Genomic DNA, 142430 nt, shown 5'->3' with positions numbered 1-142430 from the left:
ACCACTCTTATTAGTGCTTAGAGGATTCAACTCAGGAACTTATAAAATTCTTTTTTTTTTTTTTTTTATCATCGGTCATCTAGTAGTGGTTAACTATACTTGTTAAAAAAGATGTATATTTCGTTCATAGTGTGATAAATTAGAAGTATGGATGATTGATCGATGTAATGGAGAGCCCATTGCTTCTTTGAATGCAGCGTGCATGCACATACGCGGACACACTGAACTGTTACATTTTTTGCATGCACACCTACAACTTGTATCATGTGCTTGCATTCAAGTGATTTAAACTATAGCATCACCTAATAACAACAGAACCGATATTAATCAATGAATGATGTTGATGGAGTAGTAGTGGATAATCAGCTTCATCGATCTCTATCTTCATTATCTGTCTTGTGGTCATCCACTAGAGTAAATTAGAACAGTGCAAAATCACTTTCGCCTCTTGCGCGCAGAGATAAACTAAAAACGTATTGGTTTTGAGGGTTTTTATTGGCTGCAAGTTGTCATAATTCATAACCATAACCAAGTTAAAAGAGACTATTTATTTTGATATTGTTTAACTGATATCTCAGCAGCTTTTTCTAGAACTCATATTCACTCTCTGCAGGCCTTACGCAGAGAAAGAGAGAGTTGTGTTTGTTTGTTTAGTGATAGTGTTGATGGTGGTGGTGGCTGCAGATTAAAAATGGAATGATGGTCCCAGTGAGAGCTGGTGCTACTGCTGCTGTGCATGCATGCATGCGCCAATTAACTCCACCCCCACTATAGCGGAAAGTGACCACACACTTTTGCGGGTAAATGGCTCCCCGCCCCTGCCTGCATCATCTTATGTTCCATAAACGTCTTCTTTATTTAACATAATACCAAATCCTCATTTAATAATCATTTCAATTATATATCATGGTGCTAGAAATCTAGATATTATAGAACTACCACATCACTCATACCCTAAAATAATCTTATAACAATATTAATGCATAAATTCATTCATACAAAATAGCGTGACAACCTTATATATAATATTATATTTTAGAAGACTTTTATGAACTTACCAAAGGAAGCGGTTGGTCCAGTGGTGGGTGAAGAAGATTCCTCAAATATGGTTGGCAAATTGACTTCATCTTCAAACACTTGTTTATATAAAATTGTCACCTGTGAGCTTTTCGTCACTTATATGCCTGATTATTCACCTTTTTAAAGATTGTACGTGTGGTGATTTTATATGAATTATAATATTATACAATAAATATTAGTTTACAATTCAATTTTACAGATTTTCTTTTACAATTTCAAGTATGTGACAGCTTAATTAGTTAGACATGACTCATTACGAACTCCACGTTATAGTTGTAAACAAAAATTTATAAGATTGATTATAAGATAATATTGCCTTATTCAATAATAAAGTGATCAAAAAATCTATATTATATGCATGTTTTGACATTAGTATCGAAGTTCTAACATATTTCCATATGCGTAAGGTAATTCAATAACACTGTCAACATCATGAACGCAATAGAATAAGTGTAGGGTTTATTTGAAATGTAAATATATTTGTATAAAAACTTGCACTAAAAGATAAGTACTATTATCGCGGTTTCATTGCAATATAATTAAACCAATCATTACTCCTTAATTCAATCAAATGCCATTTACCCATCCGACAAATATTAGTTCGTGGTATTATATAATTTCCTCTTTATTTAAAATTGTTGGTACAGAATTTTGCATAAACCACAGATCTATCGACATTATCGGATCGAACTGATGTTGCATGATTAGTAATAATCAGCGATGAATATGAATAAAATAAACATAAAACAAGAGATTTTTAAATGTTTCGCCCAGGTTAACAATCTATGTCCTTGTGTTTTTGTATTTGCTGTGAGAGCTTACATGCAATTCTATCTAAAATTCGTCCCCCCCTCCCATTGTCTGATGGGGTTTATATACAAGATTTGTACAAAGGAGCAACAAAATCAGGGGATAGAACTGATTTGAATCATAATTCCAATATCCCTCATTGAGCGCTGTGATTACGCAGTGATCATCGTTGATTTAGTCATTCCCGTAATATCTGAGATCTGAAGTAATCCGGGGATTAATTGAATGATTCCTTGAATTGTTCGCAACTAGCTTATGTTGGGTTAGCTATAGCTCGACAAGCTTATGTTGGGTCGATCAATCGTAGTTGTCGAGTCATTCTAGATAGAGCTATATCCTCGAATTGGTCCGAGCTTGGCGGAAAAACCACACACACCATCTGCCCCTTAGTGTTCGATACTCGTTTTCGAGCTTCAAACTATTGCTCGATTTGATGCCAGCTCGACTTCAACTGTGAGTCTCCAGTGCGTGTTCAACTGGTCCCCATGATCGACCTTGTGCTTGGCCGACGTATCTCACACTTGAATCTTTATTCTTCATGGTACCTGTCAAAACTCAGAATAGAATAGTCAGGCATACAGGTAATTTCCGTGTGGTCGTGCCACATTAAATGTGGCAGCTTTTGTCAGTTACATTTTGTCAGTGTGGGCGACGATAGCTGTTCATGTGTGAAGTCGAGACGACGTGCGACGACGGTTATCATTATAGCAATCTAATGGTTCATCGCTCCTTGCGATGGTCGACACATGGCCCTGTCTACGGCTGAGATTGCTCGATGAATGAAGGGCCAGATCGCACGTAAGTCGCACGACCATGATAAATCCTCTCTTCGTCTCCCATGCAAACCACTATAAAAGGTGCGAAAAACCTTAGAATAGTCACTCCGAAAGCCATTCTGACTCTTGGTTCTCCTTTGTCGTTGTTCTAATGTCGTCGCAGTGGTATTCCTTACGATTTCCCAGCACTTTCCTTATTCGGTAAGCTCTTTCCCTATTTTCTCTATTTTTTTGATTTTTGCGTCAAAGGGTGGCTACTGTAGTGGCCACATTAGATGTTTTAGGTTTTAGTAAGGTTTTTTTGCATTTCCGATGGTCTCAGGTTTAGAGAGGTTAATGCAGTGGCCTTTGGTATCTCAGGTAGTCGCGTACCTTCATTGTATGTGCGAGCTATCTCGTGTGCCCGAATAAGAAGCGAGTGTGGTGAATGGCCACCGTTTATTCAGCTCTGACACATGTTGCTTCTTTTTTTAGGTACCCAAGAGCGAGCACAACCATGTCTTCCTCCAGTAGTCGTACCATAGACCGAATGTTCATTCTCGATAGGCTCAGCAGCCCTGGATGTGTCTCTCGAGGTCTCTGAAGAATTTTCGCTCGAAGCTCAGACCCCGACGCTGCGGGCGTGTCTGATCATGCTTCGATTCGCTGGCTCCTCCCTGTTTTCTCCAGCCTATAGCACAAGAGACCACAATCCTTGATCCCCTCGTGATCTTGAACGCATAAGAGTTGTCTACACGCAGCAACTTAACTTGATGGTTCTGGGGGGATATTCTTGGAAGAACCCCCCACGTGGATGGGTAGCAACCTCTGAGACTCTCCCTAGGTGCGGGTATCCATTCCCCCATACTACTCATCGATAACTTGTTGAGCCAATTCGACATTGTTCCTTTTCAACTGATGGCCAATTGTTACCTTCATATCACGATGTACATCGCGTACATGATCGCTACTGGGGAAGCCGTCGTCGAAGAGCTCGTTCGCTTGTCAGGCTCAAAAAGGAGCAAGACCATGTACTACATTTCCAAAGCAAGGAGAGTACGTTTCAACGAGGGGTTGACGTCCCGAGAAAGTTCCACACTGGGTTCACAGTTCTTTTTCTACGAAGCCCAGGAGACATGTCTTCGCTGCGGAAGCGAGTAAGGCTTGGGCTTCCCGTGTGCATGCGATTGTTCTCGAGCTACACGTTCTAATTGATTGTCCTGTTTTGTTTTTGCAGTTAACGTCAAGCAGAATTATCTTCCAACTGCGAACTTACAGAGGTGTAGCGTTTTGGCGCTTCCAGACATCAGCGCAATGTTAATGTCTTCTCACACTTCCTCACCTGAAAGCGTACAGATTTTGTCAAGAAGAGGCCATTTTTCTAGTACTTTTGGAGAATTTTAGTTGTTACTTGCTCACGTTTGCTTTCCGCACTATAAATTGCTAATTTGTTCGCCTTTTTCCTTGTAGAATGTGGGCCGAAAACCAAAAAAAGAAAATGCTGCCACGAAGGCTCCAGCTGCTTCGAGGATGACAGCCTGCGGACATCACTGGCTCGAAGGCACGTGCGTGGCGAGTTTGGGGGAACCCAAGCACAAAAGCCCGTGCCTGCCATTAAGGTAGTTGGCAGAAAAGTGTTACGGAGCCTCGAAATGGGCCAGCGAAGAAGACGTCTGCCAACTAGGCTCGGGAAAAATAAAGCACCCAGCGCCATGATGGCTCGAGCAAAAGGTTGCCACGCAAGCCGACGGCCTTAAAAAAGGTGCCAAAGCTTGGCCAAGAAGAAATCCGCTCCTACTGGCGAGGCAGGTTTGCCAGGGGAGCAAACCTGGCTCGTTCCAGTCAAAGAATAAGAAAATAGACAAACGCCAAGTTGCAATCGACATGGTTGATTACTACCCCCCCATATCGTTGTTGGGCTAAGGTGGCCAGGATTGCATCACCCCACAAACATTCATGTGTCAGGACTCGTCTCCCTCCACGATGTTGGCTTTAACTTGTAACTACGTGGTGAAAGTGCCAGTAGTTCGCGCCCCTTTTTCTTTTGCATGTATTCTTGCTTCTTGTTGACTCCTCCTTCTCTTTTCAGGTTGTCATGAAGCAAACTTCTATACGGATGCAACTACACTTTAAAGCAAACCATCGAAAATGGAAGGCTAGAGATGGGGAGGACACTCTGGCTAGGGCCAAGCTTGCAAAGAGGAGAGGAGAGAAGGCCAGGCTTGCTGAGTTTGACACTCAGGGGAAGTCATGACCTTTCAGGTCAAGGAAAGAGAATTCATTGACAAACTGAAAGAGAGCAGAGTGCTCGGGCTAAGGCGGAAGCTAAGTAGTAGAGGTCGCAGAGACTTCGGCACAGCACACAGGTGCCAACAACAAATTGAACTTTGAGTATCCTTAGCTCAGAAGGCTGCCACGACTGGGAGCCAAGTCCAAACAGTCTTCGCTCGACCTTGGTCGAAGTGCAGGTCACCAAGAGGCTGAAGTTAGGCTAGACAACTCAGACTCGACTTGATGATAAGCTGAAAAAGGCCATTACTACTCGACGAGTCCGAAGAAGAGGCAAAGACAGGGGAGGTCAAGGAGGCGAGAAGGAGGCCGAGCCCCAGCTCCGGTTGAGGATCCAACTCCTCTGATCATATTCCATCAACTGAGGTTCCCACCTTGGAGAGGAAGTCACCGTTCCTCCTGTTGATAAGCCATCTCTTCCTCTCAGCGATGACCTTCTTGCAGGTCATGATGAAGCTCCTACTCCCACCCACTTGAAGAGTCTTTTTCACTTTTTTTTTTTTTTTTTTTATTACCTCTGTAATTAAACTCAATCAGAAAAACTTTTATCGTTTCCATGTCAAGCATATTTATTATTCTTTACGGAGTCGATTTGTCGTCCAGTAAGACTTGTACCTAAAATTCGAATTTGCTTAAAGTTACACGTAGCTCGCTTTAATAAGCTTTTTCGGATTTGTACGAGGAAATCTTCATGCGCTATTCAACTTCGATTTCAGACTTTATTGCCCTTTCAAGTTTTTTGGGCTACGGCTTAAGGCGATTTCTTTCGATGTATTTTTCCTTGAAAAATTAATTTCAAGTTTAACTTTGTCGTTTGGGGATGTTTCACCCTCAAAGAGTTGGATTTTGGCGTGGCTTGTTCGGATAAGCTGCCTTTCTTGGACTCTTGACTCCGAGCTCTTTCCTCTTATTTTTAGAATATCATCGCTTAGGTCGTGATTTAGTAAAATGGTAACGATCTTAAGATGTTAACATGAATCATAAAAAATAATGAATAATCCTCGTTTATTGATCAAGATTTTTTGGCCGTGAATGGCCTTACAACAAATGTTAATGAAAACTAAGAACAAGTAAAACCCAGCTGCTTATTGGTATACCTTCGCAAGTGCTAGACATTCAAGCTCGCATTATCGCTTCGCCGTTGAGGCGTTCCAGTGAAGGATCCTAGTGCAAGCTTTTCAATATCCTAAAAGGACCTTCTCATTTGGGCCCAAGTGCCCCCATTCGGGTTTTGAGTACCTTGAGATCTTTCTGAGGACAGATCACCCACTTCAAAGTCTCTGTTTTGACCTTGGTATTGAAGTATCACTTGGCTTGCTATTCATACGAGTCGAGCCTTAGCTGAGATTTGGCCTGATGTTCTTCGATTAGGTCTAGCCTTAGGCGAAGAAGGTCTTCATTTGCTTCTTTGTTAAAGACTTCTCTTCAAACGAATTGATTCCTACTTCAACGCGACCATCGCCTCACATCCATAAGATAAAGAAAATGGGGTTTGCGCCGTCGAGTCCTGACGTCGTTCTATAGGATCATAAAACTTTTGGCAACTCGTCAGCCCACCTCCCTTTAAGTTGTCGAGCTTTCTGTTTATAGTGTGCTTGATTACTTTGTTCAAACTCTACTTGTCCATTGGCCTGAGGCTGGTAGACGGCAGCGAAACTCTTCTTGATGCGAGCCGCTCGTAGAAAGTCTTGAAATCTTTGCTTTTGAACTGCTTTCCCACTATCATTATTATTGTGTGGGAATCCCAAACCGACAAATTATTTTTTTTATAGAACAAATCCTTTAGTCTGCTCGATGTTATTGTTGCTAGTGGTTTCTACTTCTGCCCATTGTGAAATAACCCACGAACTATCGCGAATTTAATGCTTCTTTCCTTGAGGCAAGGAACCATAAGGTCGTGCCCCAGATCGCGAATGGCCATGGGCTTGTCAGAGTAGTCAATTCTTACGTGGAGCTGCGATATCTGTAAATCTCTGGCATCTGTCACATCTGCAGACATATGTCTATTCATCATCATAAACCGTTGGCCAGTAATATCCTTGGCGGAGTACCTTATAAGCTAGAGATTTGCCCCCTGCGTGGTTTCCGCAAATTCCCTCGGTATTCTCTCAAACATATTTGCATTCTATGGTCAATACATCGCAACAGCGGTACATTGAACCCACGCTTGTACAGTCTATCGTTGATGACGTGTACCGAGCTGCCTTTGTGCGAAGTATTCTAGCTTCAATTTTGTCCTCTGGCAGTGTGTTGTCCTTCAAGTAAGTGGTGATTGCATCCATCTAGTTGTAACTTTGACTTGCGGTTAACATTGGTTCTCGCAGAGTGAGATGCTTTGTTTCAGGAGGAATTTAACTGGGATCGAGTTGGCCTTCCATTGTTCATTATAGAGGCCAGGTGAGCCAATGCATTTGCCTGCGAGTTTTTCTCCCTTGAGATCTAGTGAATGGTAAATGATCTAAACTGTCCGAGCTTGGTTTCTACTTGTTGAGTAGGATGCCATCCTATCTCCTTTGCCAAGTATTCCCTGGTAATTTGATGAACCTGACCTGTGAGTCACTATAGATCTTGATGGACTCTGCCCCCCTTTCTCTGACGAGACCATACCTGCAAGCAATCCTTAATGCTTCGTTATTGGAGGCGTTGAACTCGAATTTTACTAGCTCTGATTGGTCTCCTTTGGACTTTCGAGCAAGAGGCCCGCTCCTGCTCCCTTTTCATTCGAGGAGTCATCTACATATAGAGCCCATACCATAGTCGCGACCCTTTGTTTCTGTTCTCAATCTCTCCCAAGGTACTTGCCTCTGGCGGCTTGATCGCGGCCTCTGTTATAGGAGAACTCAATTAATCCTGTCATGGCCTGGCCTTTGATTGATGTCCTCGGATATATTTAATTGTGCTGACTCATCTCTATTGTCCATTGATCAATCTACTCAATACCTCAGGCTTCTGCATTATCTTCTTCAAGGGGTCGTTCTTCACACATGGATAAGTTGGCTTGAAAATAGGGTCACAGCTTCTTGCGCGACATAGGGCGTAAGTGAGCTTTTCCATCTTTAGGTACCTCATCTCCGCTCGAGTATCTCTTGCTCACATAGTTCATGGCTATTGTATTCCCCCTCTTCGCGTACACACACTGCGCTGATAGCGACTTGATATCGACAAGTCTTGTAGTACGGCTCACCCTAGATAGGCTTTGACAGTAAAGAGGTTGTCCGAGGTGTTTCTTCAGCTCTTGAAGGCTCTTTCACACTCCTTGTCTATTTGAAACATTTTTCTTCCTTTAGGTCTCAAAGAATGGTAAACACCGTCTGTGGCTCAGAAACAAACTGCGAGCGTTGCCACATGTCTAGTCAGGCTCTGTATCATTTTATGCAAGTCGGGCTTTTCATGTCAAGTAGGGCTTGAATCTTCTCCATGGTTAGCTTTATAACCCCTTGGTTCATGAGGAAGCCTAGGAATTTTCTGAGCTTACCTCGAAAGCATTTCAGTAGATTGAGCTTCATTTGATACTTTTGAGGATGTCGAACATTTTCCCTGGTGCTCAATGTGACTTTTAGCAACCTTTGATTTAATGAGCATGTCTGTCAATGTATACTTCATGGATTTGCTGATTTGGTTGGCAACATTTTGTTCACCAAGCACTGGTAGTCGCCCAATGTTCTTGGGCTAAACGCATAACCCATAACAAATAATTCACGGTCATTAATAAGAAGTACGTTCTTCATCAGGCTAGTGCATCGGATCTGTTATATCCCAGTATGCATCCATAAACTTAATAGTGTGTTTCCCTCTGTCGTGTCTCTTTTTGTCGTCGTTCGTGTAGCGAAAACTATCTTTTGAACAGACTTTGTTCTAATCCATGAAGTTGATGCAAGTCCGCCACTTGCCATCCACTTCCTTACTAGGACTGGATTGGAGAGCCAGTCGGGGTACTTAACTTCCCTGATGAAGTTGATTTCCAAGAGTTTGTCGACTTCATCCTTGAGCGCTTGAGAGCACTCTACATCCATGACCTTCTTTTTTGCCTTATGACCGCCTGTTGGTCGAGGTTCAACCTGTGGCACATCACCTCGATGCTGATCCAATCATATCCGCGTGCACCCCCCGAATCCGTCAAGGTCCTCCAGAACCCACCAGATTATCAGCCATTCTCTGGTCAAGCTACTACTGATTTTCAGCATGCGAGTTGGATCTTCCTCGCTAACACTATTTTCTACCAGCTCTTGGTCGGTCCGCTACGGGCTTTTCTTTGTAGATGCTAGGATCTATAGTGTCCTCTAGCGGCCTAGGTTTGGCTTGGATTTTGCGATGATCATTTTCTTTGATGCAACCATTTTTGTGGCAGCGTTTATAGCCCGATTAGAGCATTCTCAAGATTAGTTGGTGTAACTCCTTAAGCCGGACTCCCCCAAAGTCGAAATCTCATCGCTTGGCAACGCACTGATGTGACCGCGCTTAAATCACCGGATTGGCCTTCTAAGGATGATGTTGTACATTGTTAGGCAGTCCACCCTAAGAATTCGGTCACACTGTTCTGACCTTTGGTTTTGCCTTCAAGTTTAGGAAGTTCGATAGTACCTTTGGGAACCGACTGTCCCCATGAACCCAGAGCACAAGGGGCATGCTCACATGTTCCTTTATGTGAATCCCATTGCTCGGAAGACTCCCAAGAATATGATGTTTTTCGCGCTCCCGTTGTCGACCATAACTTGTATTGCCGACTGGACCGATTACAATTGGGTCATGATTATGACATGGGGATGTTCACACTAGTCAACTTGAACCCCATTACCTCGCTTTCCTGTTTGGGTTACTTGGGTGACTCCTCTGTAGCGCATTATTCGGGGATTGAGTCCGTCCTCGCTTCCCGAGCATACTGCTCGCGATCCCGCTTGCGCTCCTCTATGTTCGGGCCCTTCGTAATCATATCATGAAGACTTCATTAGGATTTGGTTGAGCCTGTGAGCTAAACCTGAACCTATCCTAGGGCCTGATTACTTTGCTCGCTAGGGTTTTCGCGAGCTGGTTTTTCCTTAACAAATTCTTTCAGGTGGCCTCTTCTTATTAGGTCTTCGATGGCATCTTTCAAGGCTCGGTAATCATTCGTGTTGTACCCGACATCTCTATGGTATTGATAATATTTCTGCCGGTCTCTTCTACCTAGAGCCTCCCTTATCCTTTCTGAGTGAGCAGTTCTCTTCGCCTCTCGGACACTTCGTAGATGCGGGCGATGTCTTGAGTAAGGGAGTGTTTCTGCATACTACGGGAAAGGTTGTCTGTCATCAGTTATCTTCGTCTGTTTCTTCTGGGACCTGTTACATCCCTGTTGTTGGGACCTTGACCCCCACGCTTGTCTGAGGGGCGATTTGTCTCTATCCGGGACCCCCGTGTTGAGCTTCTAGCTAGCGCTGCCAGCGACTCTTTACTCGCTAGTATTTGCGGTCATCTGGTAGAATTTGGCTAGACTCACATGATCTTCACTCTAGAGCTATTTCCACAGCTCTGTGGTCTAAGCCTTACGATCAGCAAATTTGACGGCCATCTAGTAAATTTGGTCAGGCTCACATATTTCACTCTAGAGTTATTTCCACAGCTCTGTGTTAGGTCTAATCCCTGTGATCAGCAAAGTTTGAATGGATTCTTCGGGGCGTCAACGACTTTTGCTTGCTTGTTCTGGAACCTGTTAAATACAAGGTCAGTGATTCGTCTCGCTCTTGTTGAATGTTGTTCAAGTAGCCAAGCGCATCGCGAACTGCCTCCTCGCTTGAAATTGCTATAAGTACAGCGAGGAGAATTATTGCCAAGAGTTGATGGAATTCGCCTTGAGCCTTTTGTACGATCTTGTGGCATCTCCAACTAATGTGACTGCAAAACACCGCCATTTCGCTAAGTCACTGACCTGGTGTACTCCATCAGGTCATTGAAGTTGTCGAGGTGGTCTGTAGGTCCCTTCTCCTGTCGCACTTTCATGAATTAATTCAAATAGGAATTGCACGAGCTAAGCCGCTGCCGCCTTCACTTTCTCGATGAGGTCTGCTGCATCTTGAACTGTCGCAACGTTTTCAGCTCCACCTTCTCCAATTGACACCCCAAATTGTTCTTCCAAAGCCATCATTATCTCCACCTGATAATCATAGTTTAAACCTAAGGTTAAGCTCAATCAAGTACTTATGCATAATTGCATATGCAATTTTAACCTCAAGTAATATATACCGTGTCAAGGGAGTCAGCACCCAAATCAGCAAATTTGGTTTCAGGAGTGACTGTGCTCAAGTCGATTGACAATTGCTTAGCAATGGTGCTCTGGACTGTTTTCAGTGTCTCAGGTTGAGCCTGCAGGTCATTGGTTCATAAGCTTAACTAATAACTATACGAAAATAACAAAAAGTAAAAGACTATTATTTCAAAGATTGAAGAGTTATTAAATTCCTTACAGCAGAACATGAAATTGCAGTCTTGAAGCATCTGGACCTAGTAGAAAACCTGTCAACTGTCTTGGAAAATTGGATTTTCGGAATGTGCTTCAACCCACTAAACAAAGGACTTCCCTGCATTAAAATTTTGATTCATTTGTCCCATTAACACACACTAACACAAACACAACAAATACAAATACCGAGTTCATTAGTTATTAACAAGTGAGTTTACAGTTGTAGGGAAGGTCTTCTGCACAGAAACAGGAGCTCTGGCTCCAGAAATAGCCGAAATGGTGGCCAAGGAACATGCAGGAGTTGCAAGAAAGGCAGCCATGTGATGAGCTATAGCTAGTTTGATGACTCGACCAACAAAATGTAGTTGATCACGAGTGAGTCACTGGTAACTGGTAAGTATTAGCAAGTGATATATATAAAGGGAGTTTAAAACTTGGAAATAGGTGGAGGGGGTGATGATTCCAATGTGTAAATTTGTTTTTGGGCGGTGACTTCCATGTCCTCCGTCTGCTTATGCTTGTAATCTCCAAGCTGGCCTCAGTGCAGCCATTCTTGGCTTCCTCAGTCTTATTTGATTTTGTGTTACAATGTGTCCTGAAAACGTCATTTTAATAATCAAAGTTGTGATATAACTAGAAATCAAATTTGTAATTGATTATTTCATGGATAACACACCAAGATATTGTTTGTTTTAGTTGGAGTTGACTGTGTCAAACTCTAAACCTTTTTGTTTGGTGAAGCTACGGTGAAATAAGCTGAACTGAGTTGTTAGCTCAAGGCTCATTTATAGGCCCAATTCTTGTCTTGTTCATGAAGTTTCATAAGCCAGCCCAACCTGTCAAACAAATTTGTTCTTTTCTTGAGGAGAGAAATTGTGAAAATGGGACGGCGGAAAATGCCATATATATTTGTTGTGGGTTAGGATAGAGAGTCCCATTTTTTTTTTTTACACAATTTTTGAGCTGTTAGATTAAAGCATTGGAAGGGTTTAGATTGCTTCTTATTTATGGTATTTCCAAAGTGTATTAATTATGTAAGTTGTATTTGAACCTCAATCATTCAAAGTCTTTTGATCTAATGCCTCATAAATTGTCATATTTTGTGTCTCGTCTGCTTCAGTCCAAATGTTATTTTTACCATATAAGTTTGTAAATTGTACTATCCTGTGTTTTAAAATTTTGAAATATATAGCCAAATCTAGCAAAAATCCGAAGGGATTGTTCTGACAGTCAAAGAGGTTTGCTCCATTTTTTGAGTTTCTGGGTTTAAATCTTGGGGTCACTTACCATAATAAAATTATAACTTACTTAGTTTTTTGAGCTTGTAAGGTATTTAATGGACCTTGGGAATTAATTGAAGTACACTCAAGCTAGCTCGGACAATATAGTTACCAGAAAAAAAAAAAAAAAAAAAAAAAGTGGTGCTCTGAACCTTCTTCATTTGTTGTATATGAATTACAGTTTCGGCTAACGATGTGATTGCCAGTTATATGCCACAAGCTGTGAAGCTGGAATTTTACCCTTTGATACCAGTTAATGTCAATTGGTGGAGATTAAAGTGGGGAAATTTTTTGAAGAAAAAAATCAGAGGTATGCTAAAGTTTTTCATAAAGGGAAGTGGGGTGAGTGAGACATAATTACTTTAAAAGGGAATATAATTTGTAAGTAACATGTTTAATTGAAGAAAAAGGACAAAAAAAATAAAAATAAAAATAAAAATAAAAGAGGATAAGCACCAGTTCAAAAAGGTAAAAATAAAAGTTTACTTTAAGGATTCCATTATTCCAATATATAAATTTTACTTTTGAAATTGAAAGAAAGCAAGCAAGTACTACTCCACTTCAAAAAGGCTAAATATGAATCAGCCTTTTTAAGTATTTGAGCAGTATTCAAAAGTATACACTGCCCACTTACCATGCATGCATAAACCATTATATATATAGACCTCCATATTTTTCATTTGTTTTGCAAGATACAAATGCAAGATTGTGCAAGTTACCCCTAAGTCATCTACATTCTGACATGAACAACTGAGATATTTATATATATTTTGATTATCGGGGGTATTCAGGTCAGCTTGCGCATACCTCAACTAATCCCTTAAGACCTTAGAATTGTCGGTTAGATAAGAATCCAAGTGACCACTCTTATTAGTGCCTAGAGAGACTTGAACTCCGGAACTCATAGAGTTCTTTTTGCTTTTTTGCCATCATATCATGGTTAATTGAAAATTATATTACTTATTAAAAAAGATGGTATATTTCCGTGCGTGTGATAAATTAGAAGTGATGGATGATTGATCGATGTAATGGAGAGCCCATTGCTTCTTTGAATGCAAGCGTGCATGCACATACGCGTACACACTGAACTGTTACATTTTTTGCATGCATGACACGTACAACTTGTATCATGTGCTTGCATTCAAGTGAATTTAAACCATAGCATCACCTAATAACAACAGAACAGATATTAATCAATGAATGAATGTTGATGGAGTAGTAGTGGATAATCAGCTTCATCGATCTCTATCTTCATTATCTGTCTTGTGGTCATCCACTAGAGTAAATTAGAACAGTGCAAAATCACTTTCGCCTCTTGCGCGCAGAGATAAACATAAAATCGTATTGGTTTTGAGGGGTTTTTATTGGCTGCAAGTTGTCATAATTCATAACCATATAACCAGAAGTTACAAGAGACTAGTTATTTTGATATTGTTTTACTCATGTCTCAGCAGCTTTTTCTAGAACTCATTTTCACTCTCTGCAGGCCTTACGCAGAGAAAGAGAGAGTTGTGTTGTGTTGTTTAGTGATAGTGTTGATGGTGGTGGTGGCTGCAGATTAAAAATGGAATGATGGTCCCAGTGAGAGTTGGTGCTGGTGCTGCTGCTACTGCTGCTGTGCATGCATGCATGCGCCAATTAACTCCACCCCCACTAATAGCGGAAAGTGACCACACGCTTTTGCGGGTTAAATGGCTCCCCGCCCCTGCCTGCATCATCTTATGTTCCATAAACGTCTTCTTTATTTTACCATAAATACCAATACTCATTTAATAATCACTTCAATTATATATATCATGGTGAAAGAAAATCTAGAATATTATAGAACTACCACATCACTCATACCCTAAAATATATCTTCATAATAATATTATATGCATAAATTCATTCATACAAAATAGCGTGACAACCTTATATATATATATATATATTATAATTTTAGAAGACTTATTATGAGCTTACCAAAGGAAGCGGTTGGTCCAATAATGGTGGGTGAAGAAGAGTTCCTCAAATATGGTTGGCAAGATTGGCTTCATCTTCAAACACTTGTTTATATAAAATTGTCACCCGTGAGCTTTTCGTTACTTATATGCCTGATTATTCACCTTTTTAAAGATTCTACGTGTGGTGTATATTATATGAATTCATAATATTAGAATACAATAAAGATTGGTTCACAACTCAATTTTATAAATTTTCTTTTACAATTTCGATATGATAATTTATAATTTGATAGACATGATTCATTGCAAGCTGTCACGTTCGAGTTGTAAAAAAAAGTTTGTAAGATTGGATTGTATGTATGATATTGTTTTATTCAATAATAAAGTGATCAAAAAATCTGTATTATTATGCATGTTTTGACATTAGTATTGAAGTTCTAACATATTTCCATATGCGTAAGGTAGATTCAATAACACTATCAAGTCAAATCATGAACGCAATAGACTAAGTGTAGGGTATTATTTGAAATGTAAAATATTATTTGTATAAAAACTTGCACTAAAAGATAAGTACTATTATGGCGGTTTCATTGCTAATATAATTAAACCAATCATTACTCCTTTAAATTCAATCAAATGCCATTTACCCATCCGACAAATATTAGTTCGTGGTATTATATAATTTTCTCTTTATTTAAAATTGTTGGTACAGAATTTTATACCAACCAATGAGATCTGATCGACCTTATCAGGATCAAAACCGATGTGTGCATGATTAGTGATAATCAGCGATGAATATGAATGAAATGAACTAAAAACAAAGAGATTTTTAAAGTGGTTCGGCCAGGTTAACAACCTACGTCCATTGTGTTTTTGTATTTGTTGTGAGAGCTTACAATGCAATTCATATCTGAAATTCGTGACCCATTCCTCATTGTCTGAGGGGGGTTTATATAAAAGATTTGTACAAAGGAAGCAACAAAAATCAGGGGATTAGAACTGATTTGAATCATAATTCCAATATCCTCACAATTGGGCGCTGTGATTGTGCAGTGATCATCGTTGATTTAGTCATTCCCGTAATATCTAAGATCTGAAGTAATCTGGGGATTAATTGAATGATTCCTTGAATTGGTCGTGACTAGCTTATGCTGGGTTGAGCTATAGCTTGACGAGCTTATGTTGGGTCGATCAATCGTAGTTGTCAAGCTCATTCTAGATAGAGCTATATCCTCGAGTTGGCCCGAGCTTGGCGGAAAAACCACACACAACATCTGCCCCCTAGTGTTCGATGCTCGTTTTGGGCTTCAAAGACCATTGCTCGATTTGATGCCAAGCTCGGCTTCAACAGTGAGTCTCCGAGTACGTGTTCAACTGGGTCCCCATGATCGACCTTGTGCTTGGCTGATGTATCTCACACTTGAATCTTTATTCTTCATGGTACCTGTCAAAACTTAGAATATGAACAGTGAGGGCATATAGGTAATTTCTGCGTGGTCGTGCCACATTAAATGTGGTAGCCTTTGTCAGTTATGTTTCGTCGTGCATGGGCGACAATAGCTGTTCACGTGTGAAGTCGAGATGACGTGCGACGACGGTTATCATTATAGCAATTTGATGGTTCGTCGCTCCTTGCGAATGGTCGACACATGGCCATGTCTACGGGCTGAGATTGTTCGATGAATGAAGGGCCAGGATCGACTGTAAGTCGACAGCCACTATTAAACCCCACCTCTTCGTCTCCCACGCAAACCACTATAAAAGGTGGCAAAAAACCTCAGAATAGTCACTCCAAAAGCCATTCTGACTTTGGTTCTCCTTTGTCATTGTTCTTACGTCGTCGTAGTGGTATTTCTCATGAGTTTCCAATACTTTCCTTATTTTGGTAAGACTCTTTCCCCTATTTTCTTCTGTTTTTCTGATTTTTGCGTCAAAGGGTGGCTACTGTAGTGGCCACATTAGATGTTTTAAGGTTTTAGTAAGGTTTTTGGTTGCGTCTCCGACGGTCTCAGGCTTTAGAGAGGTTTAACGCAGTGGCCTTTGGTATCTCAGGTAGGTCGTGTACCTTCATTGTATTGTGCGAGCTATCTCGGTGCCTGAAATAGAAGCGAGTGTGGAATGGCCGCCGATTTATTCGAGCTTTGACACATGTTCGCTTCTTTTTTCAGGTACCTAGAAATGAGCTACAACCATGTCTTCCTCCAGTAGTCGTACCATAGACCGAATGTTCGATTCTCCGGTAGGCTCGGCAGCCATTCAGGATGTGTCTCCTGAGGTCTCTGAATAATTCGTCACTCGAAGCTCAGACCTCGACGCTGCGGGCTCGTCCGATCGTGCTATGATTCAACTGGCTCACTCCCTGCTGTCTCTAGCCCATAGGCTACGAAGAGAACCATAATCCTCGATCACCCTCGGGGATCTTGAACGCATAAGAGTTGTCTACACGCAGCAGCTTAAATTGATGGTTCTGGGGGATATTCTTGGAAAAACCCCCCACATGGATGGGTAGCAACCTCTGAGACTCTCCCTAGGTGCAGGGTATCCATTCCCTCGCACTACTTCATCGATAACGTGTTGAGGCGATTCGACATTGTTCCTTTTCAACTAATGGCCAATTGTTACGTGATCATTATCACGATGTACATTGCGTACATGATCGCTGACTTGGGTGAGCCGTCCGTCGAAGAGCACGTTCACTTGTACAGGCTCAAAAAGAGGCAAGACCAGACGTACTACCTTTCCAAAGCAAGGAGAGTACGTTTCAATGAGTTGGTCGACATCCCGAAGAAAGTTCCACATTGGGATTCAAAGTTCTTTTTCTACAAATCCCAGGAGACTGGTGTCTTTGCTACAGAAGCTAGTAAGGCTTGGGCTTCCCGTGTGCGTGCGAGGATTGTTCTCAAGCTGCACGTTCTAACTGATTGTCCTGTTTTGTTTTTACAGTTAATGTCAAGTAGAATTATTTTCCAGCTACGAGCTTACAAAAGCTATAGCGTTTTGGCGATCTTGCAAACAATCAACGCAATGTTAACAAATTTCTCACATTTCCTTACTTGAAAGCATATGGTTTTTGTCAAGACGAGGCCAGTTTTCTAGTACTTTTGGAAAAGGTTAAGTTGTTACTTGCTCACGTTTGCTTTCCTGCGCAAATAAATTGCTAATTCGTTTGCCTTTTTCCTTGCCTTTTTCCGGCTGCTTTGGGGATGAAGCAGCCCGTGGGCATCACTGGCTCGAAGCGCACCTGTGGTGAGCTTGGGGGAAGCCCAAGCACGAAGAAGCCCGTGACTGCCATTAAGGCAGTTGGCAGAAAAAGCGTTACGGAGCCTCGAAATGAGCCAACGAAGAAGACGTCTAAGCAACTAGAGGCTCGAGAAAAAATAAATCACCCATACGACATGATGGCTCGGGCAAAGAGGTTGCCACGCAAGTTGACGACCTTAAAAAAAAGTGGCCAAAAGCTTGGCAAAGAAGAAATCCGCTCCTACTGGCAAGGCAAGTGCTGCTAGGGGGAGTAAACCTGGCTCGTTCCAGTCAAAGAATAAGAAAATAGACAAAGTGGCCCAAGTTGTGATCGACGGGCTGATTGACTAACTCCCCAACCATATCGGTGTTGAGGCTGCGATGGCCAGGGATTGCGTCATCCCGCGAACATTCATGGCCATCAGGGACTCATCTCCCTCCTAAATGTTGGCTTTAACTTGCAGCTACGCGGTGAAGGTACCAGTAGTTCTCGCCCCTTTTTCTTTTGCATGCTATTCTTGCGTCTTGTTGACTCCTCATCTTCTCTTTTTAGGTTGTCATGATGAGCAGACTTCTGTATGAGGAATGCAACGACACTTTAAAGGCAAACTATCGAAAATGGAACGCTACGAAGATGGAGAAGGAGGACACTTTGGTTAGGGCCAAGCTTGCAAAGAAGGAGAAGGAGGCCAGGCGTGTTGAGCTCGAGCAGCTCAGGGGGGAAGTCGTGACCTTCTAGGTCAAGGAAAGAGAATTCATTGACAAGCTGAAAGAGTGCGAGGGTGCTCGGGCTAAGGTGGAAGCTAAGGTAGTAGAGGTCGCAGAGACTTTGGCACATCAACGAGGTGCCGACAACAAACTGAACTTTGAGATATCCTTGGCTCAGAAGGCTGCCGCGAGCTAGGAGGCTAAGTCCAAACAGTCTTCGCTCGACCTTGGTCAGGAGGTGGCAAGTCGCCAAGAGGCCAAAATTAAGGCTAGACAGCCCAGACTTTGGATTGATGAGCTGAAAAGGGTCATTACTGCTCGAACGAGAAGAAGGCTGAGCCCTAGCTCCGGGTTGAAGATCCAACTCCCTTGATCATAATTCCATCAACTGTGGTTCCCGACCTTGGAGAGGAAGTCACCGTTCCTCTCGTTGATGAGCCATCTCTTCCTCTCGGCGATGACCTTCCTGGACATGTCAATGATGAAGCTCCTGCTCCCCCACCGACCTGAAGAGTCATTTTCACTTTTTTTTTTTTTTTTTTTTTTTTTTGCCTCTGTAATTAAACTCAATCAATGAAAGAAACTTTTATCGTTTCCATGTCGAGTAATATTTATTATTTTTTACGGAGTCGATTTGTTGTCCTAGTAGGACTTGTAACACTAAAATCTGAATTTGCTTAAAGTTACGCATAGCTCGCTTTTTAATAAGCTTTTTCGGATTTGTACGAGAAAATCTTATGCGCTATTCAACTTCTTTATTGCACTTTTCAAGTTTTTTGGGCGCCGGCTTAAGGCTGATTTCTTTCGATGTGTTTTTTCCTTGAAAAGATTAATTTCAAGTTTAACTTCATCGATTTGGGGATGTTTCACCCTCAAAGAGTTGGATTTTGGCGTGGCTTGTTCGGGATAAGCTGTCTTTCTTGGACTCTTGACTCCGAGCTCTTTCTCTTTTTTCTAGAATATCATCGTTTAGATCGTGATTTAGTAAAATGGTAACGATCTTAAAATGTTAACAATGGATCTTAAAATGTTAACAATGAATCATAAAAAATAATGAATAATACCTCGTTTATTGATCAAGTATTTTGGCCGTGAATGGCCTTACAACGAATGTTAATGCAGAACATAAGAACAAGTAAAACTCGAGCTGCTTATTGGTAATACCTTCGCAAGTGCTAGACATTCCAAGCTCGTATTATTGCTTCGCCGTTGAGGCGTTCCAGGTGAAAGGATCCTAGTGCAAGCTTTTCAAATATCCTGAAAGGACCCTCTAATTTGGGCTCAAGTACCTCCAAGTTCGGGTTTTGAGTACCCTAGATGACCTTTCTGAGGACCAGATTGCCCACTTCAAAGTCTCTATTTTTGACCTTAGTATTGAAGTATCACTTGGCTTACTGTTGATACGAGGCGAGCCTTAGTTGAGATTTGGCCCGATGTTCTTCGATTAGGTCTAGCCTTAGGCGAAGAAAGTCTTCATTTGCTTCTTTGTTAAAGACTTCTCTTCAGAACAAATTGATTCCTACTTCAACCGAGACCATCGCCTGACATCCATAAGATAAAGAAAATGGGGTTTTGCCCGTCGAGCTCCTAACGTTCTATAGGATCATAAAACTTTTGGCAGCTCGTCAGCCCATCTCCCTTAAAGGTTGTCGAGCTTTCTGTTTATAGTGTGCTTGATTACTTTGTTCACAACCTCTACTTGTCCATTGGCCTGAGGCCGGTAGACGGCAGCGAAACTCTTTTTGATGCCGAGCTGCTCGCAGAAGGTCTTGAAAGCTTTACTGTTGAACTGCTTCCCACTGTCGGTTATTATTGTGTGGGGAATCCCAAACCGATAAATTATGTTCTTATAGACAAAATCCTTCAGCCTGCTCGATGTTATTGTTGCCAATGGGTTTGGCTTCTGCCCATTTGGTGAAATAATCTATGACAACTATTGCGAATTTAATGCCTCTTTTTCCTTGAGGCAAGGGACCAATAAGGTCGATGCCCCAGATCGCGAATGGCCATCGGCTTGTCAGAGTGATCAATTCTTGCAATAGAGCTCACGTAATATCTGAAAATCTCTGGCATTTGTCACATTTGCAGACATAGTCTGCTGCATCATCATAAACCGTTAACAAGTAATATCCCTGGCGGAGTACCTTATAAGCTAGAGATCTGCCCCCTGCGTGGTTTCCACAAATTCCCTCGTGTATTTCTCTCAAAACATAATTTGCATCCTCGTGGTCAATACATTGCAACAACTGTACATTGAACCCATGCTTATACAGTCTATCATTGATGAGCGTGTACCGAGCTGCCTTTGTGCGGAGTGTTCTAGCTTTAATTTTGTCCTCTGGCAGTGTGTTGTCCTTCAAGTAAGTGGTGATTGCATCCATCTAGCTGTAAATTTGACTTGTGGTTAACATTGGTTCTCGCAGAATAAAGATGCTTGCTTTCGGGAGGAATTTAACTGGGATCTAGTCGGCCTTCTCATTGTTCATTATAGAGGCCAGGTGAGCCAATGCATCTGCCTGCGAGTTTTTCTCCCTTGAGATCTAGTGAATGGTAAAGGATCTAAACTGTCTGAGCTCGGTCTCTACTTGTTGAAAGTAGAATGTCATCCTATCTTCCTTTGCCAAGTATTCCCTGGTAATTTGATGGACCACAACCTGTGAGTCACTATAGATCTTGATGGACTCTGCCCCCTTTCCCTAGTGAGACAAATACCTGTAAGCAATGCCTCATATTTAGTTTCATTATTGGAGGCGTTGAACTTGAATCTTACTATAGCTCTGATTAGTTCTCCTTTTGGACTTTCGAGCAAGAGGCCTGCTCTTGCTCCCTTTTCATTCGAGGGGTCATCTACATACAGAGCCCATAACCATAAGTCGTCACCCTTTGGTTTCTGTTGCTCAATCTCTCCCAAGGTACCTGCCTCTGGCAGGCTTGACTCGGCCTCTGGTTGATAAGAGAACTCAAATATAAAATCCGCCATGGCCTGGCCTTTGATCGATATCCTTGGGATATATTTAATGTCGTGCTGACTCATCTCTATTGTCCATTGGATCAATCTACCCGATACCTCAGGCTTCTGTATTATCTTCTTCAAGGGGTAGTTCGTTAGCACATGGATAGAGTGTGCTTTAAAATAGGGTCGCAGCTTCTTGGCGGCGACAACAAGGGTGTAGGCGAGCTTTTCCATCTTCAGGTACCTCATCTCCGCGTCGAGCAATCTGTTGCTCACATAGTACATTGGCTATTGTATTCCTCCCTCTTCGCGTACCAACACCGCGCTGATAGCAGACTTTAATACTGACAAGTGTAGTAACGGCTCACCCTGGATAGGCTTTGACAGTAGAGAAGGTTGTTCGAGGTTTTCTTCAGCTCTTGGAAGGCTCTTTCACACTCCTCTGTCTATTTGAAACATTTCTTCTCCTTCAAGGTCTCAAAGAATGGTAAACACATGTCTGTGGCTCAGGAAACAAACTTGTTGAGTGTTGCCACATGTCCAGTCAGGCTCTATATATGTTTTATGCCAGTCGGGCTTTTCATGTCAAGCAAGACCTGAATCTTCTCTGGGTTAGCTTTTATACCCCGTTGGTTCACGAGGAAGCCTAGGAATTTTCTTGAGCTCACCTCGAAAGCGTATTTCAACGGATTGAGCTTCATTTGATACTTTCTGAGGATGTCAAACATTTTCCCTAGGTGCTCAGTGTGACTTTCGGCAACCTTTGATTTATCGAGCATGTTGTCAATGTATGCTTCCATGGATCTGCTAATTTGGTTGGTGAACATTTTGTTCACCAAGCGCTGGTAGGTCGCTCCAATGTTCTTGAGGCCAAATGGCATAACCTTGCAACAATAAATTCCACAGTCAGTAATAAAAGAAGTATATTCTTAATCAAGCTGGTGCATCGGGATTTGGTTATATCCCGAGTATGCATCCATAAAGCTTAATAGTGCATTTCCCGTTGTCATGTCTACTAGTTGTTTGATCTGTGGTAGCAAAAAAACTATCTTTCGAACAGACTTTGTTCAGATCCGTGAAGTCCATGCAAGTTCGCCACTTGCCATCCGACTTCTTGACTAGGACTGGATTGGAGAGCCAGTCGAGATACTTAACTTCCCTGATGAAGTTGATTTCCAAGAGCTTGTCGATTTTATCCTTAAGCGCTTGAGAGCGCTCTGCATCCATGACCCTTCTTTTATGCCTTATGGGCCGGCATGTTGGTCGAGGTTCAACCTGTGGCACATCACCTCAGGGCTAGTCCCACTCATATCCGCGTGCACCTACCCGAATACGTCAAGGTTCCTCTTCAAGAACCCGACTAGATTATAGGCCATTTCTCTGGTTAAGCTTCTGCCGATTTTTAGCATGCGAGTTGCATCTTCCTCGCTAACACTTATTTCTAGCAGCTCTTTGGTCGGTCACGTTGCTGGCTCTTCTTTGTAGATGCGAGGATTTATAGTGTCCTCTAGTGGCTCAGGGTTTGGCTTGGATTCTGCGATGATCATTTCTTTGGATGCGACCATTTTTGTGCGGCGTTTATAACCAGAATATAGCATTCTCAAGATTCCTTGATGCAACTCCTGATTGTTACGACTCCTTCGGAAGTTAGAAATCTCATCGCTTGGCAGCGTATTGATATGACTACGCTTAAATCATCGAGGATTGGCCTTCCAAGGATGACGTTGTACGTTGTTAGGCAGGCCACCACTAAGAATTTGGCCATCATTGTTTTGACCTTTGGTTTTGCCCTCATAGTTATGGGAAGATTGATGGTACCTTTGAGAACCAGGCTATCCCCGGTGAACCCATAGAGCGACGAGGTGCATGCTCGCAGGTTCCTTTATGTGAATCCTATTCCTCGAAAGACTCCCAAGAATATGATGTTTATCGCGCTCCCGTTGTCAACCATAACCTGCATTACCGATCCTGGCCACGATTACAATCGCGTCATGATTATGACGTGGGGATGTTTCACACTCGTCAATTATGAACTCCATTACCTCGCTTTCCTGTTTGGGCTATTTGGTTGACTTCCTCTCCCAACTCATTATTCGGGGGACTGAGTCCATCCTGGCTTCTTAAGTATACTGCTCGCGATCCCACTTCGAGCTCCCTGCTATGTTGGGCCCTCTGTAGATCATATTCATGAAGACTTCATTGGGATTTGGTTGAGCCTATTGAGCTGGAACCTGAACCTATCCTGGGGCCTGATTACTTTGCTCGCTAGGGTTTTCGCGAGCTAGTTTTTCCTTAACAAATTCTTTGAGGTGGCCTCTTCTTATCAGGTCTTCGATGGCGTCTTTCAAGGCTCGGTAATCATTCGTGTTGTGCTCGACATCTCTATGGTATTGATAATATTTCTGCCGGTCTCTTCTACCTAGAGCATCCCTTATCCTTTCTGGAGCGAGCAGTCTCTTCGCCTCTCAGGACACTTTGTAGATGCGGGCAATGTCTTGAGTAAAGGGAGTGTATTCTGCATAATGCGGGAAAGGTTGTCTGTCGTCGTAGTTATCTATATCTGTTTCTTCTAAGACCTGTTGCGATCCCTGTCGTTGGGATCTTGACCCCCACGCTTATCTGAGGGGTGATCTTGTCTCTGTTCGGGACCTTCTGTGTTGAGCTTCTGGCTAGCGCTGCCAGCGACTTTCTACTCGCTAGTATTTGGCGCCCATCTGGTAGAATTTGGCCAGGCTCACATAATCTTCACTCTAGATCTATTTTCACAACTCCGTGTTAGGTCTAATCCCTGTGCTCAGCAAAGTTTGAATGGATTCTTCGGGGGCGTTAGCGACTTTTGCCTACTTGTTCTAGAACCTTGTTAAATACGAGGTCAGTGATTCGTCTCGCTCTTACTGACTGTTGCTTATATAGCCAAGCAGCATCACGAACTGCCTCCTCGCTTGAAATTGCTATAAGTACAGCGGGAGAATTATTGCCAAGAGTTGATGGAATTCGCCTTGAGCCTTTTGTACCATCTTATGGCATCTCTGACTAATGTGACTAGAAAGCACCGGCATTTCGCTAAGTCACTGATCTGGTGTAGCTCCATAAGGTCATTAAAGATGTCGAGGTGGTCTCTAGGGTCCCCTTTCCCGTCGAACTTGCTTTCTAGCACCCTGAACCTTTGTGGGAGCAAGTCCTGATGAACTTCCTCCGTAAAGAAGGAACTTATTACTTCCTCTGCCAGGTTGTTCTGGCAAGCTCTTAAATCATCAAGCATCTTCTGCATGCAATCTAAGTCTTCATTTTGGTTGCCCTAGCTAGCTCTGTTAAACCTTACCCCGAGCAAATGAGTCCGTAAGTCTATTTCTTGTGAAACTCCTCTGGCGTGTGCATTGATGCGTGAGGTCGAGTCATGATGGTTGGGTTGATATGTGTTATCATGCTCGTCAATGCGTTGCTCACGACATCGGTCATAACCGAAACGTCGATCATTTCTAGATTGATGCACATTCCTATAAAGATCAATCTTGCCTTGGGCGTGGGTTAAAACCAGCATGCTGACGTTGGGGATACTATCGAGCTTCTCAATGGTGTTCGTCGCCTTCGCTTTCCCTTAGCGACTGCTTCCATGGCCACCTCTTGGAGTTTGTTTGCCTGTGAGACTCACGCTCGTGAGTGGATTGCTACCTGTGAGGTTGGAGGTGTTGATCGCCCCTTGGCGGTGACGAAATAGACTGTCTACCTACAAAATTCATACCTATTAGGATTGCGTTGGCGAAACGTGGCTGGTCATGGTTCTAGGCAACTAATTGTTGGTTCCTCAGCTCAACCACGTTCTGTTGCACCGCCTGTGCAACCATTGTCTTGATCATCTCCATCAGGTGGTCGTTCTTGGGGGCTAAAGTCCTTGCCCCTTGGTTGTTCGCAGTGTGCTGAGTTGGCAGCATAGGCGGTCGACATCCAACGTTCTGCTGTTGCACCTCCTGGTGGGTGGTTTCCACGTTTCGTGATTTTCGGTGGTAGTTTTCGATCTAGTGTACACCATTTTGGCCCTGGAACAGGTAAATCGCGGTGAACATTTACTGGAATCTTTGAAATTTTGGCGGGGCCCTCCTTCTAGCGCCAAAATATTGGTACATAATTTTGCACCAACCAGCGAGATCCGATCGACATTGTCGGGATCGGAACTGATATGTGCGTGATTAGTGATAATCAACGATGAATATGAATGAAATGAACTAAAAACAAATAGATTTTTAAAGTGGTTCGGCCAGGTTAATAGCCTACGTTCACTATGTTTTTGTATTTGCTGTAAGAGCTTACAATGCAATTCTTATCTGAAATTCATAACCCCCTCCTCATTGTTTGAGAGGGGTTTATATACAAGATTTGTACAAAAGAAGCAACGAAATTCAGGGGATTAGAACTGATTTGAATCATAATTCCAATATCCTCGTGATTAGGCATTGTAATTGCGCAGTGATCACTATTGATCCAGTCATATCTTGGATTTGAAGTAATCTAGGGATTGATTGAATGATTCCTTGAATTGTTCGCGACTAGCTTATGCTGGGTCGATCAATCGTAGTTGTCGAGCTCATTCTGGATTGAGTTATATCCTTGAGTTGGCCCAAGCTTGATAGAAAAACCACACACAACAAAAATAAAAAAATTATTATACTTTTATAAATTTTTTGAGTAAATTACGAACAAATTTGTTTTACAATTGAGATATGGAAGTTACTATATAAACTGACTCATGGATCATGGGTAGTCCTTATATAGCTTTTTATAGGGCTTTGGTTTTTTTTTTTTTCTTTAGTAAATCTCATGTGTTTAGGCCATGGTTTTAAAACTCGGACCAGATCAACCGGTTTGATCGGAAACTAACCCCTTCTTCGGTTCGGGACATTCTAAACCAAGTTTCAGTCATCGTCCCAGATTGACCCGGGATTGAACCAATGGAACAATGTTGAACCTTTGAGTCACCAAACTGATGGCTAAACTGGGTTACTATAATCCGTAAAATTAAAATCTCCATTCCAATTATAATTCTTCAATCTTCATTCTTCACTCCTTGTGTCCTTTGATCAACTACTTAGGCTGCTTTGCTCCACAACTCCGTCGTTCCACCTGTCCGTTGTCGGCTGCACTTCACTCGCCTGTTCAACCTTCATCTCCTCTTCGCAACGACTCCCTTAGTTTTGGTGGGTTTTGTTGTGGTGGATGGTGGTGGTTTGTCCAGCGTTGGCCTGATCTGGGGTGGATTGCAGTTGTGACGACTAGGGTCTCCTAGCTAGATCGCGGGGGTGTGTTTGTTAGATTTCAAAACTATAGGGATTAATAGAATTTTTCAAGGGTATATCTGTTAAATTTCATACTAGGGTTTCATGCTAACATTGCTAGTCCGACCCGTTGTTCAGACCTCCCAACCTGAGGACCAGCCCTTTGACCTAGTCAAGGCTCGGTCCAAGTATAAAAACATTGGTTTAAGCTTTTTATAGTGAGTATTGGTTGGTTTTGGAAATGTGACTTTTGTCTCTTATGTGTTTTGCCTTCTTGTAGTGAGCATTGGTTGGTTTAAAAAATGCAGTCCTAATCTCCATGTGTTTGACCTTTTTTTGTAGTGAGTATTTGGAAATGTTATTAATTTAACCTTCAAATTTATTTAACTAACAATTTCATTAATTTAACCTTCAAAAATTATATTAACTTCTCAACATTATTGACCATTTTTTTTATTATATATTGATTGAACTTGGGTTACAATAAAAATATCATTTCCTTCAAACTTAAACAAAATAACCTTGTAGTTTGTAAAAAATGAGGGTTAACATTATATTTTTAAAATTAGTGGGTGCTTACTAAAAAAAAATGCCAAACAAACAAGATTAAAGTCACATTTTTAAAACAAACAGGTGCTCAATATAAAAAAAAAAAAAAATCAAATTCAAGATGGTTTACTATAAAAAAACCCCTTTTTATCTATAAATATTATTCCAGAGTTATCTTCCTAGGATAGCGTTGTTAATCTTAACATTAAAAAGTTATTATTTTTAAATTGAAAAACAAAAAGCCTACTTAAAAGTAAAGAAATTTAGAAGAAGATTAGAGAAAGGTTGTACTGAGGAGGAGATGAGCTGACAAGATGGGAATTGAAGAATGATGGTTGGTGAAATCGGGTTTGGGTGGCAGGGTAAGGGTAGGGCCGGGGCTGCCAAGAAATTGTCCCTCTCCGAGCATCCCACGTGGCAAAATGTTTTTGATTGGAGGCTTTAAGCTCAGCCCATGTGGCAACCTGTGCTCAGATCACCACCGAAATTAGCCCTGCGATTGTGACCCGTCACATCATTTCAGCAACGTAACCCCACACTGACACACCTACATCATATAGGACTTAACTTCAAATTGCCCCTAAAATTACCTAAAAACCCATTGCTTATCCTTTTGTAACATTTAACATGTTTGTCGTATTCTTATCTCAAATTATAATAAAAGATAATTATTAATAATTTTATCAATTTAATATTTAAAAAATATTATTCACAAATTTTAATAAAAAATTATTCTTTTTAAATTTAAACATAATGGTCTATACATTTGTAAAAACATTCAACGAATAAACAGTGAAGTAAATAGAAGGCCCCCACAAATACAATTACTCTACCCGTCTCATCAATGACTTAAAACCAACTCTTGTTCAAAGAAAAATCTAAAAAGATTAATCGGGATTTAATATTTAACAGCCCTTACTCATAAATAATCATAAGAGAGATATGGTGCATGGGTGTGAAACCCACAGCTCCCCAGTCTGCAACCTCATAGCTAGCTGAGCCACTCAGTAAAAAACCACTAAGAATAAATTTCTTCTAAATTTCGCGGGAGAGAGTTGAATGATCGGCGTAAAAAAGGATAAAAGGGTAAAGACATAAATAAATGGCAATTTCGGTAGTGGTGTGAATGGAATCCAAAGGAAAAAAACTGAAAGAGAGAGAAAATACAAAGAAAAGGGATGGAATTTGAAGTATTGGTGCATGAACTGCTTGGTTAAATGTGATTCGTGGAAGCTATCTTTGTTATCTGAAGCGTAAATGGATTGGTGGAATTGCTGGTTTTCTCATCAGAAACCCAAAGTCATATGCATCTTTATCTACAAGTAAGAAAAAAAAAACTGTTTCTTTTCTCTCTCTTTCATGCATTCTCTTACTGTTATTTTTATTTTATTTTATTTTATGCTGCTAGATGGAGTTGTATCTTATCTATTTCTCAGTGTGTTCAGATGTATGTAAGTCAAGCTTTTAGTTTTACACGTTGAGGTTGATTATCTTTTTTTTTTTTTTTATTTATTTTCTTTCTTTCTCTTGTGCCCACACAGTTGTTTCTGGTTGTAAGCGTTACCCTTTTTTTTGTTATTATATATTAATGTTTTGCACTGATATTGATGATTATTATTGTTGGCTCCTAATTTCATCGTATATTTGCCTTAGGAATTGGTTAACCATAACATAATGTTACTATTTATTTCCTTCTGCAGTAGAATAGTTGATGATTTAGCTAAAATTGTTCTTCATCTTGTGGGTCTGAGGATAGTATACAATGTGTCTGTGTTTTTCATGAAGATTAGGAATATGTGGAGTTAGTAATTTGCAAAAGACATTTCAGGTATTTTAGTGAACATGTTAGTGTATCAAAGAAAATTATTCATAACAGAGTAGTTATTATTGACCAAACAATAATCATCTTTGAAAATACTGATAAGAAAATCCTATAAAATAAAATATTAATTCTCTGTTCTGTTGGGTTAAATGCTGTCAAGACCTTCATTTAGCCTGCTTGACAAATAAGGGTAAGCTGCACATGAACAAAGCTTTAGGTCTGCATATTGAAAAATGCGTGTGACTAGACCTCGAATTCTGTGTTTTATTTTCTATATTTTTTGGAACCATTTATTGTGTTAAATTGTATCACGAAAGTTCTTCATCTGTATGCAGCCTATAAATTAGATTCTTCAACTTCTATAATAATAAATAAAGATAATTGATTACTCATATAGGCATATAATTCATAACTACATTTCAAAATTTAAGATAAGAACAGTCAATTCTTAGAGAGCTGTCAATATTCAAAGGGTACATATGGTCCCCTAGAAGACATTGATATAGTGATTACCTAAGAGTGAGGTAGAGAGAAAGAGCATGTGAATGAAGGGATAGAACCTTTGAAAATCCCTGCACCCTTGAATTTCCGTATTATTTACTCTTCTGATAACAATTATTGAACTAGATATTGTGTAGAATTTGACAGATGATGGAACAATCTCCTGATTAAATTTTTCATATTTGGAAGTTTTGGCTTGGTGCTAATTTGTAACGGCAAGAGGGTGATGTTCAATGAAATTGCAAGTTGTATATGTCGATTTAAAGGATAAAAAGCCAAGATGTAATGCAAGTGGTTGCTGTAGACCTGAATGCCAAGAGTGGTTTTGTTTGTCATTATTATTTGTAGCTGTTTAGTATGTCTTTTCACCATTGTTTAAGTCTTTCGTTTTTTATATGGCAATCTAGTGCATTTTACACTAGCATTCAACTTGCTGTTATGCTGAATTGCTTGAACTGCCTACTTTTTAAATCACAAAATCTCCACAATTATAAGACAGTGATAACAATGATGGCTGTATCTTGGTGGTTATAGATAATGTTTGTGGCAGAATTTCTGTCGAGAGGCTAATATTCAGAGGGAAAGTGGATATGTCTTGAAAGCTACATGCCTGAATAGTCATTTGACTTCAGAATGATTTCTTGAAATCTTGTTATTTTGATATTCAGCATTCTATAATTGTGGGGTAAAATAATGTCTTTAGTAACACTTCCTTTTCTTAATTATTATGATGGTTTAATGTATTTAGATTACCGGGCACTGACAGCATCGTGATCCTGTTCTGCCTTATAGCTCAACTGGGCATCTTTGTTTGAGGTAAAAAATTTTGTGGATATGTCTCAATCTATAATTTAGAAGGGTTTGTATCTTTGTGTGCGTTGTTTAATTATAATGTTTTTTTGGGATGAAATGCGACATTTTGCCCCCAATGTACATAACAATTTGATCTTGTGAACAAACAGTGTCAGTACCCAATTGAATAAAAAAATTGATGTTAGTTCTAAACATAAGATATTGTGATTTGTGAGATACAGAAGCTGTTTTGTTTATATTTACAGCAGTAATAGCTTGGTTTCTCTACGCTTTAGTTTCACTGTTGTTGCTGCCCGAAAACTCTGCTAAAAGACATAGAAGCCATGCCTCTGGCTCTGCCACCACCAATTAGAGTAAGACATTGAAGTAAAATTGTTTAGTGAAAAAAGGCAGAGAAAAAGGGAAACAATATTATAAGGGGAAAAAAAAAAGGAAGATGGGTATGGAGCATTTCTGTCTTTAACATACTGTGGAATGCCTTTACAAAAGGTCCAAGTTCTCTGTTTTTATGAACAGACTCAAATCATGTTGAACAATTTGTTTTAAACAGAATAATTGGAATTCTTCTCTTCTTTCCTAAAAAAAGGCAATACTAAAAGAGAAGGTTACAACAGTAATGGAGATTCTTCTGTCAGTCTCTCTATATAAGCTTTTGCTGACGTTTCTTAGAGCCTGGTCCCATCGTACTTGCAGACAAGATACCAGAATACCCATTATCTTCTATGCCTAATTTGTCCACTGGGTATGATTAAAACTTGTAAATCAAGAAATTGCAAATCCAAACACCCTCCCATTACCAAAAGAACCTTATTTCTCTATGGGACCAAAACTTTTCCTTATATATATTCTCCCTAGGAGTCACTGGACCTCACCTTCGTCTGATTCTGCACTCTCATGAATTGTTGAATTCTGATAGAATTTTCACCTAATAGATGCTCAAACTATTTAGTTAGAGTAATCTGTGGCATCAAGTGCAAACGGTGCACATTTCTTGCATTTAACAAGTGTTAGTAGTTTGATGTTTTTCTTGTTTCTCTTATTAATCCTTGTTGCTTTACTAACTAGATAACAGATGTTTCAGTGTTTCACAGTTGGATGGGAACACTTAGTTTTATTAAATAGGAACTAGTTTTAGAGTAACGCTACATATACAAACTATTCCCTACAAACTGATGTTGTAATCCTGCATGTTTGACATATCATCTATTCTAATTATTTAGCTTGGGAACTATTGACAAGATGATATATTAGAAAGATTAGGGCAGCTTCATGTAGAAGCATTCCAGCCAATAGACGAATAGGCCTCTAATAAATATAGCAGAAAGAAAAAGGTTACTTAGTAATGCAAAGAGCAAACCTCTAACTGCCTTTTTAAGGCGGTTAATAAAAACAATAATATATGTGGTTTGCCAAATGAGGGAAAAATCCAAAAGAATTTAAAAACCCTAGACTGTCCCTAAACTAGTATTTATAACACCCATGAGGACCTCAGGGGTATTCCGGATCAGCCTCTGCCTCTCTCTGCGTTGTGTACTTTGTCTCTCACAATATAGGAAAAAAAAAAAAAAACCATGATCTTCCCAACCCACCTTCTTTCTCTGCCTTTCTAAATTGAGAGTGTGAGACACATAGGGAGCGACATGAGGGGTAGATCTTCAAAGCAAGAAAGCAAAGAAGGAATGGAAATTGACAGCAAGCTTAGTAATAGTAAGCTCAAAGATGAGCCTCATCTCTCTGGTGCTTATATCCGTAACCTTGTGAAACAACTGACCTCATCAAGAACCAAAGACCCCATGAACCCTAAAGACCCTGATTGTGTTGATGGTGATCAGAGTGTCTCTGCCCAAAATTTAACCAAATTCGATGAAGGGTTTAGTGAAACCCCGCAGAACCAGCAACCCCAACAGCCGCAACAACATAAAAAACAAGTTAGGAGGAGACTCCACACCAGTAGGCCATACCAAGAAAGGCTTCTAAACATGGCTGAGGCTAGGAGAGAAATTGTCACTGCACTCAAGTTCCATAGGGCAGCTATGAAACAGGCCAGTGAGCAACAACAACTAGAGCAACAACAAAAAAAACAATCACAACCTTTACAACTAACACCTCAATCATGTTTTGAACAGGAAGGCAAGATAAAGTCTAGGAGAAATCCTAGAATATACCCATCAAACACTTCCAATTTCTCTAATTATTTAGACAATCTTTCATATTCATCTTTCTCTAATTGTCCTCCTCCTCCTCCTCCTCCTCCTTTTCCTTATTCTTGGCCCGTTTCTCAAGCACCTCCCCAGCCGTTTCCCGAAACCCTCAATTTTACTCTTCCAAACCAAACCTTAGGCCTAAACCTCAATCTTCATGATTTCAACAACTTAGATACCTCTCTTTACCACAGCAGCAACAACCCATCAATCTACTCTTCCGCATCTCCATCATCGTCTTCTTCTCCTACTCTTTCATTTGCTACTGAAGAACTTCCTTCAGTTGCTATATCACATGACTTTGGGGGGCCATCTGCCGTTTCAGATGTTTTCGAATTCTGTGGTACTGGAACCGGCCTACATCCAGCTATGGATGATGAGAGAATGGCCGAGATCAGATCAATAGGAGAGCAACATCAGATAGAGTGGAATGATACTATGAATTTTATGACATCAGCTTGGTGGTTCAAGTTCTTGAAGACCATGGAACTTGAACCTGAAGAAATGAAGACAGAGGATGATGGTTTCCATCCGTTCGATGAAGTCATGGAATTTCCATCCTGGTTGAATGCAAATGAGAGCTGCTTGCAGCATCTCAGTGACAACTACACAGATGACTACCTTCAAGATCCGGCCTTGCCTCAGTAAGTTGTTTCCAGTTAAAAATATTAAATTTGAGGGTGTGGAAATGTTTTATGTTCCATGCATTTACACCACTCATCCAATATGTTTCTGAATAGTAATTTCAAAGTTAGAACTTAGGATTTTTGAGTGATTCTTATCAGAATTCAGGTGAGAGAGGTGAGTTCTGTTAAGCATATGATAAGAAGTTTTAAAAATTTTCCCATTTTAGTTAAGACTCTGGTGACATCTATAGTGTCCGTATCCAAATTGAACTGTCCAAAGAGTCCAAGCCTGTTCCATATGAGATGTGTGTCATGAGTCTTTCTACAAAGGCTGCGTTTAGTTTGATATGATTTGATCAGCCCACAAATATGAGTTTTTTAATTGTTTTTTTTAATCTTTTGTTTATTGGGACGGCAGTACAAAAGTTGTTGCCGATGGATGATAAGTTTACTGATTTTTTTCCTCTTGTAAAATTTTGATCAACAGCATGGATATTGGAGAATTTGAAGGAATGGACAGCGAGTGGCTATCTTGACAAGGATTGATTATTTTTTGTCAATAAAATCTTTGTCTTCCCTTCAATTTCCTTTAAATGAAGTTTTGTATTTGGTAGTCTTTTAGAAACTTTCTTCAAATAAGGCTTGCCAATATGTTAAAGATAGCAAGCCATAGAAGAAAATAATGTAAGAGAGGAACATGCTTTTTGTTCCTCATCAATTCCTTAATATATGATATATCAATATATAATATAAGTAGCTCTCATTACTGTTCCATCTTTATATGTGGCTTTTGAATTAAAAGAGTGCATGTGAGAATGAAATTCAATTCAGGAAACTCTGGAGCCACCACCATCTGGGTCTGTAATGTGAAATAATTATGCATTTTTCTCCTCTGTTTAAAATTAAATCATAATCTTAAGACACTGATGGTCATGGATTTTCTCTTTAATTCTTGATCACCTTAAATAATATTGTTAATATAATATATTAATTAGTAAGAATTGGTTATTCCAATCTATCACTGAATCTGTTTAATGCCATTGCCCAAGGAGCCCAGAAAAGAAGTAGAGAAAAGACTGGCAAAAATTGAACACGGATACTAACATTCAGCACTATTGGAATTCTCTTATGTATTTCTGGGTGTGGGTGTATATAATTGATTTCAAAATCTTGTGGGTTAATCATATTAACGAGGAATTTGGGATCAGAATGTGTTTATCTGGTGGATCGCCCTTGAAATAAGTAATGGTAGGAGGAGGTAATTTTAATTTTGGAGACCCTCTAGCTTTTACAAATTTTGGAAACCAACCATCGTCGTCCTCTGTTAAATTTAGATGGCCTAAGGGAAAAACAGTCTTTCTAGTTTCTGTAACAAATGGTAAAAAACAAAACCCAACCCTATACCACAAAACTCAAAGCCACCGATGCCACCGTTGTTTGCTTGCTTAACCATATATGTCTATTATCGTAGATCACCAAAATTCAACCCAAGTTGCAGCCACCCATTTGATTTGGCTTCTTCCCCCACCACCATCATCATATCTATTATCAAATGTTTATAAACCCAATGATCAAACCTTAATTTAATAATGCGGAACTTAATTTGTGATTTGAGATTTTGGATATATTGGTTGATAAACTTGGAATTAATGAATAGGAAGTGACTTTTAGCCCCCAATGTTTTTCTCGCTAGCCCCATCATCATTTATAATTGTAATAAAAAATATTTTTCTTTCTCTATACTTCAAAGCTTTATATATACAATTCTCAAAAAGTAAAAGTAATTTCAAAGAGTAAACCACTTGTTTCCACCCAAATAATTGTCTAATGACATTTTCCCACAAAAAAAGTTTCAAAATATTACTTTATTACCCAAAACATAATTCCGTTATTAAATTTTGTTGTGAAGAAGGGTAAAATGGTCAAAATTATGTTATAAGCAAGGTTATGATGGTCAATTAACACCAAACTGCGAAGGAGGGCGGTGAATGGTGACGACTATCAGTGGGCAATCAGGGTTAGGAGTTTTGGTAAATGGTATTTTCATCTTCGCAATGAATATCATTGTATTTAACGGAAATTATTAACGGAATATAACATTTGAGTAGTAAAATTGTATTTTGAAACTTTTGAGTAGAAAAGTGTTATTAGGCTATTATTTGGGTGGGAAGAAGTCGTTTACCTATTTTCAAATCAATCAAAATTAACAATAAAGAATGAGACAAATCCATATTTTATAATGGGGAAAATTAATTAAAATACCATTTCAAGTTTAGAATGAATTAAATAATTATGAAGTTTGAAACTCTTTATTAAATGACCATTCGTTTAAACGATATAAGCTTAATCCTTTAAACGATAAAGTTTATGGCTATTTAATTTATTTCAAACTTGAGATGGTGTTTTAATAGTCAACCCCATTTTATAATACCGATTACTTGTTTTTGTAAACAAATTAATCCATATTTGTATGATAACGAATTTATTATAATAGGGTGTTTTCTTTTAAAGAAGTGTTAGTTTTACAAAGACAAATACAAAAAGGAGCATACAAAAACAATCTCTACTCTTGATCTTCATGATTTCTCTCTATTTCTCTTTCTCTTTTTCAGTTTTTTCTTTGTTTTTTCCTTCACTTTGTAACCTTCTTTGTAAGGATAACATTTTTCTTTCTTTTAATGGGTATGAAACTTGATTTTCTTTTTGTCAAAGTGGGATTTAGAAGTAATTAGTTTATTGTAAGAGTTTTAAGGTTGTTTGTAATTTTGTAAACAAATTAAATCCCATATTGTGTAATATTGATATTGATTTATTAGCCTCATGTTTAATTGTTAATTTTGATTGATTTGAAATTACTTTAAATTTTTGAAAACCAAAAATATAAAGCTTTGAAGTGAAAAAAAGAAAGAAAAATAATATTTTTTTTATTACAATTATATCCTCACCTAGAATTGAAGATGGGACTAAAAAGAAAAATAACGAATAATTTTAGTTGAAGACAAGAAAGAATTTTTATATATTTCAGACAAATTTTATATGGTTAAGTGTATATCTTGGTATTGTATTTTATATGAGATGAGATGATAATGGATCAAATGTGAAAGAATCAGTGTGTTCTTCAATTATGCTCCCATGGTCAAAACCTAACCCATACAACTACACCTGGCCACCCTTGTTGACATAATTAGCTGCCCCATATAGCCATTTATATAATTATTCAATAAATAAGATAACTATTAATTCCTTTTATTCTATTAATAATAATAATTTAGAGTACATATGAGAGACAAATAAAGCAGTGGTCATATGAAGATACAAAACTCTCCATTATTTTCTAGCATTATAATTAATTAACTTCAGACCACTCATATAAAGATTTTATTTTTCTTCTTCATAGTCTTGGCTGGTGTAAGGACTGAAAGCTTCCAGGATCCAGTTCCTCTTCCTCCATGATTTCCACCCCATCTCTTCACAAATCTCATCACTGTGATTGATACTGAATGTTGAAATGCAATGTCTCTTGAAAAACCTGGTTGTCCTCCTCATTATTTCCATCTCTTTTCCTATTTGCTCAACCATTTTCTCAACACTTGGAAGCTTAAATTTCTCTTCAGCCAGTCTAGCCAACCATTTGCACCGTAACTCCGCCGTGTGAAGATTCGAAATACTCTCGATATACCCCACAAACGCCATGTTCGGAATCAAAGGATGAATTGTGCCCCTGTGATCATATATATAATCTTTTTAATTAATTTGTATTTACACATGAACTAATCTTAATAATTATTCATTTTGTTTACCTGTACAAGGGCATAATCCCAGCAGAGTCCACAATAAGACTAGCAAAAGGCTCAGGTAATAAAGATTGTAGCTTTCTCTTTCCATCATAACCAGTAGCAAGAAGTACAACATCAGCCTCTACTCTGGATTTGTCTTCGAATTCGATTCCTCCATTCCAAAACCACCATTTTGATGCTCTTTTGAACAATATGTTCCCCTTTTCCGCCTCGGAAAAGAAATTTTCCGGCAAGATCGCCATTTGGCAAGATGCATAGTCCTCCACAAATGGATGATCTGGTTTTAGTCCAAACTTTGATAAGGGTAACTTCCAGGTCAAGTAAGACTCTATAAACTTGGAAATGGCTCTTCTCTGTAATCAAAATATATAGTAAAAATCATGATAACAATTGTTACAATAATAAGGAAGAGATTATGTAAAGTAAATTAGAAATTTAATTACCATTGGAGATAATAGAAAACAAAGCAATGTCCTGATGAAGCATAGATTTGGCCTTTCGTGTAGAAACTGAGAAGACCTTGTTGAATAAAACAAGAAAAATGGCAATCCCCATATGGAGTAAGATGGAACAGTCCAATGCAAAGTCCTTATCACCATTGTGCATGGTTGTCCATTTGGTCCTGCCATGGAAAAAACCAAACCAAAATTATATGCATGTCAATGTACAAACAAGAAGACTTCATTTTCTCAATCACAATCAGGTGGCACGCATTCAATTTCTAATCAAGGACAAAACCATGAAATTGCCTGACTAAGAGGAAAAATATTTACAAAGAAAATTACTCATCTTGAATATTCTTTAATATTATTCTTCTGGCTACCACTACATATATTTCAGTGGTTACTACTTAGTAGTTACTAGTATCTCCTTATCCAGAAAGTCATCTAATTAATTAATCAAGTAATTATATATAGGACAAGCATGTGAACCTGGGAGAATTAACAATTGACACTTTTAATTATCATAAAATTATTTGGTCCAAGCTCATGTTTACATATGGATTATAGAAAGCATTAAATTTTCTATAAAGATGAAGATTGTCCTGGCATATATATTTAATTCACAACGTGACTCTTTGGTCCTTTTCACCTGGGAGAAACAGCATGTTCACAATCACAAAGTCACAACCATGAAAAAATTTAATCAGGTCGTACAATTAGATTTTTTTTTATATATATATTTATTTATTTATAAGTCAGCGCTGAGCCATTCTTTTTCCTATCAAACAAAATTTGAAATTTTCTTTATGGGATTTGATACAAACTAAGAATATATTTGGTTAGAGTTAATTTGATATATACCTTGATTTGCCTCAGCGCACTCACCAGCAAGATCAATAGCTGATTTCTTGAAACCAATAATTGCAACCTTCTTTCCTTCAAGTAATTCTGTGGCGGCCTTTTTGTCAAGCTTGGAGTAATCCATGGCGTGCATGACCTTACCATGAAACACCTCTTCGCCTTTATTGCGGGGGAAATTTGGCATTTTTGGGACGTCTCCATATTTTCCAATGCATACCACGAGCAACTCAAAAGCATACCACTGTACGCACCAAGAAAAGTAGTATTAGTACATATGAACTTATCAGAGAGAGAGAGAGAGAGAGAGAGAGAGAGGAATAATGATTTATGAGTAAAAAACGAATGGTGTAAACTTTATGAATATGATTCATAACACATGTAGAAAACATATTATGACATGCATGCAACGATGCTGATGAGTCATTGACGACTCACATGTTTTAATATTTATGACTCTGCGCAAGTCAAGATAAAAGAGAAAAAGAAGCAACAAGTGTGTAACCTGAACAGTTTTTTTTTGGCCACTCTCCACAGCAACCTCCCAAACGGAATGACCTCTTAAAAGAGAGCCATATTCTCCCGGAACCATGGCTGCTTGGGCGGTTTCGCAGTCACCAACATATCGGATTGACACCGCCCTGGAGTTGAACTTGATGTATTTCAGCACATCAAACTGTCGAGCATAGCCATGCAAGTATTCCAATATCTCAATATAAGAAGGAAAACTTGCATTATCCCTTTCAGGCCAAGGATAATCAGAAAACTCGAAATCACATCGAGGGGTTTGGAGTTTAGTTGAAGTAAAAGAACAGTGTCTCCAAACACCCCCGATTGAATCAGTGGCTTCAAACACCACGGGATCATAAGCACGAAGCTGTTTAGCCGCAGCAATACCACTGATGCCAGCCCCGATTATCCCAACTTTAGAATATTGAACATGGTTTTGCAGTTGGCTAGCCATATTGGTTTGATAATAATATAGCTACTAAGCCCTTAATGAATTCTATTCCGATCGATGATGGAACTACTAGAAATGATGTGGTATTTATAGAGTTGTTGGGTGACTATTTCCTAATCAATATAATTAATTAATTTTAAATATAGCTTATTCAGTTATTCTAAGTGAATTATGGTAGGTTCAATAGTAGTCCACCCTTTCGTTTTCAGTAGCCAGTAAATGATTTCATTTCTTATATTGGCTTGTATATTTAAATTACCTAGTTGAAAACCTATATTTTAAAATTAATTAAGCTCATTACTATTTGGTACTTGGTTCACGAAACCGTACCAGATTTAGTATAAGTGTTTAGTTGAATATCTACTTTCCTTCGTATAACTTATAATTATATAGTTCTCTTGTTCATGGTATAAAATATTTTATCTGTATGCTTGTAATAAGCTTGAATATAATTCAAATACAAACATTTACACGGTTTTACAAAGACTAAATAAAGTAATTGAAATGTTTTTTTAATTCCCTTTATTAATTATGAGTTGCTAGCTTTTGGATCTCTTGATGATAAAAGACAAGGTAACATGTTCTTGTTATAAATATAAAAAGATTAGTTAGGATAAGACTACCTTGAATTCTTAGTGTTCCCACATATATATTATTAATTTGACTGTTAAACCCATGTGTTTCAGTTCTTCCTTCAAGTCAATGAATATAATTTTTGAGGTCTGATGATCCACTTATTAATTATTATAATTCTTCCACTGTAGCTTGAATTTTCAGTGGTAGATCGATGCTTGCTCTTATATTTCCATTGACTTTAAGACTTAATTTATACAACCATATCATTTTCTTTATGTATAACCTCAGAATATTTGTTTGAAACACTTAACATATATAGATCTTTTATTATTTATGAACATATATATATATATATATATTACTGCAGAAAACCCATAGCGTGTTGTTTTTGCATAGCCCAATATAACAAAGTCAACTTCGATTAATTACTATTAATCATAAAGCTGATGAATTAATATATTGCTCAGTAATCTGACGATCATATGGAAGAAGATCAAGTCCATGTCGAAGATACCGAAGTTGTACACGTTTTCATAGACCCGATTCATTCTCCCTCTACTCTCAAAGCTATGTCGTAATTTTAAATAATTGAAGTGAGCTAAGACTCATAGGCAGTTTGGAAAAAAATAATAGGAAAGACGAAGAAGAGAAGCATCTGGGAAAGTTAAAAGGAAATTAGGAAGGTCCTCGGAAATTAATGTGTTTACATGACTTCATCAAATTCACTTGGAAAAAGAAAAAACAATAATTGAAATTTAAAAAAAAAAAAAAATATGAAAAAATGCATGCATGTATGATGCATGGAGTTGAAGACTTGGTTTCTGCAGCCATGACTAAAGTAATATAAGACAAATATTTGTTGAATTTTTCACTGTCATAGTAATGGTCTTTAGAAAATAGTAGCTAGGGTTTATTATATTTGCTTTCATATGAATATTAATTTCCAGTAGTTCTTAAAGGTATTAGCATGTGTACAAGTCTGTCGCACTGTCACCGAAATTTCCTGGATTATGTGAAGAACTCTTGGTGTGTGTCTCCAGATTTTAAAGGAAACTGAAATATATGCATGAATATGATTTCTTTTCTTCATGAAAATGAGACAAATCCAGTTGGCGCGCAGCCCACATTGATTGATTGATGCGTGAGTTTATTTAACACTTCATGGAAACTACATTGAAAGGGAGGCAAGCCAAGTATTAGTTTAATTTTCAATATATTAATTGGGGTGTTATGGCTAAGGTCAAGATCAAGTATATATTAACTATATGATCCATTATTAACAATATATGGGTTAGGCCGGTCTTTCATTGACTAAAAGGTTTGGAATTAAAACAAGTCAGAAACAAAATATCTATTTTGATCAACTCAAAAACTAACACTAGTGTTTCTCAACTCAACAATTCTTCAAATTTACTTCATATATATATATATATAAATTTAGAGAATATATATTATGATTTACTTCAAAATTTTAAGTTGCATATATACTCAACCATTTGTTGAAAGATTTGAACTCTTGTTTACTGGTATCAGTCCAATTTTCTTCCCTTATGGTCATGGGCATGAAAGCACGAGATATGTTTGGTGCAACAATGAAAATAAAGCTATTACTTTTGGGTTGGTTGTAGTTTTCGGGCAAAGCAAAACCTAGCTTTATTAGAAATATTCATTGTCATTCACGACATACAGCAGTTAACCAAACATTTCAGTAAATGATTTAGTTACATATTGGCTCGTGTCTTTGAATTTTCCATGTGAAAATGAATTAACATCCTCAACCACCATCTATACATCCCCATCGTGGTAGAAATTCATTAAATAATTCTGGCAGGCCATCACTCAGTCAAGAAAATTTTAGTAATATACAGATATAAGTACGCCATTAATTTGCTTTTGTTTTGTTTCTATAGAAACAGAAAAGCAAACTTTGACTTTGTACGTGAAGTTTCACCCACATGTAATATACGCATCTTAAATTAAGTCGTCTTCATTATTAATAAGGTTATAGCTTTAGATTTGACAAAGTCTGGTGAAGAGTCGTCAGTGTACTAAGGAAATTCGTAAATTTAATTTATTAATAAGGTCAACCCAGTCCACTGCTCTCTTCTGCATGCCTTGAAATTCAACTACGAGTTATAAATTCATGTCTAAAATAAACATTTTGAGCAATTATTTGGACTCATTTATCAATTTTCCATTTGTGGGATAGGATTTGGGCCTTTGGCTTTGGGCTTAGTGGCTGCTGCCATGTCGAATCCATGCTGAAAATTCAACAATGAAACAAACAACAAAAACTGGCTTAAAATTGACTCAGGGGAAGATAGAAAATGTTACTATTGCTGCTATAATTTCTTTAATAATTCAAGTTTAAATCAAGTGTACCAAAAGATAAGAAATAAGGGGCAGGCATACAGTTAAATCATTAGTGGAAACTTAATTTGTACTACTTTGTGTCTTCTCCCAATATTCATTGGTTTCCTCATCATTAACTCTTTTCACATTTTCTTGCACTTTCTGGGAAAATCACTCAAGCTCAGACAGTTCTCAACCACCATGCAACATCATGAATTATTCATTAGTTGCTACTAGCTGGACCATAATTGTGACAGCTGAGGAATACCAAACAAACATTCACAAATTTAATTAAACACTTCATTATTTCATAACAAAAAGCTTATAATATAGATATCTGTATTGCAGATGCCACAAACTTTAAAAGGAAACTTGCTAATACATTATTATCATCCTTTAATTTGCTGAACCCTAATTAGATGGCAAAGGATATCTGTCAATGCAGTCAAGCCATGGATTCCTAGAAGTAGGCTTCCTTACACTCCGCATCGACTGCCAAACCACACTGTTACATTTGAACCCAGAACCGAATGAGATTTGCCAAACTCTATCTCCTCTTTTCACTCTCTCTTTTGCTTCCAAATACGCCAGTTCATACCATATACTGCTGCTAGACGTGTTGCCGAATCGATGCAATGTCATTCTTGAAGCCTCCATGTTATTGTCACTCAACTCCATGTTTTTCTGTAGTTCATCCAGCACGGTCTTGCTCGCTGCATGCACGCAAAAGTGCTCGAACGCGAGCTTGTAATCGGGAATGTATGGCTTTTTTGCCGATGTTTGTAATCCGCCGCCACCGAATAAGTGTCTCCAGATTAATGTGGCAAAGAAGAAGAGCTGCTCGGAGAAGGGAAGTACGAGAGGTCCGAGGGTGGTGATGTTTGTTTTGAGAGCTTCACCGCCTATTTCTACAAGATCTTTGCTCACCTTTAAGCCTCTGAATCCTTGTTCATCTTCCTCTTGGTAAATGCACCTGATCCACATGTGATTGTATTTGAAATTAATACAAAATTCACAAAACAAATTAACAGATGGGAGCTGATGAGAGAAGTAATTAGTGTCTGGTGGGACATAAATCTTACAGTTAAATGGCTTTTCACATGTCAAGAGCTGCACCATGGCTACCATTAATTCATTTCATTTACCTGATCAAATGCTATTCAAAAATTTCACATGCTATGTTTTTAATCTTCACTTACCAGAGCTCTACAAATTCAATTGAAGAAAAATATTGCAATTATGGCTATTATATAGATCTAGAATTCAGTTCATATAACTAATCAAAATAAATCCTCCCCATTAACATAAATTTGTAAAATCTAAGTTTTAATAAATTATGGTTTCAATAGTCAATTTCAAAGCTAGTAATAATCATAAATCCCATCTATAAAATCATTTTCAGTTTTTGTAAAATACTAATAATAACAACTGTTTCTATTTGTTAATCAATCTCTAAAAGATAAACAATTGTGCATGTGACTAGTTTACTACTATTGCTCATAAATCATAATCTCTTAATTTCTGTCCACGCCTACTTTTATGATATAGTGTAATTTTGGCCCCATCCTATTAAGATCATTCATAAAAATAAGAATTAAATAAAGAGTTTAATACATGTACAATTTCCTCTTGAGGTTTCAATAAAAACAATTTTCCCCTTAGGTATCAAAAATAACAATTTATCCCTTACTATCAGTATTCCGTTATTTAATTCAACGGATTGAGTGTAAAATATGTTAGATAATCTACAAGAACCTAACAGACAGTGACATGAAGGGATAAATTGTTATTTCTGATATCTGAGGGGGAAATGTTATATAAGGAAACCTCAAGGGGGGAATTGTATTAGGCTCTTAAATAAATCATTATCCAATCATAATATCTTCTTAGTCCTAGCTCACATAAACATATGCACAAACAATTAAACTAAGCTACTCAAATTCAAGAACAAGAGCAAACCTGAAGCTCCGGTCGTCGGCGCCTTTATGCGTCCGAACAATATGTTCAAGTCGGTACTTGGCCCTGTGGTAGTCACGCCGCCTGTTGGATAGCAGGACCGCGGAGCAGCCCATCCTGAAATAGCAATTTGGAATAAGCATGGACCGGTCCTTGCCGGGGTACCAATTGTAGGCCACCATCTCAGTGCTCACCACAACGGCATAATTGTTTGGGTTAGCTTGCAACATGTCACGGGCCAAGTCCACTGCTATGATCCCGGCGCTGCAGCCCATCCCACCCAGATTGTAACTCAAGATGTTGCCTCTCATTTTGTAGTGGTTGATTAACATGGCGGAGAGCGACGGTGTAGGGTTGAAGATGCTGCAGTTCACCACCAGGATCCCGACGTCTTTCGGACGAACTCTAGTCTTCTCGAAGAGCTCATCTAGAGCTCCAAACATTACCATTGAGGCCTCTAAGCGACCTTGTTTCATCGTAACACAATTTTCATCAGTCATCACAGCTTTGGGGATGTATGTTTCATCGCCAATACCTGATGATTGTATTATTCTTCTTTGGAATTCTACGCTTGCCTCATCAAACTTGCCTGATTTTCTTGCTTTTTCGATGAACTGCTCCTTCGTCACCTAAAATTAAGATAACATGTTGTGTAACAAATAAACCCAAAAGATTAAACCATAACCATACATGCATGATGACAATTTTTTATGTACCTTTAGTTCACCGGGAGGACGATAACAAGCGAAATCGATGAGATAAACAGAGCGAGGCCGAGACATGAAGTAAACCGAAAGGGTAAGCACAAACACACCAAAAAAGCCAAGCACAGTGGCAAGATCATAGCGTGCATCATCCCACAGCTTTTTCCAGAGTTCTTCCCGACTGAGACTCCCCACCTCAGCACCAAAAACAAGTAACAAAACAGGTATGGTGGCCAAATAGATGGCGTGATTGATGAGATAATGGTAACCCAACTTCACATATTTCAAGTTCACCGATTGGAGAAAATCGGGAAGGCGTCTGCGGACCCTCACAGAGAATGTAAGAGAGCCGGCATTGGGCCCGGAAGATTCAATCCCACGGTTGACAATTTCAGTTGACAAGAGATCTTGTTCACTTCTAGCCATAATAATAATAATGAAGAAGAAGAGATTGAGGTGGTTTCTGATAAGAAATGCTAATGGAGGGAAGGGGGTGATATATATGAGGATCTAAGTGTAATGAAAGAAGGTGGGTGAAGGACAGTTAATGTAGGCACCAACTGAAGTAGGTGAGCAGTTGAAAGATTTTCAAACGTCTTAAATTCTTCATTAATTGGATAGAGGGTTGGTTCAAATTCAAAGTTGAAAAGGTGTCGTTTTCTGTGTTTATTTCTGGAAAAATATGATTTAAAAGTGATAATACAACTCTTATGGTAAATCTCTTTCTTGTGATGAAGTGGAGTTAGAGACTTAGAGGTAGAGGATGAAGGGCTTTTTGTGTTTCATCATCGGTACCAGCTGGCCTGGTTGTTCGTAGTTTAGCTACTGCATCTCTTCTCTTTAAGAAAGTAATAAATAATATACAAGTTCTATGAACCCAACACCTCTCTCTTCTCAAATGTACTTGAAGCTCGTATCTTTTTTCTTAAATTAGTTTTTTTTTTTTTTTTTTTTTTCAATAGTGAAATTGTTTGAAGAAGGAACGGATCGGCCTCATCTTCTACTGGCTTTGGTAGTGTAAACCGCAGTTTTATACATTTTCATACGTGATATCGTTAAATTTTTTTAGCAATGATGATGGATCTTATTATAAATTTTAGCTATGCATTAAGAAAAGCAAAACTTTATTATTTTTTAATCTAGGAACGCAAGGTTGAGACCAAAACCCTATTAATAGGATAGAAAGCTATTTACGAATTCCTACAAAGTAAAATCATAGAGAAAGAGAAACGTTTTTTTTTTTTCTTTTTTTTTTTTTTTTTTTTTTTTTCTCTAGCAAGCATTTCTACTCGAGAAAAGTTCTGACCTGTTCTCTTAGAGGTCAACACCTTTTAAAATGGAGTTCAATGACACTTTGACTCGCAAGTCGGTCGTATACTGTTTCGGCAATTTTCGTTGACGGTGATAGTTGATGGGTTCGTTTTAGGTGATTAGAGGTATTTTGTTAATTTTTAAATTTTTATTATGAGGATGTTTTAGTTAAATTCTTACATGTAATGGGTTAAAAGTAATACTTTAAATAATAATAATATTAATATTAATATTAAAAAGAAAAATAATTTAGTAAAAATTTCTTTCGATAATTTTTTATTTCTTCTAATCAAACATAGTAATTATTTATACTCATAAATTTAACCAAATATTTTAATATAATATTTTTTATTCATTTTTAAAATAATTTATCTCACTTATAATCATATCTTTTTAATAATAAAACTTTACCGAAGCCTAACCACCTTAAAGTTAGTTTTTGTCCATCATTTTCCTATTTAATTGGCTTTGAGCAAGAAAATTTCACTTATACCCTTAACTTTTACGTGGTTAAAGGTGGTCAAATAGAAAATTTGATGGACAAAGAATAACTTTGGGGTAGGGAGGAAAACTGTCCTTTCAGTATAGATTCAGCCTTTACAATAGCAACAATTTAGGTTTCGGTGCTCAAATTAATCTTATAATTAAGTGGCACAACTACTTTCAACTTTTCTTTTTAAGCGGAAGAAGATGCGGTTTATATTCATTTAATTACGTTAACATTTTTACTTTAAACATAAATAATTGTTAAAAAATATATATAATTCAACATTCAATACAAAGTTAAAAAGGTAGAGGACATAATTGCATAATCATGGCGGCGTAGAGGAGCTCCTGAGAGATAGAGGAGGAGGAAGAGTGCAACATAATTAATTGTCAACTTGGATGAATCTTTAATGAATAAGACTACACCAACAACCCTCTCTCACAACCCTGACATGACAGTTCACAATTGATCGGTTCACAATGGATCTCACATGAGTCTCACTAATTAATTGCGAACTAACCAATTACGAACTGTCACATCAAGGTTGTGAGAAAAAAATTTATAAACATTTTCATACGTGATATCATTAAATTTTTTTAGCAATGATAGAGGGATCTTATTATACATTTTAGCTATGCATTGACAAAAGCAAAACTTACGTTATTTTTAAGGGAGAACGACATTTTCCCGCCCAAGGTTTGGCAAAATGACACTTACCCACCCGTCAAGTTTCAAAATGACATTTTCCTATCCATCGTTATATTCTATTAGAAAAATTGTTTTGAAAAAGGGCAAATGGTCAATTTACATGAAGCTACTCATTCTACTTGCTACAATCTATCTCTCACCCAAAAATCTCTCTATCATTTCCCCCTTATTTGGGGCAAATGATTAAAAGGTCATATTGGCCTTGAATTTAATTAAAATGCCATGTAGTTTTTTAGTCTTTACTAAATGACCTTATTTTTTATTAAGACAAAATAATAACAATTAAACACTAATCATGGCTTAATTAGGATTAATGAAGTATTGTGTAATCTTTTAAAAATTATAATATGTCCCCAAAAACCTGAAATTCTTGCAAACAAACCCAAACATAACATCTTCTTCTTCTTCCTCCTGCCATTAATGCATCCCTCCCCTGGTTATTATTTATTCAAAGCTTCGTCTACATATTCTTCTTCCTCCTTCCTGTACATCTTCTTCTTCCCGCCATTAACACTATCTTTTTTCCCCGCCATTAACATCTTCTCCGCCACAGATCCGCCTCCTCCTCCTCCTAACATTTCGTCCAGGTATGTGTATCTCCCCTTTCCATTTTATAGTTCGATTTACAAATATTTAATGATGGATTGGGTTTGGGTTATGATTTTGATTTAGTTGTTTAGGTTATTGGGTTGTGTTTGATGTAATGTAAGTTGAAAGGAGTGAAATTTGTTAAATATTTTCTTGCATTGTGGGTAGCTGAGGGTGGTAGCACCGGTTGTAGGTAGAGATGAATGAAAATATGTTATGGATCTGATGGATCGCTTAAGCGATCTGGTATGTCGTATAATGCAACAGATCACAGATCGCTTAAGCGATCAGACTTATTTATACCAGATCGCTTAAGCAATATACTGAATCGCTTTGAAGTCGTGGGTCCAGAACCAAATCAATCAGGGGAACATTGTCCTTGCTCAAAATTTCTACAAGGATCCTTCACGAGTAGGACCCAGCACCTGTAACATGGTTGGCTTCGGGAGCAACTCAGATTAAACGATATAGCAATACACACTAAATATCACCTGAAACAACCAATAATTTCATAAAATATATAAATTATTAACTTTACTTCATCTTCTTCCTCCTTCTCGCTTGACGTTGCGTCGGCATCCCCCTCTTCATTTTCAATTTCGGCTCCTGCCCTCCCTTGTTCACCTGGCGGGCTGTCTTCTACCGGCGTCGTATCATCTCCTACTGGACCAACTTCATTCATCGGAATTTGCTCCACCGCAACCTTCGATTCTCCAATTTTCGAACCACTTGCATCCACAATTTGAAGAGGGGCAAGGTCTTTGTCAAAATATTTGTTTAGGTCAACCATTGTTTCTTTCTAAGTAAGAAGGAATGTCTTCAATACAAACAGTAAACGATTGCGACACTGGGTGGCAGAAAACGATAAGAAAAACGCGATGAAGGGTGGCTGTTTCATCGGGGTTTTCTTAGGGTCGATTAAGCGATTAAGTCCGCTTAATCGATTTTGATTGGAGAAGGGGGATCGTTTGCAATTTTTACAATTTAAATAAACTTTCGTTAATTATTATTACCCACATATGTTTAAATATTTTCAGTTTAACCCGTTTTACATGTTTAATGAATCCTAAGTGTGCCACGTCAGTTTTTTTATCTTAAAAAAAATTACAAAATTTTTTCAGGGTTATTTTTTTAAATTCAAACTTGGGATGTCCGGGGAGTTAAATTGCCTCCCCTTATTTTCTATCTCTAAAGAACTTTCTCTCGCAATCTTGATTCTCACTTTCAATTTGTCTTTAATGTTGTTGTTTTGGAGATTGAATGAGCGAGATTGTCTCTGTGACATCATTATTTGATTTCTCTATTGTTGTTGAACGCCAAACTGATTGGAACTTAGGGTTTATGTTGCATTCGTAGACTTGGGGGTTGAGGTTTGGAATTAGAGGGAGTGGGAGGAAGTGAAGTCCTTCTAGTTTTTGATTGATGTGGTGATTGGTTTGATCGTTTTGTTTCAAGAATTATAATCAAGTAGAACTTAGAATCTCAAATGTCTAGTTTGAAACGGTGTAAACTCGACGTCTTGGCTAAAGAGGACGATGAGAACTCAGCAAAAAGGAAGAAACGGAAAACTAATGGTTACTATCTGCTTAATCTACTTGGTGAGGTCGTTGGTTGTATACTTCCAGACAGGTTTCACGGAATTCTTAACGGTGCTCTGAGTGAGAAGGGATTGGCTGCATCTTGATGCATTGAAGTATCATGTTCTCTGGATGAGGTGGTGTCGAAGTTAAAGGTCTCAGATATATCCGATTACTGAGCATAAGTGTTGTATTTATTTGTTTACTCTGAATCAGAGTTTTCTTCAACTAGTTTGTAAATCAATTTTGTTTGATTACTAATACAAATCAGTTAGATCTGCCAGTGGGTGAATGAAGTTTGGAGAATAGCTGCTCCTGTTTTGTGTTGTAAAACATTTTTTTGACTTACTTTGACAGTACATCAGTTTATCTTTGCCATCTTGTTAGGACTTTGAAGTTCTGTTGATGTTTACGTTTTGTGAAAGTGTTTTGTGCTTTGAATATCCACAGTTTTCTATATATTTGGTATGTTTTAACTTTTAACTATGTTGCATTGTGAAGCTTTTTGTAGTGGAATGATTCTATTGATGACTCACCGGGAGGATCATCCAATCATGTGCATAGATTTCACTTACCTAGCCCAAAAGGAAGGTTGTCTCTCCACTAAAGAAGCATGAAATTACAAATCAGAAGGAGAAAAAAGAAAAGATGGAGTTTAGAAGAAGAGGAAGCTTTAAAGAACGGCGTGGAAAAGTATGTTTCTCTGTTTTGACCATCTTGCCCTTCCTTAAAACAAATTTTTCTAGCAGAACATAACGATGGGTGGGAAAGTGTCATTTTGAAACTTAACGGGTGAGAAAGTGTTATTTCACCAAACCTTGGGTGGGAAAAAGTCATTCTCCCTATTTTTAAATCTAAAGGGGCCATTAAGAGCATCTTCAATGGTACTCTTTATTTTGAAGAGCATCTTTCATATAAATTAATAAAGAGTATCCTCATTAATTTTTAAATATAAAGAATACAATTTTTATTCAAATCCAATAGACTTTTTAAATTTAATAAAGATGCTATTTATTTTTAAGAAAGAGACTTAATGAGAGAGAGAAATAATAAATAAAATGCATAGGAACTTATAGTTTATTAATTAAAATTATGATAGAGAGTGAAATTTGACTCTCTAAATGTGGAGAGTCAAACTCACTCTCTAATTTATATTCTATTGGACTTTTGTTTTTATAAATTGACTCTTTATAATAAAGAGTTTGGATCATATAAAGAGTATTTTGGAAATGCTCTAATATGATAGAAAACTATTTATGAATTCCTAGAAAGTAAAATCACAGAGAAAGAGAAACTTTTTTTTTCTAAGCAAGCATTTCTACTTGAGAAAAGTTCTGACCTGTTCTCTTAGAGGTCAACACCTTTTTAAATAGAGCTTAATGACACTTTGACTCCCAGATATGGCCGCTCGTGTGCTGTTTCGACAACTGTCGTTAGCAGTGGTAGTTGACATTCGACAATCATCTTGGGTTGTTGGAAGTATTTTGTTAATTTTTAAACTTGTATTATGGAGGGTATTTTAGCTAAAATCTCAAATATAATGGGTTAAAATTAAAGTAATACTCTAAATAATGATAATATTAATATTAATATTAAAAAGAAAGGGCAATTTAGTAAAAGCTTCCCCCGATAATTTTTTATTTCTTCCAACTAAACATATTAATTATTTATACCCACCTATCTAACCAAATATTTTAATATAATATTTTCTATTAATCTTCAAAGTAATTTATCTCATTAGTAATCCTATCTTTTCAGTAATAAAACATTTTCGAAACCAAACGCTATCTTAACGTTAGTTTCTGTCCATCATTTTCTATTTGATCGGCTTTGAGCAAAAAAAATCCACTTATACCCTTAACTTTTACGTGGTTAAAAATGGTCAAATAGAAAATTTGATGGACAAATACTAACTTTGGGGTAGGGAGGAAACCTTTCCTTTCAGTATAGATTCAGCGTTTAAAATAGCAACAATAATTTAGGTTTAGGTGCTCAAATTAATCTTATAATTAAGTGGCACAACTACTTTCAACTTTTCTTTTTATGCGGAAGAATATGCGGTTTATATTCATTTAATTACGTTAACATTTTTACTTGAAACATAAATAACTGTTAAAAAAAAGTATATAATTCAACATTCAATGCAAAGTTAAAAAGGTGGAGGCCATAATTCCAGAATCATGGCGGCGTAGAGGAGCTCCTGAGAGAGACAGTCAAGAAGATAGAGGAGGACGAGGAGTCGCAACTTAATTAATTGTCAACTTGGATGAATCTTTAATAGGTCAATTAGTTGTTGAGTAAGTGGATGAGAGTCTGCAAAATTAATATAGGAAGCTCTAACACAGTTACCAACAGTCCAACACCATACGAATCTGAGTATTTTTATATCCACGAAATCATTTATTAATTATTATTAAATTCATCTGTTTCGTTTAAAAAATATTAGATACCCATGATAAAAGTTTTTGATAATTTTCAACAGGATGTTTGATATTTTTATGGAGATTTTTTATAGTGATAGGAGGATTTTAATACTTAGATAAATGTTTTAATAACCAACTCAGGGTAAAACCTGGCAAAGTTGTCGGGTCCTTAGTTGACCGGTTGGTCAAACCGAGTGTCAAAACGTTTAAAATTTAGCAAATACACCCCCAAAGTTTGTTAAGTTCTTACAGGTTTAAAATTTTGCAAACACACTCCAAATACAAATTGGCGGTCGACTGTTTGGCGGCTATGACACACCAAATGCAATACAAATCATCCCTTGAGCCCATTCCCCAGAAAATCTACCGAAGATCTGGCCGAAATCGAACAGATCTCACCAACGTCGACATCGACAACCTTCCCTATCACCGCAAAAATACTTCCCTCAACCTTCTGACCAAAACCCATCTCACCTCACCCCTGTTCACCTTGCCAATCACCAGCAAAAGCCGATTGTTGCTGCCGTTGGTTTTTTTTTATTTCTAATCGATTCACTCATCAGAAATCACCCTTGTCGACACCATTGCACTCACCGGCACTTTCTCTTCAAAAGCCCCAACATCTCGGCCTTCAATTGTTTGTCGATCATCATCCCAATTTCTAGGGTTTTTTGGTGAATAGGGAAATTGGTAACCTGACCCGGTGAAAGCCCCGAGTCTTGGTTGAACCAATTCAACCAATTAGGTCGGGCTGAGTTTTAAAACACTAACTTAGATTTCTAAGTAAGACGGATGATTTTAATACCAAACGATCTCACAGAGGAAAACATGAAAAAAATTGATCATCGGAAAAGAAATGGTAGGTCATCCTTCTATAATAAATTGCAATAATGCTACGGACACTGCGACTGTACATCGAATTACGTGTCACGTGACTCAGACCAGTCATGTATCCCATTAACAAATATTTTGCGAGTGAACGGTCGTTCACTGTTATTGGACGGGAGTCCATTATATGTGGACGCCCATCCATGCGAAATGAATGATGGACTCCCGTCCATATTATATGGACGGGAGTCCATTTACTATGGACGGGAGTCCACATTTAATGGACGCCCGGTCAAACTTTAAATTAAAAAAAGTTTTTGAATAAAAATAACGGACGGGCGTTCATAGGTTATGGACGGCCGTCCCTGAATAATGGATGGGTGTCCACATATAATGGACGCTTGTCCATACTTTAAATAAAATAAAATTATATACAAAATGCAAAGACGCCTGTTCATCAGCTATGGACGATCCTTCCTGGATAATGGATGGGCATCCACATATAATGGACGGTCGTCCCTGAATAATGGACGGCCATCCACATATAATGGACACCCGTCCATACTGTAATTAAAAAAAAATAAAAAAAATTATGGACGCTCGTCCATTATTCAGTGGATGGGCTTCCCTAAATAATGGACAGGCGTCCACATATTATGGACGCCCGTCAATACTTTCAATTAAAAAAAAAAAAATCAAAACAAATTTTTCGGACGCCCCGTCCATATAATATTAACGACCATCCATAATATAATAAAATGTTTTTTTTTTAATTTACTTTTTTTTTTCTATTTGTAAAAAACATTAGCTTCTCCGATACGACTTCTCCAAAACAAGCTCCAAAATTTTTACATGAAACAAAAAAGAAAAAAACTTCATTTTATACCTCTTGCCTTCTGCTTCATTGTTCCTGTTTGTTCTTCACATCTACGTTCTTCTCGTCTATAGTTGTACCAGTTTCTTCTTCAACAGCCACAACCGGTTTCTTCCTCAACAACCAACTACCGTGACAAGAAAGAAAGCCATCAATTTTTCATGAAACAATCGTTTAGGGTGGAAAGGGAGATAGGGAGATCAAAATTTGTTCAGATTAAAAAGATTTGTTGAGGTTGTTAAGGGGTTTTTATTTAACTTATGCATTTATTTAGTTTTGTATTCTATTTTGGATTGAATATATGTTACAATAGAAAATAACTGATAGAGAATATTTGTTGGTGATTATTGTGAATCAGATTCATGAACTCGAACACTAGTATTGGTTTTGCATTAAATTACAGAATATGAAAGAGTCAAGTTTGCTTTATTTCAATGATGTCGAGGTAAATTGTGCTCAAAACCTTAACTTTTTCGTTAACATGATTTTAAATTTATTGTATCGTATTGTTTCTTATGATGTGTTGTATTAGTACATTCTAATTTTATCCATTATAAAACTATTAAATGATCAGGAAAATGAACGTGATGAATTAGAAGATATGGGATGTGCGGAGGAAGAAGTGGAGCCTCGTATTGGAATGGTGTTTGATTCAGTTGATAGTCCGGTGAAGTATTACAAACAGTATGGTAACAAAATGGGTTTTGAAGCAATGATACGTACGTCAAAGAAAGGCGATGATGGAGAGATGAGATATGTGACAGTGGCATGTTCTTGTTCTGGGAAAGAGATATGTAAATCCAGAAATACCTTAAAAAAGCAACATGTTGCCAAAACAAATTGTAATAGTCGAATTAGTGCAGCTTTGATTGGTCAATGCAAATGGGAAATTAAATCAGTTATACTTGAATATAACCATGATCTTACAAGTCTGACAAAAAGATATTTCAAGGTTAACTAAACGATACAATCTTATGTGAAAAGGAGGCTTGAAGTTAATGATGTGGCTGGGATTAGACCGTGTAAAAATTTTCAGTCATGTTCAGTTAAGGCAGAAGGTGTAGATAATTTGACGTTTCTATAAAAAGATTGTAGGAACTACATTGAAAAAGTGAGAAGGCTACGACTTGGAGTTGGAGATGTTTCGGTAGTACTTGAGTATTTTATGAAAATGCAAAAGGAAAATTCAAATTTCTAGTACATGATTGATGTTGATGAAGAGAGTCAATTACAGAATGTGCTATGAGTTGATGCTAGATGTAAGGCTACATATAAAGAATTCGGTGATGTTGTCACCTTCGACACAATGTATCGATGAACAAGTATGATATGCCATTTGCTGCTTTTGTGGGGGTTGATCATCATGGACATTCGACATTATTAGGCTGTGAGTTAATTTCCCATGAGGACACTGAGACATTTGTATGGCTATTTTGTTCTTGGCTTGAATGCATGGATGTTGCTCCTAATGGAATTATCACTAAACAAGATAAGGTCATGCAAAATGTAATTGAGATTGTTTTCCTTGGTACAAGACATAGGTGGTGTTTGTGGCATATAATGAAGAAAGTGCCTAAAAAGTTAAGAGGGTATAAGGAATATGAAACTATAAAGTTTAAGTTTAAGTTGCAAAATATTGTGTATGATTCCTTTACGCGTTCAATACGTGTTCTTCTTCTTTTACGCACATAGACTTGTCCTTCATTTACCCCTTCTGGAACACTAACACTTTCCTGAACCGTTGCTTCTCCCTCAATTTCATCCCTAATCACAAACCATTCTCCTATCATATTTTTTTTAATCAAACCTATTTTACACAATGTCACATCCCCCAACAAATTATTTGTGGAAAACTTAATCTTATTTGCTTCATCATTATGGGTGATCTAAATACTTAACTTCTCACATATTAAAATAACAAGCATCCCCCAATATATTTCTCCTTTTTTTGCTTGAACCTCTCTCAACTTCTTAATCAATAACGTCGCTGAATTTACTTGCCTCCCTGCTATTGTTACTTCCATGAACATTAAATCTTTAACCGTCACATTTCCATTTGTCTCTTTCTGACCATTAAATATGTAAGTCGGATATCTGTGAAATACTCTCATAGCAGGATTCTTTAACTTTGTAGATTTACACCTATGTGGATGGTAAATCCCTATCCCAGAAACATCCATCCAAGCTTGTTTGAAATCCCACGTTCTAGATACGTTATCCAAACCTTCAAAATCAAATCCTATCCAGGTTGCTAAATCTTGTGGTCTCACTACAAAGTTATAATTCTTTAATCTAAAAAACATTGTATACGCCAGAAACTCATCAGTATATGTCTCCACAACTTCCAAACTACTAAAAAACTCATAGATCAAATGCTTATATCCATCATATCTAATACTCACCAACCGGTCCCATTTCAAATTATGAATTCAACCATTCATTTCATCACCTAAACCCAAACTTGTTATAAGTACTAAATCCAAACTTCTTCTCAGGAAAATATCTCTTTTAGACACCTCCTCATATTGCTTTTTATGTCACAAGTCTTGAAATTGGATTCCAAATGATGATGTGCCTTCATGAGGAATGGTTGTATTTTTTGCTCTCACCATTTTCTGCTTTCTTCTAAAACCTGTATACATAAAAAATTTATCATCATAATCAGTCATAACTAAAGAAGTTTGAAAGATGCAAAAGTGTCAATAAGAACATGAATCTCGACAGAAACCTGTACATAATTATAGTTTGTCTGCATTCATCACTTTTTATATGATATTTAGAAGAAGTTAGTTATGACTCATCACTAAAAAAGCAGCCATTTTCCTCACTAACTCATCCTCAAATTCATAATATCTTCAAGAAAATTATCATTTCACTGCAAATCATCTATTTAATATTTTGTGTTCTACTGCTAGATCCAACCCTTCCTTTCTGGGTCCATCCTCTTTAATGAGATCAACATTATCACTTATAATCCCACTGCCACCAATACATGGCCAATTTATTAAAAATACCAAACAATTTGTTTAATAACTCACCAGCCTAACAAGCACTCAAACCAGATTTTAGTTGTCAAAAAACCATCCACGGGTCTGGGGCCAAAAGCAAATAGAGGGAAAATTATTTAAGTTGGGGAAGAGGACGATACTTCTACTCACCATAGGGGTCAGGAACCCTGCGCCCTTATACAAATGAAACTTGGTCCCCCTTCAAGTAAAGTCAAACCAACCCAAATGTTTCCATATAGCTCCCATGATTTAAAGATTAAATCATATCATATTTATGAAATCACCAAACCTCATATTGCAAACATAAAAAAAATCCTAATCTTGACACCTCTCTCCCTTCTTTTGGGTTTTTGGATAAACATAAACATGAAGTAGCTAGATGACATGTAAAGATACCATCATCAACACTACAAGTAGCATATGCATTTTTTACATCTTAACCTTGAAGTTTAAAATAAACTTATGGGTAGCTTGCCATCCTCTTTTCATCAACTCAGCTGCCACGGAAGACACCTTTGCTTGGACATAACCTTTTGGCGAACAAGCATGCTGCATAACAAAGCATAGGCAAAAACTGTAAACCAAATATATTATTTGTAGCATGACCAATAAACAAATTGAGTGAATAGCACATTAATCAAATTGAATAAATAAGAGACTTTCATGCGATACTTATACGATGTGAAGATCTTCTATTATACTATCAAAGGACAGTTAGAAGAAGTTTTTCTTGATACCCATCACTGCATTCCATAACCTCAACTCAACCGATTCTCCTATTAGCTTGACTTTTCATGTATAGAACCCATGTGTGATGTATTCAATTAAGATCTTCTATTATACTAGCTCGCAAAACTTTTTACAAGCGCAATGAATTTGTACAATCGTTTTTTGACGAAATTTACAAGATGCTATGACAACTAGAGTAACCCCTACCTATAGTAATCAATTAAAGTTACGTTTTGCACAATTTAAGTCATTCCAGCGGCACTAGTTAATAGGAAGACGTACAGGAAGACTCAATTGGTTCAATCAGGACGAAAGCATCAAACACTTATACATTATAAACTACTTCAGGTTTCAATTATTTGTTTAGTGCAATTCATTCAAAATTTTGCATAAAAAAATACAAACTCAAAAATGGCAAATGGCTTCAACGACAATATTAATGCATTCATCAATTGCTTTCCATAATGGAATTGTCGTAACCAATACTTCATACCTTAGCCACTGAACCTCAATCATCAATTAAACCCAATAAAACATGATGAACACAAACCAAATTAACTGAAACATTTACTCGAAAAATGGCAAATGGCTTCGACGACTTGGAGCGGCAGATGAGGAACCAGGATAAAGAAGTGAACGTTGTAAAACAAGCTCAATCATCAATCAAAACCAATAAAAAAATGTGATTAAGAGAAACTAAATAGACTAAAACACTTACAATAATAATGGCAAATAAGAAACTTGAAGAAGAATAACAGTAAATGAGGAACTTCGACGAAGAAGAAAAGCGGCAGATGAGAACTTCGAAGAAGAAGAAGAGCGCAGATGAGGAATGAAGACTAAGAAGAAGAGCGCAGATGGGGAATGAAGATGAAGAAGAAGAGCCGCTTGTTGTTTTTTAAAATTGCCCCAAATTGATTTGACCTAAATTCCAATTAAAGTACTCATTGGACGGGTGTCCATTATATGTGGGCGCCCATCCATTATTTAGGGTTTTAGGGACGCCCGTCCACTGAATAATGGACAGGCGTCCATAATTTTTTTTTAATTTACAGTATGGACAGGCGTCCATTATACGTGGACACATGTCCATTATTCAGGGACGACCGTCCATAACTGATGAACGAGCGTTCTTGTATTTTGTATACAATTTTATTTTATTTAAAGTATGGACCCGCGTCCATTATATGTGGACACTCGTCCATTACTTAGGGACGGCCGTCTATAATATATGAACGCTCGTTCATTATTTTTGTTTAGAAACTTTTTTTAATTTAAAGTTTCAATGGATGTCCATTAAATGTGGACCCCCGTCCATAGTAAATGGACTCCTACCCATATAATATGGACGAGAGTCTATCGTTCATTTCGCATGGACGGGTGTCCACATATAATGGACTCCCATCTAATAACAGTCAATGGTCGTTCACTCGCAAAATATTTGTTAATGAGATACATGGCTAGTCTGAGTCATGTAATTCGGTGTAAGAATTTGATACATAGTTTCGATGTTCATAGTATTATTGAATAAATTTTACACTTCTCCGTTAGTTTTTGTCTTTCTAATATAATATAGCACACATGAATCCAATTAAAATCAACCTTAACTAGCAAGATAATTTTTATTTGGATTATTTAAAAAAGTGCTCAATTTTTTAATTTGAATAATATAATACATAATTTAGGATAAATAAATCTGGCGATTTAAACCATTAGTTTGCCCTTTAGGAAAAAGTACCAAGTGATAAATTTTGCTCTGGCACCATTTTTAATGACGATTCTCTTGTGAATTCTTATTCGATTGTTGCACAGGTACGACCTGACCCAAGATACAGCGGCAACCAGTAGAAACTTAAATCCGTCACACTTTATCAAGGACACAAAATCATTCATATAGAGATGAAATAATGACATCCAATCAATTCATGGTCTAGGATGTGCACAAATTATTCCCCAGGTAAGTTTGTCATTTTTCATGTGCTTCTTTCTCTCTCCCTATATGTATATTCACATGGAGATTTCCTCTCATACTTTTGCATTCTGGTTTCAATCCCCAATTATAGAGAAAATTACACTCACAAGCAATCTCTTTATTGTTTTTCTCTAGAATTGGCATAAAATTTGTGGTATTCAATATGAGGACCCGATCAGGAGTACCTGAGCTAAAATTTCAGGAATGAAAAAAATCATATTTGATATCTAGTGTTTTGCTCCATTATTAGAAAGAATGTAGAGAGTACAAGTGATTATTCAATACAGATTGATGGATAAAAATTCCCGACGCAAGCTAACCAACCACATTTTTCCGATTAAAACAGTAATATGGAACCCAGTAGTTAGCATGTTAGGCCTCTGTTCACTTGACTGAAAGTTTTTAGGCCTTCAGTGCCAGGAGTGCTCAGGAGGACGACAGTAAAATATTAATCATCTTCATATACATTACATATAACCAAAAAGGAAGGACTTTCTCTTCAAAATGCGGGCAAATATTCCACCAAAATGCATAAATGTTTCTGACCTTCTGAACTTTCCCAGCATCAAAACAGTAACACAAAGATGGTGCAACCAAACTAGTACCCGTAATGCTTCTGCTATATAAAGGGATAAGGCACAGAGAACTTTATTAACAAATTTATGACGTTTCACTGCTAAATTAAGTTTAGAAACTAATTACAAAGAAAAAATTGATGACCTCAAGTTGTATTAGCATCCTTATATCCACTGCAAACTTCCCCAACCTCCATCTCATCATCATCTGAAAGTAAAGCATCTTCTAAATCTCCCATGGTCTCCTCTTGCTCAAACTGCGTACTTATGCTGCCATTCTCAGAATCACTCCCAAACAAATCCTCATCCTCCATGTCAGATTGGTCACTAAAAGTTTCAATCTTCTTCTTCCTTCCTCTGTAACCTATAAGGCTTTGGACTTTTTCCTTCCAAAGAACTAATGGGCCCTTCTCAATCAACTCTGAACCTTCATAAGCTTCTGTCAAGAACACACTAAATCTCTTTCCCCTTTCCGACACATAAAAAATTCCAAAATGCTTCAGTAGAAGTCTCATTAACTTCTGTGGCATAACAAGTTCCCTTCGAAAATGAGTGAGGTGATCCGTCACCAACTTCTTCTCGATGGTAAAGCTAAGCAGCTCATGCATTACCGCAACTGCCCTCTTATCAAATTCCAACGACCCAGCTTTGAGCTCTCTGGCATCTGCATATGGAGACAAATAAGCCCTTTTCTGAAAATGCTCAATCTTACCTCCATATCTATAAACTTTCTTGTACTCGGGAGGAAACTTCAAAGGAAACGGCAAAGAAAGCATTCCCGGTGTATGATCACCACCACCCTCACTTAGCCCCAACACCTTCTTCTCCAACTCCGTGATAGCCCATTTAGGATTCCAATTTGCGAGTTCCAAATACTCAACTTCAGGTTCAGTCTTAGACTTAATCACTTTAAAAAGTTGAGGGTACCTATGAACCCATTCAGCTCTAAAATCAAGTGACAAGCCAAAGTCTCTTCTAAAATGTGCAATCTTGTCCAACGGCAAACGTTTATCAACTGACATCATTAGAAACCTTGTGACATTCTCTGCAGCTTTGTCTGAGTGTTCATCAAGTAACCTCTCTTCTTCTTCAAGCAAGTCTTCAGCTACTTTAGTCATTCCACACCATAACACCCCATTTTGATCCTTATACACTTCAAAGAGCTTTGGTGTCTTTCTAATAAAATCTGATATTTTATGAGGTTTAGGCAGATTAATTTGCCTCCTATATTCATTTAACGATCTAACGGGTATTACCATTTCAGGTTCTTGCTTTAAAATATCCATTAAAATCTTCACTTTGGTGAATATTTTCCACTTCTCGGTGGCGATCTCAAGCCCACGGACTCTCTTATTCTTGCTTCGATCTTGGACACGCTTACTGCTGGTCATTAATCTACTCTGTGACCACAAAAATGAACATTGTTTGTACCAAACTCTTCTCAGAGACAAATAATCAAACATGTTGAGCTTATTGATTAAATTTGCAGTTTTAACTCGTGGGGATATCCTTGATGACAAGCCAAAGAGTAAAAGAGAGTGAGAATGCAAAGGTTAAATGACATAAAGATAGAAATGTGGGAGATTCATGTAGATGTGAATGAAAATTTTCAGAGTGTCGATTATGGGAAGTGTTTGTTGAAAAGACGGTATGAATTGAGAGGTAAGTGCCAACTGGTATTAAGAGGGACACAACAATGAAACGCGCAAGAAGATTTGTCTAATGGAAGGTTAGAATGGGCTTAAACAGGCCCAAGATTAGTTCTTAAATGATAAACCTATATTATTGAAGTTTATTACATTTTATCGTTTAAGAAACAATACCAATCACTATTTTTCTTTTAATTTTGTATAAGAAAAGATTATAAAATTGGTAATAAGTTTAATCTTGATAAATAAATTTTGAAACAAATAATAACAATAATAATCTTAATAAATAAATGAACAACTAACTCCAATGAGAGGGAAAGGATGTTTCTTTTCATAAATCATAATCTGGAGGTCCTAGGTTTGAGAGCTTAATTTATGTTTATAGACTCTTTTTGGGTATCTGGTATCTTTATAAAGAATAAAGAATACAACCTAAACAGGACGAACCCGAAACTACACGACCCTAAACAGAAAGGGGCGATGCCAAAACAAAAAAACAAAGAAGTTAGGATATACACCCTTTACACACTCAATCCACACCCCCTGGACAACAAAAAACGGTTGTTAATTTTGTGTATTTTTTGTCAGATTGTATAACTCAATTATAAGTAAAATATTATTGAATTTTTTTAAGGCATTCAGAAATATAAGGAGAAAACTCTTTGATATTAGCTATTTATATAATAAAATTAAAATTTCAGCTTATGGGTGAAAAAAAAAATATGGTTAAAAATAAAATGAAATGCCCACGGTTTAGTCTCTATCAACCTGCATATTGACATGTTTTAATTTAACCTTGAGAATTAGATACAGTTATCAGCTACACTTTTCTTTTATGTTGGGCAGAGAGACATGGAGATTACGAGTCTAATTTGTTAGCGCGTTTCAGCCACCCCTTTTTAAACTATAGTCAAATTCATTATCAAATCAATGAGTATCTACTGTCTATACTCATCAAACTGTTGTTTTCAGTCAACTATTATCATATAATTACTTTGGTCCTCTTTTTTCTAGAACATTTTTGCTTTTACTGTTTTTTCCACCCTTTTGGATCAATAAATCCTCTAAACCCCCCCGAGGTATACTCAACATCACTAAACACCCTCCAGTATCAGTAATAGCTCTCAACCCCCTGTTGTTTGTGGAACGTTAGTACTTTCCCATTAGTTTTAACAGACCAGGGATAGAAAAGTAATTGTCTTATAAGTTTACATGAGAAATATTTTATTACCCATGGCCATAGGCACTTTCTATTGCATTCAAACTATTTTATATAAATTATCTCTATATAGTTTGGCGATTCGTTTGTAACTCTTAGGTGTATTACTTAAAGGTCTTAAATTCGAATCCTCAAAACTACTAATAAAGGGTAGCCACTAAAGGTTTACTTGACCGTTAATTTTAAGACTCCAGTAGACTAGTTGAGATGTATATAAGCTGACTCAGATATCCTGAAAAAAAAAAAAACTATTTTATATAAAATTGTGGGTGTGTGTTTGTGTTTTAGATTAGAATATGATAGAAGAGATAGATAAATTTTGTGCGTGGAAGGGAGGATATGGACTCCGAAGACAATAATGGTCGTTAGGGGACCAGAAGAAATAAGGGCTTCACAGTAAAGGTCATGGAGAAGGTGGGAATAGGGGGCTGTGGATGGGTTTTACTATAGGGGTGGGGCCGTGGGGGTTGTTTTGCGGTGATGGGTGGAGGAAGAGAAAGGGGTGGATCACTTTGTATTTTTTTTTTTTTTTTCAATTTTAAGAAATTAAATGGTTTTCTAAGAAGACTAAGGGTATGAAGGGGTTTTCACATGAAGAAATTAGGGTAGAATGGATAATTAATTGTTCTGCAAAGTTCAAGGAGAAAGCCAGTAATTCTGACAAACGGCATGGGGTTGAGGTGCTAATGCTGATACCAGAGGGGGTTTATAATTCTTAGTATACTTAAGGGGTTTTATAAATTTTCTCTTTAAGTTTAAATGATATGATATCTTATCTTATAATTTTTAATTAATATGTATACAATAGTTTTCCATCACGATATTCTCCATTTATCTATGGATTAAAAGAGTTTATTTCAAATTATAAGTATTTTAGAATTATTTTATGTTGTTTAATTCCATTTTTAAAATGTTTATAGAATTATAAATTTGGGTTTTTACCATAAACTCTTTTTGAGCTTATTTAAAATATTGAAATTTCAAAAATATCCCTATATATCTTATAAATTTGATATAATTTATTCTTGTAAATTAATACCATAAAGCTTTTTTACATTTTTTTTAACCAAATAACTAACAAAGTTTTCACAAATGCTTTACTCTTGTAATGAATAAGTCATACCAAACAGACTTTATATAAACTCTTTTTTGTTTTTTTTTTTTTCTTTAAATAAAAAAAAGAAGAGTATAATCTAGAAAAGATGGATAGTCTTGATTAAAAGGATGGTTTTAGAATATTTAATTCAACCGCACGGGCTCGTTGACATTATATTTTACAATTCTATTTTAAAGCCGTCAACCTTAACCTTATTAGAAAATAGTCCCCATAATGTCAATTATATTCAAATACTATTGCCAGTCAAACCTTTACTTTTGTTGTATTTTAATCCCCAATTGAATATATGCATGTCAATTTATGGACCCAATAATGTTTTTAAATGTAAAATCAAACTTAAGAAATTTGTTATTATTCTACTTTTGAAACCAAATTGATTTAATCAATCAATTGTAAATTAATTTTATTGATTTGATTTGGTTATTATAATGGTTGTGATGTATCAATTTATTGGGTATTAATACTAAGGAAAATAATGAAATAAACTAGAATTTATAAAATGAATTATAAAAATAATTAAAAAGCAAAAAAATCAACTCAACAGTGATGAAAAATAAGTATTGATAAAAAAAAAAATTAAAAAAATTGCTTTAAGAGAGAATAAAAATATGTGTCTAATGGATTTTTTTTTTCTTGAAAAAATGGGTTGATACAATAATCCCCCTTTAGTATAATAAAAAATTAAAAATCTGCCGATGGTTAAAGAAATAATAAAAATCCTCTATCATTAGTTTTTTATGTTAAAATAAATGATAGAAGATAGATTAAGTAATATTTAATCACCTATGGGATAATCTTTTATTACTTCAGTAATGCCACCTTATATTATTGACATTATCATGTTTAGTTGTGAGTAATAAAAAATTTTAGTAATCCTCCAATACTAATAGTAATTACTGCAGGTTATATAGGTAATAATTTGAATACCACAATTTTTTTAGGTATTCTAAAATTACTTGATACTCTTATTTTTATTACAATTTTATCTCTAATTAATAAATTTTTTTAACAATAATGTTTTTATTGTGAAAATAATTTACAAGAATATTCATGAATTATTTTATGCTTATAAATAAGATTTTTAAGATATTAGTACCCTTGTACTTCCACCAAATTATCCAAGACCACCGTCGGATTTGGCCACCATCATCGACCATCGGCCACCACCGTCAACCGTCATTGCCAGAACAGCACACGACCAATTGTATCTGGTCAGTAGTGTGTCAATCTGGCGAAATCAGGCCATAACCATGACTATTTTCGGCTAAATCTATGGATTTAACTGAAAAGAAACGATTAGATTGACATACACCCGACCATATCCAATTGATCGTGTACAATTATGTTATGGGGTGTATTAACTTAGTTCTCAAATGTAGGGATTAAAAAAATAATCAAAATAATAATAATTGTTGAACCAAAACCCCTGCAAATTAAGTAACAACATTGAGATATTTATTATTTCTGAAATTACGGGAGATATTTGTTATCGGACAGAGTGGAAGGAACGCACCTAGGTGGAGAGTGGTATTCACGTAAGAAGAAAGGCTCCACTGAACTAGGGGCCTGGAGCGGTAGAGCGTGAGCCGTGGCGCTCCCTCTCCAGAGACCTGAAAGGCTGAAACCCGAAGACACGAGTAAAACAATAAAAATATAAACACGACAAACACTCCACGTGCTTTGAAATTGGTCCTACCGCGTTCTCAAACCGTCATAATCACTTTTAACTGCCACGTGTCCGCTTATCCGCGCTCTTTCTGTCTTTCCTCTGACTTCACAAATCAACACGCTTAGACTTCAACTTCTTCCTCACTATATATTCTTCACCATCGCAGCCGCCATTGTTATTATCAGTCTGATCCAATTCAAACATTTTCATGCTGTTTCCTTAACCTTAACCAAAACTAAACAGACTTCTATGGTGAAGACCGCTACTAACTCCATAACTGAACCTTCATCATCAAGTAATCATCATGAACCAAAGTATAAGGGTGTTCGTAAGCGAAAATGGGGGAAATGGGTGTCCGAGATTCGGCTTCCGAACAGCAGAGAACGTATTTGGTTAGGTTCGTACGAGTCGCCAGAGAAGGCGGCGCGTGCATTTGACGCAGCTTTGTTCTGTTTACGAGGTCCCAGTGCTAAACTCAACTTCCCCAATAACCCACCGGAGATTAACATAACTGGACCCGGAGGACGAGCGCTTCAACCACAAGAGATTCAAGTGATTGCTGCAAGATACGCCAACGAAGAGCAAGAGCCGCAGAGAAATTCATTGGATTATAATAATGTGTCATCATCGGCTGCGACTTCGCATTACACGTCGTCATCATCATATGGGGTGGCGATGCCGGTGGACGTGGACAGTAGTAATCATACTACAATGGATTGGTCGTTTTTGAGTATGTTAGATAGCAATGAGCGAGCAGTTGCATCTGATTTTGGTCTTTATTCTGGGCTTGACATAAGCATGAATATGAACATGAATGGAGATGAACAATATCCTCCACCTCCGGAAACACCAACAGCGATGATCAATGAGAACGAGGAAGATCATGAGAACGTGTATTCTCAGTCTTCATTTCTGTGGAACTTCTAAGTTATGGAGATTACTATTATTTATTTATTATTATTATAATTTGTATAGTTAAGTTTAACAGGTCATCAGGAGAGTTCGGCTAATTTTTGCTGCTGATATCACTGATTTTTCATCTCAATTGTAAGATATTGGGTGGAAATTATAGGGGCGTCTCAGTTATAAGATATTGGATGGAAATTTTAGGGGGAAAATATGGCCCAGTTTTTTTGTACTTTGTTGTATTAAATCTGGGAAAGATGTAGAATTAATAAATGGCTTGTTATTAATTTAATATAAAAAATTTGGAATATGAAGTCCATGTCATCTGCCATGTGTGCAAAAAGGTCTGTGGTGTCCTTTTATAGGAAGAGCATTCAAGAACGAAATTTCAATGTCTACTATAATACGTACGATACGAAATCATCTCACTCTTGTACTTTTGGAGCTAAGAACTGACTGTCTCACCCAAAATTATATTATTTATATATGTATTTTCATTAATGATTAACTTAGATCATGCAATAAATACCTTGTTTACATGCCATTACCTTTGTATTATTTACTAATTAGTTAAAGATTTTTTCCCACCCAAATAATGGTTTAATGACACTTTCTCACCCAGACTTTTAAAATACTATTTTATTATCTAAATTTATATTCCAACAACGAACACAGATTAAACTCAATACAAATTATTAGTACTTTTAAAGAGAGAAGACTGATGAGTCTTTTGGTAGTGGAAGGTTAAATTTTAATGGTTGAGATTGATTAGAATTCGATTTGAGAAGAGCCACTACGCAAACCATAATCAATCGATTGCCGACGATTGACGTGATTAACGAGAGTATGGTTTAAAAGGTTTTGCTGAGTAATGATTGAAAAAGAGAAACAGAATAAAAATTTGGATAATAAAGTAATATTTTAAAAGTCTGTAGATGAAAGAATGTTAGTAAACCATTATTTGGGTGAAAAAAAATCATTTACTCTTTACTATAATAGCTTAATAATATATATATTTTTATAATAAAGCCAGCCATGGCCATGAACATGAACCTAGAAGACTGAAATTAAGCCTAGATCATATAATTTCAATTAAGGAAACATCCATGGACAAGCCCTACGTCAATTATCAACACTAGTGTATTTGATTCCCATTTCAGAGTCAACTATGAGAAACCCATTTACTCGAGGTTTTTCTATAATATTACCAACACCACTCATTGTCTTGTCCACCTTACTTTCTTGTTATCTTCCTCTTCTTTATATTTTAATTGTATTACAGACAGCCAAAGAAATATTGTGATTATAGAATCAAAATTCGAATCAAATTATATAATATGTGTTAACTTGCGCAGTCATATTTTACATGGAAAACAGTCAAACAATGTCAAACCGCGGAGGCCCCTTGCCCCTTTGGCACTTATTGACTTATGAGAGCATCTAGAAACACAAAAGTAATTAACAAAAAGGTCACTCACCTTGTGTCCCCATCATAAACTCTTTGTTTATGCAGTCACCTGTGACATCATATCCAATCATGTGTCATTAAAATATTATATGAGAATTGACCATACTTTTTTTATAAGACTCAATAGCGTTATTCAATATATAGAAGTTGAATTTTATTTTTCAGTAAATTTAAAATTACTCAATACATCTTATTGGAGCCACATTTTCAAAATATAGCATTACCAATATTTCTTAGACATTGCAGGTCTGGGTATCTCTTATACAAACATCAGTTATAATATCATGTTCCACAAAATATACATGCATTTCATTTCCATGTTACCTTGTGGTATATTTCATTATCCAATTGGGCAAGACATACCAAACTAATCTAAGGGCATTGCAGACCTGCACTGGAGATTCACCCATCTCGTTCTTGATAGCACTTCAAAGGCAGGTTCAGATGAAAATACAATAAGGGATTGTATCTGCTGCTAGCAGTGAACGGTTCAAGATGAAAGAAGGGAAACCATGGCATTTGTAGAATCTGGTCCGTCATTATTGACACTTGGTATTATGTTTTCCGGAGATACAAGCTTCACAAATTCTCTGAGCTCTGTAAAGCTGCAATGCTCACTATATGGCACTTCGTATCTGGACAACAGAGGAGCAAAATCTCTTATTAGTCATACAATTAGGATTGTTATATACAATATACTGAAAAAAAAAAATTGTTTTTGCAAACATCAAGTCAAACATGTATATCCACCATGAACAGATTAAACTTGCGGAAGTACAGGTATAAGGAATGCCATGCAATTTTTTAAGAGTTTAACCTGCCAAATTAGTATTGAAGAAAAATTATTGTTGTAGCCAACTAGAGTTTGACAAAGGTTTTTATCAAGAAAGAGTAAACTATTTATATAACTGGAACCAACACTAATCAACAGGACTTCAAAACCTTGGAGGATTGGAAGTGAAATTACAAGCAGCACTGGAGACAGTAAATTAAGCTGTTAATTGTTTATATCCCTAAAGGGCTGAAAATATATTGCCAGAAAACACTAGGCAACTAAATAACATCTTCCATTAGTAAGTAGCATAATGACAAAAAGACCTTTTCCTTAACATATCAATTGTGAATAAGGTAAACTTCAAAGCTGATCACTTAGCATAACTGTTGAGCTTTCAGAGTGTTGAACTCTCAAAATGCAAAACCATCTCATTTTACAAATAATAAAATTGCTTTGCATAATTTCAAATTTGGTGCTACATTAATAGATTTGATGTGGTTTATTTGATACTTGGTGACTAATATTGCAATCTAATCAGTCCAGGTAGGATTTTATTGAGGTTGCCATTTCAGTAAACAGTTTTACTTTGGAGCAAATCATTATAAGCTCCATTTATCCCATAGCTGGTTGCATATCACAAGGGATAAGGCAAAAGTTGGGGAATATATAGGAATTACATTTTTCTTAAAGAATACAAGACAAACCTTATAATTGTGCCCTGCTGCCATCTTCTCCCTGTAGACTTCTTCTTCCCTTTACTAAATGTCCAGCCAGTAGGAGAGAAAGCAACTATAAGACTATACCGGCTCTGACAACAAGCATACAAATAAACATGAATAATCATTCCAATATTTAATGATTTCAGATATTGAAACAAAGAATGAAGTCTGTTTCACTAAAGTTAGTGTGATAAGACCATGCTATGGCTGGTTACCCACATGCTAGCCCAAATTCTTATAGGACATAATTCATATTACATAATTCAATAGATTATCCATTGTTAAAATCAATTATTGACAATAAAAATGCATATAAAATCATCTAAGAGAGCCTTAAGACTAAAAAATTCTTCAAACGATAGTTCACTTTCTATACAAGAATATAAAAAAGGGAAGAGAAACTAAAATTTTAACTACATATACATAAAATCAAGCACAGCTGAGACTTAAATGCAAACTCCAGATTTAGGAACAATACTCCGGTTAACAGCAATGCAATCACATTCACCTTACAAATCTGAGATGCCATCGGCATTGATAAAATTTATTAAAGGGAAATAATAATTCAGTCTTTCCTGGATACATCACAAATTCACTAAATGAGAGAGAATTAAAATGCCTATCATCCTTCAATAATCAATATGGACTTCATAACACATTTTTGTTTTGTTCTATGCTTCTATTCCCTTTATTTTTACCATTTCAACGACATAAACAATGTGACATGTATTATTTTCTAAATATTTCCAGACAAGCACCGATGGTCTAGTTCCTCGTAAGCTAATAGAGTTGAAAGAGCACCTTAACAAGAAGAGCATACTAGTGGACATCTGTTTTCTTCATTCACTTAGATTGGGAAGGAGTTTTGGTATAATGGCATACTAGTGGCATTGGTGTACACATGTTGAGGTTTCATAGTTTTTTTAAGTCGGCCGTTTTAGACTGTTTATGGTTTTGTGATCTTTTAAATGGATCTTTAACTTTTGTGGGCATCTTGTTCACTCTTTTGTACTTATTTCAGACTCAGTCAATAATATTTATATATTTCTTATCAAAAAAAAAAAAAAAAAAAAAGAGCATAAAATAATATGCCTGAGTGCTCTACCCCTAAAACTGAAAAACAGCTTAGGTGTCCTTGGCCCTACCACATATCGGCACTCACTAAGCAAGAATCTGGAAGCACTTACTTATTCAATGCTTCTAATTTATCCTCTTTATCGTTCTTTTTATTTTCTGTACCTAAATAAATAACTAAATTCTTTCACAAACACAGATCACAGCTTCACATTTTTTATTGAAAAGCATGCCTCTCACCTTATATTGATTGGATATATGTTTAAGTCGTTTGATGCTTGCAAGTGTCCACATAGGCACAACATGAATGTGGCTTTCCTGTTCATTCATAGTAAACCATTGCATATCTTCCTCGGAAAACTCCAAACATTTTAAAAGACGGTGCTTTGCAGCATTGACATAAACCTTTCTGTGGAGGACACGAGCAACCTCCAAGAACAGCCTTTCCTTGCCTATGATAATTAAAGAAATTATAGCATACAACAGTGAAAGACAGAATCAAAGAGAGATAGAGAGATTATGGCCTGTACCAATTGTGTAGCTTCCAATTAGAAAAAGAGTTTTAGGGTTGAAAGCTTCTGCTTGGATGGCCTCAATAACAAACTGTATTACAGACTCCTGCTTTGGAAAGTCATACTGCAAGAAATAATCACATGAGAATGAATTCAATTTTATTTTAATTTTATATACAAATACCAAGAAAGTGCTAAAGTATGTAATCACTTTCATGTTTCAGGTTTTAAATGATACAAGTAAAATTTAAATGCAAAGATTATATATTCTAAAGAAATAAAACAATCTAAACTTACTAAAAACCAGTGGATTTTATATAGTAGACATTGTAGCAGAGTTAGGTAATAGTAATGTAAGCACATGCTGTGTATATAATAACAAGAAATAATTAAACATTCACAAACATATATCCCACAAGAAACTTCTCAATGCAAATTATGTGCTATTTATGAATATAAGTTAATTGCACACTAGCCAATTTGTTTTACTATCCATGAGGCAAACTTAGACCCCAAGCTGGTCATATCTCCAGAGACTAACCTCAGCAGATCTCAAGCAGACCCAGAGTAAATAAATTCTGCATCATTTACTTTAAATTTTCAATAAACTTGGAGTATTAAGCATATGCATTAGATTTTGATAAGGGATTAGTGATACTTGGGATACTTGGTTTAAGCTCAGCTATGTAAGGTCACTACCATTCTTGTTTTGTCAACTTAAAGCAAATCAAACTCAGAAAATTTCAGCTCAACTCAGCATATCGACAACATAATCGTTGAAATTATTGCATACAGACTTACCTGGGGATTACAGTAAGTGGTATCAAGGATGAGAGTATGAATAGGACATGCTTGCAAAACAGATGCGCTCGCCATTTGCTCACTAAAACGAAAATCGCCAGTGTGTAGAACAGCCTGAAGTTATAGTAACTTTAGGATCATTCTTAAAAATGATGAGAAGGTGATAACAAAAATAACAATGCAGTATCTTAGAAGTCAATGTGGACCACACCTTACCATCAGGTGGTTCAAAAAGGATTATGACGGAACCTGGACAGTGGTTTGCATCTAAGCATGTCACATATATACCGGCAATTGTGATCTTTTGGTTGAGGGGTAAAACTTGTATTCTATCCCATGGTATTCCAATCTTCATATTCACAAGCCTTGCAGTAATCAAGGAGCAATAAATCTTCCCATGACAGAAGGATTTGGTTAAACCTTGATAATCTGAAAAGATAAATGCAGTACAGGTTTTACTTGAGTTTTACCAAAGGGCTCATCAATAGAATGGTATATAAACCACACAAAATTGATGCTGTCTAAGGTTGCCACAAAAAGAAACTGTCAAGACTTTGGAATGGCTAAAGGGAAAGTAAACAAAAGAAAGTATACAGGAATGTGTCTCTTGCCTTCTTGGTGTGTAATATGTAAGAAAAACTGAGAGACCTCACAACCATCTCTTTCTAAAATATCAAGTGGCTTCTTATTTGTGAGCTAGGTTTATACAAAGAAGCCAACATTGCTTGGGTCAATCCAGGTAATTGTGATTCACCCATAGAAAACATTTTTGCTTCTGGGAAAGGGAAGAAAGCCAAGATTCTGTGGAAATGTGGGGTATTGAATATCTTTTGGGTGATATGGTAAGAGAAAAAACAACTGGGTTTCACTCATAAAAAATTAGAAGAAACAACTAGTAGTTGGTAGGACGAAGTTCATCTTTATGCACCAATTTTACTTATTCTATTTTCTTTATACATCTTAATTTTTTGGAAGGAGTTTTGGGTTGAATTTTGTTAGAAAGATCCTTTGTACAAGGAGGGGCTATTTCAAGTGGGGATGTGGACAAGTGTTTTTGCTTGTCTCTGTATAGGATGGTCAACCTTAAAGTTTTAGTTCTTATGGTTTTCTTCCAGTCTACTTTTGTAACTTTATCTTAGTTTCAGTTCAAATACAAAATCTATAGTTCCTCATCAAAATAATAATAATAACACAAACATATAAATTTATTGTGCTATTAACTAATCCAACTTGCAACTTGCAAACAAATGTATGTTAGCAACATGACCATTTTTCAAAAACTCTCTACCTCTCGATTAGAATACTCATCCTGAAATATGGTGTAGGAATATGCTTAAGTATGACTCCTTTGCAAAGAAACAAATGGAATCAAGCAAAATGTATTGTAAGTCATCCACAGAAATTGCACTCAGAAAGATGACTTGATGTGGTAGTACTGGATCAGCACCACAATATGTGACTGAGAATCAGTGCCTAAGATGAACAAAGAGAAGTTTTTATTGCAACTACAAGAATTTTGGAACCTATTATCATTAATGCTTCCCTTGCCCATAATACCATGGAAATATAATAATGAAAATTAGACACAAATCAAGTAGAAAATGAAACTTGAAAGTTTGAAAACTAAATAGAAGAGCTTTACAAATGAATGGATTGAGTACAAGAGGAGGTGGGAAAACAACTACAAGCTACATGGGTATGCTAAACAAATTTAATATGAACCAACTTAATGAACTTATCAATATATTGAACTAGTAACTAACAGTAAATCCTACCTGAACTTTTCAAACTAAATTGTAAGATTGGACTTGAACAACAGAATAGTGAACTTACGGTCCATATGAAAGTGAGTAAGAAACCAATGTGAACAATCTCCTCTAAGAAACTTGAAAGCATCCTGCCAAAGGTAAATTATAATCAACTTAGCATTAAGACCTGCACCATTGATAATATAGAAATTAAAGAGAGTAATAATTATTGCAGATCAGTCACAGCACATAATGCTTTTCGTTCATCCTTACACACAGACACATACATACAACGAAGAAGATGTAAGAATTTTATCCCTGTGATGTTTGCTTATACTACTTCAAATTAGTCTATGATATGTCAGAAAAGTTCTCTGTCACAGTTGACATTTGAAAGCATTACTTTGACCTTTAGATCTGCTTTATTAAGTCAAGTGGTAAATGAGTACAAAATTTGTAATTGAGTAAGCAGCAGATAACATTTGTCAGAAGATAAAAGGTTATCATTACCACTCGAAATGGCGTCCCTGGCACACAACACCATGTGGGAATATCTTTGAGTTTTCCATTTTTGGCATGACTTTTTCCAACAGGTTTTCGACAAGAACCTGAATAACTTTTTCTTGATCCACCAGAAGAGGTGCAAAGTTTCTTCCCATCAACAATGGAGCCGGGAAAGAAATCTGTAATCAGCTTGTTCGCAGCTGGCTTACTACTTTCATTAACAATAGTTTTAGATGCATCATTGTGCCTCTCTGATCCCCGATTACTGCTTGATTCATCACTAGCAGCATGTGAATTTACGTTTTTCTCAATTGCATGGCAGCAACCTTTTCTAATTTCACTAAGAGCATGCACAATTTTCTTCCTTGGACCAAGTGCAGTAACACCTATACTGAGTATATCCTGCAATGAAAAAGATAAAAGAAAGTAGTTATCAAAAACATATTATCCTGGAACAAAAACTGCAAGAACTTTATAAGAAATGAAGAAAACATTATGAGCTTGACAACACAATTCACCCTCACGTTCTTAATACAAGAACATCGTCTCCAGCAAATTCTTATTCTAATTAAGTTGACATAGCAAGGAGCAATCCATTTTGAAATTCTAGCCCATAAACAACAATTTCTTTTGATTCTACAAAGAACTTTTGGAAATCAAATACGCTGTCTAAATTGTATGAATACATTTGGGTGATAGTTAACCAAAAATCCCATGGGAGGTGTGGTATGTTTTATCTTGAAACAAACCTCTTCGGCCAGCCACTGTAAGGTGTCCCAGTCAATCTCTTCCCGAACAAAGGCTTCTTCATATCTACCCAAACCCAGACTGTGTAGAAATTTAACAACAGGAGAAACATCAACAACTTGTTGAGGAAATTGAGCAAAAACATCGCCAACTTGTGGTGGCAGTTGAGGTATCCTGTCAACATCAGGAGCAACAACCTACAAGAAATGCTGTCAAATTAGTAACCGCATCTCAACTTATAAATACTATTATAAATTCTCGATTAAGAGATCATAAAAATTACATCTTGAGATTGGTTCTCGCATTTGTCAAGACAATCATTGGTGTGAAGTTGTCTCAGTTCCTCGCTCAGATTCGAAATATCAACTCCACACAGCGGACACTGAACTACGCCATCCACTTCAGCTTCGTCGTAATCATCATTAATTTCCTCGCGTAATTTAAGTAACACATCAAGTTCCGCATCGTCGTCAGACTCCTCCTCATTCAAATTACAAGTCTCTGTCCTTGACCTCAATAACCTAGACTCAATCGAATTCCGTGAATACCCCTCGTTTATTTTCAATATTCCCTTCTTGTCCCCGCAATTAGGAGAGCGATTGCTACTTGTGACCTTGTAGCTGCAATCGATGCTCGAGGGTATTGATTCCAAGCTGCAATTTTCATCTGAATTGAAGTAAAAGCCCTCGATATTGGGGTTCAAGTTCTCCTTGCCAGGATTGGAAGAAGGCTTGGATGAATGGTGGAAATTATTGGAGGGTTTGAAGGGGATTCTTCGTTTTTTGGAGGTGGAAGTTGTGATTTTAGGTGTTTGTGTGAGTGGGGCTTGGAAATCATCGTCGTCGTCGTCGAGGACGGCGGCGCAGGCGGTGGGTATTGGCTGAGACGCGGTGCGTTTTGTGAGCATGATTTCAAACTTTGCTCTTAGGTTATGACGTTGCACTTGTTTTAAAATGGATGAAGAAACGGAAGGTTTTTGTTTAATTTTTCTCTTTAAGAGACTGGCCAAGTGGAGGGAAAATGGAGTTTTCCCTGCCTTTTCAAAACGATGGAGGTTTCAAATGATGGGCCGTTTTGTTTTGGGTTTTCGCCCAAATCCGACCAGGCTAACGAAACCCGGAGTAGGGTTGGGTGAGGATTCGGGTCTTACCATTTGAGGATAGAGAAGTGAACAATTCCTAAATAGCCATATTTACAAGATTAAAAGAAGGGAAACTGTCCATATTCATCTTATTACCATAATGCCACTAGTTCATTATACGTGACACGAGCAAATGACATGTTCCCACCCAAGGTTAAGCGAAATACCAAGTTCCCACCCGATAAAAGTACTAAAGGGAAAATTAATTCAGTCTTTACTGGTATCACCACAAAATTCACTAAAGATGAGAGAATAAACATGCCTATCATCCTTCATGAATCATATGGACTCTCTAACACATTTTCTTTTGTTTCTATGCTTCTATTCCCTTATTTTTACCCCATTTCAAAGACATAAACACAGCGTGGACATGGATTATTTTTCAATATTTCAGACAAGCACCGATGGTCTAGTCTCGTAGTAATAAGCTGATAAAGAAGCACATTACAAGAAGAGCATACTAAAGTGGATATGGTTTTTCATTCACTTAGATTGGAAAGGAGTGTTGGTATCACCTACAATGCATACTAGTGGGCTTGTGTGTACACATGTGGGTTCATAGTTTTTTTTACGTCGGCCGTTTCTAGCCGTTTAGTGTTAGTGTGTGTAGAAATCATGTTAAATGGATCTTTAACTTTTGGTGGCGTCTTGTCACTCTTGTATTGTATTCAATCCAAGATCGCAATGAATATTAGAATTTACTATCAAAAAAAAAAAAGAAAAAAAAGAGATAAAATACGATCGCACTGAGTGGCTCTACCACTAAGAATCGAACAATACAGCTATAGGTGCTTGGACACCTAACCACATAAATGGCATATCACATAAGCAAAATCTGGAGACCATGACTATCGGACGTACTTTCAAATGTTCTAACTTATCCTTCTATGTTCCTTTTTATTTCTGTACCTAACATAAATAACTAAATTCTTCACAACACAGATCACAGATTCCACATTTTTATTGAAAAGCAAGTCGAGCCTACCACATTATTGATTGGTATGTTAAGTCAGAGTGATGCCTTCCAGTGTCACATGTCAATTCACGTAGAAGGTAGGCCCGATCATAGAAATCCATTCAATTTCGGAAAACGTCCAACACTTAAAAGACGGTGCGTTTGCAGACCATGACATAAACCTTCTGCTGTGCGAGGGAACGGAGAAACTCCTCCCAAGAACAGCCTTCGTGTGCCTGATCAATTAAGAAATTATAGATACAAACGGGAGCTGAAAGCGCATGATCAAAAGAATTTGAGCAGATAGAGAGATAGGGCCTTAACCAATTGGTAGATTCCAATTAGAAAGAGTTTAGGATGCGCTGGTTTGAAGCTTACGGCCTGGATGAGCCTCATTAACAAAGTGTATTACAGAACTCTGATTGGAAGAGATCGATAAGTGAAAGAATCTAATGACAGAGAAATGAATTCAATTTTATCGTTAATTCCCCCCTATATACAAATACCAAGAAGTGCTAACGATGTAACTCCCTTTCATGTTTCAGTCGTTTTAAATGATAAATGTAACAACCTTTATTTTTTAATGAAAGATTATATTCTAAAGAAATTAGAACAACATCTAAACTTACTCACAAAACCAGTGGATGTTATATCAGTCAGACATTGTAGCTAGGAGTTCAGGTAATCCGTCAATGTAGCACATTGCATGTGTATTAATAACCAAGAAATCATTAACATTCACAAACATTGATCCCACAAGAAACTTTCAATGCAAATTATGTGCTATTTAGAACTATAAGTTAATTGCATACTAGCCAATTGGGTTTATCGATCCAGAGGGCAAATGAGACCCAGCTAGGTAATCTACTACCCTCAGGATAGACTCGTCAAGTAACAGACAGACCCGTAGAAATTAAATTCCGCATAATTTACTTTAAATTTCAATAACACTGGAAGTTTAAGCATATGTCATTAGATTTTGATAAGGGGGGGTAGGATAACTTGGATACTTGGTTTAGATCCAGATTATGTAACGGTCACTTCCATTCTTGTTTGTCAACTTACAAAGCAAATCAAAACTCAGAAAAATTTCAGAGTCAACTCAGCTATCGACAACATATGTGAATTATGCAACGACTTACCATGGGGATACAGTAAGTGGTATCAAGGATGAGAATAGAATAGGACATACGGTTGCAAACAGCTGCGACTCGCCATTTGTCACTAAAACGAAACGCCCAGTGATGTAGCAACAGCCGGAATGTTATATATAACTTTAGAGATCTGGAAAAACATGAGGATAGAAGAAGGTGATAACAAAAGATAAAATGCAGTAGCTAGAAGTCAAGTGGACACACCTTACACTAAGGATGGTTCAAACAAGGATTATGACGAACCCCCTGGACAGTGGTATTGCATCTAAAGCATTGCAAACATTATATTACGGCCAATTGTTGATCTTTGGGTTGAGGGGTAACAAACAATTGTGTATTCTATCCATGTATTCCAATTCTTCATTTCACAAGCCTTGCAGCAGTGACAGGAGGCAATAAATATTCCAACAAAGATAACGGACTTGGGTTAAACATTGCATAATATGAAAAGATATAAATGCAGAGTACAGGTTTTAACTGTGAAGCTTTTACGCAAAGGGCCTCATCAATAGATGAGTATATGAAACCACACAAACTTGATGCGTCTAAGGTTTCGGCCACAAAAAAGAAAACTATAAAGACTTGGCAAATGGCAATAAGGGAAAAGTAAACAAAAGAAAGATATATAGGAATGTGTCTCGTGCCTTCTTGGTGTGTTAATAGAAGAAAAAACTGACGAGACCTCAAAACCATCTCTTTCTAAAAATCAAGGGCTTTATTTCTTGTGAGCTAGGTTTATACACCCATAGAAGCCAACATTGACATTGGGTGCATTCCAAGGTAACTTGGGATTCCCCATAGAAAAACATGTTTGCTTTTTCTGGGAAAGGAGAAGAAAGCCAAAGATTCGGTGGAACTGTGGGGTATTGATATCTTTTGGGTGAATATAGGTAAGAGAAAAAACAAACTGGGTTCATTCTCAATAAAAAGATAGAAGAAACAGACTGTATGTTGTGTAGGACAAGAGTTCATTCTTTAGCACAAATGTTACTATTCTATTTCTTTATACATCTTAACTTTTTGGAATGGAGTTTTGGGTTGATTTTGTTGAGAAAGGATCCTTTGTAAAGGAGGGGCTATTTACCAGTGGATGTGGACAAAGCGGTTTTTGCTTGTCTTGATTAGGATGGTCAACTTAAAGGTTTAGTTCTATGGTTTGTCTTCAGTCTATCTTTTGTACACGTTATCTTAGTTTCAGTTCATACAGCAAATCTATAGTTCCTCATCAAACTAGATAACATAATAACCACACAATAAAAATTTAGATGTGCTATTAACTATCCAACTTGCAACTTGCAAACAAATGACATATGTAGAACATGGAAAATTTTTAAAATAACTCTCTACCTCTCGAATTAGAATACATATCATGAAAAGCTCTGGTGAGGATATTCTAAGTAAGGGACTCCTTTGCCAAAGAAACAAATGGAAATCAAGCAAAATGTATTGTAAGTCATCCAAGAAATTGAGCAGCAGAAAGATGACTTGATGGGTTAGACTGAACAGCAACCAAGTGAGGACAATATGAGAGACATCAGGGCCATAAGATGAGACAAAGAGAAGTTTTTATTGCACTACACGAATTTTGGAAACGAAACTTATCATTAATGACTTCCCTGCCATAATACCGGAAATAAATAATGAAAATGTTAGACACAAATAAGTAAGAAAATGAAACTGATACGTTTGAAAAACTAAACTAGAAGAGTATACAACAATGAAGGGATTGAGTACAAGGGATGGTGGAGAACGGGAAAACGGCAACAAAATCCAAGGTACATGGGTATGCTAAACAGAGAGCTTTAAATGAACCACTTAAATGAAAATACTTATGAAACGAGTTAAGTAACCGTACAGATCCTACCTGAACTTTCAAACTAAATGTAGATTGGACTGGAAAACAGAATAGTGAACTTAGGTCCATTATTTTTTATAATAAAGCCAGCCATGGCCATGAACATGAACCTAGAAGACTGAAATTAAGCCTAGATCATATAATTTCAATTAAGAAAACATCCATGGACAAGCCCTAAGTCAGTTATCAACACTGGTGTATTTGATTCCCATGGTAGGCCCATTTCAGAGTCAACTATGAGAAACCCATTTACTCGAGGTTTTTCTATAATATTACCAACACCACTCATTGTCTTGTCCACCTTACTTTCTTGTTATCTTCCTCTTCTTTATATTTTAATCGTATTACAGACAGCCAAAGAAATATTGTGATTATAGAATCAAAATTCGAATCAAATTATATAATATGTGTTAACTTGCGCAGTCATATTTTACATGGAAAACAGTCAAACAATGTCAAACCGCGGAGGCCCCTTGCCCCTTTGGCACTTATTGACTTATGAGAGCATCTAGAAACACAAAAGTAATTAACAAAAAGGTCACTCACCTTGTGTCCCCATCATAAACTCTTTGTTTATGCAGTCACCTGTGACATCATATCCAATCATGTGTCATTAAAATATTATATGAGAATTGACCATACTTTTTTTATAAGACTCAATAGCGTTATTCAATATATAGAAGTTGAATTTTATTTTTCAGTAAATTTAAAATTACTCAATACATCTTATTGGAGCCACATTTTCAAAATATAGCATTACCAATATTTCTTAGACATTGCAGGTCTGGGTATCTCTTATACAAACATCAGTTATAATATCATGTTCCACAAAATATACATGCATTTCATTTCCATGTTACCTTGTGGTATATTTCATTATCCAATTGGGCAAGACATACCAAACTAATCTAAGGGCATTGCAGACCTGCACTGGAGATTCACCCATCTCGTTCTTGATAGCACTTCAAAGGCAGGTTCAGATGAAAATACAATAAGGGATTGTATCTGCTGCTAGCAGTGAACGGTTCAAGATGAAAGAAGGGAAACCATGGCATTTGTAGAATCTGGTCCGTCATTATTGACACTTGGTATTATGTTTTCCGGAGATACAAGCTTCACAAATTCTCTGAGCTCTGTAAAGCTGCAATGCTCACTATATGGCACTTCGTATCTGGACAACAGAGGAGCAAAATCTCTTATTAGTCATACAATTAGGATTGTTATATACAATATACTGAAAAAAAAAAATTGTTTTTGCAAACATCAAGTCAAACATGTATATCCACCATGAACAGATTAAACTTGCGGAAGTACAGGTATAAGGAATGCCATGCAATTTTTTAAGAGTTTAACCTGCCAAATTAGTATTGAAGAAAAATTATTGTTGTAGCCAACTAGAGTTTGACAAAGGTTTTTATCAAGAAAGAGTAAACTATTTATATAACTGGAACCAACACTAATCAACAGGACTTCAAAACCTTGGAGGATTGGAAGTGAAATTACAAGCAGCACTGGAGACAGTAAATTAAGCTGTTAATTGTTTATATCCCTAAAGGGCTGAAAATATATTGCCAGAAAACACTAGGCAACTAAATAACATCTTCCATTAGTAAGTAGCATAATGACAAAAAGACCTTTTCCTTAACATATCAATTGTGAATAAGGTAAACTTCAAAGCTGATCACTTAGCATAACTGTTGAGCTTTCAGAGTGTTGAACTCTCAAAATGCAAAACCATCTCATTTTACAAATAATAAAATTGCTTTGCATAATTTCAAATTTGGTGCTACATTAATAGATTTGATGTGGTTTATTTGATACTTGGTGACTAATATTGCAATCTAATCAGTCCAGGTAGGATTTTATTGAGGTTGCCATTTCAGTAAACAGTTTTACTTTGGAGCAAATCATTATAAGCTCCATTTATCCCATAGCTGGTTGCATATCACAAGGGATAAGGCAAAAGTTGGGGAATATATAGGAATTACATTTTTCTTAAAGAATACAAGACAAACCTTATAATTGTGCCCTGCTGCCATCTTCTCCCTGTAGACTTCTTCTTCCCTTTACTAAATGTCCAGCCAGTAGGAGAGAAAGCAACTATAAGACTATACCGGCTCTGACAACAAGCATACAAATAAACATGAATAATCATTCCAATATTTAATGATTTCAGATATTGAAACAAAGAATGAAGTCTGTTTCACTAAAGTTAGTGTGATAAGACCATGCTATGGCTGGTTACCCACATGCTAGCCCAAATTCTTATAGGACATAATTCATATTACATAATTCAATAGATTATCCATTGTTAAAATCAATTATTGACAATAAAAATGCATATAAAATCATCTAAGAGAGCCTTAAGACTAAAAAATTCTTCAAACGATAGTTCACTTTCTATACAAGAATATAAAAAAGGGAAGAGAAACTAAAATTTTAACTACATATACATAAAATCAAGCACAGCTGAGACTTAAATGCAAACTCCAGATTTAGGAACAATACTCCGGTTAACAGCAATGCAATCACATTCACCTTACAAATCTGAGATGCCATCGGCATTGATAAAATTTATTAAAGGGAAATAATAATTCAGTCTTTCCTGGATACATCACAAATTCACTAAATGAGAGAGAATTAAAATGCCTATCATCCTTCAATAATCAATATGGACTTCATAACACATTTTTGTTTTGTTCTATGCTTCTATTCCCTTTATTTTTACCATTTCAACGACATAAACAATGTGACATGTATTATTTTCTAAATATTTCCAGACAAGCACCGATGGTCTAGTTCCTCGTAAGCTAATAGAGTTGAAAGAGCACCTTAACAAGAAGAGCATACTAGTGGACATCTTTTTTCTTCATTCACTTAGATTGGGAAGGAGTTTTGGTATAATGGCATACTAGTGGCATTGGTGTACACATGTTGAGGTTTCATAGTTTTTTTAAGTCGGCCGTTTTAGACTGTTTATGGTTTTGTGATCTTTTAAATGGATCTTTAACTTTTGTGGGCATCTTGTTCACTCTTTTGTACTTATTTCAGACTCAGTCAATAATATTTATATATTTCTTATCAAAAAAAAAAAAAAAAAAAAAGAGCATAAAATAATATGCCTGAGTGCTCTACCCCTAAAACTGAAAAACAGCTTAGGTGTCCTTGGCCCTACCACATATCGGCACTCACTAAGCAAGAATCTGGAAGCACTTACTTATTCAATGCTTCTAATTTATCCTCTTTATCGTTCTTTTTATTTTCTGTACCTAAATAAATAACTAAATTCTTTCACAAACACAGATCACAGCTTCACATTTTTTATTGAAAAGCATGCCTCTCACCTTATATTGATTGGATATATGTTTAAGTCGTTTGATGCTTGCAAGTGTCCACATAGGCACAACATGAATGTGGCTTTCCTGTTCATTCATAGTAAACCATTGCATATCTTCCTCGGAAAACTCCAAACATTTTAAAAGACGGTGCTTTGCAGCATTGACATAAACCTTTCTGTGGAGGACACGAGCAACCTCCAAGAACAGCCTTTCCTTGCCTATGATAATTAAAGAAATTATAGCATACAACAGTGAAAGACAGAATCAAAGAGAGATAGAGAGATTATGGCCTGTACCAATTGTGTAGCTTCCAATTAGAAAAAGAGTTTTAGGGTTGAAAGCTTCTGCTTGGATGGCCTCAATAACAAACTGTATTACAGACTCCTGCTTTGGAAAGTCATACTGCAAGAAATAATCACATGAGAATGAATTCAATTTTATTTTAATTTTATATACAAATACCAAGAAAGTGCTAAAGTATGTAATCACTTTCATGTTTCAGGTTTTAAATGATACAAGTAAAATTTAAATGCAAAGATTATATATTCTAAAGAAATAAAACAATCTAAACTTACTAAAAACCAGTGGATTTTATATAGTAGACATTGTAGCAGAGTTAGGTAATAGTAATGTAAGCACATGCTGTGTATATAATAACAAGAAATAATTAAACATTCACAAACATATATCCCACAAGAAACTTCTCAATGCAAATTATGTGCTATTTATGAATATAAGTTAATTGCACACTAGCCAATTTGTTTTACTATCCATGAGGCAAACTTAGACCCCAAGCTGGTCATATCTCCAGAGACTAACCTCAGCAGATCTCAAGCAGACCCAGAGTAAATAAATTCTGCATCATTTACTTTAAATTTTCAATAAACTTGGAGTATTAAGCATATGCATTAGATTTTGATAAGGGATTAGTGATACTTGGGATACTTGGTTTAAGCTCAGCTATGTAAGGTCACTACCATTCTTGTTTTGTCAACTTAAAGCAAATCAAACTCAGAAAATTTCAGCTCAACTCAGCATATCGACAACATAATCGTTGAAATTATTGCATACAGACTTACCTGGGGATTACAGTAAGTGGTATCAAGGATGAGAGTATGAATAGGACATGCTTGCAAAACAGATGCGCTCGCCATTTGCTCACTAAAACGAAAATCGCCAGTGTGTAGAACAGCCTGAAGTTATAGTAACTTTAGGATCATTCTTAAAAATGATGAGAAGGTGATAACAAAAATAACAATGCAGTATCTTAGAAGTCAATGTGGACCACACCTTACCATCAGGTGGTTCAAAAAGGATTATGACGGAACCTGGACAGTGGTTTGCATCTAAGCATGTCACATATATACCGGCAATTGTGATCTTTTGGTTGAGGGGTAAAACTTGTATTCTATCCCATGGTATTCCAATCTTCATATTCACAAGCCTTGCAGTAATCAAGGAGCAATAAATCTTCCCATGACAGAAGGATTTGGTTAAACCTTGATAATCTGAAAAGATAAATGCAGTACAGGTTTTACTTGAGTTTTACCAAAGGGCTCATCAATAGAATGGTATATAAACCACACAAAATTGATGCTGTCTAAGGTTGCCACAAAAAGAAACTGTCAAGACTTTGGAATGGCTAAAGGGAAAGTAAACAAAAGAAAGTATACAGGAATGTGTCTCTTGCCTTCTTGGTGTGTAATATGTAAGAAAAACTGAGAGACCTCACAACCATCTCTTTCTAAAATATCAAGTGGCTTCTTATTTGTGAGCTAGGTTTATACAAAGAAGCCAACATTGCTTGGGTCAATCCAGGTAATTGTGATTCACCCATAGAAAACATTTTTGCTTCTGGGAAAGGGAAGAAAGCCAAGATTCTGTGGAAATGTGGGGTATTGAATATCTTTTGGGTGATATGGTAAGAGAAAAAACAACTGGGTTTCACTCATAAAAAATTAGAAGAAACAACTAGTAGTTGGTAGGACGAAGTTCATCTTTATGCACCAATTTTACTTATTCTATTTTCTTTATACATCTTAATTTTTTGGAAGGAGTTTTGGGTTGAATTTTGTTAGAAAGATCCTTTGTACAAGGAGGGGCTATTTCAAGTGGGGATGTGGACAAGTGTTTTTGCTTGTCTCTGTATAGGATGGTCAACCTTAAAGTTTTAGTTCTTATGGTTTTCTTCCAGTCTACTTTTGTAACTTTATCTTAGTTTCAGTTCAAATACAAAATCTATAGTTCCTCATCAAAATAATAATAATAACACAAACATATAAATTTATTGTGCTATTAACTAATCCAACTTGCAACTTGCAAACAAATGTATGTTAGCAACATGACCATTTTTCAAAAACTCTCTACCTCTCGATTAGAATACTCATCCTGAAATATGGTGTAGGAATATGCTTAAGTATGACTCCTTTGCAAAGAAACAAATGGAATCAAGCAAAATGTATTGTAAGTCATCCACAGAAATTGCACTCAGAAAGATGACTTGATGTGGTAGTACTGGATCAGCACCACAATATGTGACTGAGAATCAGTGCCTAAGATGAACAAAGAGAAGTTTTTATTGCAACTACAAGAATTTTGGAACCTATTATCATTAATGCTTCCCTTGCCCATAATACCATGGAAATATAATAATGAAAATTAGACACAAATCAAGTAGAAAATGAAACTTGAAAGTTTGAAAACTAAATAGAAGAGCTTTACAAATGAATGGATTGAGTACAAGAGGAGGTGGGAAAACAACTACAAGCTACATGGGTATGCTAAACAAATTTAATATGAACCAACTTAATGAACTTATCAATATATTGAACTAGTAACTAACAGTAAATCCTACCTGAACTTTTCAAACTAAATTGTAAGATTGGACTTGAACAACAGAATAGTGAACTTACGGTCCATATGAAAGTGAGTAAGAAACCAATGTGAACAATCTCCTCTAAGAAACTTGAAAGCATCCTGCCAAAGGTAAATTATAATCAACTTAGCATTAAGACCTGCACCATTGATAATATAGAAATTAAAGAGAGTAATAATTATTGCAGATCAGTCACAGCACATAATGCTTTTCGTTCATCCTTACACACAGACACATACATACAACGAAGAAGATGTAAGAATTTTATCCCTGTGATGTTTGCTTATACTACTTCAAATTAGTCTATGATATGTCAGAAAAGTTCTCTGTCACAGTTGACATTTGAAAGCATTACTTTGACCTTTAGATCTGCTTTATTAAGTCAAGTGGTAAATGAGTACAAAATTTGTAATTGAGTAAGCAGCAGATAACATTTGTCAGAAGATAAAAGGTTATCATTACCACTCGAAATGGCGTCCCTGGCACACAACACCATGTGGGAATATCTTTGAGTTTTCCATTTTTGGCATGACTTTTTCCAACAGGTTTTCGACAAGAACCTGAATAACTTTTTCTTGATCCACCAGAAGAGGTGCAAAGTTTCTTCCCATCAACAATGGAGCCGGGAAAGAAATCTGTAATCAGCTTGTTCGCAGCTGGCTTACTACTTTCATTAACAATAGTTTTAGATGCATCATTGTGCCTCTCTGATCCCCGATTACTGCTTGATTCATCACTAGCAGCATGTGAATTTACGTTTTTCTCAATTGCATGGCAGCAACCTTTTCTAATTTCACTAAGAGCATGCACAATTTTCTTCCTTGGACCAAGTGCAGTAACACCTATACTGAGTATATCCTGCAATGAAAAAGATAAAAGAAAGTAGTTATCAAAAACATATTATCCTGGAACAAAAACTGCAAGAACTTTATAAGAAATGAAGAAAACATTATGAGCTTGACAACACAATTCACCCTCACGTTCTTAATACAAGAACATCGTCTCCAGCAAATTCTTATTCTAATTAAGTTGACATAGCAAGGAGCAATCCATTTTGAAATTCTAGCCCATAAACAACAATTTCTTTTGATTCTACAAAGAACTTTTGGAAATCAAATACGCTGTCTAAATTGTATGAATACATTTGGGTGATAGTTAACCAAAAATCCCATGGGAGGTGTGGTATGTTTTATCTTGAAACAAACCTCTTCGGCCAGCCACTGTAAGGTGTCCCAGTCAATCTCTTCCCGAACAAAGGCTTCTTCATATCTACCCAAACCCAGACTGTGTAGAAATTTAACAACAGGAGAAACATCAACAACTTGTTGAGGAAATTGAGCAAAAACATCGCCAACTTGTGGTGGCAGTTGAGGTATCCTGTCAACATCAGGAGCAACAACCTACAAGAAATGCTGTCAAATTAGTAACCGCATCTCAACTTATAAATACTATTATAAATTCTCGATTAAGAGATCATAAAAATTACATCTTGAGATTGGTTCTCGCATTTGTCAAGACAATCATTGGTGTGAAGTTGTCTCAGTTCCTCGCTCAGATTCGAAATATCAACTCCACACAGCGGACACTGAACTACGCCATCCACTTCAGCTTCGTCGTAATCATCATTAATTTCCTCGCGTAATTTAAGTAACACATCAAGTTCCGCATCGTCGTCAGACTCCTCCTCATTCAAATTACAAGTCTCTGTCCTTGACCTCAATAACCTAGACTCAATCGAATTCCGTGAATACCCCTCGTTTATTTTCAATATTCCCTTCTTGTCCCCGCAATTAGGAGAGCGATTGCTACTTGTGACCTTGTAGCTGCAATCGATGCTCGAGGGTATTGATTCCAAGCTGCAATTTTCATCTGAATTGAAGTAAAAGCCCTCGATATTGGGGTTCAAGTTCTCCTTGCCAGGATTGGAAGAAGGCTTGGATGAATGGTGGAAATTATTGGAGGGTTTGAAGGGGATTCTTCGTTTTTTGGAGGTGGAAGTTGTGATTTTAGGTGTTTGTGTGAGTGGGGCTTGGAAATCATCGTCGTCGTCGTCGAGGACGGCGGCGCAGGCGGTGGGTATTGGCTGAGACGCGGTGCGTTTTGTGAGCATGATTTCAAACTTTGCTCTTAGGTTATGACGTTGCACTTGTTTTAAAATGGATGAAGAAACGGAAGGTTTTTGTTTAATTTTTCTCTTTAAGAGACTGGCCAAGTGGAGGGAAAATGGAGTTTTCCCTGCCTTTTCAAAACGATGGAGGTTTCAAATGATGGGCCGTTTTGTTTTGGGTTTTCGCCCAAATCCGACCAGGCTAACGAAACCCGGAGTAGGTTTGGGTGAGGATTCGGGTCTTACCATTTGAGGATAGAGAAGTGAACAATTCCTAAATAGCCATATTTACAAGATTAAACGAAGGGAAACTGTCCATATTCATCTTATTACCGTAATGCCACTAGTTCATTATACTCGACACGAGCAAATGACATGTTCCCACCCAAGGTTAAGCGAAATACCAAGTTCCCACCCTTGGTTTCATAAATTTCATTTTCTCAGCCTCAAATTAACATAAAAATGTTGAATGAAACGGTGAAAGAGTAAAATAGTCTTTGAACCCACACCATTCCAAACCACACCACAGCCTTCCCACTCCTCTCCCTCCCTCCTTTCTCTCCCAGATCCAGCTAACATCACTCTACCACTGCCACCTCTTCTTTTTCTTCTTCTCCTCCTCTCCTTCTTCGTGTCTTTCTTCTTCCCTCATCTTCACTCTTCTCACTTCTCGGAATAGGCTCCACAGTGGTTGGATTTGGTAGCCTTAAGGCCATCACGTTGTGGCCAGATTTGGCCACAGCATTATGGCCTTACGGTGGCCAAAATCCAACAGCCTCCACCTACTATTGGGATACTCCACCGCTGACCTTTGCCCTTCCAGTAATTTTGCTTCGCCGCAGACAACCATTTCCACAATTGTCGTCATCGCAACTGTGTTTTGAAAAATTGCTGGTTGTTGGATTTTTATGGGAGAGTGAGGATGGATTTTGATTTCTGGTTGATTTGTTGGGGTGTTTGATTGTTTTTGCTACATATTATTGGTTTTTTTAGGTTGATTGATGGATTAAAGTTGGTATTTTTGAAGTTTTCTACGACTGCCCTCCAAGTGTTTGAGAAAAGTCTAAGGGATTTGCTTTTGCTAGGAGAAGGGCTATTGTGCGATTGGGTTTCACAGATGCAGCTAGCTGGTGCAATTGGATAAGAGTGGTGGTGCGAAGCTGGGTGGTGATGGTGATTATGGTTGAGTTTTGGGTGGCTTTGTGGTTGAATTTGTCGTGTTGGGTGGTGGCAGCTGGATATTGATGGTGGTGAAAGGTGGTGGTGGCTGGGTGCTTGAAATCAAAAGTCAAGGGTAGTATAGTAATAGTACAATCTTAGCTGTTAATTTCATTAACAGTGTTAATTTAAGGTGGGAATCCATAATTTATGAAATCAGGGATGGGAACTTTACATTTTGCTTAACCTTGGGTGGGAACATGTCGTTTACTCTACGCGGCGCACTTGTCTCCATTTTCGCAATTCTTCTCCTCCAACCCATTTCACACTATACTCACCTTATTCATTTATTCTAAGCTATGTAATCATGAAAATGCACACAACATAACTACCTCTAACTCTAAGGGTGCATCTGGTTTAAGGAATGTTGGATTACTGAAAAGTTAGATTACCATAAAGATTACTAAAAATCTTTAGGAAAATGTGTTTGGTTAGTTGATGGGTATATTATATTAATATGTTTGGTTGGGAGGAATAAATTAGTGGGTATGTTATTTAAATAAATGAATTGTCATCTAATTAAATATTATTATTTATTTTAGATTATTATTTGGATTATTATAACCCCCCTACATTTAAAAACTTAGCAAAAATAACATCATAATAAAAGTTTGAAAAATCAACAACGCACTCCCAACAACCCAACCACTACCGGCAACCTAATGAAGCACGGAAGGCAAGAAATGGCCTCCATGTGACTTATGGCCATTTTCGACTAGAGATCTGGCCGGAAAACAGCTAGATCTAATTTGGTTGTTTCCAGCTACCAAATTAGATCTGGCCATTTTTCGGCCAGATCTCTCGTCAGAAATGGCCATATCGACGCACGACGGCCATTTTCGGCCTTCCATGCATCCTTCCGGTGGTGACGGCGGCTAGCCGTTGGTAGTGGTTGCCGACAACCGACGGCGGCTAGCCGTTGGCAGTGGTTGCCGACAACCGACGGCGGCAGATGGGTGGGGGTGGAGGTGGTGGCTTAGGTGGACTGCAATTTGTTTTGAATTCAAGGGTAATTTTGTCCAAAAAGTTATTTAATTGGGGTGAATAGTAAAAGCCATATTCATGTAATAATTTAAAAATGAGGGTATTATTGTCCTTAAATTTTATTAATAAAGGATAGAATTGTAACAAAACAAAAAATTACCTTGGTAATCTTACAATACCTAAAAAAATAGAGGTAATCAAATTACCTTCAATAGTACTAACAGTAACTACTATTGGTTTTTTAAGATTACCGAAATCTTATATTACTTGACAATCAAACGTGGTAATCAAGTAATATAAGATGACATAACCCTAGTAATCTCACATAGCCCCCAACCAAACGCCCCCTAAGTGCCTATTCATTTATTATAAGAGCATCTCCAATGGTGCTCTTTATTTATACTTTATTTTAAAGAGCATCTTTCATATAAATAAAAAGCATCTTCATTAATTTTTAAATATAAAGAATACATTTTTTATTCAAATCCAATAGACTCTTTAAATTTAATGAAGATACTCTTTATTTTTAAGAAAGAAACTTAATGGGAGGGAGAATTAATAAATAAAATGCATAAGAACTTGTAGTTTATTAATTAAAATTAGGATAGAGAATGAAATTTGACTCTCTAAATATGGAGAGCCAAACTCACTATTTAATTTATATTTTAAAGATAAAAAGTATGTTGGACTCTTATTTTTATGGATAGACTCTTTATAATAAAGAGTTTGTATCATATAAAGAGTCATTTGGAGATGCTCTAAGCTATATAATCATGAAAATGCATACAACATAACTACAGCTAACTCTAAGTGTCTAGGTGATTCGATAGGAACTTTTGGGTGTATTAGTCAAAAGGTCCTGAGTTTGAATCTCTCATTGATTGCTAATAAAGGTAACCACTTAAATTTTTACTCAACCAGTAATTTTAGGGTCTTGAGACATTAGTTAAGATATGCATAAGCTAGTCTAGACACCCCTGGTCATTAAAAAAAAAAAAATTGCACACAATTTTGAGGTAACATAGTTTACTTAGCTAATGATGTATATATATATATATATATATATGTATTTTTAGTATATCTTGTTGAATAAAAACTTAACAAGTTTAGCAAAAATAGAAAGGAAGATGAATGAGTAATATAATATGGTTATAGCAAGTTGATCTAAATGCTTGAAAAGGCAATCTAGAAGGTTGAGTAAGCTTGCTTAAAACTTAAAAGACTCGAAGCAAATTAGTTGGCTATTGGTGTGTTTGTTTTATAATTTTAGGTTGGATTTTTGAAAAAGTTGAGTTGAGTGGTTATTACGAGGTATGATTTGAAAATTAACAAAAACACTTATAGGTTTGTTAATTTAGCTAAACACCTCTACAAATAAAAAAGTTTAAAAATTAACAAAAACACCCCCACCCATCCATTAAATGTTGGCATTCGACCATCACCATCGGAAAGTGACCGACAGTCGCTGTAATGGCACACAATCAGCTAGATTTGACTGTTCATGTGTTGATATAACATTTCTCAACCAAATCCACGATAAATCTGGACAAAAAATGCCAAATCTATGTCTAGATCTAACGACCAAATCTGGCCACGTTTGGTTGTCTACGATAGCCAAAGTTATGCAAAATTTAGGTAACTCTTCATTAATGTGACCCTTAAATATTTTGTTTGGTAGGTAAATAAATCTTAGGTCTAAATCAATTGGATTGTAGTATGCTTAATAGAATAACATCGTTAAATGCGCAGTTATAAATGCATTGTCTTTACATGTTTTAATCTACAAAATAGAAACGCTTTTAATATAGTTAGAAATGAAACTAGGATTTAGTTAAAACAATCCAAGAATTGCAATAATGCATTTGAATCAAATTTGAGATTTCACACAGGCATGAGGTTTCATCTTCAAACAAATGTCTAATGCTGCCTTTACCATAAATTAGGTTCCGCATCAAATTATATTTTTTTCTGTAAAAGGTAAAAGAAATCCTAGATAAATAATATAGTGATCTGCTACCACAGACACTAGTTATTCTCATCTTTTACTTTTTTAAAACATTATGTCTTAACATTAAACCATGCCAAAACACTGTCATACCACATAATAACTAGTAAGCACAAATCGCCAAACAAGATGTGATTATTACAGTCACTCAAAGTATTCAAAATCATAATTAGAAAAGTCTATAAACTAAAATGACTTCAGAAAACAATATGATTGATTTAAATACCACTTACAAAGTGTAGATATTATCACAAGACGGTCTCATTGAACCAGAAAGAAGCAAGCAAAATCAAACAACATTCTTCGATACTTTGCTCAACACACTGAAATAATCAACCAGTTCTCATGATAATGTGAACCCCGCTATCAGTTTCCACGATGTCACTTATCTCACCAACCTTAAGAGCATATGTAGCTTCCTCAAAAGGCTTCTGCATCTGACCTCGTCCAAAAGGACCTGAAGCAAAATTTTAAATAGGATCATTCAGATTAACATTTTGAAGAGGACATGTTTCAGATGTGCTATGCACTGATCCGAACGATTCAATGACCATAAACGCATACAAACAACACCCTCACAAAAAACTTGCATTTTTTTTGGGAGGCTTCTGACGTGTCTGGACATATATAAAAAGCACAAAACGCTAGGTGGGTTAGACAGGTCACCAATGCACTACTGTTAAGTATCCCCTTCAGCCAAAAGTTTAAGCTATTAAATAAAGTCCTAACATTAATATTTAAAATTTTACACGTTCCTTCACAAATAATGTGTATCATGGATCCAATGAGAATCATAAACGATTTGAGTTGTGTGTCATTAATTGAATGAGCACATCAAGATTTCAGTTGATTTAGATAATTAATTGAGAAAAAGAAATGATACACGAGTTATTTGAATACGAGACTGTTAACTTGATACTATTATAAGTAACCACTTACCAAAAGCTTGAGCTATACAAAACTTTTAACTTGATACTATAATAAGTAACCACTTACCAAAAGCTTGAGCTATTTGGTAAGAGGTCAATACAAAATTCAAGATTCAGCAACCATAAATAGTTCAACAAATAGTATCACTACATGAAAGAACCAAAAGGAGAGGCATTGTAGCCAATTCAAGAGAATCCATCATTATAGAGCCCTTTCTATGGCATTTATTTAAGAAGAAAAAAAAACGCCAATACAACCAATCAATTCTTCTGAAATCCTTCTAAATATGACAATAAACTAGAGTAACAAGAAAAATTTTACAGAGTTTATTTCAAAAAATTCAAATAATCTGATTGCAGTACTGCAGCACAAAGGTTTTGGTGACTGGTGAGCTTTCTTTGCATATGCTCAAAAATTAAGATTTGTCAGTTCAATAAACCAATACAAATCCTCAAATGCTAGAATTACATTATTATACATCCCATGTACCAATAAACAAACACATTACATCAACACTGCAATCAGCCATGTCCCCATTGAAATTATAATCAGTCATACATGGAAATTATAATCACGCTCAATCTAAAAAATTATTATAAATAAAGCCCTAATACCATAAGTTAAAAACATTAGCAATTGCATAACAAATTTGGAGCTATTACTATAACAGAGATATGTATTACTTCCCACTACGTGAACTTTTCTAACTGCTTCCACATGTTCAGAGTTCTTTTTTCTCACAATTCCAATTAAATCTAGCAATAACTTCACATACGAAACCCTAATCTCATCATATTCAATCCACCTATGACCCCGGTTCAATACTTCTCATAACCATATAAGTAGCCATAATAATAATAAAACTCTAGGGCTAATCCTAAATAGTTATAATACAACAATTTCAGCAAATCGATAAACGCAAAAATTCGCGAAAAGGTAAAATAAAAAAAAGTAATAAAACGGAATAGAAACGCACCGAGATCGCCACCGCGTTTGGCGGAGCTGCAATCAGAGACACGAGAGGCGACTTCGTCAAACTTAATCTTGCCGGAGACGATGTCTTCTCGGATGGTTTTGAGTTGAGAGATGGCACTGTCTTTGGTGGTGTTGTTGATGACCCGACCTTCCGGATCCTTCCATGAGGCCTTTCTTCGAGAGCCTTGATGTTTGATCAGGATGTGAGACGCCCTAACCTGATTGGCCGACGACATTTTAGGTTTTTTCTTGTGACTCTTATCTCTTTCTTTATCTCTCGTTGTTGTTGATGGCTTTCGATCTGCCGATGAGATCGAAGAATTCTTTCTCTTCCGATCCGACTCAATCTTCGCTACTGCTGCTCGGCTTTTGCCTCTAGAAGGAGAGTGTAGAATAAGTGGAACACTGGAGCTTTGTAATCTTGTGCTTTCAAAGTGAGGAGAAAGGAGTTTTCATACCTCGTTTTAGGTTCACCAGCACTCGAGCCTTTTTTGGGGTTTTCTCGACCCATAGCATTAATTAATCAAATAATAAAAAAATTCCTCAGAAATAACATAAACAATATATATCACGAGGATGAGTTAATAAATATTCATCTAATTACCTCTATATTATTTATTAATACCAAAAACTTAATAAAATGTAAAGTTATATTATTTAACAGTAATGTTAGAGGTACGAGTAAAAATCTTTATCAAGTGATGTGATAAGAAATTAATAAAAAAATAAATATAAAAAGTCAAATTCGTCAAATTCACTATTCCATTCATTTATTTTCATATCACTTTGTAAATATATCTTTGTAAAATTTCTTTATACATCTGACATTACTCATTATTTAATTATAATCCGAGGCACTTTTGCAAAGACTATTTAGGTGAATGACATTTTAACCCTAAATATATAGTGAAAAATTCTTATTTCCTTTGATTTTGAAAATATTCAATATTACTCTCATTTTTGTAAATTTAGATATTAAAAAGAGTAAAAAACTTTTTCCCACACAAGGTTTGCCTTGAAAAACTTTCCACTCAAAAAGTTTCAAAATACCACTTTTCCACATAAAGTTAGTATTCCGTTACTATCCAAAGCCCAATTTGGCCGCAAAAATTCTCTCCATCACTAGTATTGAACCTCTAGTCTCCTCCTTACAAAAACCCTTTGACTACAACACCTAATTTCTCAACGATTGTCGGCTATCGCAAAGCTAGAGTTTCCTATTCTTAGTGGATTTTTTATGGCGAATATTCAATTAATCACCACCATTTGATTCACCAGCCTCCACTCTACAAAAACCCTCTTACCTTGGCTCTTGGTAACTCACTGACCACTGACTGAGAAAGTGAAGTGTATTTTGGGTATTAACGAAATATAAACGTTGGGTGAGAAACTGGTATTTTGAAACTTTTTTAGTGGAAAAATGTCATTAAGGCAAACCTTGGGTGGACAAAAGTCGTCTACTCTATTAAAAATTAGCCATGAAAGGATAATATTGTCAATTTACCTCATATATATACTGTATTATATTATAGAGACAAATAAGACAATAAAGCTAATATAACCTAATGAATTGACAAAATGAAGTTTTAAACCCTGAATTCAAAAAATGCGGGTAACATTGTATGTTTTCAAAAGTAAGGGGGAAAATGTTCTTTCACAATAGATTGGGGTGAAAATTAATCCAAAGTATTTATTCGAAAATTATTATTAACGGTCATTTATTCTTCTACTCATTCAATTAAAACTAACCATATATATTAATATTTAACAAAAATAATTGTTTGTGAAGAATAATTACCAATATTTCAAAATATATTATAGAAATTTCAGAGAGTTTAGAGTAATTGTTCCTAATAAATACAACCATCTTTAATTTCCAAGAATTAAATTAGATTCATATGCCAACAACCAAATCAAATCCAAATAACAACTAATAAGACTAAAACGAAAAAGAATATTTTCAAATTCAAAAATCCATGGATTCTCCTAATGGTAAAGGCTTGGTGCTAAGGGGTTTTCTGATGAATTCTCTTAGTGGTAAAGGCTTGGTGCTAAGGGGTTTTCTCCCTTGTGCTCCCAGGTTCGAGTTCAAATCACAAGAACGGTTGGTAATATTGTTGGTCACAGACCGCGGGGCTTGACCTGTTTTTTAGAAGCCTTGTCAGGTCGGAGGACTAACCGAGGTACGCGTAAGCTGGCTCGGATAACCCCAATAACAATATATATATATATAATATATATTCAAATTCAATATCACCATTATGGGTTGCTATATCAAATCAAATCAACTTTTTTTTTTTTTTTTTTTGGTTTCTTTTTTGACAGTTAAATGCACCTCATGGGACTCTAAAATTATCGATCAGATAAAAGCTCCAGTGGCCATTCCTATTAACATGTGAGAGATTCGAACTAAGAACCTTTTCAGTAATACATCAAAAAGTTTATATTAAATCACTCGATCACCTAAGATTGATTAACATTCATGTATTGATACACATTTCCCTTGTGAAATGATGGTTAATAACTTGCACATTTTTGAGATAGGTGTCCCATACTCAAAAATATATTTGAATCCATTTGATTTTTGATTTTAAGTTGGTCAAAGATTCATTGTCTGCTCTGCTCTAATAATCCCAACAATAATACAACAGTTTGTGTATATAATATTGAACAATCGAGTCATTAGCTTATTTTAGTCTCAATAATCTAAAACATAATAATAAGAATAAAGAAACGAATCAGACGACATCAGATATTAGTTAAACTGGAAACGACAACGCTTCGGCTGAAGAAATACTAGCCAGTACAAACGTGCACCGTGTTAAAAAAAACACTATCACTGGTCCAGTGTTGAGAAACAGAGAATCCTCTTGACTCTTTTTCTCTTTCATTTCCGTCTATTACCTGCCAGATCCTGAGATTCAAGATCCAATCGGTAAGCAAATGTGGTTACTTGAAGTTTTTTTTTTTTTTTTTTTGCTTATATTGTTTGATGAAGAATAGTTTGTTGAATATGATTCGGTTCGGCACGGTGTAGCCGTGATGTCGGGGGTGGAGGAGAGATGGTGCGTGGTGACGGGCGGAAGGGGATTCGCCGCGCGCCATTTGGTGGAAATGCTTATCAAATACGATATGTTTTCGGTGAGAATTGCTGATTTGGGCGCCACCATTGATCTTGAACCACACGAGGAGCAGGGAATCCTTGGCCAGGCTTTGAGTTCTGGCCGTGCTCAGTATTTCTCCGTTGATCTTCGACACAAGTCTCAAGTACTTCAAGGTCTTTTTTCTTTACTTCTTTTTTATTTATCAAATTGTGTAAATAATAACATAAGATTCTACTATGATATTGAGCCAATGAACTACATGACAAATCACGCATCGCTAATTTACAATTCATATTGCCAAAGTGCCACAATTACTGTAACCGGAATTAATAGTTTCAGTAATTCACAATATCATACAGGATACTGATATAAGTAATGGAACATGAGAAGTAAATAATATCATGTTAATGTTATAACTGGTCTAGTAATGTTAAGGGACAGTACTATGGTACTGTTTTCATTTTACATGGTTGTGATTATGACAGTGCCAATGTTGTTGCAAATATGACGCGTGTTTCTAATAACTGTTTGATCCAGTCAGGTTACCAGGACTTGCATCTTGTATCTTAGATTTTCCCTTATAGAGAAGGAATTTTTTTGATGCATATGTCTGAAATTTTTTAAAAGGGTTATTGAGTTTGTTTATTTCTCCAGCATGTAAAGGAGCTGAGGTCGTGTTCCACATGGCTGCACCCAATTCATCCATCAATAGTTATCAGCTTCATCATTCAGTTAATATTGGAGGTAAGAAATTGTTTGCCATTAGCTATAGGATTTGAACTTTCAGTTCTTGCCTAATGTTTGTGATTTTTTTCTTAATATAAACTCTGATTTGCAGGAACGGCTAATGTTATTGAAGCTTGTATTGAGGGCAAAGTAAAGAGACTCATTTATACTAGCTCCGCTAGTGTGGTTTTTGATGGGATTCATGGAATTATTAATGGGAATGAGTTATTACCATATGCTTCTAAGGTATGCATTTCACCCTCATATTACCTTATCTTGAACACTAGCAATGCTAATACTACCTTATTTAGAACATGTTGAGTTATTGCTTAACCTAAAAATTTAAACTGACAGGTGAAAGTCCTATGTACTATTTTAAGCTCAATCACACCCTGTACCATTTAGTCAACTTGGATGTGCTACCCATGCTAAGTTACATTCTGATGTGTTCCCGTAAATTAGTTTGTTTGTGTTCCTCACTGCAACTGACATGAGCCTTGCTTAATATTTATCTCCAATTGTTTCAGCACATTGATTCATATTCAGCTACAAAAGCTGAAGGAGAGAGGTTGATCATTAAGGCAAATGGTGCTAATGGGCTTCTAACTTGTTGCTTACGCCCCAGCAGCATTTTTGGTCCTGGTGATAGGTTGCTGGTTCCCTCTTTGGTTGATGCTGCAAGGGCAGGAAAGTCTAAGGTACCATTTTTGCTGTCTCTGTTAATTTTAATTTCTTCTTTATTTTAGACATGAGTTCTCTGTTTTTGGGAGCTGTTTTCTAAATTTGTGCTCCATGCCACTAGTGATCCTTTTTCTTTCCCTTTCAATCTCCATGAGATGTCTATAGACTCATTTGATATGATTTTTAATTAAATTATTCTAATAAATAATTAACTTGTAGTATCTACTTCCCCATTTGTAAGATATATGCTACTCATATGACTATGGTTTTTGTAAAATGCACACTATTTTGTTGCTGTTTATTATGTTAACTGCTCTTGTGTTAAATTCCTAAATCCTTCTATTGATGGCACCAAAGCCCATCTCATATAACTCTTTATTACTATTTTGCACTAAATATTTTCATACTTTTGTCACGTGCTTGAGTCTACATTTTGTCCTGATTGCAGTTTTTAATAAACTCTGGCTCCTTGATGAAACCCATTCTGCCTTTATCTAGAAATAATGTAATATCAGTACATTGGAGATTTGGTAATCTTATTTTAAGTAATTTCCAAATATTTTAGATTCAGTATTTTGTGCAACTCAACAAAGTTCTGGTTGGCTACTTTAATCTGGTTTCACCAGTCAGTGTGTTACATTATAAACTATTATCTCTATTTCATGCAGTCTCAGCATAGTTACTTCTTGGATTGCATTTTGACCTGTTTATGTCATTCAAAATAATACCTGATGCTTTTCTGATATATATATTCAACACCTATTCTCATTTTTATCAATTGTATCTAACCTTTCTTGGTGTTTTATGTAATTTATTTTTCTTTTATTTTTGTTTCTATGTTTGTTTTTGTTGATTCATGTTATTGTGACTTCATTGTTACAGGTTATCACACAATCTCCAAATCAGTTTTTCCTAGAAAAAGAAAACAGCTTCTCTATTTTTATACTATCTATCCTATTTTGATGCTAAGAAACTAAATGGTTTTAGCATTTCTAGAAATAGGAAAGAGTTTTTTGAAATTCACACAATTAATATTCGATACTTTGGTGGACTCTAATAGGGTATTTGAATAAAAAAAAATGAAAATTGGGAAATAGGGGACCAAATTTATCGTGGCTACTCAAGAATTTCACCGTTTGAATTGAGAGTTCATTCTTATTGTAATGTTCATCTGATCTTATCAATTGGTATATTTTTTTTCTTGAACTCGAATAAATTATGTTTTTTTTTTAAGGATAGTATTAAAGATCTCATCCTTTTGGCTATGGAAGTTGATAATTCTATAATTAGCTTGGAGGCTAATCTCTCTACGGCTTGTTTGGAAAGTATATCATTGACACGACATTCATGATTGTGTGGTCAAGCCAAGACTTCTAGCTGTTAGTTATATTGCATTGCTGATCCTAATGACTATCATCATAATTCATCTCTGTGATTTCTTTTGATCAATTTTCATCTAAAATGTGTAGTTTGAGAGGCTTAGAATTCTGTGGAAAATAGTTCATCAAAACTCTTGACTGGTTAGGAAATGATTGAAATAATAGTGGTCATATAACAACCATCTCTGTTTCTTGGTTGGAGCTATCTATGTTTGCTCATGAGTCTACATATTACTTATTCGTAGAGATTTCCTTCAATGGAATCTAACATTTTCTTCTTTCCTTTCTGTCTCCAAATGGTCAGTTCATAATTGGTGATGGCAATAATGTTTATGATTTCACTTATGTTGAAAATGTGGCACATGCTCATATATGTGCTGAACGAGCTCTAGCTGCAGAATTGACGGTTGCTGAGAAAGCTGCAGGGCAGGTTCTGTTACAATCCCCCTGAACTTCTTTTGATCTCTGATTTATTGTTTAATATAAAAATGGGACAAAGGTGAATGATTCAGTTTTCATGACCTCTAATTTATCTGTTGATAGAATAAACTGAGAGCACAGCATAACACTCCTTAACTTACTGTTTGGTGATGATATTGCAGACATATTTTATAACCAATATGGAGCCAATCAAGTTTTGGGAATTTGTCTCACAAATTCTTGAAGGTCTTGGCTATAAGAGGTACTTTTTTCTTTCCTCATCTAGTTTAAAGAAATGCAACCAGCGGTTTGTTGTGTTGATCTCTTTCTTTGTTTATATTTTGAGTGGACCCTCTTGGTTCTTTGTTTCGCAACAAATGGTCAATGTTTTATGTTGCATATCGGAAACTTGGCATTCAGCATAGCAGTTTTTTTTTTCTTAAAACTTTCCAGTTGCCATCGGGCTTCTATGGTTTTGGAAATTGTTAAACATTCTGGATTTTGTTTTATATTTTTCAAGAGGAAATGATTTATTGTTCACTTGCTGGCACTTGTGAACTGCTAATTAGGCCTTGAAAATTAGACGCTTATAGCCTTCTCCAATAATTGCATTTTCTGTTTTTTATGCATTCTGTATTCACTAGTTCCCAAAAGAAAATTGAGGAACTAAATATGGTCATGGAAACATATACGCCCATTATTTCTTTGTCTTAATTGATGTAGTTTACAGGCCAAGTATAAGGATTCCTGCCTTGGTTATGATGCCGATTGCACACTTGGTAGAGTGTACATATAAGCTACTGGGCCCGTATGGAATGAAGGTTCCGCAGTTGACACCTTCAAGAATTAGACTTCTCTCTTGCAGCAGATCTTTTGACTGTTCAAAAGCAAAAGATCGACTTGGCTACACACCTCTTGTCTCACTTCAGGTCTGTGTTGTTCCATGAAACAAGCAAAAAATTCAATCTTTTTTACTTATTATGGAAATTTGATGTTGTTTTTATGATACTTAATCATTGTTGAAACTGTAAAATATCAATTTTGGACAATTTTTTGGTGGGAGATGCTTCATTTCTCTGTATAATTTGCACCATATTCCGTTAAACTCACTGGTTAAGGAGCTATAACTCATGAGTTTGGGTTTAAACTAAACTTCAAGGGTAGCCTCATCTACGACACTTTTAATTGCACTGGTCTCTTAGTATTTTAGCCCATTCTTAAGATATATATATTCTATAGCCGTTTTAAAACTATTTAATTGTTTGTATGAAGATTACTCTGTAATTTGCTTAGTCTGATGGTTAGTTCTTTTTTATATAATAATAAGCATAAATGTCCTAAATTAGCCTTCATTGACTAATAAGCTCTACCAACATACATTTTGTGGTCAAACAGATCCAAATTTCCATAGGGTATAGCATTTTATGTAAAGCCTAGTCAGTGGACAGACAGTTTGCTTATGACAACATATGTAATTACTCTGCAGGAGGGTCTGAGAAAGACAATCGAATCATATTCAGACTTGAGAGCTGAAAATCAATCAAAGAGAGAAGGCCCATCCAAAGCTTCTATATTTCTCGGTAGTGGAAGGGGTATAAGCATTTTTTTCCTTCCATCCAACTACTTTTACGATGTCTGGTTGTGACTATGATTCCAAATACTATGGACGCATCCTCTTAGTATTTAATTCAATACAGAAACTTACAACAATTCATAATCCAGTCGGCTTTTGTTGGATTATTTTGATTACATTTACAGTAATTATTTTTTGAGTTTTGGGCAAACTTTGTATAGTTTGCTAGTTTTCGCACAGGGAAGAGAACATTAGTCACTGTCTCGTATAGATTTGTTCCCCTTGTCAGTTTTTTGTTATCTTTGTGGATCTCTAGTCCACACATGTACCTACCTCAATCTCTTCTTTAATACATAGTTTTATCGTTTCTTTTCAAAAAAAAAAAATAGTATAGTTAATTTGTTGATTGTAGTGGAAAACTGTTATACCATCGGTAGAAGAACCCTGAATGTGTAATCAAACTGAGGGACACAAGCTTTTAGAGTAGTTAGGGAATGTTGCTATGGACGATGGTAATTTCTATTATAATGACACATTATTTTAAATGACATACTAGCATACACAATATAGTTTTTACTCTTAAGCAGTGACACATCAAGTCATTTTGCTTGTGTGTTAACCATGTAATCACCTAATATATGTGTTGGAAACCTCTCTTGTGTCTTTTTTAATTTTAAGTGCACTTTGTTTGGATAGGGTCTATCTTATAGGGAGCATAATAGCATCTTTGTGATATGATTATTGATTGAACATTCTAAGAAGTGCACAAGTTCACAAGGAGAAGAGAGACAAGGGGGATGGGAAGAAATTATGTATATATGTTGATTGACAAAGTCTCTTTGCATTGATGCCTTGCAGTTGCTGACACACTACTCTGGAAAGATAAAAAGCAGACTCTCTCTGCAGTGTTAATTTTGGTGGCAATTTACTACAACTTCATTTTGTCTGGTCCGACCATCATTTCTACTCTTTCACAGCTTCTCTTGTTGACAGTAGTCTTCTTGTTCATCCATGGAATTTTGCCAGAGAAAATGTATGTATGCCAACTCTCTTCTTTAAATGCTAATACAACAAAATGCCTGTTTTGTACACTATCATTAATTAGGATCATGATTGGCCAAATTTTCTTTATCTGGTTTGTGAATAAAAAACTATTATGTTAGTTCTTTCTGAGTCATACGACCATCTACGAAATCAATTTAACTTGGTTGTAAATATGAACTTTCTGTTGTTCATCCTGTCGAATTGATATTCAGCATCATCAAATATGTAATAGAGTGTGGGCTGTGTTTGATAACTACCTGATAGTAACACTGTATTTACATATTATAATATAGGTCATGATAGAGTTCCTAGTGCAGGGAAGTTTGACTAATGTCGAAAAATGGAATTTTCTGCTTGTGCAGATTGGGATATACAATTGAGAAAATTCCTACATCACATTTCCAATTGTCTGAAGAGAAATCGCACCGAGTCGCTCTGTCTGTGATCTCATTGTGGAATACTGCTATTGATGTTTTAAAATCTCTTTCCATGGGTAATGACTGGATGCTGTTCCTCAAGGTATATACAATGCCCAGTAGCCTTTTTTTTTTAATTTTTTTTTAAAACATGGTTGTATTTTCTTATACCTAGCTACGTTTTAAAAATGTGGTACAATGGACTTTTATCTTCAAGAAGGCATTATTTAACTTCTCTTAAATATAGAAAAAAATCAGACATAACCTAGGACGTCAGGAATGTTTTTAGTACATGGTATTGAAGGAAGACTTTTCCCTCTCTCTCTCTCTCTCTCTCTCTCTCTCTCTTCCTTGAATTTCCTAAAACAAACTGGTAGTGTTGACATAGATATTATTATGAACGTAAAAGTCAATACCTGATAATTACTCTTTGAAAAAATATAGAGTTTTTGCAATTTCAGTCTTGCACTAGCTCTTGTAAAGTAATGCATCTGATCATCTCATAACTCTACCTATCTGTTCACACATTGGGAAGGATTAAAATTTCGAATTATGTTCAAACAATTAATGAAAGCATTAATTCAGTTTTCAGATCAGTAAGTTCCAGTATTACCTTAGCTGACAGACAGGATGGTTCAATATATTTATAATGTGCACAGATATGAGCATCCCACTGATCTGTTGCAACTTCATAAGGTCTATAGTGGTGGAACATAGCATTAGGTGAAGTTATCCTTTTTCCAAAAACTGAGTTACGCTAGAGAAAATGTAAATGGATCCCACCTTCTGATCCTGACTTGACATTGGGAGTAAAATTTTCTTGTACAATAACTGGAATTTGGTAATTTTCCCGTTGGCAAGAAAGTGTGCTTCCAACTTGGTTCATCTTTTGTAATTGAAGGCTATAATGTTGAAGAGAGTTGAGGGGAGTGGGGTCATTCACCAGGCCTTTGGTGATTAACTTTCAATATTATCCAAATTCTGTTTTATTAGAAGTTTTTTATTTGGTCGCTTGTGTAACTCCACCAATAGATAAAACCTAAAAACCTCATCAGGAATTTTGTCTTTTATTGCATTGGTCGTGAACAAGCTTAGCTGACTCTTAGCATATCTCTCTCCATGTTCAGTTGACCTGGTTTTTCCTAGTACAATCATCTCTCGAAGAGATTTAGGTGAATGTTGAACAAACAGAGATGAATCTAACCAAATCTTTTCTGACACATTATGAGAATCTAACTGGTTGGGCCTACTTTTTTGTTTTTGTAAATTTGAGTTTATTTTCATGAGGTTGAGTGTACATTCAGCCCCCAAAAAATAGGTGTTAATAGTTTAGTAAAGATGAGGCACTGCACACGATTCACAAATAATATTCCAGAACATGAGTAAGATTGTTATTGTTCTTCCTTGTAAACACACTGTTATATTGGTTGACCAGCAGTCTTCTTCTGCTGATATGCAGATGCATAAATAGCCTTTGTTTTTCTAGTTATCATTAATACTTCCATATATATATGAAATCTCATTGTGCTTACGAACTACGTGATGAGACATTGAATGGTCATTTAAAAATTGTTTTGTTAATTGCTATGGTGGGTGAAAGATTGTTTGCTAACGATTCATCTTGTTCTGGCAATTAAACAGGTTATTCTCTCTCTATTGATACTAAGCTTTCTTGGGGCTATGCCTTTTCAGAGCTTGTATGCTATAGGTCCTCTCTCTCACTTTCTCATGCTCATACTCATTCTCATACATGGATGTGCACATGATTGTTAACCATAAGAATGTCTAGGGTCATAAATGAATTTTTCTGGTTGGTCTCTAGAGAACCAGAATAATTAGTGCTGATGCTCCCGCATAAAACTTAATACTGTTTCGGTTACCCTATTATATCCATCTATTACTTGAAATCCAATTTTTTAGAGTTTAGGGTTTAGGATTCCTTGCCCGCTTTTACCATCACTTTCTTAAAATATTTGTACAGTGACTAATTTCCTTCCAAAGCAGAAGATTTATCATCTCCATTGATATTTGCAGGACTTCCTTTGGCCTTTGTGATTTTCTATGTGTATGAGAAAAAGGAGCAAGAAATCGATTCCATGGTTCTGGATGTTGTCTCCTTCATGGGCAAATTGAAATCTGATGTTGCCAGAAAATTGCGTACTTCCAAGAAGAATGACTAATAGCTGATGACCCTAATTTCCTTCCAAATGAAACGGTGATTGCATCTTCATTCATTCCTCCATTTGCAGCCCTTCAAACTGATATGCTGTCGCGGCTCTTTCATAATATTTCTTGTACTCAGTTTTGTACCGTCATTCTTCTAGAGCACAACGGGCAAAGAAAGCTATTTAAGTTCATTTTCTTTTTTAGCTGAATGCTTATACACCAGGTTTAGATTCTCCCTTTTGGTGTACTATCTTATTTGGTCTTTGAGCTATGTGGTTTCATTCTTTGGGCTGTATGTATCATTTCTCCGTAGGGTGCGTTTGATTCAGAGAATGTTGTATTATTGGGAATGTTATATTAATGGACAGATAAATTACCTTAAAGATTACTGAGAATATTTAGGGAAATGTGTTTGGTTAGGTTGAAGTAAATTGTTAGGTATGTTATATTAATCTGTTTGGTTGGGAGGTAAATAGGTTGATATGTTATATAAATTACTAAATTATCCTCTTTTTAAAATATTAATATAATATTTTTTTTTTCGGAATCATTTCTCGTAAACGGTTATATTTGAAATTTTGTTAAAACACTATAGTCATATAAAACTTTAATTTGTGACAAAATCACCCTCATCCACCCCAAGCCATTATCGATAGCCAGTACACCATCGTCGGTAGTTGTTGAAATGGGGCACCACCGGTCGGATTTGGTCGGTTGTGTGCCGGTAAGGTCGTTTTCGGTCATGAATCTGTGATCTATGGCTGGAAACAGTCAGATCTGGCCATGAAAAGGCCAGATCTTTGGTTGTAATCTAGCTGTTTTTGGCTAGATCAAAGGTTGGAAACATCCATATCGTTGTGGATTTGGTCGGAAACGACCAGATCTATTCTAGCAATTTCCAACCAAATATAAAACGACTATCGGCGACGGTCGACGGTGGTGGTTGATGGTAGTCTTAGGTAGTTGGGGGTATTTTGTTTACTTTTAAACTTTTTTATGGCTAGAGTGTTTTAGCTAAATTTTTAAATGTAAGGGGTTTGAGTAATTGTTATTTGGTAGACATTTGAGGGCAATTGTGTTTGAAATAATATTCAATTAAAGGCAAAATATGTATAAAATCATATTACCTCGGTAATCTTTTAATAACATCCTCTGACAAGGTAATCTGATTACCTCTTATATTATCAATAGTAAATACTATTTGTAACAAAAGATTACTGTAATATTTTATTACTTATAAAACAAACAAGGGAATCGTAAAAATTAAACGAAGATTAGTGAAGCCTATTTTACCCTGAACCAAACGAAAAATTTTAGAATAGTGGAAATTGTATGATTGGAGCTTGCTTCAAGGAGAAATGTATTGAATTTTCATTAACTTGTTAACTATGTAATATTTTACATCACTATCACACTATCCTGTCTTCAACACGACCATGTTACATCGATGGCAACATCTTCGTTGTTATATAATTGGGCTATGATTATGTTATGCCTAAAAAGTCATGCTTATGTCAGCTTAATAAATGTTTTTTTGTACTAGCTGCCAAGCCCATATTTCCTCAAAGATATTCATACCAACCATATCTCATTTCAAGAGATGAATGGACGAGAGCCTTCTATGTGTCAAGGCAACTTGCAAAACACTCATTACATTGAGTGCAAATGTGTATAAATTGGCACTTCTCTTCCGGAAGAGGGGGGCTGGGCATATGAGAGCTAACCATAGTTTGAGCTCAATTCTTTTTGTCTGTAAATACTGTATTTCTTCATCTTTTTATGCCTTATGGGCAATATCATAGAAATAGTCAGAGATCAATAAAATAACAGTGGATGTAGGAGTCGCTTTAAGCATCCGAACCATTATAAAAACCTCTCGTGTCAGCCTATTATTTATGTTTTCTGCAACATATATAATCTTAGCTCCGTATTCAAATCTCATGGATCCATCACGTGTAATTTCTAAGACCCTCTTAACACTTTGCACGTGCGAGTCGTTGGCGTTCAAAATCAAGCGTCAATAGTTTGGTGGCCCATGCAGGTCCGATTCTCAAACCTGCGTCCAAGTTCCTTGATGGCGTGCTCAGATCTCAAACTTGCGTCAGAATTCTCCAATCACGTGGCTAGATTGCGGATCGCACACGTTAGAATTCTCCAATCGCGTGGCCAAATCGCACGCATCAGAGTTCTCCAATCGCGTGGCCAGACCGCAGATCGCACGTGTTAGAATTCTCCAATCGCATGGCCAGATCGCAGATCGCACGCGTCAGAGTTCTCCAATCGCGTGGCCAGATCGCAGATCACATGCACAGGTGCTGAGATCGCTGATCTCTTGTGCTCTCAGGTCGAGCTTTATATGACATTTTCAGGTCGAGCTTATTATGACCTTTTCAGGTCGAACTCATTATGACCTCTTAGGTCGAGCTCGTTATGACCTTTGAGGTCGAGCTCGTTATGCTTTGAGGTCGAGCTCATTTTGCTCGAGTTGAGCTCGTTTTGCTCAGATTGAGCTCGTTTTGCTCTCGAGTTGAGCTCGTTTTGCTCGAGTTGAGCTCGTTTTGCTCGAGTTGAGCTCGTTTTGCTCTCAAGTTGAGTTCGTTTTGCTCTCAAGTTGAGTTCGTTTTGCTCTCAAGTTGAGCTTGTTTTGCTCAAGTTGAGCTCGTTTTGCTCTCAAATTGAGCTCGTTTTGATTTCAGGTCGAGCTCCTAACAGATTTCAGGTCAAACTCCTAGCAGATTTCAGGTCGAGCTCCTAACAGATTTCAAGTCGAGCTCCTAACAGATCGCAATCAGCTCCTAGCTCTTAGCACTCGATCGCGCCAAGAATAGTTCGAGCTCTTCAGTTCGAGACTGCAACCATTCAGATCAAAGACCTTAGTTTCTGAAGCGCGATTATGCACTCCAAAAACTGGGGGGCTTCTGTTATGCCTAAAAAGTCACGCTTATGTCAACCTAATAAATGTCTTTTTGTACTAGCTGCCAAGCCCATATCTCCTCAAAGATATTCATACCAACCATATCTCATTTCAAGAGATGAATGGACGAGAGCCTTCTATGTGTCAAGGCAACTTACAAAACACTCATTACATTGAGTGCAAAGGTGTATAAATTGACACTTCTCTTCCCGAAGAGGGGGGCTGGGCATATGAGAGCTAACCATAGTTTGAGCTCAATTCTTTCTGTATGTAAACACTGTATTTCTTCATCTTTGTATGCCTTACGAGCAATATCATAGAAATAGTCAGAGATCACTAAAATAACAATGGATGTAGGAGTCGCTTTAAGCATCCGAACCACTATAAAAACCTCTCGTGTCAGCCTATTATTTATGTTTTCTGCAACATATATAATCTCAGCTCCGTATTCAAATCTCATGGATCCATCATATGTAATTTCTAAGACTCTTTTAGCACTTTAAACATGCGAGTTGTTGGCGTCCAAAATCAAGTGTCAACAGATTAATTATCTTCTTGGCTTTTTTATTTCGAAACAGGCCCTCTCTGATGCTTTTGTATTTATTTGAAATTGTGACTACCTAGTTGCTTGTTTTAATTTATGTTAACACAGGTAAATAAAATATGATATAAGTCGATTAAACCAAGGGCCAAAGTTTTGTTTTGCTGCCCCTCTAAACTAGTGGTTGATGATTATCTCAATGCAGCTGTCCCGTCAACCTAATAACATCCATTTATTTCGATTAGAGTTTAATAAAAATTGCTCACAGCCTTAAGACAAGTCAATCAAGCTGAAAGAATTACAACAATGGCACAAATTTCTAACAGATTGATATCGTTGCTTGGCACCAATAACACTGATCATATTTTCTTGCAAAGTAATGGCAATAAGGTTTCATAATTTCCCATCTCAACCATTTACAACATCTGTGTTCTTAATATCTGTCAAATTCAATATTGTTTTACTACTTTCAACATTTATATTTGGCTAAGTGTTTGCAGGCAACAATTGATAAATTGGAGGACAAAATTATTGGTCTCTACTTTGCATCTTCGTCTTGTCCAAGAAGCCAAAGATTCACACCACTACTTGCTCAAACCTACAATGAAATCATCTCAAAAGACAAGTTTGAAATCATACTTGTCTCTTTAGACAATGATGAAGAATCTTTTCATGGGTATTTCTTTACTATGCCATGGCTCGCTATTCCACATTCCAATGAAACAGCTCGCCATGGCTTGAAGAGTTTGTATTCTGTTCAAGAAACTCCCCATCTCATAATCTTGAATAAGGAGGGTGATTTAGTGAGCAGTATTGGGCACTTTCTTGTTGCTGAGTTTGGCTCATTGGCGTATCCTTTTACAAAACATAGAATCGAGGAACTGAAAGATGAAGAAGAGGCTCAAAAGAAGAACCAAACTTTAAGAACTATATTGGCAACACCTTCTCGAGATTTTGTAATTTCAAATGAGGGGAAAGAGGTAATATATTTGAATATAAGTATTACTTGTATCATTGCGTTATATCCATTGCTTTGATTTGATTGTTCAATTTTCAAACTTAGGTGGCAATCTCTGAGCTTGAAGGCAAGATGGTGGGCTTGTACATGTATCTTGGTTCTCATAGATCATGCAAGAATTTCACCCCAACGCTAATAGATTTCTATAAGAGCTTGAAGGAGAAAGGAGAGAGTTTCGAGATCGTATTCGTTTCACTGGATGATGGTGATAAGGAATCTTATGAAAAGGAATTCATGAAGATGCCATGGCTGGCCATTCCATTTGGTGACAATGCTCTCAAGAAACTACCCAAGTACTTAGAGCTGAGGTCGTTGCCAACATTGTTGATTCTGGGGCCGGATGGAAAAACTCTTAACCTCAATGTCCGCGATTACGTTGCAGAATTTGGAGTTCAGGCGTACCCCTTTTCGCCCCAGAAGTTATCACAGCTAGATGAGTTGAATAAGGCACGAAGCGAGTCGCAAACCTTGCAGTCGCTTCTGGTTTCTGACGAACTGGATTTTGTATTAGACAAAAGCGGCATGAAGGTAACACTTTATTGAGGAATATGATTATTAGGTTTGTTTCGATTAGTTTGGAAAACAAAATTAAGCAAGTTCAGTTGTTCTGAAATATTGCAGGTTCCAGTATCTGAACTTGTAGGCAAAACTGTACTTCTCTACTTCTCTCGACTGCACTGTCCTCCATGCCGAGCATTCACGCCTAAACTAGCCAAGACATACCATGAAATCAAATCCAAGCACCCTGACTTCGAAGTTGTTTTTGTGTCACTTGACTTCAACGAGGAATCCTTCAAAGAGTATTATTCTGAAATGCCCTGGTTGGCTCTCCCTTACGATGACAAGAGGGAAACTTTGCTTAAACTGACGTTTAAGTACCGCAGCCTCCTCCCTCACCTCGCAGCTATTGGACCAAATGGTAAGACACTCACCGACGAAGCGAGAGAACTTGTGGTGTTCTTCGGATCAGATGCATATCCTTTCACCGAGGAGAGAAAGAAGGAAATGGATAGAAAGCTTGAGAAGATGGCAAAGGGGTGGCCGGAGAAGGTGAGAAGCAAGAAGCATGAACATCATGAAGTTGTTCTTTCTCAGCGTGGCATTTGCAAATGTGGTGGGTGTAATGAATTAGCAGTTGGGTGGGTTTTTGGCTGTGATGAGTGTGACTTCTATCTTCATCCTGAATGTGCAATGGAGCAAGAAAATGGTGATGGGATCGGAAGTTGTGATGGTGATGAAGTTTGGAAATGTAGGGGAGAAGTTTGCTACAAAGCATGAATTCTCCATTCTATATGAAGCATTTACCATGGTCATAAGCTGCAATAAAATGTCTACTAAGTTTGGTATATTAATACAGAATATGATGATCATGACATGTTTTTATATTATGTATAAATAAAATTTAAAATTTATGGATTGTAATTCTTTTTTTTTTGTTGACCGGGGATGCGTATCTCAATTAATCCCTCGAGATCATGAAGTTAATGACTGGATAAGCCTTTAGTGGCCACCCTTATTAGCAACTGAGATGAATTGAACTCAAAACCTCTTAATACTATCTATAAGAGTCTTAGTTAACCACTCGACTACCCAGTGGTGGTTAATTGTAATTCATTTTGTCATATATTTTTTTTAGGTTAAAGTCTTTTTTTTTTTAATCATTGTAGTTTTAACCAATTGATTTTGACTTCAAAATTGTTACCTAGAAATTGATAGAAACTATAAATTCAGAATTAAATATAAAAATATATATGGAAAACAAAAAATTAGAAGAAAAGAAGAAGATTTTCTTAAGGATTCATTTTAAATTTGTTTGAATCTAGAAACAAGTCATTTTTCTTGTTTTTACTTGTAAGCAATGCATCTCTCTTGCAATTATTGTGGATGATTGTTGTTTGTAATGGACTACATAGGCTGCTGTCATGACACTGGCCCGGATAAATTGGGCTGCTGTCAAGATAGTGGCTTGGACAGCTTGGACCGTTCTCATTGTAGCCTGGGCCTGGGCCGAGACAGTTTGTAATGGACCGTTCTCATGACAGACTTTTATTGGATGATAGAAATTAAAGTACAATCAAATTTTAAATTAAACGTAGGGGAACCCAGAGAAATCCTATAAATACGCAGCCGTAATGCTACGTGACTGATAAATTTTGTGACACACAGAAAACCTCCACACAGGATGGCTTCTGCTTCAGAGGACTCCGTCGCCAAGCAAGGTAATGACTTCAGTTTACTAAATTAGATTTTTGTGTTTCGTATTTTTAATTTTTTTTTTCTATAATTTTGCTTTGTAGTTTAAGTTTGATATTAATTTCATCTGTTTGCCCTATATTGATTTGTAGTGCATTAGTGGCTTTACTCAGTATTCCTTTTAATTATTTAGGAAGGGATCTGTTGTTGGTTACTCAGTAGTGCTTTAAATTGAGAAAACATTATATTTACTCTCCCCATGTATATTTTTTTTATCATCAATCTCGTAAAAGTTTTCCGATATTTATATGCCCATATGTAAAGAAAGCAAAAGCAAAAATATAGATAAAGAAGCGTATATAATGCCCATTTTTTTTTTCAAAACATTGCTAAAATTCTCAAAATATATAGCAATTTTTTTTCATGATCGAAGGTGTCTGGGTCAGACTACGCACATTTCAATTAATCCATCGGGATCTTGAAACTACCGAAGCTCCAGTGATCACCCTTATTAGCAATCATGGGAACTCGAACTAAGGAGACAATATTAAATCCTCATCTTGCTCTTTTACCCTCATGAGAAAGGGAACTTGGGAGACCATGTTATATTCTCCTCTTGAGAGACCATGTTAGATCATAATCTTGTTTTTTTACCATTAAGGGGATTCGAACTTAAGAGACTATGTTAGATCTTCTTTTGCTCTTATACCATTAGGCCACCCAGTAGTAGTTAATATATAGCAATTATTAGTGCATCAAGAACCCCTCATGTATTCCTTTATGTGTTTTATTATTCCAAGGATTTTGGATTTAATTCTTATTAATGATAAAAAATAAAAAATGTATGCATTAGATGGAGATCTTTTACCTTAATGTGTTTTGTTTTTCCATGCCATAACAGCTAGGACAAACTTTGGGTTCAACGTATTTTCGACCATGGGAGAGCTGAAAGATCTAGAGTATGAGAGCTGGACAAACTGGAAACATGATGTTGAATTTATCCTCGCCTTGATGGACTTGGATCTTGCTCTTCTTGAACCCAAACCCACCAAGCCAACTCACACTAGCTCGCCAGAAGAGAAAGCTAAATATGAAAAATGGGAGAGAAGCAATCGCATAAGTCTCATGCTAATGAGAAGCAAGATGGCGAATCACGTACGCAGCTTTGTGCCTCAAAGCGATGAAGCCAAACAATATTTTGCAGGCATAGAAAAATTGGTTCTACAATTTGAGAAGCACTCGTCTCAATTACTGTATGGAAAGTTTTGGAAGGTGAAATATGATATTGGAGAAGGGAATAATGTAGCTGAACACATATTCGAAATGTGCAGTGTTGCCGATAGACTAAGAGTTTGTGGTCAGGAGATCTCTGATGAATTACTTATGGAGTTTGTATTATTGTCTCTTCCTTCACAGTTTGATCATGTCAGGATATCTGCAGCAGCGGATGGGTGGAAACTAAATGATGTTATTGCGGAGTGTTCACGATGGGAGAAATATCTTAGACAACAGAACAAGTTTCAAATGAATGTCTGAGAGGAGTGAAGGTTCTGAACTATTCAAATTAACATGATTGATGATCTTTATATGAATATATACATGACAACTTATATATTAAATTTATTTAGTATTTGTTATACAATGAATGTACCTATATTTTGTCCTCTTGGTCGTATTTTGGGTGACTCTGGTATATATTTCCAAAGTTCACCACCGGAAATTAGGCCTGCACTGTAACCCCGCAATATAATTTCTCTTTTAGTTTGTTGTGTAAGTGCATGTATGAGATGTGAATGTTGCCTTGTGGAGAATGCGTATGAATGATGAAATACATCATTATGTCTAAAGAAAAATGTTTCCCTTGAAAATGACTGATGTACATGGTTGGTAAAATACAACATTATGTCTCAAGAAGAAGAAGAAGAAGAAGAAGATTTCTTTTGAGAATGACAATTGTATAGGTATGTTTCCTGGTTGGATATCCTAAGGTTTGTCGGTTGAATCGTTGGAAGTTTTGTGGCTTCGTTGGAAACTATGAGATTTCTCTAACTTTTCTTTAAAGTATAAAGGTTATAAAGAAATCATAAAGAAGACTGATAAGAAAATAACATATGTTTATGATCACTTTATTGAGTGCTATTCTTGTCATACTCCCAAATTTGTTGATTCAGATGATTTGATTATTAGTAATTATAATCATAGATTGATTTTATGTTGATTGAAGACATAAAGATTACCTTGGTTCATTATTGATAATCATATTGATTGGATTATTAGACGAAATGTTGTCTTTGGAGTACGTTATTTTCTCAAAATAGTTGTCACTTTAAAGTTAAAAATTTTGTTTACCGGGAAGCCAAAATTGTTTTCTTTTCCTAAATTAAAATAAAATAATTAATGTTGTCCTAGTGGGAGAATGTTATAAATTTTCATGCTTGTAGGCTAACATTAATTATAATTTTGTTTTAATTAAAATCGGGTAAATGTGTAATCCAAATAAGATATCCAGATGCGTTTTATGTGATCGTTCTAAGATTGTCCAATACACTTCATTAGAATAATATGGGTAAACGACTAGTATGGGTTTGAGCTTTTAATGGGCTTCAAGGTTTATTGAGCTTTAATGAAAAGGCCCAATTAACTAATATTAAAATTGATGTAAGTTCCATTTCAAATGCATTAGACAACTTAACCTATTGTAAGTCGTCCTTCAATTCAATACGCATTATAGGAAAGGAAAACTTATAACTCTCTGTGACTCTTATCAAGGGTCGAAGACTCGACAATCATGATACAAACAGGTTTGTCTATAATCTTTAACAAATAATTCAGTATTTTATAAACTATACGCGATTTTGGGATTCTGAAATTTATTGAATGATGATTGTACATTATTAAATTGTGATTTCAATTTCGGAGATTTTCTTACTAAGGAGAGGACACATGAGGAAAGATTGCAATGATTCGTGATCAATACAAATTATTTGTAATGGCAGGACCAAGAATGCAAGTAAACGTCAAATGTTATCATCAGTATTGATTATGAACTGTATGTTTTGTTTTCTGGTTGATTTTAATGGCCAGAGTCGCCACTTCCTTGCTAATCGGTACTTCACTGGATGGATTTTACCTTCTGTTCTCTTTATTAATGGTCATAGAAATTCAAATAGATGCTATTAGCTGATTACATAAACATTGTTCAGTTATCACACTGAAGTTTATATGAACTGATAGTCAACTTAATTTTTAGAGAAAATAGTAATTTGCGATATTCCCTGGGTAAAAGGGGGCTGGTTGCCAGTGGTTATGAGAAGAGTGATGATTCTGATCATAGTCAACAAGAAGAGAAGAAGGGAATATTGAACGTTACTTTGTGTGGGACAATTGAGAAAAGATTGCAACAAGTTTCATTAGAAAACAAAGGTAGTGTGAATAAGTATGTTTGCATTAGATAAATGCCTGAATAAATGTGCATCAGAAAGTAAGTAATGCAATAATAGAGTTTACCTCATTTATTTTGTTTGTTTAATGCTTTGCTTCAGGGATTATGAAGTGATCTTAAACTGGAAAGAAAGGTGAGAATCTTCATGTACATAGGGTTGTTGCTTTTTAGCTTCATCTTTACCTTTTGTTTGTTTTGAACTTCCTTTTTCCATTTCCAATGAGAAAAAAAAAAAGGAACTTAAATTAATACTGCAAATTTTCATGAAAAGATGAAGTTGTTTCTGTTTGACCTCATTATATATGTCTACCAATACCATGATCTAAGTCTCTTTCTGCGTAAAGCTAATGCTTCAGCCTTCAGCTAAACAGAGAATGGGCTTGAGCCCATCATCTTAAAGTGCATGAATACAAGTAAGTGTAACAGAAAGCTTAAAATCCGTGAGTTTAAATGAGAAAATTAGATCATCACATTTATTGTTTAAATTACAAAGTTGACATTAACTGGTGTGTACACGAGTATCATGAATAATCCTCAACATGGCAAGAAAATTACAAATGTCAATTTATGTAGTATTCCCAAAGGTAAAAGGACCATCTAAACATGTGCAAAATTTCAGTAGCGCCATCAATCATCACATGGTTTATGCAGAATGAGGTGACTGTTTTCAGGGACCGAAAGCCTCTCTTTATCGTTTGCAACGCCAGCTTCTGTAACGGAGCCAAAGCCACTCCTTCGTCCTTACAAGGACAAAATATGATAAACAAACACGCCCTCTAATATTCTCCTCATCCAAGAGACTCAAATATAAAATTAGGATAAAAGAACAAGTCCGCTTCAGAGTGTATCTTAGAAAAGGACAGCTTCATTGACCTACTACTACTCTCCACTTTGTTTATAATTCTATGGCTACAAGAAACTTGAGATCATGATGTGATTGTGTTTGACTCATCCAACTACAACTACAACCTTCCTGCACAAGTTTTGGTACGTGTTTGGTGATGCTTAAACATAAACCTATTGCTTTCAACTTAAGACATGGTTCACTAGTGGCTAAAATACCACTTTCGTAAATATTTTATAGTATCTCACTAACATCACCATATTATTATTGGCTTAGCTTAAATATTTTACAGTTTTCCTCTCACCTCTCCATAATCACAAGGAACATATAACAAGAGTTAGTGTTAGCTGAACTACAAAATATGATCCTTTTCCTTCAATTTCACACTAAGTCATTATAATTTGTCAAGGCAATAGTGTAGATTGAATGTGGGTAACGGACCCACCAATAGCAAAAGAATCAGATTATTGGAGTGTCATCATTTGCTCAACGACTAACTTTGGTTAGGTTTTTACACTTATAACCCAATTCTACAAACTTTTTCTCAGAGTCCCAATATAGCAGCTCGCAATTATTCAGTTCATAAATGGGTCCCGACTGCCCTATTTTGAGCTGACATGTTAGGTTTTTTGAAAAAAAGTTTGTAAGATTAGGTTGTAAGTCAATCTTTATTATTCTGAATTTGCTTCTGATTTTCACAATCCGACCACATTCAATAAGTTAACTGCTTTTTGAACCCACTTGAAAGCTCATGGAAGCTGCACCTTTTATTTGAAGAGAAAGCTAATTGAAGCGTATAGCTTTGTAAATTACATTAATGGGTATTAACAGAATAACGTTAAAGTCAATTATGCTTTTGGCTTATGCTATAGTTGCGGTGGGTATAGAATTCCCTTTATTATAAATGCTATTTTAATAAGAGTGGTCAACTTTTAAATGTGACCCAAAGTGTTTTAACAGAAAATGACCTTTAACCGTGACAAAATGGACACCCAATTACCCCTTCTCCACATGCTTCTTGCTGCCTTCTTCTTACAAATTTACAAAATTGGGAACTGCAGCCCAAACTATAAACCATACATATACTTAAATATCAGATGTTTATCGAGTTAATAATTAAGTCATTTTATACAAAATTAAAGAGTGTAATTCTGTCACACTCATCTTTGCAATTATTGGTGTGATAGGAATTAATTTGATTTGGATTTTAAGTTTTCTTTTTATGTCATTTACCATTCAATAAATCAATAAAATTTAGGTTGAATAGGAGAATTTAATCAATGTCTTTAGGTATACTCTAAGTTTTCACCTTTTTTATCCGACAAATCGTGTCATGAAAGCTTACTATATATGTTGATTATATTACATCATCCATAAATCTCTTTCATATTACTATGTTAGTAGTGAATTTTAATTTTTATTTTATTTTATTATAATTTTTTATTGTTTAACAAATTGAAGTTTATTTCTTGTTTTCATATCATTTATGTTGATGCTTGTGGTTAGGTGATGTGTCTAATCTTAAATCAAACAACAATAACAACCAAAATGGAGTGAAACCACAGTTGAATGGGATGTTGTGGTAGTCACATTAAATGATATATTATTTAAATTTAAATTCATAAATTATTATTAAATATCTTTTAATAGTTTTTTTTTTTTTTTTGGTCATAATTGAGAGTGTTCGGGTCGGTTTAAGTGTACCTCAACTAATCATTCGAGATCCTAAAACTACTTACTGGATACGAGCTCCAATAGTCACCCCTATTAGTAATTGTGATGACTCGAATTCAGGAGACTATGTTAGATCATTCTCTTGCTCTGTTACCTATAAAATGACTCAAACTTAGGAGACTTTACTATCAGACTATCAAGCAGTGGTTTAAAGACAAACATGATTTTATTAATGAGGTTTTGATAATCTCTTAAAAAATAATAAAGGATTTAATAATTTACATGAATTTAATTATAGTAAAATAAATTAAACCCTTAATTTGAAAGGAGTGGTAAACTTGTAAATTATGTAAAAGTACAAGCCCAATTCAAAGATCCATCATTTTTTTTTTTGACAACAAAGTGAAAAAAACTACCCGTGCTTGTCTTCTCTGTGAACTTGAATTTTTCTTTTGAAACGAATAAAGCGTAAACTCTCATCAGAGTATTCAGACTCAGATAGCACTAGCTTCAAAAAAATTTCACCTTTTTAAACCTTCTTTTAATATTCAAGATCCTTAAAACAAAATTCCCATTTCTTAAGATTCATATTCTTCTTCTTCTTCTTCTTTTCTTTCTTGTTCAAGTCAACAGTTTCTTGGAAAATGTTATAGAAGGGTGAAAGTCATGATGGGTGGTGGTGCTGGTGCTGGTGCTGGCGCTGGCGCTGGCAGTGCCGGTGCCGGTGGCGGTAGAGTTGAAGTGATAAGTAGCAAGGGATGTTCACGGTTGTTTGTTGGCTTGTCTCCTTCTCTTCCTTCTTTTAAAAGCGTGCAATCCTTTGAAGCAACAATGTCTCCTGCCTCCTCCTCTATTGGCTCTGAATCGCTGCTTCATCTTCGGTCCAACGCTCCCTTTTCCGGCCTTGTAATTTGTGTCACCGGTCTCTCCAAAGGTATATGCTTCAACCGTTCAATGCTTTATCTTGTGTTTTTCAACTCTACTTGTCCCTATCTTGCTTCTGTTTTTCACGAATTTCGCTTTTTGTATTTTTGTTTTTATTTCCATTCTCTCTTGCATGAATTTTACTGCTTTCATTTTGGCTAGTATCACTCTGATATTGATTTCTACTGCAATCCCAGTTCAGAACTTGTTAGACTCAAAATAAATAAAATAAAGTCTGTTCTGAAAAAGGAAATATAGGAGCAATTATAATTTTTTTTTCTTTTTTTGATGATAACATTCAAATGATTAAGAAGGAGAGCTAATGGGTTTGAGAGGGGAAATGGTTTATAATATATGATAGTTGTTGTTATTAAGTTATTCTGCTCGATGTATTTCACTTTGGTATGATAGCTTTTATCTTTTATTTTCATTCATAGAAATATTGGGTGCATGAGATTACTGTTACTTTTGTAGCTGAAAATAGGCTATTCATATTTGTGCTCCTTTATTTTGGCAGAGGCAAGGAATCAGGTCATGGAAGCAACAGAAAGATTGGGTGGCCAGTACAGCCCCGATTTGCATCCTCAATGCACCCATTTAGTAGTGCAGATATCCTTTAATATATTGGAAACAATATACATTTTGTTCTATACAATTAAATTATGAAGCTTTGAAGATTTTACCATTAAAATAATATGGAAATGACATTTTGGGCTCCCTTTTTGTTCTACTATCACTAAATAAGTCTTTTTGCTTGTATGTGGGAACACAATTTCATGATCATCTTTGGTTGGTTTAATGAGAGAAAATTATAGTTTTTGAAAAAGGCTTTGACAATCTTCCATTATTGTATTTATGCTAATCATAAACATCAAGGGTTTTTCTCTATGTCCTTGAACAAGCATATCTACTATGTAGATGTTCCCACTTTTGTGATGTGGTTGTTTACCCTTAACACTGATTTACAGCTTTGGTGGACGTAAATTTGAGCATGCTCTGAAACATGGATCAAGAAATGGACTCTTTGTTGTTACCCTTGGATGGTTTGTAGATAGTGTAAGGAAGAATGGTAAGAGTCCGCTACAATAGTTCATACTGAAATGCAATGATACATTTTGTTTCTGTATTCTAGATTTGATCTTTCACACCATGGCTTGTATTAAACTTTGACCGAAGGCTCCTATGTTGGTTGTTGTTGCACCTTTATAGTCTCAGAAATTGTCAGTTAATATGTTTAACAAATTTTTAAGTACTCAATACTTGTTAACTGTTTAAGTCACAGACCTTGCGATCTGGACATGGTCATAAACTATTCAGAAGATGACTTAGGTTCTGTTGAAGTAGAGTTGCTCCCTACAGTTTATATATTTAATACGGTTTACATGGGCTTACATTACATGGACCAAAATGGTTAAGGATAATTTCATTTTTTTTTTTTTTTTTTTTTTTTTGGGATTTGAGGAGTTGGAATTATGTTTTTCAAAACTCTTCCAATGAAAAACTTCTTTTCTTTGTTAAGTAAGAAAAAATATGAGAACTAATTTGACATATGTTTTTTGCTTATCATCTGAAATTCAATTGTTCTTATCTGTTGTAGTGAGGTTGAAAGAATCGCTCTACACTGTTAAGAGTATAAAGGAATATGGTATGCACTTGGACAAGTTGAATCGACTTCAAACAGGTACCAACAACTCATGTTTTCCAGCTGGCATTTATGATGCAAAGCAGTTTGACGTGAATGCAAAACCAAATAAACATTTCTCTGAAAGAGACTCTAATAGAAGCATGGATTCAACCCTATCTGGCCACTCAATGTATGTTGATTCAGACATTTCAGAAGAACTTCGGAATAAGGTGAACATTGAATTTGATGCTGGAAAAACTTTTATTGTGTACAATGTTGATTAAGAATATGTTCTCTCTCTTGGTTTACGATTAGCTTTCTGATACAGTTCTTATGTGATATCTATGCATAAATGTTAAATTCAATAAGTTGTTACTCCCAGTTTAAGCTGAAGCAGTATATTTCATCATCTGTGTTAGTGACTTGGGCAATCACTGAAAGATCTAATATGTTTTATAGGTCTTTGAGGCAGCTGCTAGAGAAGGTGCTACACTTGTAGATCAATGGTTTGTTGGTTGCAATGCAAGTCATGTAGTATGTGAAGAGACTTCTGTCCAGAGATATCTTGGCCTTTCTAACAACATTGTCACGGTCAGTATTCTATACCTCTACTGAAACTGGACATATTTGTAGACTTGAAATAGTTTCTTTGCTCAAAATTTTAGGCTCTACAAGAATAAAGTTTTCTGGCTGTCTCTGTATAATGCTTGCACGCATTTTGGAAAGTCTTAAAAATGACATCACCTGTAACATGGAAGAGCTTCAAATTATCAAGAGTGCTTTTGTTTATTGCTTTTATCATGATAAAATTGATTTGATACGTGATGTGTTTCAGCCTCTTTGGGTTCTGAAAACAGCAAAGGAGAAGAATGTGCAGAGGCTTGTTCACATGTCAGCTGATTTGGCCAGGCAGGTTGGAACTATGCTTGAAAATCTTCAAAATGGCACTGTAAGAGAGGTAGTTCTGGTTACTTGCTTTCAGAATTTTTAGATGCTTTTTTGGACAAAAGAATAATACAGGATTCTAATATATCCATATACACTTTCAAGTGTAAATGACACAGTTGTAATTGTAAAAAATTTCAGCTATAAGTTACTTTCTTTGTGTGGCGAAACAAGTATAGTGAAAGAATTTATCATGAAATACTGTTTCTTTTATATCCTCCCATATGATTTTTGGTACTGTTAGTGTTGACTATCACCTCCGTCCCCTGTATCTTCTTAAGGAAATTAATGGTGGAAATGTTCCTCAAGATGGTAAGAGCTGTATAAGTAAAGCAAGCTATGAAGAAAGGCAACAGATTGTAAATTTGGCTAAAACTGGTGTCAGAAATCGGCGTGGTCGTCGTATGCAGGCAAGTAGTCAGTCATGAATTTGTCGGCAAGTTTTTACTTAATGCATGCTTGGTTCTGTTTGTCTGATTATTCCTAGACTGCAAGTTTTCCATTTTCTCCATGCTCCATCTTAATGTAGTGGTTTTGACATGTAATACAGCTGACATTTAAAAAGTTATCTTTATGTCGTTTGCTTTTAACTACATTACATGTTAGTTCTATTTATTTGTGATTGTATTACTGTTGGGGTCAGATTAAAATTTGACTTATTGTTGAATGCTTCACTGTTGAACTGATTACTTTGTGTTAAATATAAATCATAGAACTTGTTTTTGGATTTTGTTCTTACAGACTTGCCAAACCCCAATACGTCCATTAACCCCAAGCAGCCTTCTGGATTCAATATGCTGGTCTGTCTCTGAGCCAACTTCAACTGCTTCTATATACACAGACTCTTTCAGTGGTGAGGATGTTAGTGAACATCAGTCATCCATATTCTTTGATGCAAAGGAGGATAGCAAGTATTCAGAAGCTTCATTTGCTAACTTAACCAGATTGCTTACAGAAAGGTTGTTGATCTCTCTCTCCCTCCCTCTCTCTGCTATTGTAGAGATTTTGTCTTTGCTTCTAGGTGTAAGGTTGTGGCTGAGATTTGATCCTCCAGCTCATGGATCCTATTATTTAGTGTTACAAAAACCTGTTGTCACTTCTTGCTATCAAATGTGGAGAATGATTTAAATGATGTATGCCGATTTTGACCTATTAGATGGGACCATTTTGAAAACCTCGCTTTTTTTTTAAAAGTGTTTATGCTCTCTCTGGTTAACTGGACCACTAACTGAAAATCTTTTTTGATAATTTGTCTGATTCAATGAAGAGTGCTTTATTTCACTAAATTTCTTTTACATGTGGCTCTGCAGTGAAAAAAGCGAGTTGATATTTAAGAACCATTTTCTGACCATACTCTTTCCTGTTGATCGATTTACTGAGATGGGGCCTTCTTCGCGAACATATTTCAGTGATAATGGCTTCACATGTTTGCAGGTGTTAGATCATATCTATGAATTTTATCAGGTATGATTTCAAGATGTTTGCTTCTAGGACTACCACTTGTGGATCAATAAATATTGTGTCTGTATGTCTGAATGGGTGGGAGAATGGGTGTGCGTGAACCTGTTTCAGGTTTCTATTGAAAATGCTTATGAATACTGTTATGTCCCTTTTGTATGCCTCATTAGAACTATATGGTTAATATAGCTTGGAAGCTTCTCCATTGATCATGAGTGGAAGGAGTTTCTTTCTGGAATCCTCAATGTGTGTTGATACCCTTTTGCAGGAGAACATGTCACCTCATGAGATCATTTCAGCTATTCACACTGATTCAAGGCATGCTGACCGGCTACGTGCGGTGTACTCCAGTAAAGAGACAGCAGAGCACGGTTATGTAAATTTTAAACGAATTGAATTCTTAGGAAGCCGTAGAAGTTTTGAGATGTTGAAGCACGTAAGCGGGGATAACAATAGTAATGTATATGAGCTCTTGCTGAGAGCATGATATTATCTTAACAGGGTTTCAAGTCCCCTTGTACTCGTTTCAACACAACGGTGCTGGTGATACTGACTTGTCAGCTACACACAATAATCCTTGTGCCTCCATTAGGTACAAATCCATGGACCGAAAGCGGAGATAAGAAGGAGAGAATTCTGCTTTGTGTCATAGAATTACTTTTTATGTATACATGTTCTCGCATTTGATGTGTGTAATGAACAGAAAATGAGTGATACCCTAAATATCAACGTGTGTATAGAGTATACCCCGTTTGAGTGCTTTGATAACAATGTAAATTGTAGACATTTTTGTATGATTTTGAGGCTTTGCTATCAATTGTAATTTGATCCGTTTCATGCATAAGTGCACTTGTCCCATAAATGCATGGATTCTAGTTTTGCAATTCTGTAATTCGTCCAAAACATTATGAGAAATGCTAGCCTTACAAAGATGCATATAAAGAGGGGTATACAAAGACAAATCTTACCTTTAATCTTCATGATTGTTTTTCTTTTTCTCTTTTTTTCTCTTCTTTCAAGGGTTAGATTTATTTTTGTATGCCTCTCTTTGTATGCATCTTTGTAAGTGTAGCATTCCTCAAAAATTATTATATTTAAAGACCAACAGACTTTGTTAAAAGTTTACTAAAGTTTAATGTTATTCTCTAAACGAAACCTTAAGGTTAACCTTAAGGGATTAGTCTGGTGGTCAAGGAGGTATGTCTCCTTCCTTGACTTTCTGGGTTTAAGCTTTGGGACATCTATTTCAATGCATAATTGTGTTTTACCCAGTTTATTTGGTTTGTAAGATACTTAATGAACTACCGAGATTAGTTGAGATATATGTAAGCTGACCTAGATACCCTGGTTACCCAAAAAGAAGAACCAACCCATTACCCAATCTCTATTTATTCATACCGTTGCTAGTGTTTTTATGAACTATTAGATTGACACTATCTACCATAGGAGATACTGATTTAATTTATGATAATGTAATGATTCGTTATACTATATTTATTTGTCAAATCAAACTCGAAAGGCCCACCATCTCCTTTATAGAAGTTTCGCCTGTTGTAATTTCCGAGAGGCACATTTGGTCAACAGACAGGAAGCTCGAAATATGAGTAAATGTTCTTGAAAACATGGGGCTAAGGACACATTCTCGAATCCAAATCCAAATGGGGTGGCCTTTAAAGTTAGTATTCACATTTTTCATGGTCTTGCCAAATGCCAAATGCCATATTAAGTATTCACATTTTGTAAGCTGTGCAATTAAATATCCCTCATCACTTTACGTATGAAATGATGTCTCATGTTTTGTAAATAAGATGCATCATCCATGCCCGCATTTTCAATGCAAGGAGATTGCTTTGACTTGAATCTCTACTAAAGGAAACCTTTATAATCGATTTGGAAAGTTAAGACTTCAATAGAGGGTTTAACTATTATTTAGCTCTAATGATTACTTGATATCAAAGCACAATCACTAAATGATTTGCATTAGCTTCTTATCTGTTAATACAGAACCCAGTTCACTGTACAGCTTCATTAAAGCGAAAAAAGTGTGCAAATATACAATGGAGGGTAATGCTTTATGTTCTTTTCTGCACATAGAGCTTCCATTCCTACACTAGGTTCACGGTTAATAATTGACTGGACAAGTGACCAGCATGTTTCCTGATTGCTCTATCTTAAGTTACCGTTTTAAAACTCAAACTAGACCGACCGGTTCAACCAGTTTGACTGGGATCCGGTCTTAACTCCGATCCGGATTAATATGAAAACCGGAAATAATATAAAATCTGCTTTAGACCGGCAACAAACTGGCTGAATAGTGTCAACCCGCCGGCCCGACCGGCTTGGGGCTTAAACTGGTTCATTAACTAGCAAATTTAATGCCTAAAAACACCAATTTTTAATTTGCTTCATTTCTTTCTTCTCTTCTCCAAACCGCAGCTTCCATTTTCATCTCCAAAGTGCAACTTCCACTTTCATCATGACTTCGGCAGTAACAACACCATGCAAGTAGGGAGAACGAACTAGGAAGGAGATCGAACTCATCACAGTCAGTTTTTCTTTAATTTCAAAGACTGGTAGAGTAACAAGCAAAGAAACAAACACCAGAACAGTAGAACACCCATCCAACATCAACAGCTTTTTGGTTTTTTCTCTGTGCTGGTGCCTGGGTTTGTTCCCCTCTTGGTTGAGAGTTTTCTGTTTGGGTTTGTTGTATTGGCTTTTCCCCTCAGCTTCTTCTTCTTTTGCGTGTCTGGAGTCTTCAGTTCTGCAGCTCTCTGCTCTGGATTCATGCAGTTGTTGTGCTGGTCTTTGCGTTTGTTGGGGGCTGCAATCCTTTGCGGATTTTTGCGGTTGTGGTGCTGGGATTTGGGCGCTTTTCAGGGGTGATGGAGTCTTCTCCGGTGTTAGAAGTCTGCAATTGTGGCTTTGGGATTCCTTTGGTTTGGAGTTGCAATCCTTTGCTGGAGTTTGATTTTATGATGCTGGGTGTTGGGCTCTTTTTTGGGGGCTGTGGTGTTTGTGTACAGCATGTGCGGTTTTTTTGGGTTCTCCTGAAGTCCTGCAAAGGTTTTGTGCTGCTATCTTTTTTGTATAGACCTCTTTGAGGTTAGTTTAGGTGGCTGTTTTGGATTGTAAATCCGTGCCTTTCATCTTGTTTTTTTCTTCTATTGTGGTACTATTTAATTTAATTTCCTTCTTTATATTGAATAATAAAAATGGGTTAAAAATTTTCAGGTTCATCTTTTATATATGAGCATGATGTCAGTATGTTGATGTCATCGATCCAACCAACCGATCCAACCAGTTGGACTGGTTGACCTGGGACCCGGTCACCTTGTCGGGTCTCTCATCAGGTCAGGTTTTAAAACAGTGACTTAAAGTTAGGTGACAAGGATCAGGATGGTGAATTATGAAAAAATATCACCACCCTTCTATTTGTTACGTTAATACATGAAATGATATCAGTTACTGTCAAGACTTATTAGGATTTAGGAATCACTTATGATGACTTTACCCTGTCGTTCAAGGTTGTTGAGCAAGAGCAGTGCTGCAGAATCAAATGAACTTCTCTTATCAGCTCTGGGATCTCCTGAGCACTCGATATTCCCAGATCCAGGTATATGCAGAGTGATTTTTGATATAAAACTGTTAAACCCCTCTCTCTTTCCGGAACTTTCATCAAATATCATGGGAGTCCTGTGGGCGGCAGTAGAATTTAATTAGGCCAAGATTAATTATCAGATAGTAAAATAAAAACTTTGGAAGGTTCAAAGGAATACTAAAAATCAGAGAACTTGGTTGATTGGGCTGACCTTGATTTATGTTCTGTGGTATCGAATGTAGGCATTGGCCAAAGCATCGTCTTGCAAAGTTGGAAGAGTGAGGTTCGGGGCCCTCCTTTCTTTATGTTGATAGGTGCAATAACTGTAAAATGAATTGGAAAAGAACATAGATAAACAATCAAATTACCTCCTAATTCACTTCTTGGAAGTTAAGCTTTAAGAATGCAGAAAAAGAGTTCCCAATAAATCAGACAGAAGAACAGAAACATCATGCAATTGCGCCCATATATGCATAGGCATGCTTAATCAATTTACTTTTCATTAAAATGAGTACAGAAACAAATGAATGCTACATACTTGGTGTCGCATTGGTTGGACTGCAGGCTTTGATAGAAAAGTCACTGACAGGGGCATGAGTTTCGGATCCCTTGAGCTTTTTACAGGCTGATAATTCTGCCAAATCTTCATTAGACGTCTGCCTGCCGACATTATTATCCAAGTCTAGAGAAGATGAATCAGCAGAATAATGAGGGGCCAGTTTCCTAGTTTTGGATACACCTTTGCAAATTCCTCTACTCTGTTGCATTACAAGTTTTAAATGCTTTAGCATGTGCTAGTCAAAGTTGTACGCATGAACTTGACATATGAAGCAAGATTATATAACAAAAAAACACAAGTGATCACTCTAGACGAATATGCTATAAGAACTGCTTAAGAAATGATAAGAAACCAATCATCTATGTGACTCATATAAGCATTGTGCCACTGTAAACAAAGCGCACATGCACAACAAGAAATGGTGAAAAGCGTTTCACTTTCATAATATTCTTGTTAGTAACAATATTATCATTTAGCTTTTCTTTATAAAACTACATGGAATTTACCTGCTTCACATACAGAGAGAAGGATGCGCATTGAGAATAAGGTAAACAAACTTCAAACGGGAGTAAGAACAAACCTCAAGTTTCTTCAACAACGGTAAAGCTGCATTTCCTTTTGCAGCTTTTGTGCTCCTCTCCTGCCCTTGTCCAACCAAAAGAGCATCTTCCAATTGCAATGTCAACTCTGCCTGCACCATTTCCCCCTTATGTGTACATTTTATCTTAATAAAGTACCCTAGAGAGTCGCACAATTCATTCAGTTCACGCAGCGGAGGGAGTTCAAGTTTATCAGGGGTCACGATTGGAGACAATAATGGTTTACATATTCTCCACACTTCATCAAGATTAAGCTTGCTATCAATCAATATTGCACCAACAATACTTTCCACCAAGTCTCCAAGAGCCTAGCAAAGAAAGGAATGATCAAAGGAGGGCATTTATAATTAGAATTATAAGGAACATAAACTAAAATCTCAAATCAAAGAACCATAAAAAAAAATATTTAGATTCACTAAAAACAGATTGTATTCTGAGCACTAATAGTGATGTGGCTGCATCTGTGTTAGCATGAACATTCCCATATATGTACACATGTGACTAGTTCTATAAGAAAATAAATAAATAAAGACTTATAAAACTGTAGATCAACAAAAGAGCTTACCTTTGGAGCTTTTGTGCTGGGGCCTGAACTATTTGTGTCACTGAGGTTGGGAAAAGACTTTACATACTCTGTTATTTGACTTAGTAGTAAAGTAGAACAATGTTGAAGATGCTTATACAGGTTATTTCTTACTGCGACTTGAGCAAAATTTTCATTATTAACAGAAGCTGAGCGTAAATCAGTCAAGTCACCAGGATCAATATCTGTATGGCTCTGATAAAGATGCCAGGTAATAAGCAAGTCCAGAACGGCATCTCCAAGAAATTCAAGCCTCTGTTAAGATTCAGTTCAAGAAGTCAAAAGAGAGATCATATGGAAATCTGGCCCGTAAAATTCAATTTATAGGTCAATATACACCTCAAAAATATGAGATTTCTCCCTATTTCTTTCACAGCAGGTTCCAAACATCATAAGAGAATCAAGTAATTTAAAAAGTTACTGGTAAGTACAAATCAACAGTTGACATTCCATCATTACCTGGTAACAGTAGAACTCTTGTACAGATGCATGTGTAATGGCCTCCTGTAACAGAAACTTGACAGAAAATTCATATCCAACCTTTTTCTCTAAATCCTTAATCTCATTGGTTTTGGGAATATATGATTGTATAGATGCCCTAGTAATGGCTTCAACGACTAATGAGGGCTCAATGTCAGCATCAATACCAAGCCACTTCATCACATGAAGTGCAGCAACCAATCCTCCGCCAATGTAGTATGCTCCGATGAGGGCTTCAACACAATCAGATATCGTTTTTGAAACCATCCATCTGTGACCCATGTCACATAGCTTCCCAACCACAACTTTTGTGTCCTCAGTAAAAAATTTCCCATCCAATGGTACTTCTAAAGTATCCACCCCACATTCACAAGGAACAGGGAATATACAAAGCTGTCCTGGAGCAGCCCAACGACGGGGATCAAATGCACTGTCCCGTACATATCCCTGGCAAATAAGAAATGTAAAGCTATTAACAAGAACAGGTGAGCAGAGAAATAAAATTCACATGAGCATTGAAAGGTCTTAGCAAAATCAATACCAGAAAACATACAGCCATTCCAATCCAATTGATAAATAACAGAGGTAAGATTCAATACCTGTAACTTGCGATCCGCTCCCAATTTATGTAGGGTTGAGTTACAAATAACCCATTGACGCTGAGCAGATAATTGGCCTTCATGCTTTCTGGGATGTGTAAGAAAGAGGTGGCAGCTTACAGCATACTTTAGAACTGAATCACCAAGCAATTCCAACCGCTCCATAGAAAATTTTTCACAGCATCTAAGTGTCGTGAGTGCTTCCAAAATCTAATCACAAAATTGAACTTGGTTAAGTTAAATATTGCATGATAGATCAAAGGACAACCAAATTAAGCGAATTATTCCAATTTCACAGTTATACAAACCAAGGAACTTGATATATGGAGGGAACGGCAATCAATCTCATCTCTAAGTTGGCTGGCTAACATGAGGGACTCCAGACGTTGCATCAATGATGGGAGTAGATAAAATGATTTTAGGACATTGATTGGAACATCAATAGTGACCAGAAGCTCAGGTGGCATGTAAATATGAATTTGTGCCTTTTTCGCTCGCAATGCCTTACCAGAGCCACCTGTTCATTTACAGGAAATTATTAGTAAGCAGATAAACATGGAGCAATGGTTTTCTAAATCAAATTTGACAACTGAACTAAAGTAGTCATTTAGACATTTAAAATGCACACTTAGATATGATGAAATGCTAATTTTTTGCCTCTCTACTTTTGTGCAGCATGTTTCGAGAAATCTTAACAGTGTAATATAACTTGAGGAACCAGATGTGCATCCATACAAGCTGTTTGTAAAAGTGAGAAGAAAAGGAACAATAAAGTTCACTCTTTGTTAAAACAGATTTAAAGTAACAGTGCAGAGTCCCTAAATCCTTTATTCTTAAACTCTTAACTAGAATTTGCAGCCACCTTTTCCACCTTACACCCTCCCCAAATCCAAACAATAATCCTGTGAACGTGAAAATTTTGGGAATCACTAGTGATAAGAAGAAAATCTGGAGAGTTGCGAAAATGTTCATAACCAACCAACAAGACATCAGGAGGTGAATTCACAATGAGAATTAGCATATAGGTATCTACTGAAAATAATAAATATGTCCTCTTTTTGGGCCCTTTTTTTGTTTCAATTGAACTCAAAAGTCAATAACAAAATAAGGACCTTACCAAATGTAAGGTCCCAGTAAAGGAGCTTCACTTGGCATACAAGAAGTGATTTAAGATTTCACATGTGGAATCAATAAGTCATAGATTTGATTGCCAAATTAGATCCTGAGCACTAGGGATGTCAATGGGGCAGTTTGGGTTGGATAGTAAGAAATCCATGCCCATCTGGTTTATGAATATCCAAATCCACCCCATTATCCATTTTTTAAAATAAGGCAGGTTTGGGTTTGGGGGTTTTTTTTTTTTTTTTTTTTTGGAAAAACCTTGGATCGCCCCATTTGATATATTTTTTATATATAAAAATAAATAAATCTAACAAAATGTATAAAAACTATTTCTTAGAATAAATTGATAAATAATATTTTTAACTATCTAATATAAATTTTTTATTCAAAATTTAATAATTCTACCACAAACAACTACTTATTTTGACAATAGAAAAGACAAAATTCAATATAAAATTAATGTTCATACAATTATAAAGTTAAATCCTTATTTTCAGATTCACAAGTGTAGAAGATGACAAGAAATCAATATGAAGTAATTCAATGCAGGAATAAGGTTGTGATGGCTAGGGTTTTCTCTGTTTGAGAAAAAAAGTAAATAATATAACCTAATTTAAATAATACTATAATTTTGATGTTAAATATTGAATATAATTATTTATTCATAGTTATATATTTTAGGGGTGAATGGAGTGGGTCAGGGTTAAAGTTAGCATTTCCATGACCACCCCAAAATAATTTGGATCAAGATACTCAAATCCAAATCCAATCCACCTGAAAATTTTGACTATCCAAATCCAACCCATTAGGGTGGGGCTCCAAACCCATGGGTCATTTTGACATCCCTACTGAGCACACATATCTTAAACTTTAAATTGTGATTCAGAGTGGGAAGTAAATCTGGCATTAAAGAGGTCATTGTGGATGAAATAAGACTCAACCATTAACCAACCTTCATCATTAAAATTCACAAGAAGGTTGTGTGCATTATGACTCTGCTTCAACCGCAACATAGGCTGTCCTGGATGCTTCAGCACAATCCCATATCTGATCAGAGCCAACATTATTAATGGAAGCATAAATGATAATCTACAAGGAAAGACCACAATAAACACAAAGCCCCATTCAGGATAACATATCACCTACTTTTTAAGGAAGTAGTCCATGAAGGTAGTATATACTGATGAGGCACCATCAGCAGTTCCATCAAAAGGACTCTCGGCAGATGTATTGCTAACCACTTCAACTGTAGAGTAGATTCTTCCAGTATGGATAGCTAATACTATCCTATTCTTGAGATCTTTTGCATCAACAGAACAATTAGCAAAGTGGATTATATCTGCACTGTTGCTTTCTATCTGAGAGGAGTTGATCCTACAAGGTGACGAATTTCCTTCATAACCATTGGACTGATTAGAACCCAAATAAGAGTTTTTCTTTAAAAATTCTACCACAGCAGCACATGCATTAATTCCAGTCCAGTTTATTCTCCAAGATTCCTGACCAGAAATGCTCAAAATCTCCAATGGTAGAAGCAAATACATGTTTGATGGACTCCACAGTGATTTTGTTTCTCTCTGAAGTAAAAATTCTCTATTTTTTCCAGATGATTTGCATTTAACAAACAACCTTCCAAACAAGCCATTGAAGAAAAATTCCTGAAAGCACTTTGCTTTGGTCATCTGGTACAAACAAAAAAAAGTAAATAAAAAATAAATAAAACATAATGGCAACGTATTCTATACTTGCCACTTGAAAAGTCAAATTATAAATGAAATTTGTAAGTTTATGCTTGACCTGTTCTGCATCCAAATGCACTTTCCCACACGACGAAACAGTAGCCTTAACGGTTTTTGAGACCAAATACAGCTCCAATTCAAAATTTCCCACATCATCATCAAGTTTTGACTCAATAAGAAACATAAATCCAGAGTAAATCTCACTAGCAATATTACAGGTGAAGTCAAATTTATAGGCATGTAAAACAACACCGTCAACTTTTTCTCTCCAGGTACCAGATAATGCACGAATAGGAATTGTCCCATGCAGTTCCTTCCTTTTCTTTCTTCCTTCAAACACAAAAACAAAAAGCAAGATAACTCAGCACAAACTAAATAAAAAGAATCAGCAAAGATCGGCAAGACAAAACCTTTAACAAAATATGAATAGAGGTGAAACAAGAAACTCACCGCAAACAGTCCAATGTTATTTTCAGCAATATAGAAGCAGTAGAAAGGTAAACACCAACAATATAATACAAAACAGTGGCATTAAGTCATGGAAGGCATGGCCTTTTTCTAACATGCTTGCATTTATTTACAAGGAGAACTAGGAGCAAACAATATTTAACTACTCAATTTCTATCATCTACATATTTAATATTGACAAAATACCAAGTCAGTCTATAAGGTGTCCTATATGTGTTTTAACAGGAAGCTTCACCATATCTATTATTGCATACTTATAATTCCATAAGAAGAGTGGCATATGTTCTCATGGTTGACCTAGACAGTATATAACTCACCTATTTTCAAGCAAACTAAGTTTTTCTCTACACTTCAAATTAAAAATAGCACACACTAAACAGTCATGCATAAGATTTGATGTACGCATACCTGCACCTGGATTCTTTTTTACATTAAGATTGTTTTCAGAAGGTTCTTCAATGAAGGGGAGAAGATGATCATTCAGAGCACCCATTTGATGCAGCTTTTTACATGCTTCCAAGCACACAAACTGCTTTGATAAGTTTTTGTTTCTGCTTGGAGGACCAGATATTGTTTGGAAAGGCGCATTTGAAGGTAGCGTCACTTCACACTCATAAGACTTTTCAGAGGATTTGTACTTAAAGATTGGCTTTGGTGTGTAGTACCTATATTATGCAGTAGACAATTATAACTACATGCATTCCCTCCGTATGCAAAAACTAATGAAAAAAAATACTGTAAAGTACACAACTATGTATAACCTAAGGAAACAGAAAAGCATTTCCATACTTGTCACTAGGGAGCTTTTCACAGTATCGATGTATGAGATTGACACTGGAATCTGAAGTTACTGATGCTCCAGTTACATCCACAACATAGGCATTCATTGTTCCCAAGGTACATGCTTTCAGAACGCATGAATCAGGGTCTCTACTCACAGCTGTATCTGTCATCGATTGTTCACTCCTAATGACATCAAAAAGTCTATCTCTTTGTTTAATGTTTCCCCTGCAAGTATACTTGAGTGGTTAGATTTTGTGCTGCTACAACCTCATACAGACAAGAAAAACAAATATACGTTAAGAACATGCATTGCAAGAAGCATTTCATGACTTCAAAAGAATTCAAGTGTATCGGTCATTCATAAATACACTATATGCATATGTTTTTGTAACACACAGTGACAAGGTCAGGGCTTCACCGCTCAAGCATTAAGATGAACTGGGAGTTATTTTGCCGAGCTCGTCCACGGGACTGAACATAACTACGGACTGTCTTGGGCAGGTCAAAACGGATAACACAAGAGCAGTTTGGTACATGAATTCCCTCCTCTACCACATCAGTAGCAAACAATAGATTGACCTACACAGAAAAAATTACTCATCTCTTATTAGCTAATCAAACATTTTAATTGTCGCTTATTAGCTAATCAAATGCCCAAACTTCTTGTGAGGAGAATTAGTGATACTAGAGATTAGATACCTTTCCGCTCCGAAATGATTCCAAGATTTCTTTTTGCTTATTTGGTGCAAGAGAATCAACTGATGTATTACTTCCAGTCAAATATGAAACTGTTAAATGAGCCAAATAGTTTACTTTCTTCACAAACCTTTCAACTACTTTAGCTGCAATAATTCTTTCCACAAAAATGAGGCATAATACTTGTGTAGCTCCCCTGCCAGAAAAAAAAAGTGACAGTAAATCAAATTATGCTATACCATTAAAAGATATTAAAGACAATAGGAAATCAACTTTTGCTATGAGACCTAAAGACATTAACCAATTAAGTTGTTCAATTACCCAACTGATCGGAATAGTTGAAGAAGTTCATGCAATTTTGGAGAGATGTAGCCCAAATCTACTGCCTTTGAATAGTCAAAACCAAAATCCAAAAAATTTTTATCACCTGTGGGATGAGAAGGGAATAATATTTGATAAATATATCCTATCTGAAGTGGAAAGTAAAAGATGGCAGATTATTTGAATCAAATTATAAAGTATCATAAGGCAATACGGCTAAAACAAGTATGCCAGTCAAACAAAACTATTTCAGCGTATCCATAGATTAATTTCATAGAAGTTGGACAGGCAACAAAGAGCAGTAAAGAAATTCACTGAAAACATAATTTGTTTTTATAAAAAGAACAGTGATTCTTCAACAGAATTATCCTCAGTCATGAGAGTAGAAAATTGAAGCACAAGCCAGCAGAATAAATTAATAAAAAAAAATCAATGACATTGAAAAGATATAAATAAAGATTCTCCAGAGACCTTAGTGAAAGAAATTGATATATAAATGTTAGCTATGACTTAGCTTTAGTAAGCATTAAATGCTAATTACTCCTGTAGGTAATCCAAAACAAGTATTAAGCATGGAACTATATTCTGCTATGGATGTACGCTTTCAAGAAAGTACCAATATGTGTTTTTGAAACACTCAACATGCACATTAAGTGGCAGAAAATGCACAGGCAAAGGCTAATGCCACTCACACCTGTTTATATATTAACTCCCAAGTCCAGAATAATAGAATGTCAAAAGGAAGCAGACAATGCTTACAGAACACATCAACAACCACACATACCAGCTAATAGGAAAGATATGTAGAATATATGAAAGAGGCATTCACAAATAACCAGTAATGCATTTGAAAAAGAATAAAAATTTAGATAAGCAACAAAGATAGTAAGTTAGTTCATAGCATACCCAGAGGCAAAGATCCCCCAATTATACACAATATTTCCTCAAGAAAATATTTACACTGCAATGAACTTTCTCTATAAATTTCGCACTCGTCTTGGGCATTCGGGACATTCTCCAGACAGACTTTAACAGCCTAATAACAAGTCAAAACATCAAATCAATACCAAAAAGGGAGACAAAATAAATACCAAAGAGCAAATAGACTTTTCACCAGTATCTTGTGAACAATTACTTGACAGTGAATTGCCAACATTAAAAAATATGAGGACGTTAATAATTGTCTTCAAAGAAAGATAAAGAAATCTAAATAGATATTCATAAAACATTATTTTGGTGCCCCAGATGTGGACTTTTGACCTGAAATTCATGAGCCTGCATGTTAGGTTATCATTCCATCATGATTTATGTTATTATAGCAGCCTATGTTAGGAACAATACCAAGTATTAAAGGTCTCAACAAAGATAACTTTTCTTTACTATACAACAAACATTCACTTCTCCGCATTAATTTAAACATATTGGGTGTCCAATCATACCTCATACGCACATATAAGGCCAAGTTCATCTAGGCAATATAAAATCTTCGCATGATAATTGGACAGCTGCTTTCGAAGAGTCTTATGCTTATCATCCATATCTTTGTAAGAATTTTGCACTGACCCTTGCAACTTTGATAGTGAGACATCAAACTGTCGATAAAAAACCAATAGATTTTCATATCCCCACAAGTAAACCACATTAAGTGAAAGCTAAGAATGTGTTTGTGTTGGGACATTCGTTAAACACATAAAGATAGGGATGCATTATGTGCAGATACCTTAGACCATGAAATTTCCATTTTTGTTTTCAAATTCAAACTATTAAAGCTTGATTGGTCATAAAATTTACAACTTCCAACTGCAGAGGGAACATATACTTCCATCTCTGTCCTGTCCCCAATGGTATAAACCTGCAGCATCATAAATTCATAATATTATTGTTCTGCTTCTTAGTTTAAGCCCGACGATCAATGCAAAATTATCAAATAGAAAGTGAGTACCTGAGAATCCAAGATGCTTTCAAGTTCTGATATTTGACCCTCACAATCCATCACTGATGAGACACCTGAATTGCAAAGTAGTTTTTAAAAATAGCATGTTAATGCATGGCAAGTAACACATGAACATCTATGTCATGATAAAAAGATTGTTTTAACAGAGTGCATAAAAGAATGGGAAGAAAAGTCCATTAAACAATGAAATCTCGTTGCATTAAATCAAACCATTTTACATAGAAAGAACATCTGCACAGGTTCATGAGATATACTTTCTAATCATAACAACATAGGAATTAAATGCAAGTGCTAGAAGTGACTTGTACACGCCCTAGGAACGATTGTTGTTATCAAGCCATAAACATACAATGCTACATTTTTCATAACTTCCCCCTAAAAGAAAAATTTTAGACATTGCACCTTCAGTAGAGGTGATCTATGATTTGAAGAATTAAAAACAAGTTCTCATAGCCACACCTGTATAAAGGTATATCTTTCACAATAACAAAGCAAATTTTACATAGCATGGTTCAACAAAAATTTTTAAAAGATATAATTTCATAAAATCCATCTCAATGGCCTTAGTCAAGCACTACACATTACTGGAAACCAGTAGCTAGAATCATCCAACTAAAAAATGATGAACAAAAATTCTCTTTTCACAGAACACATTTCTTCTCATTGTTGATTGTTGATTAATTCAACAAACTCAAAACAGAAGTTTGGATAAAAAATTTCAAATAGAATGTAGAAAAACTCATGTTTAAATAGTACTATGCCAAAAACTTAAAGAAAAAAAGGCCTATTGAGTTTTTCAAAGTCCAATTCAGCTAATAAACTTCAACCACCAAAAAAAAATATTCATAAAGTTTATGATTCATCAAGAAGCACATATCGCATAATCATAAATCAAGAAAAAGTAGACAAAAAACACTTCAAGCACTATAACCGCCCTATTGCCACTAGCATTACATGCACATAGCAAAACAATATCTTACCTTTTCTTACCACAGGTGATGCTGTCATTCCAAAAACCTTTGGCTTGCTATTAGATTTGTGATAAAATTCCTTCCCCAAAAGAATAGATATAATTGAGATGTTTATTCAAAAGACAAAAGACAAAATAAAAATAAAAAGGAGATTATATGAAGAAGGAAAAGAGAATGAAGCATAACATAAGATAAGCAAAATAAATAATTTATGGCAACGAAAGATATAAACCTTCATAATTTTTGCATATGGATGATTCTTAGTAGCATGATGGCACTCATCTATTATGATGAAGCATACCATCTCTAGCCTCAAGAATGCCTTCCTCAACACATCCAAGAGGATTTGTGGGGTCATAACCAATACCTATAAGAAATAAAGAAAGTATGTGAACCGACCTAACACTATTGTATCAAAAGGGTTTCAGGATTCCATGAAATTAGCAGTCACAAATGAATTGAAAAGCTTCCACCAAGAATTTAAAAAATGCTTGTCTTATTATATGTACAAGCAACATACATGGACTATTATCAAACTCCACAAAAAAACAATTTTGTTGATAACAACTTTCTGAGAATAAACCAACATATATAAAACAAACAACTAAAGTAAACAACAAAAAGAACAATTTCTAATGATTCAATGATTAAGCACATGAAAGTCAAGTCCAATGAATTGCGGCAAACAAGAGCCTGTTTAGATTAAAAGAATATTCCAACTAAACAGATTTAATTTTAGATAACTCCTATAATTGAACATATGTGCCTACTAGATATGAAAATGCAGATATGTGTCAACACTTAATATTAGATTGCAACAATGACACGTCAGAGAATTGGCAGCCCAACAGAAACAAGTGTTGACACTACAGCATACAGAATACTATCTCCGAGCTATGAACAAAGCAATCTTACATCATTCTGATTAATTTCTTTCTTCCAGCAGTCCAAAGTCCATTCATCAACTCCCTTGGCTCCATAGTACTCTTCTACTTTACAATCTGTATTAATCTTGATAACATCATATTGCTGCAACACAAAACCATATTTTCTTTTCAGCATGTGATCCAATTAACCAGCCACATTGCATTAGTAACAATCCCTATGAGATACCTCTTAAAAGTTTTACTTTTGGACAAGCAAACTTAAGGAAAAATAAATAAAAAGTAACAGAAATCATACTTGATGAACAAGGTGAACAGTTGGAGCCAAGAAAATAATCAACTTCTTTTGACCGTTAGACTTGATAGCTTGCGCAATGTCTTTTATCAGCATGACAGCTATCATAGTCTTCCCGGCTCCTGTCTCTAAAACTGCTATTGTGTTCCTCTTCTTGGCAACTTCAAATACCTTCAATTGATACCTACAAACACAAAACAAAACAAAAACTTGAACACAATAACAACCAAAATAATGATAAGAAGGAAAAGAAGGTGAAGAAAAAACAAACTTTCTGGGGTTGAAGTTCTTAGAACTAGTAGAAGAGGAAGGGTCATGAACAGCATGATCAAGACCATCGGAGCCCACATCAAGTGGGGTTGAAGAGCTCATCTGATCAGAGCTTCTCTTGAGTGAATTATGGTTCTCCATTGGAAAATGCTTGTTGATTTTTTGCAGAACAATGATGGATTGAATGAGAAAAGAGAGAAAAAAAGAAAATACAAGAAACGTGAAGCCCTAAAGAAAGGTTGGTGGGGTTGAAAGATAATCAAAAGGACGATTTTATTTCTAGTTAAGAATATAAAGATAAAGCATTGATCGCATGATTTTCAAGGAACGAGTGACTTCTTCTTCTTCTTCTTCGTCTTCGTCTTCGTCTTCACACAGTTCAAGCTTACAGAGTCAAGTTGACAAAGTCGATATCAAAGCGAAGAGAAATCGGAGATAAATAATGGTTTAGAACTAGGAGATCATTTTTATTTTATGAATAGTAATATACCGACCACACCCTCTTACAATTTTTTTTTTTCATAATTTTGACATAATAATTTATAATTACAAATTTTTTTCACAATGTAATAATTTGTAATTAATTAGTTTATAAGAATGGATCTAACATATGTTCTACTAATTAATTATAAATTTGACTATTATAAGTTATAAGAGGAAAGGGAATAAAAAATAGTTGTTGGCATAATATTAATACAGGATTCGGGAAACAGCAGAACAGAGCAGAACACATGTTTCACGTTTGGCCTTGGGGTATTTCAGTTTCGGGAAGGACACGAGAGGCTTTAACTGGGCAGCCCTGAAGTTTAAGAGACCCATATATTTTATAATATAACACTTTCACCCTTATAGTCTCTAAATGAAACACTTACACTATTATGGTTAAAAATACTCTGTGAAAAATTATTCCAACACATAATCTTTGATACCTTGACTAATATATCTTTATTTCTTTTTCATCTAGAATAACAAAAAAAAAAAAAAAAAAAAAAAACTAATATTTGATATTTTTCACATATAAAAAATATCAAATTTATTAAATGATTTAAAAATATAACTTTGCAATGCAATAAGACATTTTGGGAAATAAAAACCTTATTTTTTTTATTATGTTATCTATTTTATCCTTATAAATAGTTACTTTTTACAAACATCATTCAATTATAAAGGTGTAAGTGTTTCATTTTGAAACTATAAGGTTATAATTGTTTTATTGTGAAACCTGTGAGTTTTTTTGTTCTTTCACTAAACTTAGAGGTGTGTCTTGAAAAATGAAAACCTCAAGGACACAACCGAAAGACTTTTGAAGTGGCACTTGAGTTGTGTGCGTAAGTGCGTTGAACTTTTTGATACAATAAGCGGTTCAAGCGAGTGACAACACACTCCAATTGTGTTAGGACATGTGTTGTCTCCAGGTGGTTTGGGATACGGGTTAACGGGTTCTCAAAACGAATTTGTAAAAGAATAAAACTATGTGCACTAACCAATGTGTACTAATCCAAGTACTAACATTGGAAATTTGAAATTCCCTCCAAATTTTTTTTTCAAATTTCCAATATTAGTACTTGGATTAGTACACATTGGTTAGTGCACATAGCATTACTCTTTGTAAAATGGGTTACGGGTCATTCGTTTTGGTATTCATTTCTTTTTTTACGTTTATGCCCCCGTAGAATCTTAATTACATGTTATATTTATATGATCGTTGATTAATTGTCAATTTTTAATCGTTTTACAGAATATAATTATATCATTTTATAAATAATATTTTATTAGTTTCAACCAACCATTTGTAATATGATAATGTTGGATATTTATATTTCATAATTATCTTTTGATTTATTTACATTTTTCTACCCTAGTTTTACCGAAATTGTAGTTGATACCCCTTGAATGCCTAAAGGCCTAAACATGTGGAGACTGCCACGTTGGACGATTGAATACTGACATAAATGGACGGTCATCCAACAATTTCGAACGGCCATCCATACATCCTAGACGGTCGTTCATAGTGGAATGGACGACCGTCCATAAAAAGTTGTTTTGTTTTGAAAAAAAAAAAACAATGAAAACAAAGTGGACAACCGTTCATAGTGGAATGGACGACCGTTCTATTATAGGGATAGGTGTCCATAATAGATGGACTGACGTCCATAAGCAATACAAATTTTTTTTTTTTTTTTTAAATGAAAACAAAAAATTAGATGGACTGGCGTCCATGTTATGTTAAAAATTTTAAAATTTTAACTTCTTCCCACTTTGGTGTCTATTTAGTGTTAAAATTCTAAAATGTTATGTTAGAATTTTAACTTCTTCCCACCTGTCGAGCTTGTGATTGTTGTCGCTCCTACTAAAGCTTTTGTTGTTGATGAAACTGCTGTTGTTGCTGCAATTGATGATGTTGAAGTTCAAGCTGACGTTGTTGGTGCAGATGAAGGGTCAAGAGATGTTCCATATCTGGAGCTGGATGGTTTGCCAACTATTGTTGATGAATCAGATTCTGATTTGGCAACTGTTCTAAAACTGATTCATTCAGGCGTGTAGGAGGAAACATATTTCGCTTTTGGAGCTGCTGTTGCTGCAATTGTTTAGACAAAAGTTGCTCCGCTAGATCAAAATGGTTGGATTCCTATTCCATGCATCGCATATGGTGAGCAGCCATAGGATCTTGATACACAGTGGGGGATAAGATATTAGAGGAAGAGGAACAGAAAAGGAAGGAGGTTGAAGAGAAGCTAACAAAAGCGGAAAGTATTGTAGAAGAATTGAGAGAAGTTGCAAAGCAAGAAGCTCAAGATCATTCTATTGAGATCTGGAAACATAAAACAGCTTATATATATATATATATATATAGTGATGGATGGAGCAATTGATGGCGACATGGCGTGTTTGAATCTAATAAAACAGGAGAACTTTGATATGTGCAGTCAATAAAGATGCTGAAGAAGCATTCAAAAAGACTGTAGAGTTGGATA

The 142430-nt window shown here is 36.1% G+C and overlaps 13 protein-coding genes across 17 annotated transcripts; 5 read left to right on the top strand and 8 right to left on the bottom strand.

The window, feature by feature from the left end:
• Positions 1-10925: 10925 nt before the first annotated feature.
• Positions 10926-11745, bottom strand: LOC116145707 (acyl carrier protein 1, chloroplastic-like). Its single transcript, XM_031431153.1, has 4 exons — positions 11586-11745; positions 11372-11485; positions 11151-11270; positions 10926-11061 (listed from the first exon to the last, which is right to left on the bottom strand). The coding sequence occupies exons 1-4, from the start codon at positions 11685-11687 to the stop codon at positions 10936-10938; spliced, it is 462 nt and encodes a 153-aa protein (XP_031287013.1). The 5' UTR covers positions 11688-11745; the 3' UTR covers positions 10926-10935.
• Positions 11746-31555: 19810 nt separating this feature from the next.
• LOC116145734 (homeobox protein prospero) lies at positions 31556-33853 on the top strand. The gene is made up of 2 exons (XM_031431180.1): positions 31556-33291; positions 33761-33853. Exons 1-2 carry the CDS (start codon positions 32087-32089, stop codon positions 33807-33809), a joined length of 1254 nt encoding a protein of 417 aa, XP_031287040.1. The 5' UTR covers positions 31556-32086; the 3' UTR covers positions 33810-33853.
• Positions 33854-36559: 2706 nt separating this feature from the next.
• Positions 36560-39372, bottom strand: LOC116145736 (probable flavin-containing monooxygenase 1). 2 transcript variants are annotated; one of them, XM_031431181.1, is made up of 5 exons: positions 38877-39372; positions 38375-38615; positions 37514-37692; positions 37074-37423; positions 36560-36994 (listed from the first exon to the last, which is right to left on the bottom strand). In XM_031431181.1, exons 1-5 carry the CDS (start codon positions 39333-39335, stop codon positions 36652-36654), a joined length of 1572 nt encoding a protein of 523 aa, XP_031287041.1. In that variant the 5' UTR covers positions 39336-39372; the 3' UTR covers positions 36560-36651. The 2 variants fall into 2 exon arrangements, with proteins under 2 accessions (XP_031287041.1, XP_031287042.1); XM_031431182.1 differs by having other exon boundaries at positions 38399-38615.
• Positions 39373-42563: 3191 nt separating this feature from the next.
• On the bottom strand, positions 42564-45399 carry LOC116145731 (3-ketoacyl-CoA synthase 10). Its single transcript, XM_031431177.1, has 3 exons — positions 44933-45399; positions 44220-44845; positions 42564-43233 (listed from the first exon to the last, which is right to left on the bottom strand). Exons 1-3 carry the CDS (start codon positions 45344-45346, stop codon positions 42672-42674), a joined length of 1602 nt encoding a protein of 533 aa, XP_031287037.1. The 5' UTR covers positions 45347-45399; the 3' UTR covers positions 42564-42671.
• Positions 45400-60047: 14648 nt separating this feature from the next.
• LOC116145733 (protein WHAT'S THIS FACTOR 1 homolog, chloroplastic) lies at positions 60048-61670 on the bottom strand. The gene has a single exon (XM_031431179.1). It carries the CDS (start codon positions 61461-61463, stop codon positions 60147-60149), a length of 1317 nt encoding a protein of 438 aa, XP_031287039.1. The 5' UTR covers positions 61464-61670; the 3' UTR covers positions 60048-60146.
• Positions 61671-65844: 4174 nt separating this feature from the next.
• Positions 65845-67042, top strand: LOC116145725 (ethylene-responsive transcription factor ERF017-like). The gene has a single exon (XM_031431172.1). The coding sequence runs from the start codon at positions 65904-65906 to the stop codon at positions 66579-66581; it is 678 nt and encodes a 225-aa protein (XP_031287032.1). The 5' UTR covers positions 65845-65903; the 3' UTR covers positions 66582-67042.
• A 949-nt stretch (positions 67043-67991) lies between these two features.
• LOC116145726 (DNA cross-link repair 1 protein-like) lies at positions 67992-75892 on the bottom strand. Of its 2 annotated transcripts, XR_004130419.1 has the most exons (11): positions 75192-75892; positions 74911-75105; positions 74168-74563; positions 73743-73806; positions 72121-72338; positions 71910-72023; positions 71127-71232; positions 70837-71048; positions 69508-69611; positions 68353-68663; positions 67992-68077 (listed from the first exon to the last, which is right to left on the bottom strand). XR_004130419.1 is itself a non-coding variant. In XM_031431173.1 (10 exons), the coding sequence occupies exons 1-10, from the start codon at positions 75813-75815 to the stop codon at positions 68519-68521; spliced, it is 2178 nt and encodes a 725-aa protein (XP_031287033.1). In that variant the 5' UTR covers positions 75816-75892; the 3' UTR covers positions 68220-68518. The 2 variants fall into 2 exon arrangements, 1 of the variants encoding a protein (XP_031287033.1); XM_031431173.1 differs by lacking the exon at positions 67992-68077 and having other exon boundaries at positions 68220-68663.
• A 4620-nt stretch (positions 75893-80512) lies between these two features.
• On the bottom strand, positions 80513-88413 carry LOC116145727 (DNA cross-link repair 1 protein-like). 2 transcript variants are annotated; one of them, XR_004130420.1, is made up of 11 exons: positions 87713-88413; positions 87432-87626; positions 86689-87084; positions 86264-86327; positions 84642-84859; positions 84431-84544; positions 83648-83753; positions 83358-83569; positions 82029-82132; positions 80874-81184; positions 80513-80598 (listed from the first exon to the last, which is right to left on the bottom strand). XR_004130420.1 is itself a non-coding variant. In XM_031431174.1 (10 exons), the coding sequence occupies exons 1-10, from the start codon at positions 88334-88336 to the stop codon at positions 81040-81042; spliced, it is 2178 nt and encodes a 725-aa protein (XP_031287034.1). In that variant the 5' UTR covers positions 88337-88413; the 3' UTR covers positions 80741-81039. The 2 variants fall into 2 exon arrangements, 1 of the variants encoding a protein (XP_031287034.1); XM_031431174.1 differs by lacking the exon at positions 80513-80598 and having other exon boundaries at positions 80741-81184.
• Positions 88414-92614: 4201 nt separating this feature from the next.
• LOC116145719 (peptidyl-prolyl cis-trans isomerase Pin1) lies at positions 92615-94938 on the bottom strand. The gene is made up of 2 exons (XM_031431167.1): positions 94447-94938; positions 92615-92997 (listed from the first exon to the last, which is right to left on the bottom strand). The coding sequence occupies exons 1-2, from the start codon at positions 94679-94681 to the stop codon at positions 92873-92875; spliced, it is 360 nt and encodes a 119-aa protein (XP_031287027.1). The 5' UTR covers positions 94682-94938; the 3' UTR covers positions 92615-92872.
• A 2280-nt stretch (positions 94939-97218) lies between these two features.
• Positions 97219-106014, top strand: LOC116145720 (3beta-hydroxysteroid-dehydrogenase/decarboxylase-like). Its single transcript, XM_031431168.1, has 13 exons — positions 97219-97380; positions 97483-97722; positions 98204-98293; positions 98388-98521; positions 98803-98973; positions 100640-100765; positions 100938-101017; positions 101486-101684; positions 102242-102347; positions 103187-103361; positions 103735-103891; positions 105430-105496; positions 105823-106014. Exons 2-13 carry the CDS (start codon positions 97488-97490, stop codon positions 105966-105968), a joined length of 1686 nt encoding a protein of 561 aa, XP_031287028.1. The 5' UTR covers positions 97219-97380; positions 97483-97487; the 3' UTR covers positions 105969-106014.
• Positions 106015-110097: 4083 nt separating this feature from the next.
• LOC116145711 (probable nucleoredoxin 1) lies at positions 110098-111705 on the top strand. Its single transcript, XM_031431159.1, has 3 exons — positions 110098-110389; positions 110473-110955; positions 111049-111705. The coding sequence occupies exons 1-3, from the start codon at positions 110099-110101 to the stop codon at positions 111703-111705; spliced, it is 1431 nt and encodes a 476-aa protein (XP_031287019.1). The 5' UTR covers position 110098.
• A 7331-nt stretch (positions 111706-119036) lies between these two features.
• LOC116145708 lies at positions 119037-124402 on the top strand. Of its 2 annotated transcripts, none has more exons than XM_031431154.1 (10): positions 119037-119514; positions 120022-120113; positions 120471-120573; positions 121102-121358; positions 121588-121719; positions 121964-122077; positions 122355-122483; positions 122815-123032; positions 123384-123537; positions 123800-124402. In XM_031431154.1, exons 1-10 carry the CDS (start codon positions 119247-119249, stop codon positions 124016-124018), a joined length of 1686 nt encoding a protein of 561 aa, XP_031287014.1. In that variant the 5' UTR covers positions 119037-119246; the 3' UTR covers positions 124019-124402. The 2 variants fall into 2 exon arrangements, with proteins under 2 accessions (XP_031287014.1, XP_031287015.1); XM_031431155.1 differs by having other exon boundaries at positions 119038-119514; positions 121964-122086; positions 123800-124401.
• Positions 124403-125519: 1117 nt separating this feature from the next.
• LOC116145712 (endoribonuclease Dicer homolog 3) lies at positions 125520-139864 on the bottom strand. The gene is made up of 25 exons (XM_031431160.1): positions 139457-139864; positions 139189-139369; positions 138922-139035; positions 138239-138373; positions 138016-138085; positions 137024-137088; positions 136802-136933; positions 136521-136673; positions 135988-136117; positions 135082-135187; positions 134764-134956; positions 134483-134643; positions 134071-134289; positions 133690-133946; positions 132872-133143; positions 132221-132756; positions 132027-132121; positions 130261-130469; positions 129953-130162; positions 129333-129800; positions 128856-129128; positions 128272-128598; positions 127671-127890; positions 127344-127455; positions 125520-127227 (listed from the first exon to the last, which is right to left on the bottom strand). The coding sequence occupies exons 1-25, from the start codon at positions 139594-139596 to the stop codon at positions 127020-127022; spliced, it is 4986 nt and encodes a 1661-aa protein (XP_031287020.1). The 5' UTR covers positions 139597-139864; the 3' UTR covers positions 125520-127019.
• Between the last annotated feature and the right edge of the window lie 2566 nt (positions 139865-142430).

Source organism: Pistacia vera, unplaced genomic scaffold (assembly GCF_008641045.1).
Source record: "Pistacia vera cultivar Batoury unplaced genomic scaffold, PisVer_v2 Contig465, whole genome shotgun sequence".
Classification (NCBI taxonomy): Eukaryota; Viridiplantae; Streptophyta; class Magnoliopsida; order Sapindales; family Anacardiaceae; genus Pistacia; species Pistacia vera.
The sequence above is the reverse complement of the archived record's forward strand: the minus strand, read 5'-3'. Positions and strand labels throughout refer to the sequence as shown.

Coding starts and splice junctions, on each gene's coding strand:
- LOC116145707 (XM_031431153.1), bottom strand. CDS start 11,687: ATGGCTGCCTTTCTTGCAACTCCTGCATGTTCCTTGGCCACCATTTCG. Junction 11,486..11,585: donor AGAAGACCTTCCCTACAACT/GTAAACTCACTT, acceptor ATTTTAATGCAG/GGAAGTCCTTTGTTTAGTGG. Junction 11,062..11,150: donor GTGCTGACTCCCTTGACACG/GTATATATTACT, acceptor TATGATTATCAG/GTGGAGATAATGATGGCTTT.
- LOC116145734 (XM_031431180.1), top strand. CDS start 32,087: ATGAGGGGTAGATCTTCAAAGCAAGAAAGCAAAGAAGGAATGGAAATT. Junction 33,292..33,760: donor CAAGATCCGGCCTTGCCTCA/GTAAGTTGTTTC, acceptor TTTGATCAACAG/CATGGATATTGGAGAATTTG.
- LOC116145736 (XM_031431181.1), bottom strand. CDS start 39,335: ATGGCTAGCCAACTGCAAAACCATGTTCAATATTCTAAAGTTGGGATA. Junction 37,693..38,374: donor GTGCGCTGAGGCAAATCAAG/GTATATATCAAA, acceptor TTTCCATGGCAG/GACCAAATGGACAACCATGC. Junction 37,424..37,513: donor GTTTTCTATTATCTCCAATG/GTAATTAAATTT, acceptor TTTTGATTACAG/AGAAGAGCCATTTCCAAGTT.
- LOC116145731 (XM_031431177.1), bottom strand. CDS start 45,346: ATGGCTAGAAGTGAACAAGATCTCTTGTCAACTGAAATTGTCAACCGT. Junction 44,846..44,932: donor GTCCTCCCGGTGAACTAAAG/GTACATAAAAAA, acceptor TCTTAATTTTAG/GTGACGAAGGAGCAGTTCAT. Junction 43,234..44,219: donor GCCGACGACCGGAGCTTCAG/GTTTGCTCTTGT, acceptor CATGTGGATCAG/GTGCATTTACCAAGAGGAAG.
- LOC116145733 (XM_031431179.1), bottom strand. CDS start 61,463: ATGTTTGATTATTTGTCTCTGAGAAGAGTTTGGTACAAACAATGTTCA.
- LOC116145725 (XM_031431172.1), top strand. CDS start 65,904: ATGGTGAAGACCGCTACTAACTCCATAACTGAACCTTCATCATCAAGT.
- LOC116145726 (XM_031431173.1), bottom strand. CDS start 75,815: ATGCTCACAAAACGCACCGCGTCTCAGCCAATACCCACCGCCTGCGCC. Junction 75,106..75,191: donor GCGAGAACCAATCTCAAGAT/GTAATTTTTATG, acceptor CATTTCTTGTAG/GTTGTTGCTCCTGATGTTGA. Junction 72,339..73,742: donor TACTCACTTTCATATGGACC/GTAAGTTCACTA, acceptor TTATCTTTTCAG/ATTATCAAGGTTTAACCAAA.
- LOC116145727 (XM_031431174.1), bottom strand. CDS start 88,336: ATGCTCACAAAACGCACCGCGTCTCAGCCAATACCCACCGCCTGCGCC. Junction 87,085..87,431: donor TACAGTGGCTGGCCGAAGAG/GTTTGTTTCAAG, acceptor TTTTCATTGCAG/GATATACTCAGTATAGGTGT. Junction 83,754..84,430: donor CCACTTACTGTAATCCCCAG/GTAAGTCTGTAT, acceptor TATTTCTTGCAG/TATGACTTTCCAAAGCAGGA.
- LOC116145719 (XM_031431167.1), bottom strand. CDS start 94,681: ATGTCGTCGGCCAATCAGGTTAGGGCGTCTCACATCCTGATCAAACAT. Junction 92,998..94,446: donor CAAACGCGGTGGCGATCTCG/GTGCGTTTCTAT, acceptor ATTTTGCTTCAG/GTCCTTTTGGACGAGGTCAG.
- LOC116145720 (XM_031431168.1), top strand. CDS start 97,488: ATGTCGGGGGTGGAGGAGAGATGGTGCGTGGTGACGGGCGGAAGGGGA. Junction 101,685..102,241: donor CACCTCTTGTCTCACTTCAG/GTCTGTGTTGTT, acceptor ATTACTCTGCAG/GAGGGTCTGAGAAAGACAAT. Junction 103,892..105,429: donor ACTGGATGCTGTTCCTCAAG/GTATATACAATG, acceptor GCAATTAAACAG/GTTATTCTCTCTCTATTGAT.
- LOC116145711 (XM_031431159.1), top strand. CDS start 110,099: ATGCCATGGCTCGCTATTCCACATTCCAATGAAACAGCTCGCCATGGC. Junction 110,390..110,472: donor TTTCAAATGAGGGGAAAGAG/GTAATATATTTG, acceptor TTTCAAACTTAG/GTGGCAATCTCTGAGCTTGA. Junction 110,956..111,048: donor TAGACAAAAGCGGCATGAAG/GTAACACTTTAT, acceptor GAAATATTGCAG/GTTCCAGTATCTGAACTTGT.
- LOC116145708 (XM_031431155.1), top strand. CDS start 119,247: ATGATGGGTGGTGGTGCTGGTGCTGGTGCTGGCGCTGGCGCTGGCAGT. Junction 120,574..121,101: donor AGATAGTGTAAGGAAGAATG/GTAAGAGTCCGC, acceptor TATCTGTTGTAG/TGAGGTTGAAAGAATCGCTC. Junction 121,720..121,963: donor TTTCTAACAACATTGTCACG/GTCAGTATTCTA, acceptor GATGTGTTTCAG/CCTCTTTGGGTTCTGAAAAC.
- LOC116145712 (XM_031431160.1), bottom strand. CDS start 139,596: ATGGAGAACCATAATTCACTCAAGAGAAGCTCTGATCAGATGAGCTCT. Junction 138,086..138,238: donor CATATGCAAAAATTATGAAG/GTTTATATCTTT, acceptor CTTTTGGGGAAG/GAATTTTATCACAAATCTAA. Junction 132,757..132,871: donor TGCATTTGGATGCAGAACAG/GTCAAGCATAAA, acceptor TGTTTGTACCAG/ATGACCAAAGCAAAGTGCTT.